Raw genomic sequence first — 144,179 nt, forward strand, 5'->3', positions numbered from 1 at the left:
TTTGGCCTTTTCAACTTTAATATTACGATAAGGTATCCTGAGACTGAAATCCATCAGAGGTGTCAATGCACCCTACAGGTTCAAAGAACCAAATAGGTTCTTTCCCCTAGGTTTGGCAGATATCGACAAATTCTGAGAATGAGTGTCTATTTCTAGCAGTTTCTTTCCGCCCCCGAGTTTATATTCTTTCTAAGTCAGACATCGTAAATAAGTCCCATCTCCAGGTCCAGTCCATTTCGCTAGTAGTGTTAGGAGTTAGCTGGATAGTTAGATAGTCAGGGCCGGGGTCGCCAACAAGAAAATATGGAGTTGGGACAGCTAAGACAAAACAGCCCTAACATCCTGTTTTCAGCTTAAACAGAACCACACTAACGCTCTGCTCTGCAGCCTTTGCAGAAATGACTTCTGCAAAACATCCTAAAATAAAACAATTAACCACAAAGCATTTTTTTTTTTACAGACTTTATTTATTTATTAGAGAGAGCGAGAGGGGAGGGGGAAAGAGAACATGTGCAGGGGGAGAAGGCAGATGGAGAAGCAGACTCCCCACTGAGCAGGGAGCCAGATGCAGGGCTCCATCCCAGGACCCTGAGATCATGACCTGAACCCTAAGATCATGACCCAAGCCAAAAGCACACACTTAACCAACTGAGCTACCCAGGCACCCCAACCACAAAGCATTTGTCCCTATCACAAGCAAGAGACAGTTAAGATGTCAGCCCCCAGAATGTCAGCCCCACGAGGACTATTAGGACATAAATATTAGCCTAATAGGTAGACAAATGCTTGATCAAAGCCCTGATTGGCACAACTCAGCACACCCTGATTGCTTAAGGTAGTTTCACAAAAGAGCTCATAAAAACTCCCAAACTTATAAACTCCAAGGGCAACCCTCTTGGGGTCACTCCTTCTTCAGGAGCTTTGTACTATCACTCAATAAGCTTTGCTTTACTGCCCACCACTCTTCATCTGGTCTACCTCTTCATTCTTCAAAAGAGTGTGACCAAGAACTGTGGGCACTGAAGGCAGAGCAGTCCTGCGGCAGTAGCAGGCTCCCACAGCACCACATTGAGAAAGTTTCTAAAGCCAGATACACACTTGGTGGGACTGAAAAGTGCCATGAGAAATGGGGATCGTCTTGGGTCCAAAGAGAGGGAAACAGCAATCCAGGCCTGCCATGTGCCATCTGTGTTCTTGATCTTTCCATTGAGACCAGTGTGTTTTTCACCTGCCATGAGGTACTTCTGAAGGGAAATGAATTGGGGGACCCTGTATTCTACCATCTTCTGCTAGGAAAATTTAGTCCATTATCAAAGTCAAAATGGATTTGAAGGTTATTCAACCAAAGCATTTGGCTACTTCCTGAGTCTTTGACAAGCAGCTCCAATTTGGGTAAAATCTATATAATGATCAAATAACCAGTAGTTGACTCATTTAAATAATTAATTTACTTAAAAAAAAAAAAACCTTGTTATTTTGGTTTGGCTAAAATGAACAAACAAACAAAAAACCCTGCTTTTTGATTATTTGGCTTTTAAGCTAGTCTCATTAGACACAGTCTAAAAGATAACAGAAATCATGACCTTCCTTCTCTCTCACCTCCTTAAACCCCGGGTGGCCGTAGTTTTCCATGTAAGCTGTGTGTCACTACAGCATGATCTGAACGGTAATTAACTACTTTAGAAGTTAATCCAGCATATACCTTGAAGGAGAAGCAATTCCATTCCTAATAGTTGCTTGGAAGATTGATTCTTACTTCTGGCTCTCGAAACTGTATGTAGTAATTGCCCCAGAATTTAAAAATCACCTGGGGAATTCCTTCTTCCACATCTAAGATACAAACAGCTAATGACTTTGACATTTCGTAGTGTGTGTGTGTGTGTGTGTGTGTGTGTGTGTGTGTGCGCACTTTGTGGAGGAAGGGGTTGTGCTGCTTTTGGAACAGTGTCTTAAAAATCACTGTATGGGGCGCCTGGGTGGCTCAGTGGGTTGAGCCGCTGCCTTCGGCTCAGGTCATGATCTCAGAGTCCTGGGATCGAGTCCCGCATCGGGCTCTCTGCTCAGCGGAGAGCCTGCTTCCCTCTCTCTCTCTCTCTGCCTGCCTCTCCATCTACTTGTGATTTCTCTCTGTCAAATAAATAAATAAAATCTTTAAAAAAAAAATCACTGTATGATAATAAAGTTGTTTCTTATGGAAAAAAAAAAAAAAGAAAAGAAAGTTTCCTCTTCTCCCTGTAAAGACCTGAACAACCCTATTTGATCAGACTGTGAAACTGAGTTTCAAAACTAGTAAATCGATCATGTATAGAGAGAAATCTTTACAAGATAGGTCTTCTCAGGGGCGCCTGGGTGGCTCAGTGGGTTAAGCCGCTGCCTTCGGCTCAGGTCATGATCTCAGGGTCCTGGGATCGAGTCCCGCATCGGGCTCTCTGCTCAGCAGGGAGCCTGCTTCCCTCTCTCTCTCTGCCTGCCTCTCCATCTACTTGTGATTTCTCTCTGTCAAATAAATAAAATCTTTCAAAAAAAAAAAAAAAAAAGATAGGTCTTCTCAGAGTAGTTGCTCTTGTACTTGGATCCTCTGGTTACAGAATTGCCTGCTTTCATGTTGGCTTTGTTGCTGTTACTGATTGTAAATCAGGGTTATGACAGCCTTCAGAGCAACAATTCAGTTTGTAAATTAACCACTCACTTTCTTGATTGAAAGATCTTACTCTAACACTGTTCTCGTATGCCTCTGTTGTATGCCTGTGTCGATCTGATCATTAGACTATGTTCTGTACGCTACCCTTCCTAAACTTGCTAAATTCCTTGTGACTGGGGGGAGTGGGCCAGATTCTCTTCCTATTTCCAGTTTCCAATTGCTTCAGTCTCCTCCAAATTTATAGTCTCATGTAGCACTTGACGTACAAGGAAGACCTCACTGTGAATGTCTATGAATTCATTGTCATGATGGTTGTGTTTAGCTTTTATTTGTCAGTTATATTCTATCCTGCTTCAGAAACTAGATGTGGGATAAAACTGGAGATGGTTCAGTTGGGGTTTTCAACTATTATTAGTTATTCGTCAATCAACGTAAATCCTTGAACTATCAAGTAGACTTCAATATCTTTTTTTTTTTTTTTAATTTATTAATTTGACAGAGAGAAATCACAAGTAGATGGAGAGGGCGCCTGGGTGGCTCAGTGGGTTAAGCCGCTGCCTTCGGCTCAGGTCATGATCTCAGAGTCCTGGGATCGAGTTCCGCATCGGGCTCTCTGCTGAGCAGAGAGCCTGCTTCCCTCTCTCTCTCTCTCTCTGGCTGCCTCTCCATCTACTTGTGATTTCTCTCTGTCAAATTAGACTTCAATATCTTAATGGTTTGAAATACTAAGAGAAATTGAACTAGTAAACCAGACATAAATCTCCAATTCAGGGGTAATTAAGGGAATTTGTAAAAAAAAAAAAAAAAAAATTACTTATGGTAAAAAGAAAACAGAAAACAGGCCTGGCTCTGAAGTTGGTTGCAACAAGACAACAAGTACAACATGAGGCATTTGATTACTGAGCCGTAACGGCACTAAGTTATGGCGGGCATGATCCCAGAGGACTGGTTAATGAATAAAGGCTTCAGAGACGAGGTGAATTGAGTCCAATATTAAAGGAGAACAAGGTTTGGAAAGGCAGAGGGAGAAGAGCAGGCATTCTGAGGCGCTGAGGAAGGCAAATGCATGGAGAGAAAAACCACTGGGGTCAGTGAGGTGGTCAGCCTCTCTCCAAGAGGGGTTTGGAATACTGGGGCAACCATGTAAATGTGATGGGTAGGGGTAGGGGTCCAAGTTCAGCGGGGCTTTAAAACTACACTGAGAGGCTTGTGGTTTGTGTAATAGAAAACCACGCACTGCGGAAGGATTTTGACCTAGGGAGCGACGTGATAAAATGGTGTTTTCAGATTCTATTTCTGGCAGTGAGACAGAGGATGAAGGAAGACTAGGAACAAGGCTGCTGAATCGGCTTAGCGGTAAGGAAAACAGGGCATTCTGACTATAGTGGAGACCATGGGAGCAGAGGCAAGAGATAATTCAAAAGAAATTCCAACCAGTCTCAGCGTCTGGCTAGATATGGGATAAAGATGGAGTCAGTCAAGGGTACATTTGAGGGTGGGTGAAGTCTGGGGTGGGGGTTTCAATGACAGAAGGAGGGAAGCCAGAGGAGGAAGTGTCTTCGAACGTGTGGAATTTGAAATGTCGAACGTGTGGAATTTGAAATGACCCTGTAGGAAGCTGATTTGAGAAAGTAATGAAACTTTGTCTCGAAACCGAGTCTAAGTCATTTAACAGCACTAACAAGGAAAGGAGTACCTGACTCTCACGGCTGCAGAACTGATTGACTGTGGTCAGAATGTGAAAGTGGTCTGTGACGTGCTATCCAAATGTGAGCCTTCAGCATTTTACTATGAGCGCATCTTCTCCCCAAGTGCACAGATGGTGCTGAAGAAGATGTAGAGCTTCTGCTCACAAACCTGAGTCTGGTATGTTTTGAGATCTATCACTTCTGGTGACAGGGAGACTGGGAGGGGGACAGGTAAGGGATGATGATGAGGGTCTGGCCTAGGGTAGTGACAGTGCAGGTAGAACTCAGTAGACTTACACCGCTTTTCAGGAAGAAGAATTGATTGGATGTGGGACATGAGTAAGAGGGAGAATCCTAGGATGACATCCAGGCTTCCGGTATGGTAACTGATGGACTGCGGTTTAAGTCACCAAGGAAGAAAAGATGGGAGGAAGAGCAGACTTGATCAGGGAGGAATACGATGAATTCAGTTGGTACACCGTGGTAGGCAGAGTCCTGCTCACACAGAGAAGTCTGCATCCTAATTCTCAGAACCTGTAAACATGTTTATGGAAAAGGGACTCTGCAGATGTGATTAAAGATTCTGAGATGAGATTATCACAGACTCTGGTTGGGCCCAGTGTCCTAAGTGAGAGAGAGAGACCAGGAGAGTGAGAGTCAGAGTGAAAGGATATGAGAAGGACATGCCATTGTTGGCTTTAAAGAAGGTGGAGGCTAGGGCCCCTGGATGGCTCAGTTGTTAAGCATCTGCGCTTGACTCAGGTCATGATCCCAGGATCCTGAGATCGAGTCCCACAGTGGGCGCCCTGCTCAGTGGGGAGCCTGCTTCTCCTTCTTCCTTTGCCTGCCACTCCCCCTACTTGTGCTTTCTCTCTTTCTGTGTCAAATAAAATCTTTTTTAAAAATCCAAAATAGATTTTTATGTAATTTCTACTTAATAACATTCTTGACATCTCCAAAGATCTCAAAAGATTTTCACATATATAAGCTTTTCTACCCTAACAATTGAGTAGTAATGATCAGTCCCATTTTCTGGTAAAAGAATTGGTAAAGACCTGTCCATGATATCCCACTGCCCAAATATTCAAGTGAAAAATACAGTTAGCCTTTTAGCTGCTTGAATGATAGCAACAACTGCCCAGCATTCTGTACTCATGGAGAATTGCTGAAAAGTAATTTTCTAGCTACATGAAACTCATGTCTTTAGATATCAAGGACCCCCACTCCTACATTGAGAATTATTCTCTTTATCAATGCATCAAAATTTTCTCTACCTTCTTAAATGTATATCAAACATAATTTAGCCTTTCAAAATGGAGGGTTCTAATTATTAAAATGAATTATCAACAATTATATACTAACTTCTTTGCAGTGCTGACTTCTTAGGTTATTTAAATTTATAATAATTTTTATGGGAAAATGGCCCCAGATATATTTTTACCTTTTGCATTCCCAAATAATTATTCCTGAATAAATCTATGTGTATACACACATAGACACATGCATAGGCACGCGTGAGTGTGCGCACGTACACACACACACACACACACACACACACACATTCCATTCTGGCAACCCTGCCTACTTTCCTACTGCCCCTTCTTTTTTTTTTTTTAAGGTTTTATTTATTTATGTATTTGAGAGATAGCAAGCGAGTGAGCAAGCAGGCGGAGGAGCAGAGGGAGAAGAGACAAGCACACTCTCCACTGAGCGCAGAGCCTGATGCCAGGGCCCAACACAGAGCCCATGAAGGGCGATCCCACAACCCTAAGATAATGACTGGAGCTGAAATCAAGAGACTGATGCCCAATCACTCAACAGACTGAGCCACCGAGGTACCCCTTTACTGCCTCTTCTTAATTTCTACTTCCAGTTTGCCTTGGACATAAAGACTAGTAAGCAAGTTTGTTAAAAATGTGTGTAGAACAAAAGTTTAAAAGTTTGATTTAGGTACTTTTATATATATAACATTATAAGCATTGATATGAAGTTATTTAGAGGCCCTTTTATGGAGAGATGAGATTGTTGGAAAAAGAAGTCCCAATTAAGGGAAGGTTGAGAAAGAGCCATGTGCCAGGGACCTTGTGTTTTATGCCTCACTCTTTGACTTCTAGAAAATTCTCCCCATTTTATCTGGAAGTAAGCCCCATCTAGGTGGTTATAATGGGAAAAGCCATGGTGGCCAATATTTTCCCCTCTCCCCATAGGGTCATAAATGTTTGGCACAGGAGTGAGCACATGATTGAAGACTGGCCATCCATTTTCTTCTCTGGATGTTTGAAATCAGAAGGAAAGGAGGGGAAAAGGGAGAAAGATCAGTCTCTAAGCAGACAGATGTATCAAATGAAAATTCTGAGAACTGGTACAGATCATAATATCCATCCCATGAACACAAAGGCAGAGAAGACGGGAGGAGAGGATGGAACAGATGCACAGAGAAAAGAACAGTAGGAGAGGCTGGACAGCTTCTAGGAGCCTGGTTTTAGTGCCTTCCTGAGGCCCAGTTAAATCTCTGTCCTTGAGCTCCATGTATCCTAGGCAGAGACTTTCAAAATACTTAACAGTGGCACAAGAAAAACAAAAACAAAAAACAAAAAAAACAGGTCAGGGTCAGATGGCTGCTACACGGTCCTGGAAGTCTGCTGCCCTTTTACACAACACCCCTTCTGTGATGGCACACAGAATCCCAAGAAATCCCCAGAAGATAGGTTGGGCTGACTGAGGATGAGGAGGCCTTTGTGGGTCTCAGAGCAACAGGAACAGAGCTTTTTTTTTTTTTTTTTTTTTTTTTTAAAGGAAGGAAGAACCTCCCCGTTTAAAAAAAAAATAGATTTTATTTATTTATTTGAGAGAGAGAGAGAGAGAGAGAACACACAAGCGGGGCATGGAGGGAGGAGGAGAGGTGCGGAGGGAGAGGGAGAAGTGGACTCCCCGCTGACCGGGAGACCTGACGCGGGGCTTGATCCCAGGACCTTAGGATCATGACCTGAACTGAAGGCAGAGGCTTAATCGACTGAGCTACCCAGGTATCCCATGAACAGAGCATCTTAAAATATAAATAACCAGCATCATCATATAAGTGCAACCATCTATCAGCCCTGTCTGTGTCCTTATAAAAAAAAAAAAAATGTTGCTTTTTTTTCACTTCAGTTAGTTTGAGTGGTTTCTGTTATTCACAGCTGGAAATCTACAAAATAATGATTTGTGCTGTGTCATGGCTTGCCATCTATTTTGCTAACTGAATTTGACGGTGACTTCATAAAGCCTTAAGGGCTGCAACAAACTTTGAAGTAATTTTGTCCAGCCTCCCACTCAGATTTCCTTGTATTCAAATAATTTATCACAAGGAAGGAAAAAAAAAAAAAGATCTGTGCCTTTTAATTTAATCAAAGTACAAGGAATAAATCCACTAATTAATTTTGTTCAAATTAGAATGTAATATATAGTCATTATAGAAAACTGTTTTAAGTCTAGATTTTAAAAAACTCTTCTCCAATCATTAATTTTTTAAAAAATCACTACTAACCCTTTCTTTTGTATGTATCCTTATTTTATGCATTTATAGACTTCCTAGTTTTTTCAAGAATAGTTTTACATGGCAACCGTCTCTTACTTAATATATTATGCTCTTTCTTTCCACAAAACCGAGATTTTAAAAATCTCTTGTCCCGTATTTCATTTCTTGGTGTTTAGGCACTGGGGGAAGGGAGGAGGACAGATCTTCCGAGTTCTTCGAGGTACAAGGTTTATGTAGCTCTTTGCTCCTTGCTCACAGTGCAGATCTCAGGAGAACAGGGTTGACCTTATTTCCAGGCAGAATTATTCATGTCACTACTTTTACTTTGGAAGCTGCTTAGCGAGTCATGTCTGACTGTATGAGCAGGGATGAATTTACACATTCGGCAGCAGGTGCACTGAAGTCAACGAAGTCCATTATTTAATCTCCAGTATTAGCTCCCGCATTGCAAAACGGGAGGAAGACAAATGAGTTATGAAACCTCATATATCACTTAGCTTCCCTACTTTTATCCATTGGGAAGTAAAGTCTTTTCAAGTAAGAAAAGCTGTTTGCATTTAATCACTTAGACTTAAATCTAGAGTATTTTTAAGGTGATGCAAATTGTTGGTGTTAAAGAAGATCCACCCAACCGAGTAAAGTGGCCAGCCACCGCATGGGGACACATGGCCCACATTGCAGCAGAAATGGAGAGACCTGAGAATTCACATGGCCACAGAGGAATAGCCCGAGATGCTGGAAATAAAGAGCAGCAGTTCAGCTGTGTGAGGCTGGGCAGATCTGTGCTCCAAGAAGCCCAATAAAAAGAAAGAAGAAAAACAGTTGCCATTTCAGTCTGCATGGATAATGGAGCAATGTTCAGAAACATGGTAGCAGTTCGCCCAAACTCTACATTCATTGTCCTCTGTCTGGATCAGGTGCTCAGTTCTGCAAACTACTTTGGAAGAGAGAGATTGGCAAATTAGAGCATGTCAAACGCTAAAACAAGCCAGAGGGGGAAAAGGGCATATAAGAAGGTTTTAAGGTAACAGGTACGGTTCTTTTGGCAAGAAGAAGACTGAAAGAGAGGACGTCACTCTCTTTATAAATTTGAAAGTACTTAAATGTGTGTCAAAAGGAAAATATTTAAATATGTTATGGCATGTCTGCATGATGGGACACTACACAGCCATTAAGGATCTCATGTTTAGAAGACAAAGGAAGTGACAAAGTGAAGAGTATAAAACAAGTTTGCTTAAAAATAAAATGTTTCTTCTTTGACGTTTACAAATTTTCTACAATAAAAATATCACATCTGTATTCATATGAAAACCAGTAAAAATATAGGCGAGAGAGAAAGAGGAAACAAAAATCGAGCATGGTGAGATGGAGGGGGAGTTGTGAGTGTGCGTGCGCACGTGTGTGTGTGTAGAGGAGAAAGATTAGTGGTTTTCTCTCTTCATTTTTATTTTTAATTTAAAAACAATACATGAACATTTACTGTAAAGAATTAGAGAATAATTTCAATCCGTCAACAAATGTTTATTGAACATCTATTAAGTACTTTTACTCTTCATGGTTCTAAAGGACAGAATGAGTAGCAGTGGGTAGAAGGGACTTGGGAACAGAAGGTGACTCAGTATAAGAAAAGTATCAGGGGCTGCCTGGGTGGCTCAGTGGGTTGAAGCCTCTGCCTTCGGCTCAGGTCATGATCTCAGCATCCTGGGATCAAGCCCCGCATCGGGCTCTCTGCTCAGCAGGGAGCCTGCTTCCTCCTCTCTCTCTGCCTGCCTCTCTGCCTACTTGTGATCTCTGTCTTTCAAATAAATAAATAAAATCTTTAAAAAAAAAAAAGAAAAAAGAAAAAGAAAGAAAGAAGTATCAGAACTGCCAACAGAATGGGCTGCTTCATATGGTGAAGAACTTCCATGCCCCTGGAAGTATTCAATCATGTACTTTACTATGGGAATTCTTATACTGAATGATAAGATATAGGACTCCCAAGATCTCTTCTCATTCTGGGGATATATTGCTTTCTATATTAACATTAAGGATTAGGAGATCCGTCCTCACCACTCATCCACCGTATAGTACTGGGCAACTCTATTCCCTTCTGATAGTCTTTTCAAAAATAGAAATAATACTGACTTAGACCACTGTAAACTTGATGGATAAGACTTAGAGAATGTTTCTGCACTACTCAGATCATGTTTAGTAGATAAATGAAGTCATTTGTTGTAAATGCCCTAATGCAATAGGGCCATAGCATCGTCTATAATATTAGAATCTTTAATGAATGTCTTAAACTCCAGCGAGGATTGCAAATACCTACTTTAAAAACCTCTGGTTCTACATCGGGTTCATTGTTCATCTATTATTTCCACACTTTTACAATACAATTATGTCATAGTGTGACGGCTCAGACCACAGTGATTCAGAAAACATCATTTTGGAGATTGGAGCATGTCTAAAAAGGAAAAGGAGAAAAGATAATTGTAAAAGCACATTAATACTACAATGAGCTACCGCTCTGTACCACTAGGATGACTGTAACCAAAAAGACACCATAAGAAATGTTGGTGGGGAGGGGCGCCTTGGTGCCTCAGTCATTAAGCACCTGCCTTTGGCCCAGGTCGTCATCCCAAGGTCCTGGGATCAAGCAGGGAAGCCTGCTTCTCCCTCTCCCACTCCCTCTGCTTGTGCTCCCTCTCTCGCTGTGTCTCTCTCTGTAATCAATAAATAAAATCTTTAAAAAAAATGTTGGTGAGGAGATGGGGAAATAGAAGTTTCATACAGCGCTGGAAGGAAAGCAAAATAGTGTGACCCCTCTGAAAAATAGTTTGACCGTTCCTCAAATGTTCAATGGGGAGTCATCACAAGACCAAACAATCCTCCTCCCAGGTGTTAATCCAAGAGAAATGAAAACTACATCCACGTAACAACTCCTATTCGAGCATCCATAGCTATATGACTCGTAAAGCTAAAAAGCAGAAATCATTTAAATACCCATCAACTGATAAATAAACAAAAATGTAGTAGTCATTGAAAGGAATATCATTCAGCAACAAAGAGGAATGCAGTATTGACGGGTACCATAATATTAGAGGAACCTTGGAGAGACGACACTAAGTGAAAGCAGCCAGTCCCAAAAGACCACACATTGCATGATTCCATTTATATGACATGTTCAGAATAGGCATAGAAATGGAAAGTAGAGTAATGGTTGCCTAGGACTGGGAGGCTGTGGGAGGGGACACAACAGTGAATGATAGGGGGCACAGGGTTTCTTTTTGGGGTTATGAAATTTTCTTAAATTAATTGTGCTAATGACAATGACTCTGAATATATTAAAACATTGCATCATACACCATAAATGGGTATGTATGTATATTTACATTTATATTTATATATTTTTTCCAAAACTTCCATAATGCCATTTTGGAAAATACATATATATTTTTTTTTTTCAAGTTCCTTTCAGCTTCCTAAATTTTTCTGGCTGATATGAGGCCTGCTGTAGTATTTCCTGGATATAGTTTCATAACTAAGACACTGCTATAGAAGTAGGGTATGTGGTCTTCCAATAAGATGTTCTGTGGAGAGTCAAGACTTTAAAACAAAGGCCAGGGGGTAAAACAAGCCAGGAAACCAAATTTGGACCTTGTGGAAAACACTGTAAATGTAAAATATTGTCTCTAGGACTTTGGGACCTAGCCGGACCCAGTTAAAACCACTGGAGCAAAGAGCTTCATCGCGCGGATCACAGTCTAATCCGATAACAAAGCAGATGTTCCAATGTTTCAAAGTGCACACGTGAGAAGCCAGTCCCTGATTTGAGTCAAAGCCTTCTAAAGATCAGAAAAGGATGCAAGAGTTATGTTTCAGTTGCCAAAAAGGAAAGAGGGAAAGAAATAAAACACCTCAAAAGAAGATATTCACCCAAGAATGGGGGATAGTAACTGAAATACATCTTTTCTTTTTTCTTCTTTTTTTCTTGCTTACCTCCTTTTGAGTCCCTCCATGGCACTGACACAGTGTCCTGCCACAAGGAATTACAGGGACCTAAGGCTGCACACACCCCGTCCAGCTCCTGCTCACCCTCACCGCACTTCCTTCCACACCAGGCTCCCCACAATCTGGTTCCTGCCATTCTCAAATCTCTGGCTCTCGCCCACCTTAGGCCTCTGACCATGCTGGTCCTCTGCCTGCAAGCTCTCCCATGTTCTTTCCATGGCTCCCTTTCTTATTCAAGTCTCTGCTCAAACGTTACCTCCTCAGAGAGGCCCTCCCTCGCGACCCCGTATAAAGCAAATCAGTTCCCACGAGAGTCAGTCATCGCATCCAATGTGTTTGCTTCATAGTATTTATCACAAAGCCTTTCACCAACATTCCACGAATATTCATTCAGTCCCTAGTTTTAGGTGCTGGGGATACAGCAGTGTACAAAACAAGGAGTAATTCAGTTTGTACTTGTTGTTTCTTAAATATTCTTTGTCTTCTCTATAGTAACCTATCCTATAAGCTTCTCTATCACATAATCTCTTTGTAAGCAGGGACTGGCTAAAGGGAGGCAGCATGATGAAGAGTTCAAGAGCAGTAGCTACAGAAGGAGGATTGAACCCTGGACCTACCACCTAACCAAGTCATTTATTTATTTACTTTTTTAATATTTTATTTATGTATTTGACAGACAGAGATTACAAGCAGGCAACAGAGGCAGTCAGGGGGAGAGGAGGAAGCAGGCTCCCTGCAGAGCAGAGAGCCCGATGTGGGGCTCAATCGCAGGACCCTGGGATCATGACCTGAGCTGAAAGCAGAGGCTTTAACCCACTGAGCCACCCAGGCACCCCTAACCAAATCATTTCTTCACTCTGACCCTGTTTCCCTACCGGGCATGATTAATACAAGGACTCACCAAATAGTATGGTGTAGTCACTTAGAAAAATACTTAACACATAGTAAACCCTATAAAAAATGTTTATTAGAGAAATGTTTTTTGACTATTGGGCCAACCCAGTACCTGACAAATAGCTAGTTTTAGCCAAATGGATTAATAATTGAGGTGCCTGTTGTTAAACATATTTTAACTGGGCCAAAACTTAAAGAGAACACAGATTAGCAAGACTAAGATGCTCTTCATCTCTGAGTTCCTTGTTGAAAAAAATTCTTTGGTCTTAGAGGTAGAATGTGACACCCTTGGTCAAGTCCAAGCCAGAGGCAGGATTCTCTTTGGAATCTGCTAGAAATATTGTGGCTGTTTCCTACCATAGGAGGTTCTGGGACTTTCCAACAAGGAAGGGCTGTCAGAATGCCACTGAGTCTGTAGTATGCCATCTGCTGCCACATGAAAGAGACAATCTGTCTCCTGGGGAGGTCTGGTGGGGGAATCATAAAGGTACCTCTGTACTTGTCATCTACTTCTCCTATCCTCTTCTCATTTTGCATACCCACAATTTCTAATCTGATATTTTTTTTACGCTGTAACACCAAAATAGATTTGTGAAGAGGCTAACTACTAACTATTCCTAATAATGCCTTCTGGTAAAAATTAGTCAACACATTGATAAAGGCATGCATCAGCACTTGAATATTCTGTACATACAAACTTCCAGGAAAGACAGAATCAAGTGGAGGAAGGATGACTATAGCCATCAAAGCCATTGGAGCTGCTGGTAAGTCTTTACTAAGATCCTCTCAAATTCTGGCATTTTTGAAAATGTTAATGGGGAAGACCAGAAATAGAGAAAATCAAAATATTTTGTCATAGATTTGCGTTCAAGAAGTTTGCAGTCTACTTAGATGAAAATCTCCATACATCAAAATGGGAAAAACTTTATAAAGGGGTACCAAGATATGGGAGGCAGAATAATGGGCAATGACCCCCAAAACATCCACATCCTATTTCCAGGAACTGTGACTATGTCAGGCTACATGGCAAAGGGGAATTAAAGTCACAAATGTAATTAAATTGCTAATCGGCCATCCTTGAAATAGGGAGATTATTCTTAAGGTGGGTTGGCTGTAAACACAAGCGTACTCAAAAGGGAAGAGGGAGGCAGAGAGTGTTGGAGAAAGAGCTGGGATGACAGAAGCAGGCTCACAAGAGATGTTATGTTGCCGTCTTTGAAATGAAGGAATGAAGCCATGAGCCAAAGAATACAGGCAGCCTCTAGAAGCTGGAAAAAGTAAAGAAACAGATTCTCCCCTAGAGCTTCCAGAAGGAACAAATTCCACAGACATCTTGATTTTAGCTCCAATGAGACCTCTGTTGGAGCTCTAGCCTACAGAACTGCAACATAATAAAAGTGTGTTGTTTTCAACCACTAAGTTTATGATAATTTGTTACAGCAGCTAGAAAACTAATACAATATATAATAAATAAATAAATACTCTAAGTATTATCAGAAAATAAATTAGGAAGAGGGGGAGACAACAACGCTCACTGAAGTTATCAGGAAGGGTGATTGTGAGTGTGTGGGATTTCAGATTGCTCTTTACATAGATTATAGGATGAACATAAAAACAAAAGCTGAGAATGGATATATGTTAAAACTACAAAATCATAAAGTGAGTGTGGATTTGTTTACTAAATCCCAATTTACAAGAACCTGGAAGGACCTTCCAGAAAACTGAAAAAAGTCGTGTTAGGATAGATGGAGGGATGGACAAACAGATGGACAGACAGATAGGATGGGATGATGGGCTGGCTGGGAGGACAGAGAGACAGAGAAAGAGAGAAAAGGAAACCACTGCTTTATGCAGAGTGAGACCCTTTTATTCTTAGAGGCTGAAAATATAAAAAGCTTTAAATTTACTGGATAAATTCAGGGATGCCAGATCCAAAATGAGGTCAGGGAAAACAAGATGTGTGGGGTGCAAGTTGAGATTCTGTTGTATAGAAAACTTGCTTTGCCCCAGCCTGGCTTACAAAATTCTCTCCAAGACAATCCCAGCTTCCAGGGACTTAGAACGGAGACAATATGGCAATTTCTGTTTCCGATCCCTGGTGCAGGGCTTCCTTGGAGAGTTAGGAAGCTGAATTACCTGTTCCTCCCTCTCCACACTATAATATGTATGTGTTTCAGCAAACAGGGGAGCGCCTGGGCGGCTCACATGGTTAAGTGTCTGCCTTTGGCTCAGGTCATAATCCAAGAGTCCTAGAGTCCAGAGCCCTGCCGCTGGGCTCCTTACTCAGTGGGCAGCCTGCTTCTCCCTCTCCCTCTGCTGCTCCCTGCTGCCTGTGTGCACTCTCTCTGTCAAATAAATAAATAAATAAAATCTTAAAAATAAAAATTAAAAAATAAATAAACACAGCAAGCTGGAAAGGTCCTTATGTGCTCTTTGAGGGAGGAAAGTGAAACCTGCCATCTTGAGCCTCTGAGAGCCTCTGTGCTCATTGGGCGTGGCGGCATCAGTCACACCACTGTTCTCTTGTCTCATAGATCCCTGAGTACTCCCCTCCCACAGGAATTCTCCTCCCCCTCTAAGCTCTATCTTCTGTTTCCTACTGGAGTGCCTTCTGCTGATGGTAGACCAGCCCCCCTCCACAGGGAGCTAATACGATGGCGGATGTAGGGACACTTCCACCAGGGTCAGCTTCCGCCAGGCCTTGCAGCTGCTTGTGTCCTCCAGACCAGAGGTCCCCATTTGCATGGATGGGGTGCATAGGATCAGTCTGAACCTGGTGCAGCCCGTGAGGCCTGACCCTGGGTCGCTGAGGGGAGGGCTCAAGGGAAGTGTCACTGCTACTGCAGTTAGGGGATGAGATGCAGAGCATCCCTCACTCTTTCCATGTCCTGGGTTGACATGGTGTGGCGGTAATCTGCTAAGAACCTGTGCATTCACTTGGGTCTTTAGACCGGTAAGATCTGGTAACTGGGCATGGTGGATACTTTCTGATCTGGACTCTGACAGACTCAAAAAAAAGAGAACTGAAGCTCCTAACCTCATCCGTTTGCTTTCCCGTGTAAATTGTCAGAGGGACTATGAAATCAGTTGTAACTCATTTCAAAGCCAGGCATGTAGCTGTCATGCTTCATTTTAGAGAGTGATGGACTTAGAAATGTTTTAGGTTCCTGGCAACTGTTCAAAAGCAGATAAGAAATATAACCAACATGCACGGGGGCTGAAGGAACACCATGTGACTACCACTTTCCTATCATAGAAGGCAGGTGGGCCTTTTTTCCCCTGCTTAAAAACATCACTGGCCACTTATAAGGTTGGGGAAGTGGAAGACCTCCCTGACCAACACTGCTAGCTGTTGCTCTTTCAGGAGATAGACCTTATCAGCCCCAAAGGAAAATCTTGGAGCCCATTCAGGAGGCATTTTAAATGGACTGTTTTACCAACTGAAGGCCAAAAGGGCCATAGAAAACAAATGACCAGAAAACGAATGTTCTGCTGTTGGAATTAAAAAGTTCCCTAGAAATTAACATCTCTGCCCTGTGGATCCCCTGATAGGGATTTCCAGTAATATTCAAAGAACTTCGCTCTTTCATCCCCACCACACCTCTTGTTCTTTTCAGTGTTTATTTCTATTATTATCCACCAATATATGAAGCAATTTTGTGCAGAAGGCCCTTCTTAAAGCTTGGCTCAGTTCTATTAACCTTTATGCCGTAATTTATAGTTAAGATCTAAATGGCACTGGTGCATGTAAATAGTGTCTGTGGGCTCTGCCATCCAGAGGAAAGCGCTGTGCTTAAGTGGCTCCAACACATTTGCTCAGAACATTATGAAAGGAACTGCTGAGATCTCTGTAGGAAATTATTTAGTGAAATTCTCCGGAAGAGGAACATTGCTTTGTAACAGACTTTTTTGTTGTGTTGAGTCTAGTAATTCTCAGAGAAGTGTGTGGTATCTGAGGCTCTTGTCTTTCTTTGACATCAATTTCTGACATGCTCACCTAAAAAGAAAAAATTTTTGAAGCCAAGAAATTTCAGGGACTTTCAAATTGCCTTGTGATTTGTCTTCAAGGATGAACGGGTTTGAGAAATTTCTCGTATCTCAGGAGGAAATGCAAAGAAAGTAATGACATCCTTTGGTCAGGTAGATACTATGGAACAAATGTCTTTCCTTTCACCTTCTCTTAGCCAAAAGCAGTCTATCTCTGACCCTTTGCTGAATCTGCCCACCCAGACTCAAAGGAGGCCCTACAGCATCCAAATGGCCCAGTCAATCCACTGTTCAAAGCTCTCCAGAAACTTGACTGGTTTCATATCTACCTCTACCCATCTATCCATCCAACCACTCATTAATATTCTACTGATCATCTGTATTTGTGAGGCCCTCTGAAAAATTCTGGAATAAAACTATGGGCACTATGAATATGGCTCTTTCTCTAATGGAGCTATAAGTCTTAGCTGGAAAAAGACACATTCAAAAGATAATTCCATAAATAATTATTTAATTGCAACTGGATAGGTGCTCTAGAAGAAAAGTATAGTCCAATGAGAGAATTTAACAGGGGTTTCGGCCTACTCTGGGCATGGAGCTGGGGGAAGCACAAAAAACAAAAAAATAAGAGCTTCTCTGAGGAAGTAACATTTGTGCTTTATTCTTGAAGGAAGAATGGGAATTCATTAGGCAAATAATGTGTGTGCAAAGGCAGGCTGGCAGGAGAACAGAAGGAGGGCAGGGAAGTGGGAGCTAGAGAATCAATCTAGGCAGCCACAGAAGCAAAGAGGAGGGCCTTGGTGTATGAAGGACCTGGGCACAGTGAGTGACAAGGGACAGCAGATCAATGTAGCTGGAGCGTGGCCAACAGGGGGCAGGGAGCAGAAGATCAGGCCAGATTTTATACCTGGAAGGGTTTAGGAAGAAGTAGTTGGGTCATCTTAGCTTGCTCCCAGAGCAGTCAAAATTCTGAACCTGTGACCTTCTTGGGGTTTTCAAGCTGGTTGTGCCCTGGAACTGTCAGACCTACATGGCCGAGGCCAAGCTCAATGACACAGGGCCCAAGCTACAAGCGATCAACAGTCAATCAAGACCATAAACCCCAAATGCAACGTGTGGACCTGGTCTGACTCTTATTTTGACTAAGTCAACTATAATTAAACACTTGAAGGACACTGAAGAAATATAATGTGGATTAAATATTAATTGATATAAAGAGATTACTGTTCATTTGTAAATATAAAAAAGGTGTTGTGTTTGAGAAAGAAACTGTTCTTATTTTCTCATAGTATTTAAGAGAGAAATGTCATATCTATGATAAAAATTAAATTCAGCCAAATTTTCAGGAGGTATATATATATAAACAAGCAACCTGCAAGACTCTTGTATCATCTCAGTGAGAGTACATTCCAGGATTAGAGAACAACAGGAGCAAAGATACAAAAAGTAAAGCATTAAGTGTGCTTCAGAAACAGCAAGTGATTCAATTCAGTTGGAATTACTGGGTCTGTTCAAAGGAATGCTGAGAAACAAAACCAGAAAAGAGAGCTGGCACCCATTACGAAGGGCCTTGAATGCCAGAAAAAAGAGTGATGGCACTCAAGAACCACTGAAAATGTGTGAGCAAGGGAGAAACATGAATGCAGGAAAAAGCGTAATTATGTCACCGTGCGTATGACAGAGGATCCTGGAGACTTATTATAATAAATAGATACCGTGTTCACTGCCAGTGTCAGACATTATGAGCAAAAGAGTCCCCGCCCACCTGGAGGCTACAGTCTAACGGAGGAATGAACTGTTAAACAACCACACAAGCAAAAGTTGTGAAGGAAAAGTACGGGGTGTTGGGAGAGCTCATGAGGAACCTAATGGAGATGAAGGGATTCAGAACTCTTACCTGAAGAGGTAACATGTGCTGGAATGTAAAGATGCCAGGAGTACGCCAAGCAGGGACCGGAAAGAAGAGCTGGCCAGGCAGAGGGGCAGGCCAAGCACGGGCTCTGTGGCAGGAGGGAAAATGGTCCTTGTAACCTTCGAAAAAGGCCAGTGGAGCATAACCGGAGGTGGGGGGATGTGGCTTGAGATAGGGGAGCATGAGGCAGGGTTAAGTCATCCACCATCCTGGTCACAGCTGATGGGGCCAGGAGCGAACACCTGACCAAAGGGCAGACTCCCTAAAGCTCTCCAGTCCCCTGTGAGGTGACCTGGAGTGACACCAGCTCCTGACTGCCGGAATCAATGAAAGCCTCTCTCTTGGGAAGTTTAAATATGGGAGAGAGGGAGAGAAAGAACCAGAAAGAGAAAAAAGTCAACCGACTGATAAATAGAATGCAGTCAAGTGGAGGCACAGGAACAGAGATGTGGACCCAGTAGCCCAGGTGAAGTATCTTGGCCTTTATCTTAAGAACAAATACTGGTGAGTAGTGATAAGAGCCTGACCTAGGACCATGGAAGTAGAAACAAAGAAGAGGGGGTCGTGGTTTGAAAAATAAAAATGTCTATGAATTCTTTGACTTTTCTCCCTTAATTTCCTCATGCTGTGTGTGGGCTGTACTTAAAAATTTGCTTCTAACAGATAGAATATTGCAAACCCGATGATGTATGATTTTCGAGATTGGGTTATAAAAAGGCTGCAGCTTCCATCTTGAGTCTTCCCTCCCTCATCCTTCTCCCTTTCTCATTCCCTCCTCTCTCTACATGTAAGGAGAAGCCAGCCATCTGTGGTAAGCAGAGCTATGGAGTGACCCACCTGGAAGGAGCTCAAGTCTCTGGCCAATAGCCAACAAGGACCAGAGACCTGCTAATAACACATGGACGATCTCTGAAGCAGATTCTCCAGCCCTCATCAAGCTTTGAGATGACTATAGCCCCAGCAAGAGCTTGCCTAAAACCTCATGAGACCAACTAAGCTAAGCCACTGTCAGATTCTTAACCCCAGGAACTGTGTGAACCAATAAATATGTCTTGTTTAAGCGGCTATACCTCAACCTGCTTTATGAAGCAGCATCAGATAATGAATATAGAGGGGACTGGATGACACTGGCATGACCCAGTAGAATTGCTAGGACTTTGCAATGATCACTGTTGGTCACAAGGAGAAAAAAAGGAAGTCAAAAGGATTCTGAACTTTGAGTTCAGTTCACTGTTCCTGTGTTAGAGAAGGGGAAAGAACATAGGAGGAAGAACTTTGGAGGAAAAGAGAATAATTTCCATTTGAACTCAGTGAAAATGAGATACTAGTGAGAGTTGCAGGTGCAAATGACCAAGAGATTTGGAAATCTGGGAAGGTAGTAAAGTGGTCAGGGGATAGAGGACAACCACGGCAGGGAGGGCATTTCCATGGAAGGCAAGGACACAAAAAGAGATGAAAGACAAACCATAAGGAACATATGTATTTATGAAACTGAAGGAGGAAAAGAAGTAATGCTCAGGAAAAAAGGGTGAAGAGCCCAAAGAGAGTCTTGATAAAGAAAAGATGTTCAATAGTGCCAAAATTTTAACAGGGGGTTCCTATCTCTGGAAAGCTCTACCTCACACTGCCATTCATACAGTGGATGATTTAGAAATCTCCTACTTGGTGTAAGCCCACACTGTCTACATGGATGAAATCAAATTTCAAAGTCTACAGCAGAGAAAACAAGACCTTGAATTGTGGTGACCCTAGAAAAGCATTTGCCACCATGTAAAGCTCTTCCCAGGCCATCTGTATGTCATCCTATAGTATCTCTCTCAAACTGCAAAGGAAGAAACATTTGTGATTCTCTCTAAACAACCTGCTCTTCTTACAAATGGGGATTTTTCAAGTTGCAAAATATGGAGACTACTCATTCACCTCAGGGTAAGAGTTCCCATTGTAGGGATACTTGGGAGGGCTGAGGAAACAAAGTGAGTGGTTTCCAGAGCTACATGGCAGGCCACATGAAGAACTAGAATGTTGTTGGGAATAAAACAAGTTTCTCCAGCATCCTGCCGCTCCAGAAGCATCTCCAGCATCCTATTCTTTTCTCTACAGGCTTGTTCTACTGATGGTTTTCTATATCTTCTTTCATCGCCTCCATTACTGAAGTCATCTCTTGCCTCATAGTTTTGGCTTACTGCCTTCTCTTTCCACATCCCTTGTTTTCGGCATTGGCACTGGACTACCTTGTTTGTAAATGAGTCTGATTTTCTCTCTTTCTGGATCTTTCTGCCTCAAATTCAGACATCCCTGTGATTGGTTCAGACAATAACAATCCAGGGCCACTCTTGGCTACCTCAAGGGGGCCTGGAGAGCCTAAAGCAGGCTATCCTTTCAGTCAGATGTTGACTCCTATTGCGGCCATGGTGGTGGAAGAGATGGCACTAAGTCTAGAGAATTCTATCTGGCCTCTTTTTTCCCAAAAGGAGGTGGTGAGCCTATGAATCTTAGTGATCTTTGAAGTACAAATCCCCCAGTGAATAAATGATAGAAATGATTCAGAGTTTCCTCTTCTAAGTATGGATTTATTCCAAATAGGCTTTTATCTTTAATTTTAGTTTAATTTAGCAGCAACTACCCATGGTACTAAACCTCAAAGTAGCACATGCTGGCTGCTTATAGATTAAAAACCCAAGGTAGACATAAAAATACAAGCAAGGAAGCCTCTGATAGACTGAAATTATTTCCAAGAACTCTACCTAACCTTAGCCAGTTAGTTCCTGCTTTTCAATCCTTTTTTTTTTTTTTTTTTCAAGAGAGAAAGTTTGTGCAAGTCCAGGGGTTGAGGAGGTGTGGACGGAAAGGGAGAAAGAGAACCTTAAGCAGTTGCATGCCCAGCAAGGAGCTGATGCAGGACTCAATCTCCCGACCCTGTGATAGGCATTTTCCTAACATGATAAATTTATAAAGACAGTTAATAGATAAATCCCACTTTCAAGAAGCTGATCTCTAAGGGAGGAGAGAGCAGCTGCATCTTCCTTCCCATCTCTTTTCAGTCTAGTTCAACCTTCTCTCCCCTTCTGAAAACATGTGTATTGAGAAAGAAGAGTTGGTACTCAGTTCTCCATGTGTATTTACTATACTTGACAAGAATTCATAGAAAATCTACCTGAGGTGCACCTGGCTGGCTCAGTCATTAAATGTCCAACTCTTGGTTTTGGCTCAAGTCATGATCTCAGGATCCAGGGTGCGAGCCCTACACTGGGCTCCACATCAGCAGGGCATCTGCTTGAGGATTATCTCTCTCAAATAAATAAACAAATCTTAAAAGAGAGAGAGAGAGAAGAAAATAAAGGAAAGGAAAGGAAAGGAAAGGAAAGGAAAGGGAAGGGAAGGGAAAGGAACTCTAACTGACTCTGGTTCTACCAACAGATTAAAAAGTAAATGCAGCTGGGGGCGCCTGGGTGGCTCAGTGTGTTAAGCCTCTACCTTCAGCCCAGGTCATGATCTCAAGGTCCTGGGATTGAGCCCCACATCTCTGCTTATCGGGGAGCCTGCTTCTGCCTGCCTCTCTGCCTACTTGTGCTGTCAAATAAATAAATAAACTCTTAAAAAGAAAAAAGTAAATATGGCGGGAAGAAAGGGGACTGGGGGGCAGTGTGTTTTTTAAATTTGTATGCCTTTATATTGTTTAAATTTTTACAAGCTTTTATTTAGAAATTACTTTTTATAATGAAAAGAAGTCAAATAAGTTGGTTTTTTTTTTTTTAAGTTTTTTGTCTATAAAGAAGGAAAAGAAATGAGAAGGGATGGGCAACTATGAACAAATGGAGTTGGTAAAAATTTCCATGACCCTACTGGCAAGATTATTTTGGTTTCATTAAAAAAAAAGCAACAACAACCAAAAAAAAGCCATCTCAAAGGAAGCATTGTGAAGAGAAGGAAGGACATACTATGCTGTGAGTGACTGAAAAAATTTCTTTTGTCCTTTAGATTTGCTTGATACACGTAGATTGCTTTCTTACCCTTGAAATTCACATGACCACATTCCTTCTGCACTACAGAAGAGCAACAGGCATGATCAAATAAGCAAGCATTAGATTTTAGAGGCAGGCAATGGAAAATCCGGTGGTAAGGGGCCAGCAGGGCATGGTTTCTTATATGTGTGTGCTTCCTGTAAAATGTGGAATGCGTACGTGTGAAATCACCAGTCACTACATTTGCAATAACTTAATAACATGACGGTTCCTCCACCCGTCCTCTTTCCCCACACGGAGTTCCAGTTTCACACGGGGCTACTTACAGTGAAGCTTTACAAAGAAAGAAGGAAGCACACCCACCCGTGAGGAGCGGTGTGTTTCAAACGCCCCATTCTGGACTTGATGAAAGTTTCTTTTATCACATTTATCAATAATACTACATAGTTCAGAGTGGATGGTCCAAATATTGTATTTAATTGTCTCCCCATGCCCTGGACCTTTCAAACTACGAATAATTATTTAAAAGGCTTTCCCTCACCAAGGCAGAGCTAACAGACAAAACAATCCTAGCCAGGGTCATCTTCTTTCTGCCACAAGACCGCACCTGTTCCCTCATCTGAACTAAAAGGGGAAGGAAAAAATGGGATATTAAAACACCCAGGTCCTTTTTTCTGATGCCAGGAAAGGGATGAGAGTTCCTGTTTCTTCACCGTTGTTCATGCTAAAGAGTCTCCAAGTACGTAACACTTAGGGGAGTTAGCTCCTAGCTCCATAAAAGCAAATAGCTCTGCCGGGGTGAGGCAGCAGCTGGCCAGTGGGGCCCAGTAATCCCCAGCAGCACACCAGGGGCTAAGAGAGGAGATGGCTGTGTTTGAGGAAACTGACAGAATCTAGAGAGAAACCAAAGCTCAATACCTTGTCTGTCACTCTTCTTAAAACTTAGGAAACAGCAAAAATAAGGCAAATTGCTGCTTGAGGAGTGACTAAGGAGAGAAAATGAAATTTGGGGCCTACTGCATTTTTCTTTCTTTCTTTTTTTTTTTTTTTTAAAGATTTTATTTACTTATTTGACACAGAGAGAGAGATCCTAAGTAGGCAGAGAGGCAGGCAGAGAGAAAGGGGGAAGCAGGCTCCCCGCTGAGCAGAGAGCCGATGCGGGGCTCGATCCCAGGACCCCGAGATCATGACCTGAGCCGAAGGCAGAGGCTTTAACCCACTGAGCCACCCAGGTGCCCTCTTACTGCATTTTTCTAAAGCAGCCCTTGAAACCCAAGCCAGGCTTGGTACCAAGGCAGATAGAGACGGATAGGTCTGTGGAAATGGCTAAATTTAGTAATAATTCAGAATAATGCCATATCCTGGAACAGATTCAAAGTGGTATTTTACATGACTATTCAATTAGCAGAACCAGCTAGCTGACCAAATGAAAGTGGTATCTGGCTCCCAAAGAGAAAGTAGACCATGAACATGTAAATATTTTAATTAAAGTAGAATATAGAACTCACTGAACTTCACATTGAACTTGGGACTATTATCCACTGCTTAAATCTTAGCTCTGACACTGTCAAAAATAAGCAGCGAGTAAGAATGCAATGTTTTGCTTTAAAAAAAAAATGCATTTTTGAAAAATCCAGAAGCTAAGATCATTAACAATGCTAAAGCAGTAAAAAAAAAGTCATGAATGCTCATTCTACCATTTGCAATTTTGGAAGAATGTTTTCCGTCTGTCCTTGAATCTTATGAGAGTATTTTGAAAAACATCAATCAAAGGTCTGCTTTGAATCTCCAGGTATGGAAACAGGGTATGATGGGAAAGCCAGATGGTCAAAGTATCAGCAGAGTTTTTGCATTTGTGATTAGTACAGAGAAGGAGGACTATGTTTGAAGTACCACAGATGGGAAATGCCAACTTCATCACTAAAAGTATTATCCTCACTTACCCCACAATCTGGAGACAAGCCATGCCCTTGCTCTGTTTAAAGATGGCAGTCCTTGGGGCACCTGAGTGGCTCAGTGGGTTAAAGCCTCTGCCTTCGGCTCAGGTCATGGTCCCAGGGTCCTGGGATCGAGCCCCACATCAGGCTCTCTGCTCAGGAGGGAACCTGCTTCCTCCTCTCTCTCTCTCCCTCTGCCTACCTGTGATCTCTATCTGTCAAACAAATAAATAAAAAAATCTTTAAAAAAAAAAAAAAAAAGATGGCAGTCCTTTTCCAGACAAGGGGCAACTTAACGGACCCATTTAATTACCCTCACACCACACCTCCTTGGTTAAGACGTAGTCAACACGATCTCCATTAGTTAATAAAAGGAGTTACAGCCAGTCATTAAAAAATAGCAATCTTCTTAGAGATTTAAATACTACATGTACATTTTATCATCCTGAAAGACAAACTGGAAAAGAAAATCTATAACTGAGTGATTGAGCAACACAAGTGCGCCAGCTAATACACACGTGCATCTGAGTGTGTGCACACCTGAGCACAGTTACATTTTTAAGTAGCAGGAAAAAAATCATCCTTTGAATGTTTAAGAGATCTCACTGGCTGCTCAACCACCTCCCCCAACCTCTTGTCTCAGGCAGGAAGAGGACTATTATTTCCTTTTGCCTAGAAGCAAAGGGGAGTGTTACCCAATGTCCTGTAGCCAATTAAAGAGAAGGAGGGGGAAAGAGAGAAAAAGAGACAGAGGGAGAGGGCAGCAAGGCAAGGGAAGGGACACGGAGGAAGGATGTGGTCTCATCCAACATCAACTTCTGTTTAAGTACCCAGCCCAGCAGACCATCCAGTCTTAGAAGTCCCTGTCATCTGCCTTGGAGTTCTGGCCTGTGTTTGTCCTGATTTAGATTACTGCTAAAATAGAGAAAACAACAACCCCACACATGAAGTCGGTGAAGCAGAAGAAAACATAAATTTTCCTTTAAAAATATTTGGAATTGGAAGTCTTTGGAAATGGATGATAAAAATACAAAATTGGCAAATGCTTAAAAGTATTTGTAATTTTCCCTTATTTAACTTCAGTAATTATTTATCTCAAAATGAAACCACAACTATTCGTAAAGATGATGTTTTCTGACTCTTGATTTGGGAGTTTCTGCCAGAAAGCAACTGAGGCATACACCAAGTTCACAAACCCATGCACACACCAGGTGAAAACAGTCAGGAGAAGACTTTGTGTCACCAATTTCAGCTGCTTTTCTTTCTAAGGAAAAATCCGCATCACTTTCATTTAAGAAGTTTGTTTGTTTGTTTGTTTGTTTTTAACTCAAATCAAAAGGATGACAAAGAATTAATAACCTTATTAGCTTTTAAAAACCTTAGAAATTGACAGAAAGATACACAGTGCCTAAGAAAAATGTTCAAAGGACATAAATACTTGTAAATGGCCGATAATATGTGAAAGGATGCTTCAGGACATTAAGAATCTAAGGAGTGGAAATTGCAAGCACGAGACACCATTTTTCACGTCAAATTGGAAAAATATTGAAAATAATATGGAGTGCTGGGGAATATATATAAAAATAAGTACAGTGATATACACTGCTAGTATAAATTGATTCAGCCTTTCTGAAGGAGTGCATGTGCGTGTGTGTTTTTTAAAACCTTAAAAGAATGAGCACTCTTTGATTTAGCAACTAGATATCTAGAAGTTCATCTCAGAAAGCATCATAGAGGTGCTTAAAATATAGCCATAAGGATACTCATTAGAGAGCTACACATATTGTCAAAAACTTGGAGACAGCCTAGATGTCCAACAACAGAGAATTGTTTAAATTCTTTATAAAACATTTATGTTACAGAACACTGTGCAGAAGCAGAAGAATATTTAATGTTCATAACACATTGTGAAAAAGATTTCAACATGACTTACTGCACTATTTCAGGTCAGTATTCACAGACCAAAACCAAGAGAAAATAATTCATGCTACCAGCAGTTCTCTCTGGGAACTGGGAATATTGGTGATTTTTATTTGATTCTCATTGTTTACCTATCTTCTTGATAATGTTGTTACTACATTTTTCTAAACAATGTCAAGATATAATTCACGTATCACACAATTATGTTATTACTCCTAAGAAAACGGCAATAAATAAGAAAAAGACAATACTTATTCTCAGTGATTGAGGCCATGCTTCAGGAGACAGACATTTCATTCATATTTGATCTCAATTATTCTAACATCGGGTTCATATCCAACATCTGTACAGCATTTTGCATTTTATGATGCACATTTACCTTTGCACAAGGGTCTTCTAGCCAGGTGGACCTTATCACAGACTAACAACTAATGACCTATACCTATCATAGCACAAGTAACTAAATCTTTTCAGGGGTCTTTGCTCCCTCTTAACAGAAATTACACTGTGAATAAGAGAGCAGAAAGAGCCTTATTCCTTTTTTTTTTTTTAAAGATAATTTATTTATTTGACAGAGAGAGAGAGCACAAACAGAGCAGCAGAGGGAGAGGGAGAAACAGGCTCCCTGCTTAAAAGAATGAGCACTCTTTGATTTAGCAACTAGATATCTAGAAGTTCCCTGCTTAGCAGGGAGCCTGACGCGGGGCTCAATCCCAGGACTCTTGGATCATGACTTGAACCCAAGACAGACACTTAACCCACGGATCCACCCAGGTGCCTGGAAAGAGCCTTATTCTAAAGACTTAGATATGTGTCATGTCCCCCTGACACACTGCGGGTCTTCACCAAATTCCTGGCATGACCCATACAAAAGAGAGAAAGAATAGGACATCTGTCTTTCTCCATTGTTGCTCTCAAGACATCAAGGATTAACACCCACACGGGAAGTGCAAAACCATGACCACCATGGACATATCTGAAAACATATCCTATAATGTTCATTTCATTTTTGTTATTAACACACAAAACTACCTTTTTAGATGTGAATAAAAGCTGCATCCAGAGACACCTCAAATGTTGGCCAGTGTCTCATTGAAAGCACCTTAGTGATGCTGGGCACCTTGAAAAGGTCAGTGTGGGTAGTCTGCACACTTGGGGTGTTGGGGGCCAAGTACTGTCTGCAGGGGGAGCACACTGATTGCTCTCAGAGGGTGGAAAGAGTCAAAGTGTGGAAAAACAAGGGTCAGTACAACGGTTCAATGAAAGTGAAATCACACTGACCCAGAAATGCAAATCAGTGTGCCTGAGCCCTCTATAGGACCTGTGGCACCTAAACACTCTCTTCTTGCGTCAGATGACCTCATGTCCTGAGACAGGCTCCAGCAATTTCAAGAAAAGAGGTGAAATGTGGAGGGAAGTGGCAGGCAGCCAAAGAATCTAGTTTTATTTGAGAAGCATCTCCAAAATTTATAGTGGACTTCTCATAGGGAGAGAAAAAAAAAAAGGCACTTTTGAAGTTTATTTCCCTTTCTTTACATTGCCTTTACTACCTTTACTATTCCAAATTCAAAACCCAAAATCAGAGGTGATTTTAAAACTGTATCTCAAGGAATCATAAAAGTAAGAGCACACACGCTTTGAGATTTATAATGCTTATCTGCATTTTGTCCTACAAAGTTGCAAAGTGGGCAGGAAGCTCCGGGCTGCTGAGAAAAAAAGCTTCCTGAAATATAAATTCCAGGTAAATAACGTCATGGTTCTCCTCACTAATGGAATTATGAGGGAGATAGGGAGGGAAGACAGAGGGAAGAAAAGAGGCAGGGGAAGAGAAGGGAAAGGATAAATTAGAGAAGAAATGGGTGCAGATTTTAAAGAAGAAGAGCAGACACCAAAATCAGAGAGTGTCTCCTGGGGGGCCGGGTGGGGGGGCAGGGGGCGGGGACACGGAACAAAGTAAGCCAAGGACAGACAGCAAAATGATTGCAAATGTGTATCTCGAGCCAAATGGCTCAGGCTTGAACGCAGGCTCCACACCTAATTTCTGGGTGACTGTAGGCAAGTTACTTAACCTCTTGAAAGGCTTGTGGAGAGAGATTAATTGCCAGAAACTACACAAAGTGCCTGGAGTGATGTTAGAGCAGGGTGGCGTTGAAGTACCACAAGTTATGGGGACATCCCTTCCCTGGCCCAGAGGGAGGCATGAGCCAGACTCCCCACATGTACCTTCCACTGTCTCCACACCTGTGGTCCTTTGATGAGAATGGCCATTTGGGGGCCTGGCCACACACCAAAGACATGGGGTGTTAATTTCTGAGTTCAGATCTGTTCTGCTACTTGGCAGCTGTTGTTTGTGTGCTAATTTATACAACGAATACTCCCCAATTATTCACTACCTTCAGGTTCTGGGCTAGGGTCTAATGAATGAAAACAGGCCTACCCTGTCCTCATGCAGCCTACAGGCTCACAAGAGAGTCAGAGAGTAATAAAAAAAATTAAGCAAGTATGAATAAATTTAAAACTATGAAAAAGGCACACACGCATAAAGTACATGGAAGTCCCTCGAGAAAGATGCTATGGAGCTGAGCTCTGTTAGCATAGTGGGCAACAGCCTAGACTCTAAAAGGGAAGGGAAGAGCCACGTAGGCTCAGGAAACAGCTGGAATAGTGGAAGCCCAGAAGATGAGAAGAGACTGGAGAGGTCATCTGAAGACAAACCAAGCAGGGCATGGTGGACCTGGTTAAGGACTTTGGTCTGTGCCCTAAGAGAAAAGAGGAAAATCAGCAGAGGATTTTTAATCAAGAAAATTATGTGGGCATACATGAGTTCTGAGAAGACCACTCAAGCTTTGGTGCGGGGGATAGATTTGAGGAGGGCAAGGAAGACGACCGAGGTGGATACTGAGCCATCCACGGAGGGCAGATGGTGGCTGGAGCCAGAATGGAAGCCGTGCAGGGTGTCTATGAGTGGGTGGATGTTAGTTACCTCAACAAGACTCAGAAGCTGGACAGACAGGGAAGGTTTCTCGCTGGAGGAAGTGGATGCGGAAGCTTTCATCCACTGGGACAGAGAGTCCTGGGAGAATGCCAAGGTTGGGGGAGGCTTGTCCCTGGGTTTAGTTTGAGGTACATTTTACTTATTTGACCTAGAGGAAGTCAATTGCTTGTGAGGATTAAATGAAATCATGTGCCTCTTGAATGCCTGACACAGAATAGACGCCCAGTAGCCGATAACTGTGTTACTGGGATTTTAGGCGAGAGATACAGAAGCAAGCTTGTCTTAGTCTTCCACAGACAGCAATATCCTTCACTTTCAGTCCAGATATCACCTTTTTTTTTTAAGATTTTATTTATTCATTTGACAGAGAGTGCGTATAAGCAGGGAGAGCAGAAGAAGGAGAAGCAGGCTCCCCACTGAGCAGGGAACCCAATGTGTGGCTCAAATCCAGGACCCTGGGATCATGACCTGAGCCAAAGGTAGATGCTTAATCAACTTAGCCACCCAGGTGCTCCCCGGTATCACCTTTCTTGAGTATCTAATCCACAAATGCAAGATCCTAAAGTAGAATGTCCCATTTGAGCACAAAGTAAATCAGGATTCTTGGATCACACTGGGGAGGAATTCACATTTCATTTATGAGGACATTCCTTGATCTGCCCTTTAAAAAAAAATTGCTATGAGAAGTCATGTTCTGAGAACTGCATATGTGATATTTTCTCTTTTTCACATCTTGCACAGGGAAACAACTTACATCTAATTGTCTAATTTATTATCTTTTAGGATAAACATATATTTAATAAATATTTCTTAAGTACCTCCTTTATGTAATGAACTATGGAATACAAAGACAAATAAGACACATTCCTTGTTCTTAATGAGTTTGTGGGCTGGTCAGAGTCACATATATGTATTAAAATACCATGAGGGTGTGTAGGATGACAAATCACGAGGAGCAAAACTCTCAGATGTGGAAATAGAAGATCCTAAGTTTCAAAAAGTGGAAAATACGTGCTGCTTTCAAATGCTAAGTCAACCCCATGGTTTGGGTGGTTAAGGGTCCTATTCAGATTTGGGGGTCTGGAAAACCACTGGGATGGACACCCTCTCAACCCAAAGAGAACAGAAGATGAAAATACTATCAGGTCTGGATATAATAAATGTCAAAAATAAGCAGTCAAAAATCATTATTAAATTGAATTTGGGGAAGGTGAAAAGGGAAGACCTGACATGCTAAGTCTTAAGAAAAAGAGTATTTGCTAAAGAAATTGTCTACTAACATCAAATTAGAGAACTATTCATACAGCCATAGAAGTGATGGGTATTATGTCACATGACTGACAGCCATGGATTTGACTCATAAAAGTTACTTGAAAAAAAATCCACAGAATTCTGCCCAGTACTAGGTCTGCTAACCACCTTCCCTTGTCAGCTAAGAAACAGCAAACTCAAGGAGCCAGCTTACCCCACACATTCTTGCGCTTTGTAAAATTTCTTCTGAAATTTAAATTAAAACCTGTTCTTCAGTAATGAGCTTTATTTTCAACCAAACAGCAATTTAAACATGCCATTTATTTTCTGTCTGCCACGAGATCAGGAAACTGGCATGATTGAACATAAAGCAAAGCTAATTCTAAGAATTTCCAAAACCGAAGACTAGAAGCTAGAATATTTTTACATCAGGGAAACTTGAGACTAAGTTCTATAGAGTCTACTTTCTAGGTGGTCTTGTCCTCTGATAACTGAAATGATTAAGACCTGAACATTCACTGAATTGCTTGAAATAAGAGTCTAGACTTTAGCTAATAGATTCTGTCAGTTAGTCTCCTGATTTAATCCAGAACAATACCTCCCCATCTAGCAGGCTGGTTGCCATGAAGCAGAAAAAAGTAATTCTATTAATGGAAAAATCCATGTTCAACACATTCTCTAAGACTAGACCCAAATGCCACCTCCATTACTGCCTCCCTGGTCATCACGCATGGCTCTTGTGGAGTCTTTGTCACACCAAATGGAAATTGTTTCCAGTGCTCATCTGCTTGTCTACACTGTGCTCTCCTCAAGGGCAAGGACCAGGGCATATGCATTTTTGTGACATAATACCTGACATGTAGCAGGCATTGCTGCACATGGACAAAAACACAGAAATGCAATCAGAGAGATAAGGGGGCCAGAGAAATAACAAAACTGCACACCTCCCACAGTCATACACAAGAGGAAAGGCAATGAAAGACATTGGAGGTATGGTATCATGTCAGGTAGGATGCTGAGGGAGCTGGATGTCAACCAAGGACCTGAGCAGGAGAGCCTATCCCTTCTCTTTTTTTTTTTTTTTAAAGATTTTATTTATTTATTTGACAGAGATCACAAGTAGGCAGAGAGGCAGGCGAGAGAGAGGAGGAAGCAGGCTCCCTGCTGAACAGTGAGCCTGATGTGGAGCTTGATCCCAGGACCCTGGGATCATGACCTGAGCCAAAGGCAGAGGCTTTAACCCGCTGAGCCACCCATGCATCCCCTATTCCTTCTCTTTAAAGGTGACTTTGCCCTTGGAATTTCTCCTTGGGCCTAGGCTCACTGGTCAAAGGAATGGAGCAACTCCAGAGGCTGAGTGTGTTGTCTGAGGCAAGTCCCAGGCTCCCACCTAAGTAATACACTTGTGGCTGGGGTTTGAAGTCCTTGCTGTTGCTTTTTGTTTGTTGAGTTTTAATGGAGAGTGGAGGGGAAGGGATCTTAAAGGCAAAGGTGCTTGGGAAATTAACATTTCGGGTTCTACATGCACCATGGGCTTGAGGAAGAAACTCAGCTGCACAACCCCTCAAGATACACCATGAATTTGTATCACCCTCATTATGTAAGCCTTCATCAAAGCAGGAAGGGGGGTTAAATTCCATAACCCAATAGGAGTTCAGATGAAAATTTTATAACTTTTAACTTTGATGCTTTCCAGAGGAAATTTTCTTCTTTGTTTTATACTCCTTGTAGGGGAGGGAGATTGTTTTTAAAAACATAATTTTTAAAGCCGTCTTTTAGATTAGATATTAAAAAATGCCAGAACTGTTATATAATGTTTTAATTTCTAGCTTTAGTCTTCATGTTAGTAAACTTAAAATTGTAATTCTATGAGCAGACACTCTTGAAGAACTTTTCTTCACTTATTAAATCAGGGATCACCAAATTTTCAAACTCAAAGGGACCTCCTCAGCTGACTGGTCTAATATCCCCACCTGGACTCTCTCCCTGCTGTGTAGAACTAGGAAGAGTCACATTGTCAAGAACAACCTTTGTACTGACATAAATCCAATAAACAGGATTTGATTACATGTTATTAAAAGGTAGTATTTCCCAAAACATATTTCATATAAAACTAGACTTTTGAGATAATATTTTAATAAGATTCTGTGGTCAAACAAGTTTTATAAGGACAATGCTCAAGAAAGCTCAAATAGTATGGATGTTAGGGAGGGTATGAGCTATGGTGCATGCCGTGAAGTATGTAAACCTGGCGATTCACAGACCTGTACCCCTGGGGCTAATAATACATTATATGTTTATTAAAAAATATAAAATATTATAAAATAATAAACAAACAAATTTTAAAAAAAGAAAGTTCAAATGGGATTTTGTTTGTTTGTTTCGATTTTAAATGATCAGACTCCTCAGAACATTTAAGACACCAATGAAAACATCAAGACTATCAAAGAAGGAGGTAAAAGATACAGTGTCCAGGACCCCAAAACTCTTCTCCCACACCAAGAAATAGCCATGGCTAGTGTTCAGTGGAACACAGCTCAGGAAAAGTGGCTATGAAGTTTTCAGCCACAGCGAACATCTATAATTTGTAGTAGATACTGGCTTTTAGTCACAGAGGTAGCATGTAAAGTTGGCCTTGAGCTTTCTAGTAGCGAATTCAAAAGGCATTAATCCTATGATCAATGATCACATAAAAAGTTCATGACGTTCATCAGATTAAAATAGTTGTCTCAGAAGTGCCGGCCATTCTCAATGCTTAGAACAAAAAGGTATGGCCACTCAAGTGTTTGTGTAAACAGGATCAGGATGACATCCTCAACTTCATCTCCTTTAAGACACAAAATGCCATTTTGTAGGCAATCCTATAGCAGCCTTTTTTGGAGACTAATGGTGTATTGCTGTGGTGTAGCTCAGTAGAAGCAGATTTACAAGGAATCATACCATGTTTCACATGTTCATAGTTCTTAATTGTCTAGCTCAACCCAAGACTCTAATCCCATTCTCCCATTAATCAGCTATGCCCGCTCTCCAAGGGTGAATCATTTGCCTACTCTGGACTTGAACTAGATGGTCCCTGAAGCCCAGCTTCAAAGTGCTAGAGGTCTACAGGATTTATTACTTTGTTTTTCAGAAAAACATCAAGATTTCAGTGTCCTTGAAAGTGTGACTCCATCCTTGCGGGTATCTATACCTTTAATCGCTTGCACTCATGGTGGATATGTTTAACACGTCATGAAAACCTCAAGCCATGGCCATGAGGTCAGAAATTTGGAAAAGCCAGAATAAAAAGGGGGAGACTAAGAACAGGAGTGGAAGAGTGTCAAGCATAATTTTAGCTACTTGAGCATTTAGCTTTAAATCAACCTTGGTTTCTTTAGGAGTACTTTGATAATGATGGTAATCTTAGTCATAATCCTCTGCTCTCAATGAGTCTATAGTTTTCATAGGTAGCAGCAGCAGCAGCAGCAAACACGTATTTGGTGCTTCCAACATACAAGACCCTAATGCAAGTATGAGACACAATTCCTCTTCGAATGCTCGCAATAACTCAAAGAGGTAGATGCCTTTCCTATCTAATTTCACAAATGAAGAAACTGTGATTCTGAGGGGTTGGATAACTCGCCTCAAGTCCTGTGAGTAAGGAACAGATCCAGAATTCAAGCGGGCTCTGGCTCTGAGGTCTAACCAACATACACGACTGCTTCTGGGCCCTTGAGGTCAGACACCACGGATCGTCGGAGAGGTGTCATCAATCTACCTACAGACCGGGTATCATATTAGAGTAACTTCCTCCCAAAATAAGACTTGGCTGGAAAGAAAAATATGGGGCTTTCTAAGAAAAGCAGCTCCATAAGAGCAGAGAATAATAAAGATTTTAATACTCTGTGATTATTACCCACCCAACAATGACCCAGAAAACAAGCCTCCAGTTTTCTTGGAAAACGGAAGGTGGTTTCCCCTGTGACGATATAGTCATGGAGTCCGCTGGTAAAACTTGAACGAAGAGACCACCCTAAAAGTCAACAGAGTTTCAGGGGGTGAGGAGGCAGACTCTCCTGGGGAACACAGGAGGCCCAGGTCCCACTCAGATGCGTGTCTTCTGCAAAGACCCTGAGACCCCAGGGCTATCTTCCTCCCACTTCACAGGAAATACAAGTCTTTGTTCCGATTGCTCTTCTTCCTCCCAGCCCTTCTCACTTCTCTTCCCAGCACACACTTGTCTGTTTGGAGATGCAGGAGAGGAATGTATCGGAAGTAGTCTAGCACCATTCTTTACATATAATCACATGTAATCAACATCTAGGAACCACGTCTCACACTTCTAATTACCTTCCTTCAGAGGATCTCAAAGCACTTTTCAGACAGTAATTAATCACCTCTTCTTAGGTATTTCCTCCTAAGACCTGAAAAGAGAAATACATCAATTATATGTCTTGTCGTCTAAACTACTACCAACATTTCTTTTGAAAACACACACCCACACACACCCACACACACACACACACACGCATACACGCAAGCATGTGCAGCGAAAGAGGAGGAGAGATGGGGAGAGAGATTTTTAAATGGTGACAAAGTGGTGGAATTCTTCATATCCTGTCCTGTGCTCACAGCAGGGGTGGGACCCATGTCATCTGTACACCATAAGTGTTGTAATGACGTAAAGTTTTCCTGTACATCATGAATGAAATTGAATCCATTTTCATCTGCGAAATTGCCTGCCTCCTTTTATTCATTCATCTTCTCTAAGCCACCCATACCCTGACTTAGCAAAACCACCCTCGCCTCGTCTCCTAGGCCATTGTTGTAGTCTTGAAGTGCAACCCTTCCTTCATAAAGAACTGTGTATTTCCAAACTGGGTGAAACAGTGCTTAAAAGTTGGCTACTTTCAAAATCAATGAAATTTACTTGGTCCTCAAGAGTAAACTGCCAACTCGTACTATCTTAAGGAATATGGACTATTAAGATGCTAAGTGGTTTTTGTTGTTGCTTTAATTTTTCCCTGGCTTTTACTAGGGTATTCTTTTTAAAAATTAATTTATATTTATTAACATATAAGGTATTATTTGTTTCAGTACTACAGGTCTGTGATTTATCAGTCTTGCACAATTCACAGCCCTCACCACAGCACAGTGTCCATCACCCAGCCACCCCAACCTTCCCACTCCCTCCACTCCAGCAACCCTCAGTTTGTTTCCTGAGATTAAGAATCTCTTATGGTTTGTCTCCCTCTCTGGTTTCATTTTTTCCCCTAAGAGTCTAAGTTTTAAGCTAGCTTTTAGTTAGCTCAGGCTGCCTCTTTGGTTTCTCTCCTGTCTGTCAAAATGAGACCTGGGAGAAAGCCAGAAACTTCTGATGTCTCAGTAGTCACTGTGGCTTCCTACTAGGAGCCCTGCCTCCACACTTGACATGGCCCCAAGTGGCTGGGCCTGGCCTCAGGGACAACGCCCGGCCATTTCCAACTGGTCCCTGAAAGGATTATATCAACAGTGACCAAAGGGGACAGCTTCGGGCTGAAGAAGTGTGGACACTGTGAACAGGAACTTCCAGCCCTTTCTGAGCACAAAGAGGCAGCGGTCTTTGCCTGCCAGTTTCAGAAAGAGCCTACCAGCCGGAAGTACACGGGCTGTTGTGTGGAGGTTTATCAGGCCTCTCTGGGCCCTGAAGATGGGCCTCTTCAGACAAACAAACATTTGGTTAGTGTGTGGGATAATCCAAATTATGATTAGAAACATATTACACAGCTCAAGACTTATGTTTGTCCAGGAACAAAACCACACACCCAAATCCCTCATCACTCTCCAGGAAGAGGCCTCTCTTCAGCTGGGATTGGGAACAACACCCTTTTCTTGAACTTTTCATCTTCTCACATATTTCTAGATCCCTGTGCTTCAACTTGAGGCACCAGCCTGGAAGCAGCATCCAGAGTGTTGAGCTTACTCCGTTTCCAAGGTGGCCGGCGTATGTGAGCAAAGCCTGGTCACCAGCAACAGGAGGATCCAGAAAGGTCGATTTCTAATGTTCTCATCATCAGGATTTGGAATAAAACATGAAATGAATTCGTCCTTGATACAGAATCAAAACTTTTTAAGAATATCTAATTTACCACCCTTAAAAGAAAGTTGGCCAGCAATGTTTACCCACTCCCTGCTATGAATCCCCCCATCTCTCTCTCTCTCTCTCTCTCTCTCTCTCTCTCTCTCTCTCTCACACACACACACACACACACACACATCTTGGCAGCAGCTGTAGCCAGACAGTATCTTCATCCTGGATGCCTTCTTGATTCCCAACACACAGCTGCTAAGTTGACCCTCACTCACCCTCTCCAGCTGTTGTTTGCAGAATTAGAAGTGGACAACTGAGGGAAAAGAGGTAAAGCTGTGCTAAGTGAAGGAGGGTAAGACTAATGTCCTCCTTTCTTGGAATCTCAAAGATCCAAGGGCTGTGTTGGAGGAATCAGGAGTAGCCAGCCAGGCACCAGAAAACATCCCTCCACCTCCCCTTGTCCATGCAACTGGAAACCCATGCCTTTCTTTAGGTGATTGAGGAAGTGAAACAATTTGCCATTCCAACTACTACCCCTGTGATGACAGCTCCCAAGTCTTCATCTTCAGCCTTGACTATATTCTTGAGCTCCAGATCTGAATACCAGTGTCATATCCAGGCACACATCCTGCCAGCCCCTCCAATTCAACATGATCTATTGTGAAGACCCCCATTCCCAACCTAGCAGATACCTCCTCCTCAGTTCCCATTCTCGGCGGCATCCTGCCTCATCCCTGACCCCAGTATGTATGGGCTTGAAACCTTGGACTTGAAACTTTCAAAGCCCTCTTCTTCTCTACTGCCACATCATTCTATCTCTCAGATCTGCCCTCTTATTTCCATTTTTGTGGAAACGATTCTCTCTCACCAAAATTAATGTATTACTCTGCCTTGGTTTTGTCCTTCAATTAGAGATTTTTTTCCCAAATAATTCAGACTTTGTCCTTTGCTTCTAAAACATCAGTGGCTCTCCTTGACCAAGGATGTTTCTGAACAAGCTCTTCAAGGACCACCATAGCTCACCCACCACGCCACCTTTTCCTTCTCATCTGTCCTTGGATCCCTCCCTGTCTTCCAGCCATTAAAAATTACCTGTCTCCCTGGAGCACGGCAAACACACCTGGCTGTTGCTCATGCTACTTCCTCAGAATGGAGTCTCCTTCACCTCTTTCTCAATGATTAACAGTGAGTCCTGAATCACATGTGGCCTCCTCACCCAGGAAACCTCTTTCTTCTTCATTCCCGTGATACTTTTTTTAGATTAGTTTACATTTCATATATACATCTGATACTGTAGCCGGTCTATTCCCCTCATTCTATGTATGAGAATACTGAGGCACAGTATCTGCATCTACTACTTAGTTGCTCTGGAAATCCTAGTGAATTAAAATCAAGTCCTAGGGGCGCCTGGATGGCTCAGTGTTTTTAAGCTTCTGCCTTCGGCTCAGGTCATGGTCTCAGGGTCCTGGGATCGAGCCCCACATCGGGCTCTCTGCTCAGCAAGTAGCCTGCTTCCCCCTCTCTCTCTGCCTGCCTCTCTGCCTACTTGTGACCTCTCTCTCTGTCAAATAAATAAATAAAATCTTAAAAAAAAAAAAAAGTCTGTCTGTCTGTCTGTCTGTCTCTCTCTCTCTCTCTCTCTCTCTCTGTGTCTCTAAAACAAATAAATAAAATCTTAAAAAGGGGTGCCTGGGTTGCTCAGTTGGTTAAGTGACTGCCTTTGTTTCAGGTCATGATCCTGGAGTCCCAGGATCGAGTCCCGCATCAGGCTCCCTACTCAGCAAGGAGTCTGCTTCTCCCTCTGACTCTCTCTCTCTCTCAAGTACATAAATAAAATCTTAAAAAAAAAAAAAAAAAAAAAAAAGAAGCAGAAGGGTGTTGGGGGTGGGGAAAGGCAAAGGCAGACCACCCCTTTACTTTGGCAGTGAGGGAAAGGGAGAAGGTCCACCCCACCCCACATATCCAGTTCCCGCAGGGATCAACAGCCTTTGCCTATGGAAAGAACCTGATTAAGCAATGTCCCAGTGACTGCACTGTAACCAAGAACAAACTGAACACTGCCTTGAGGTTAAGAATTAAGGAACCAACCCCCACAGTGAGCTCACTGGGCCAACCACACACCAAGGAGCCTTTTCCCAGAGACTTCCTTCAGTGTAGTAACTCGACACTAAATCTTTCCTTGGTTTTGATCACGTATTTAAACTGTGGTTCTTCTACTTAAAATATTCTTTTTTAAAAAAAAAGCCTCAGGGGACTGTTGATGAGAGTAATTACATCGAAAGCAGACATCTCAAGCCAAAAGTTTCTTCGAAAACTTAGAAAACTCTCAGCCCTGCTGAAGTGACTAAAAAAGCTGAAAAAGTGAGGCAATGAATCGTTATTATTTAAATTCATTCAAATCTTAGCTGTTGAACACCTACCCTATCTAGGAAGCCACTGCGTCTACCTGTCCCATGTCACACCAGGTAGATGGAGTTATCCTCATTTTAGATGCAAGAAAGCTGAGATTCAGAAGAATGCATGCGAGTTTACTGTCTCTTAACTAGCTTAAATATTTTTGAAGAAAGCCCATGTACAGCCAATCCTACTGTATCTTCCTCAGTGTCAAAGAATAGTGAGTGTCCAAAAAATACTTGCTAAGCCTCAGAATCAAGATCCCCCCAACCTTTTGTGGAAGCCATACCTTCGGTTATCTCTGTCCTCCCTATTAACTAGATGTCGTCCCCTCCTGCCTCTGAACTGCTACTTGGCCACCAGGAAAACAAGCCCCCCAGGCTTGCACCTCAGGGAGCAGGAAGCTACTTGAGCTATGCCCCCAGCTGCCTCTGAATGCCACGCCCTGCTGCCGGGTCACGCCTCCCATGGCACGCCCAGCCAATCAGGGAAGGGGGATGGGTTTCGGGGGGGGGGGGGGTGCTGCTGTTCCTGCGAGAGGGCACTCCTCTGCCTTTCAACTTTGGCTGGCCTCTGGGAACCTGCCCAGGCTGCACCCGAATGTAACTAATGGTCCTCCCCACCTTCCAGTCTTCCCTTCTTCACTCTAGGATCAGACTTGCATCATAGTTTGACGACCCTCCCGGCTTTCCACGCTCCCCCTCTTTTTTTTTTTATTTTTTCCCCTCGAATAAAATCCTGGCACGTTTAATCCTGCGTTGATGTCTAATTTTTGGAGGACTGGAGACGAACACGTTCCAGTTTTTGCTCTAATAAATTGTTTATAATCTTTGTTCCCTTCATAGTATTTAGTGAGCACCTATGGTGTGCTGGGAGTATGATGGTCAACAACAAAAATGTTATTAAAGCCCTTAAGGAGCTGGTGAATAAAGCAAATAATTACAAAAATTTACTGCTGAGGGAGCTACGATAAGATGTAACAGGGGGATCCCAACGTAATCTATAGGACTGTAAGAGACTCCCCTAAATAAGAGCGGTTTTTGACAAGACCTGAAGGATGAGGAGGAGTTAATTGGGCAAAAATGTGGAGTGGTTCAGGCTGATGGAACAGAAGGTGAGAAGGCTCTGAGGTGGTAGGAAGCTCAACAAACCAAAGGACACAAAGGCAGAGGATGCAAAGCAATGAGACTAAAGAGGAAGACAGGGCCCATCTTGAAAATTTAAGATTATTTACATTTCTAGAGTGTGGTTCTTTGAGGGCAAATACCCTGTAATAACCCCCTTTGCTAGGTCCAGTATATTGCCTGGCACAAAGTGAATGCTCATTAAATATTTGTTGAATCAAAGTAGTAGTAATCCATAAGGAAATAACTTAATTTTTCTGTTATTATCCCTAATATCAAAGATGTAGCAAATTAACCCAAAGTATCAACCAGGTAGAGGCTTCTGGGCCCCACTGGTTGATCAAACTAATGATAACAATGAGGATGATCACTCTCAGGCATTGATTTAATCCTTGGAGATGTATAAGCAGAGAGACACAATGGCAGTGGGCACTATGGTGGGTAAGAATGCCCTTTGGACCAGACTGCCTGGTTCAAATACTGGTGTTACCACCTCCTACCTGGGTGGCCTTGAGCAAGTTACCTAACAACACCATATCCCGGGGTCCTCATGTGTAAGGCAGAGCTGATCACACTCTCTCCGCTGGAGTGTTTGCAGGAAGACTGCAGGAAATCACTACGTAAAGCACCCTTAGCAAGCTGCCTGGGGCACAGCATGTGTTCAATAAATGGCACCAATTGTTAGTATTCAAACATGGTTCTCTCTGCCAAGATAAGAGAACATCAGCAGGGAGATTTCCCAAACCAGTGTGAATTGTCATAAACCATAAGTCATCGGAACTGCGTGGGATCACTTACGATGTAAGAGGTCAGCTCTGGGGACCAGCTGAATGGGTTGCAAAGCCTGGGGCTTGGCCAAAAGACCATGCCCAGACATGCAGTTCATACACTTGGATTCTGAAACCCGCACTAGTACTTAAAGAGAGACCTGCAGATCAGACCAGGCAGTGAACCACGCACATGTTGATATATGCAGTACCCTCCCTGGGCAGGCAGCAGCTGGATAAAGGACAAGCTGCTTCTAGGTTTTCTGTCCTGGAGGACAGAGGCTGTGCCTCTTGGCTTTATTTCCAAATAGCAAAATGAAGCACCATGAGCAGACCCAGCTCAGTTCCTGCCTTTTGGATTTGTTTTTCCATGTTGGACATTGCAGTTAGAGCCCAAGCTTAGAAGAAAATGCCTATGGAATTAAAAAGGATGAAAGGGGAAAAACACCTGGCTCCCTCCCCAGGAACTGTGCCCCAGCTGGCTCTGGCTGCCTTGGAATGGGGTAGGGTGGCTGGGATGTAATTGCCCAGGCACAGATACGAGGTATGTGGGCCTACGTGCCCTGCTGCACACACCACCCGGTCGGGAGGGACTCTGTTTAGTCAGTGTCCATCTGATAACAACCCAAACCCGTAAGATGCCAGCTGCCAGCCAAGCTGCACATGTCCACACAGTGGCACCCAGAGGTCCAGAAGGCAAAACAAAGGACCTATTATTGACTCAGTCCCATGTTAGCACGTCATCCTCACCAAAACAAGTCTTGGGCCAGCTTGGCAGAGAGGCAGTTTCCAGGAACTCCATAATCTAAAATAGAGATTGTCAAATTCTAATGGTCTCTCTGATGGCAATTTCAACGCCCACCACTGAACCTGAGTCATTGCATTAGGATTTGGCACGTGGGTTCCTATCTCCTAGTCTTTTCTCCCCTTCCCACTGTCACCAGGCCCTGTGAGTGTTGGCTCTCTTGGTGCCCTCTTCTTTAGGGCACAGTATCCCTCAAGGCCTGAAACCTTTCTTCTCCCCATTTCACTAGGACATAATATTAATTATGGCCAACCCATGTTTATTACTTACACTGACCACGTAGTGCTCTAAGTGTTTTATATACATCTCAATTCCTTTACTTATAGTGGCAACCTTATGAGATGTGCACAGTTATTTTCCCATTTAACAGATGGGTAAACTCAGGCACCAAGAGGTTAAATAATTTACCCAAACTCACGTAGCTCATCAAGTGGTAGAGCCAGGAAGCATTGCTGATACTTCGAATCCCGAGTCTGGGCTCTTCTCCATCATCTCTACTTCCTCTCTATGTATGATCAATTTCCTACTGATGGAAAAATTTTAAAGGCACTTTAAAGGCCCTTTTTTCAGGATGAACTGCACTCTAGGGTGAGCTAGGATTTTAGAACTTTCTATTTTGCGTATAGTAGAATGGGGAAATGTTTCTAAATTAGGAGAGGCTAGGAAGGAAGCTACTACTCAAGACCTTGATTAATATGAATCATAATATGAATATTGAGAACTCTGGTATTTTTAGCCAAGTGAGTACTTGGGCAAAGTGTCTCTCTTGGTATAAGCTCTGCCTTGGAGTTGCCAGCTTAAGAGAGACATACTTAGCCCAGTGAGGGACCCGGGTACATAGTGAGGAAAAGCTTCTGTTGACCCCTGCTTTGTTCATAGTATTGCCTCCCGACAAGGAGAAATCACAACCTTGCAAATCTAAGCTTTGCATCCAAATTGGTGAGCCATTCCCAGGAATTCATCCCAGAAGGAACGCCATGCAGCCACAAAAATGAAGGAAGGGAGGGAACATTAATAAGCATGTACTCAGCTAGGATTTAATGCCCACAGAAAGCGTAGGATGTAGTTGCTATCTTCCCCATAGTGTGGCCCAGAGAGCTTATATATTCATCCAACGTTAAGTCTAGAACTCACACTCCATTCCAAAGGAGGGAAGGACTCAGTGCCAGTCCAAGTCCCACTTTTCCGGGAGCCTTTCCTGTGTCCTCAGACCCATCCATCCCTCTTTCTTGAAACACTGTATTAGTTGTAATCTTTGCCATAGTCCAATGCTTACTAACATTGTTTCATACTGGAGAAGTCTTGCTAAATTTGGGGGGCCAGTGGCTGTGAGTTGACTTTTTTTCAGGTTGTCCCTGTTCAGGGCAGGAAACCAGGAGAGGTAAAGACCTAGGACCACAGGCTTCTTCTCCCTGACCAAGGGAGAGTGTCACTCCATCCCCAACAGGTGCCACCTTGGCTTTACGAGTTACTATTGCATTATCTGGTAAAAGCCTTCCTGTTATTCCTGTCCTCCTTTGTCATTCCCTTTAAAACTCCTTGCAGATGGCTCCAGACAATGCAAAATATCCCCAAAGAAAGTAATTACGACTGCATTGTCACTAACTTGGGTTTGGCACAAGAGGAAAGATCGCCAAGTTTCCAACCCTGCTTCTGCTTTCCAGTAGCCTCCTCCCAGTGTGGCGCCAACCAACAAGACACCCAAAGTCGACTCGCAGCTTTCCCTGCACCCTAACACTTGGGGCTAGAAAGAATGCATTGCCACACAGCAGGCACACTCAGACATGCCTGTGTCATCACCAAGTCAAAGCCAACATATATTTCAGGAGAATTTACAAGGCAGAAAGCACCCTCTAATTTAACAAAAAAGCAAGTGGACTGGGTGTTTCCTTTCTCCTCCAAAGCTAGGACAGAAGCTTTTCTCATATTAAAGAGCCAGAACCCACCCAACCTGATTGTCTCCTCTCAGCCAAGGAGTACATCATCGTCAGCATGAGGGTAGACTGAGTCCCAGAAGAGGCAACAAGAAGAAGCTGTTGTCTCTGCCCCCATCACCTCTCCAGGATATGGGAGCGTGAGGGCGTGGTCAGCTGACTGCTTCAAGAACAAGCAGGGCAGTGGTCTGTTCCACATCCCCTGGGAATCTGAATATCACCTCACACCATGATTTACTACAGAAACAGAGCTGGGACCAGCAGAGACAGACCTAAAATACAATGGAAAAGTCTTCAAGTACAGGTCTTAAATGTAGGAAATTCTCTTAAGTCAGACTCCCAATTTCAGCTCACTCCACACTAGTGAGGCTTGAGCTATGGTTCCGCTCAAATCCTTATTTCTCAGCTACTTCCTGCACCTGCCCCTAAGGTGCACTGTGAAGGATGATGACCTAAGGCAAGAGTTCCAGGTGATGACCACAGTTTTTCCTGCTCCTCCTCTGATGGCAGTCCCCTCAAATTTTGTCTCAAGTGGGCTTATGTTTGGTGCAGTGCTTCCCCAGGGACGCATGCACAGTGTGGTCAAGGAGAAGGAACTAGAGACAAAGGGTGACTCCTTGTCCTCTTCCTCCCTGGCACTGTCCACATCTCTCTATAGCTCATCTACCACGTCTTTAGAAGGCAGGTACCCAGAACTGTCCTTCAGAGGCCATGGAATTAGCACAGTCTGTCTCGAAAGATTGATAGTGAAGAGCAAGTTCATTTTTTTTTTTTTGGTAATTTCCAATCTATTATAAACTCCAACTTTTTAACATAAAAATAAATTACTTGAAAAGAGTCTGAAGTAAAAGACATGTGAAATAGAAGAACAATTTTTTTGTTCTTAGATCCAACAGTTATAAAATCAGGTTGGCATATTGCTATAAAGGTTTCTAAACACTTAGTCTCAACTTCTTACTCATTCCCAGACCAGCACAGGTGTGAGTAGCCCTGCTCTAATGGAAGGCCTTTCCTACTTACTTAACCACCTAAACCCTTGAACCTCTGTTTTATGCAAGATGGGAGAACAGGCAGCATTTCAGCAGGCCAACCATGCCTCCCCTCTGTATATTCCAGGGATTTATTCCCAATCCTTCCTTAGGTTCCAGCACTACCTCTACCATTTGAATAGTGCTGACTTCCTCAGGAGGGGCTCTGTCTGCACTTCTCACTACAATCTGGAGGTACCTAACCCCAAAGCACCTTGGAGAGCAATGAGGAAACCATATGAGAAGGAACGGGCAAATGGGCAGGTCACTGTCTCAGGCCATCCTGTGTAGAACCGATGGGAATTTTGAAAAGCACCCCCAGAACATGTGAAAGGTCTGAGAATTGTTATCATTGGGGCTGGTAAGTCATGGCCCACCAAGGCTCACAGTCATGCAAGTGCCAGCCACATGAGAGCAGCTGCTGATTATTCAAAAACCTGTTGCTGGAGCCAGGCAGGGAGCAGTCCCTAACTGACTACAGATAGAAGAGGACAAGCTTCCCTGTAGCATTCAGGAGGGCCTGGGAATTAAGTGGGAGGAAATGGTGACCCAGTTTAAATACTTTCTTTACTTCCAGAAGAAGCAAAGAACTCTCAGTGCCTACCATAAATAAGGACTGATTGCACATTAGGAACAAAATTGGGTGTGATCACCTTTTAGCAGAAGGAAGCTGGAGAGTGAGGTAGGAAATACAGGGTGGGGAATAGGACTCCATTTCCTTGCAAAAATTTTAAAAACAGCTTTATTGGTGTGTAACTGACACCCAATATAATTTGCATATTTACAATGCATAACTCAACCAGCTTTGACATACATACACACTTAGGAAACCATTGCCACAATCATAATAATAATGAGCATACCCATCACAACCCAAAGTTTTCTGGTACCCTTTTCTAACCCCTGCCTCCTACTTCTTCCCTTCCCACCTACGAGGCAACCACTTTCTGTCACTATAGTTTGCATTTTCTAGAATTTTGTGTAAGTGGAATCACAGGGTATATACTGTTTGCTCTGATTTCTTTCAGCAAAATTATTTTGAGATTTATTCAGGTGGTTGTATCTATCACATTGTTCATTCTTTCTTACTGCTGAGTAATCTTCCACTGAGAAGCAATTTTACATCAAAAACTAGGTTAGCCCATGACTAAGATTTTGAGGTGTTAAGGGAAATTTATGAAGATGTGGGGTTTCCCCTAGAGTTGAGTTTGTTGCACCTATCTTGGGAAATAAACCTTTTTTGCTTCAAAATTAAGGAGGACAACAAAGAAAAATTAGGCATTTGTGATTCTTAAATGATAAAAAGGATTTTGTAATACCCAAGGTCTATGGGCTGTGAGGAGTTAGGAAGAAAGAACCGGAGAAACCAGGAATCATCACTGCTACCCAAGATACTTCTCAGCCTTCCTGATTTTCAATTCCTGATTCAGTTTATTTCTTCCCTTGTGGTAGGGAATAGTTTGGCAAGGATGTTCCCCTTAGTTGTGGTTTTGCTTTTGGAGTCACCAAAAAGGAAGACTATTCTACGGTCACAATTAACATTAGCCATTCATTTACTCGCTGAACATTTCTTAGGTGTCTTCTTCTGCTAGACATCAGACTGGGGATAGAGAAATAGGCCAAAGACTTATAAGAAGACTTGGTTTCTGCTTTCACAGAGTTGTAGGGTGTGCAGGCTTCACAGCTGGTTATTTTATGACAAATTCCTTCACAGTAAACAAGGGATCAGAGATGACAAATAGGTCAACATGGTGATTGGGGCCGAGCTGCTGCCACCATGGAGACATGACTGAATGTGGACATGGCAGCAAAGGAAGAGTTCTGATTCATAGATTATCAGCACAGCGTCCCATTGACAGTGACAGAGAATGCAACTCCTGCTGCCTCATACGGGGTAGTGAAGAAGATGGAAAGATATAGTGGGAATATGGAACATGTCTCCTGGCCCCACCCCCAAATGTGTCTTAGACAAGCACATTATCATTTGTCCTACCAAAACACAGAGAACCTATTTTTCTAAATAGGTGACAGTGTTCTAACAGAAGCTTTCATAAAAAAGCAGACCGGGTATTTGCTCCCAATCCTTCTGTCATAGAGTTATCCTAAAAGAACACAAATGGAATACAGCAGGATACAAAGCTGAATGAGTAAGGTGATGATTACAGTTAAACAACCAACCTATTCCTTGGAAGGGAGGAGTGTAGTGGGGAAATGTCCAAGGAAAACATCCAAAAAGTTGAAAAACCACTTGTTTGTGTCTTCTTGAAATTTTCTTTGGTGAGTATTCTGCTATTACATTTTTGAAGAACTACTTTGAAACATACTCTTCATGGAAAGTCATGGGTTCTCAGCCAAAGGAAACCAAAGTCAACATTCTGAATCTGCCCATAGTCTGAGAGAAGCCTGGCCATGGCGGGACTCCAGGGAAAGCAGTGACAGAGGAGGGGTAAGACCTTGTGGGAGGATTTTTGCCAGCCTGACTCTTCACCCTCGTCACCCTCAGATGCAGAGAGCCAAGAAGGGGTGCAGCCGAAGTGGGACTGCAGTGCATCTGGAGAGCAGTGCAGAGGGGGGCATTAGCATGCAGACAGCCTCAGAAGGGCCAGGACCAACAAGGCCAGGACCTGACTGGTGACCATGAGAAAGTAACTTGATGGGCCTTCAAGATCCTTGCTTATAAAAGGAAAAAGCAAGTCTGGATAACCTCTAAGCTCCTTTTAAACTCTAAATGTAGGAATCCAAGTTGTATGGTTCACTTCAACATTTATCCATGGTAGCCCTTGGCTGTACCTGAAGAAGCCCTGTGGGTCAACCACCACCAACGTCCTCTTTCATTTAGCACACATCAATGAAAAACCATTGAACACCTGTTACTAAATGTATAGTGACATGTATTTTCCAGAAAAAGAGTTCTACAAAAGCAGTCCCTGATTAGAGCAAGGGCTAAGAGAGCAAATCCACTTCTTTGATAATGTGACAATCCATGTGGTTAGGAACACAGGAAAAGGGATTTCCCAGGAGTCATGGAATGGAAATTGACCCATAGCTCAATGGGGAGAGGCCAAGGCACTAAGAACATGCCTGCTGCCTTCATGGGCACTGCTGTTGGAAGAGGTGGCCCCAACTTACTCCCAGAACTATCTCCACTTACCACTCTTGACTCAAGTGAGAGGTAAGTTGTTGTCTGTTGGTGAGGAATGTGACAACTCACGCACAGATGGGTGGAGCAGGAAGCCAAGGGAAGGTCAGAGAGAAAACAAAGGGGTTTCCTGTGATGAGTCACTGCCCTCTGGAAAACAATTTCAGAAGTCATTACATCCCCAGCACCTGTCCAAGGCTTGTATTTTGTACTGAAAAAAAAAATGTGGCAAACGAAGCATCGAACCACATCTGAGAGCCCACAGGCCACGTACATGGCTAAAATCTGGGAGAAAGCCAGGCCAGGTCAGGCACATGTGACAATTTGCACATCACCCACCAGTCTCTCCAAGCAGAGACATTGTGGGTGGGCTGAAGATGTTCAATTCAAATCACCTTTTTCTTTAAATGGAGCAAACATTATACTGTTCTTTCCTCTGATAATCACAGATTGGATTTTCAGATAAAGGGTTTTCTTCCTTTTTTTTCCTATTGCCTTGTGACTAAAGGCAATGAAAGAGTAGTGGGCGTGGTACATAAACAATGAATCTTGGAACACTGAAAAAATAAAATTAAATTTTAAAAAATCAAAGGGGACACCTGGGTGGCACAGTTGGTTAAGCCAATGCCTTCGGCTCAGTGGCAGTGTCCTGTGGCTTGAGTCCCACATGACCTTGCTCAGTGGGGAGCATGCTTCTCTCTCTGCCTCTGCCTGCCACTCTGCCTGTTTGTGCATGTGTACGTGCTCGCTCTCTCTCTCCCTGACAAATAAATAAATAAATAAAATCCTTAACAAAATAGAAACTTAAAAAATCAAAGTTTCTAATTGTAACAAGCTTGCTGAATCTAGAAAAAAAACAAATTTGACTAATTCTGGAATGGAAATTGTTGGACTCCACATGGGATAAATTCCTTTCCTTGGTTTATGCTGAACTGAAAACAAAAACCAACATTTATTTCCTCACGCATTAAAAGGATGAGGTTTATATGTAGCAGGGTAAAAAAGACATAGGTCTCAGGTCGCTCCTGGATAGCATATATAATAAAACTAAGAGAGTAAACTAAGACACAAGAAGACATAGAAGCCAGAATTCGAGGATCCAACTTGGGAGAGAGGTGGAGGAAAGTTCCAGGGTGATGGTGAGAAGAACACGTAGCAGTCCTGGAGAGCTACCTGTCCTGATAGGGGATGGGAGACAGGAGCCTCTTAAGAGGGCTCTATCAGGGAATAAATAAATAAATAATGTTTGCACATAGATTGAGATGTGATTAGCAGTTATGTGAAAGAGCTCGGTATAGAAAACCAAGCAACTAAGCAAATTAAAGCAAAAATAAGTTAAGTATTAACTCCAGGCACGAAGAATTTGATAAAACAGAAAGCACACTCCTAGTACCCTATATGGCTCAGCCTTAGTGATAGTTACATACCTGTAGAAATGTGATTACTGAATATTCATTTAATCCACATTACCAAACATATTTGGAGAAAGGGAGGAAGGGAAGAGTGAGGAACATGGGGGACACAATGTAAGAAACCAAACCATCATCTCATACAGAGGAAATCAATGCATAATATCTAAACCTGAAGCCTAAAAAATAGCATTATAAGCTTGCTATTTAGAAAGCTCTAAGATTTAGAAGTACTCACCTCTGGAGTGGAATCAAATGTGGGGTAGGAGGAACATGGTAAATATTTCTCAACATTAGAGTCGTAGTACTAGCTTAACTTTTTCAATCATGTACATATATTACTTTGGTTAAAAAAGTTTTTTTTTTCAGATTTTATTTTTTATTTGAAAAAGAGAGAGTGCATGAGGGAGAGGGAGAAGCAGACTCCCCGCTGAACACAGAACCCAACATGGGACTCCAGGATCATGACCTGAGCCAAAGGCAGACACTTAACTAACTGAGCCACCCAGGTGTCCCCCACCCCCTGCAAAAAAAAATAAAAATAAAAATTTAGTCTAGGGGTGCCACCTAGGTGGCTCAGTCAGTTAAGTATCAAATCTTGATTTCAGCTCAGGTCATGATCTCAGGTTCCTGGGACGGAGCCCCAGTAGGACTTAATTTAAAATCACAAAACTAAATCAATTTCTTGTGCTCAGTGCAGGGACAGCTTGCCCTTCTCCCTCTCCCCCTCTATCTAGCTCTAAAATAATTTTTTTTAAAAAAAGAGTTTAGTCTAAAGGCTCTTTTATTCCCCCTCTTTGGGTCAAGGCAAAAAAAGGGAAGAAAAAGGAAAAAAGCATGTTATAGAAAAGACAAGTAGTATGAAGCCATATTGATAATAACATCTATTGTATGCACAGAAAAGAATGCAAGATGACATACATCAAGGTGTTCACAGTGATCATCTCTAAGTGGTAGAATTATAATTTTTTATTCTTTCTACTCTTACCTATATTTTATTCTATCTTAATATATTTAATAACATTTAGCAAGGATCATATATTGCCTCCATAAGGAAGAAAAACGAATAAAACCATTAAAACTAAAAAGAGAAGGAAAAGAGGAAGAATGGAAGAAGTGGGTAGGGTCACTAGATTCGAGTTGAGAAATCAGGCCCTACCTCTTCCTAGGTTTTTCCTCTATTTGGCATGTTTTTATCCTTTTGGGTCTTAAAGATTTCCCAGTTTTAAAACAAGGATATTTGTACCTGCTCTGTCTCCCTAGAGAGGTTATTGCAAAAAGTATCCAAATCAGCCCAGTTGTAAAGCGTGTTATTAAATGTGGTAGATATGGTAAGAGCCATGGGAAGAACATGCAAAATGAGGGGCTCCTTGTACTTCACACAGTCCTCAGTGGTGCCACTGCCCCTCCTCCCTTAGAGATGTTCACTCAGAGCTTCCTCAGCCCACCTCAGGGACATCCCTCAGAAGCTCGGAAGCTCCTTCCTGGGAGAGCTGGCTGGAGGATGAAATTCAAGGACACCTCCTTTGGGCTTCTCCTCCTTTCTTTACCTTCAGGGGCAGCCTTGCAAAATCACATCCTCTATCCCTGCCCTTTTCAGAAACCTTCCATTTTCCAGGATACACGGATTGGTCCTCATTCCTCACCAGGCCCATTCCCCCCAAACATTCCCATTCCTCCTCCCACCAGGACCTATCCCAGCTGGACGCTGCCACACTGGTGTTTTGCACAGGGCCTAAGAGAGGGCCTCAAAGGGGGGCTCCTCCTAAGACCTCTACCCAAATAAGGACATCTTAGTCCTGAGGACTTTCCTCTCAGAACTAGGTTGCTTTGAAAGGTCCAGGATTCAGGCCCAGGATCCAGAAGAGACTTAAAAGTCTACAGGAAGGAGGTGAGTGTATTTAACGATTTCTATCTAAAGCCTTGGAAGACAGGCAGTAGTCCTTCAGACAAACTGTTAAATCTGTACCATCAACCTGTGCTCTGACTTGATGTTGACCATCAAAACCACCTACCCTGCACTGATACACTTCTTGGTATCAGTGAATCCTGAATTAGGAGTTGTTAGAGGATCCATTGTCCAGTTTCATCTCTACATCTGACTAGCCAGCCACGAGATCTTGACGAATCATTAACCTCTCCCAGGCTCGGTTTCCTTACCTATAAAATGATTTGGTTCCTTTATTGCTTCTAGAGTTGCCTCTTACTCTGTCATCTACTCTCGCATTTTGCTTTCCCTGTTGTCTTTGTAGCTCTCAGCCCTATTGCCCAGTCTCCTATAGAGGCAAAATCAACATGCCCCTGAGGAAAAAGGGAGTTGAGCTGCCTCTACCTCCTGGACTCCCAGACACCAAGGCTCTCCCCTTCCCCCACAGGGTCCTGCCTTAGCCTGCCATCCTCCAAGGGCGAGCTAGCTGGAAATATGAGTCATTAACACATGGAGGACCAGGCATCCAGCTGCCATCAGGCCCCTGACAGAAAAATGAGATTTTTTTTTTTTTTTGTAATATCAAGGACCTTCTCTTTACATAGAAATGATTACAGAGAGCTACTTCGATTTTTAAAATTTAATCCTCAAACTGTTGAGGTTACAAACTTGAAAAATTTAGGTCTCCCTTAAACTTTTAAGTTCAATTTGGAGGTATTATTGGTCTTCATAAATACAGCAAGTGTTAATCACATTTAAGAGGTTTTTAATTAATGCTTGATTCCATTTACAAATTCAGTTTACAAAACTAACTCAAACATTTTAAGTCACATTTATATTTTAAAATTTAATATATAAGTGATATATATTTAATATTTAAATTATATTATAAATACATTTGCTGCAGTTATATAATAATACTATAAATATATTCAATATTAATATGTAACATGACATACTTAATCTTTTATAAGGACATCAAACGTCTAAAAATCTCTTAGAGCTCTAATAAAATAAACTTTAAAGCATGACAAATTTTCCAGTCTCTCAAATATTCCAATACTGATGGTAATTTTAGAATGTCTTTTAATTTAAAATCACAAAATTAAATCAATTTCTTAATCCCATTATTTAAAATAGTCAAAAAAATGACCATTACTTTCTTGGGCCAATTTCCTGTAAATATTGCAAATACTTCAAATACCAAAGGTACACAAATTAATAGAACTATTCTGAGTTTGATGGTTCTCTTAAACATTTCTACATTTACTTACATATCTTTGCAAGAGGAAAACTGCTAAGCCAAGGTCCAGTATTTATTTACATTAGGGTAGTACAGTCTGTGGGTTAGCACAAATGTGTGACGACACTGTACCATAAAATGATGGACTTGGCGGCAATATGGCGGGTCAGTGTGGGTTCATCAGTTATAACAAACATACCACTCTGGTGGGGGAGGTTGATGATGATGGAGGCTATTTATGCGTGTGGACAGGGCAGCTGTGAGCCATCTCCGTACCTACCCCTCAATTTTGCTGCTCTAAAACTGAACACAAAACTACTCTAACAAATTAAGTCTTCATTTAAAAAAACAAAACACAAAAAAACAACAAAAACAAAAAAAAATGCTTACCCTCTAAGAAACAATGTAGAATTAAATAGTCTGAGCCCCCTTGCAGCTGGAATAGGTTTGCGAACAACCAGAGGCTACTGGGGGTGACCCCACAGATCGTGGCTCTGTGTCGAAGCCTGTTTCTGAGTTGCCTCGTCTCACATCCCACCTCCCCCAAATTCAGGTAACTCCTCACCCGAGTCTCTTCTCTCCATGTGTTTAGCTTCAACCAGACTATTTGCTGGCCCATTCTATCCTGAACTTTTTTTCTTACTCATTTTTTTAGCCTTTACAGACTTTTTACCTTTAGAGATATTTCAATGTCCTCCTGCCCACCCCCCACTCCATAGAATTCCTTACAGTTTTGTCCAACTCCATTTTCCCAGTTTCAAGATCATGTCACTGACGCCTGGAAGAAGGTGGGTAGGTAGAGCGTATTGAAATTTCTGGATGGCTTTCACCTTCCTCTCTATACTGATGGAAACAAACAGAGAATGTATCACTGTCCCTGACCTCTCTTTCCATAGTGGGGCCACCTCTGTCACTTCTCATCCGCCTGATCTCAGGCTTCTTCTGGTAGAGCCCTGCAGGCCCATTGGGTCTAGGCACCCCAGGGTCAGTTCAACAAACAGGCTGATGAGGTTGGCAAGGTATTTTGCTTTTTAAATTTTTTTTTACTCCCTCTCTCTCTCTCATATGCACATGCATCCACACACCCTAGGTGCGAGTGTGAGTGCACACACAGCTCTGTACAACTGACCCTCTGTGGCCCAGAGCACAGGCTCTGTGATCATGCCCATCAACTCCCACCAGGCTGGGGAATTCCAACTTGAAATCCCTAAGCAGGCTAATTCTATCATATTCTTCAGCTGTTGACAATGCAGCTGCCTAACCTATTTCCTTTTCAGTCTTCTTTTGTTGTAGGCGCTCTTACTTGAATACCAAATAGGTTTCTCCACCAGGGCACACAAGTGGAATGACTAGTTTAGAACAGACCATTTCCAAGGTAAGGGGAATAACTCAATAAAATTGATGGGACAAGTCTCCCTCTTCTGACCAAGAGGGGTCCATGGTGCAGAAATGTAGTACAAGAAAAAGACGCTGGACATAAAGTCGGACAAATCATTCTCTAATCCAATTTCTGCTACAAACTGTGCGTCTTGGACCCAAACTGTGTGAGCCCTGGTTCCTCCACTTGTGACATCACCTACATGGCTACAGGGGCAACTGACAAGGATGTTTCCAAGATTACATTTTAAAACATGTAAAACATTTGAATCTCTTCTTTGGGTGGTTAGCAGGATTCTATCATGCTCCTGGTTTTCTACCCACCTCACTGAGGTCCCCCTCAGTCTTTGCTAGTTCCTCCTCATGCCCCAGCTTCTGAAGATTGGGTTCAAGCCTTAGACTTCTGCTTTCCATATCTATTTACTGCTTCGGTGATTTTAACCAGTCACATGGTTTTTTTACACTGTCTGTAGGCCAATGAGTTGTACATCCTATCTCTATCCCAGAACTCCTCCCTAAACTCCAGACTCATATGTCCCCCCGCCTACTTATCATCTCAGCTTAGGTGACACATAGGCATCTCCAACTACACATTCCAACCCCATTCTCCTACAGCCTTTCCTTATTCAGTAAATGGCAATTCTATCCTTCCAGTTGATTGGCTCCAAAATTGTGTATTCATCCATGACTCATCTTTTTCATACCTCCTATCCATTCCATCAGCAACTCCTGGAATGGAGCTGTATCTTCAAAACATATCCTGAAACACACTGTTTTTCACCACCTCAGCTGCTGCCATCCTGACACAAGCCAACAACGTATCTTACCTTGACTCTTGCTATAGTTTCCTAAGTAGTCTCCTTGGTTCTGGCCTTGCCCCTTCCAGCCTCCCCAGTCTGTTTTTCACACAGCAGATACAGTGATCCTGTTAAAATACAAATTAGATCATGTTATTCCTCTTCATAATACTGCCCAACTTCTACTCATCACATTCAGAGAATCACACTTACTAAAATACGGCGATCTGGGTTGCTTGGGTGGCTCAGTCAATTAAGCATCTGACTCTTGGTTTCTGCTCAGGTGGTTATCTCAGGGTCACGGGACAGAGCCCTGTCTAGGGCTCCACATTCATCGGGGAGTCTGCTTGGGATTCTCTCTCCCTCTCGCTCTGTTCCTCCCCACCAACCCCAGTGCATATGCTCTCTCTAATAAATAAATAAATCTTTAAATAAAATAAAATAATTTTTTAATTTGCAAATCAGTGTCTGCTTCATAGGGTTGTTATGAAGATTGGGAATCACTATATGCGAAGCATTTAGAACTGATATTCACTGAGTGTTTACTGCATAGCAAGCCCTGCCCTACATACTTTATATATAAACTCATTATATATCAGCTCATTAATCCTCATAAGAATTCTGGGGTATGTACTCTTATTATACCCATTGTACAGCTGAGGAAGTCCTATTATAGAGAGGTTAAAACCTCTCCCAAGGTCACACAGCTAGTGAGTGGCAGAACTAGGTTTCCACTCCAGACAGTGGGCCACCAAGGCCTGTGTTTTCACCAACCTGCCTAGTCAGGAAGCCTTCTTCTTCCTTGACATATTCTTTATTTTATTTTATTTTATTTTATTTTTAAGATTTTACTTTAAGGACTATCTGTAACCAACATGGGACTTGAACTCACAACCTCGTCACATGCTCCAACTCTACCGACTGAGCCAGCCAGGAGTCCCAGTGACATACTCTTTAGATGTTGAATAGTATCCCATCATATAGAGGGACCATTAATTGACTTAAGCAATTCCTCATTAAGTCATCTGATATGATCATTCTTAAGCTTCTCACTTAAGGTAGGAAATTCATGTATTCAACAAATATTATTGAATGACAAAATACTAGGCACCGGGGACACAGCAGTGAACAACCAAAAAAATGGATGTAAAACTTGTCACGCAGATTACATTATTTAGAAGTACTTTTTACAATGGAAGTATCACCAGAGGCCTGATTTGCTTATTGTCTAATTGTTCTTCTCTACTGAGGCGACCAGACTTAGCTTCATTCCTTTAACATATCTCTTGGGCAAGGTAGTCAGCTAACTTCTATGGGAAGAATGAAAATGATTCAGACATGGACCTTGCTCTCAGGAGGTTGTATATTAACATGTGCCTGAGTATCTCTAGGAAGCAGTTCTTGTACAACTTGTTTCTGGGTCTATCCTATACCTTTTCTCATTTGCATACCTGTCATTAAATATCTAAGCTCCCCAAGGTGGAAGAACATTCATGTGGTTTCTTTTTTCTCTTCCCACAGAGCCTAGGAGAGTGCTTTGAAAACAATGGCTTCACAGATCTATGGAGTCCCAAGTTCTAGAAAGAGTCCTCAAAAAACTACTTGGCCACAAATTTGATTCCCCCATTGTTCTGCCTTTATTTAGGCCACATCAACAGAGAGAAGAAGAAAAGAATTAAGATATTGAGCCACCTTTAATGATGATATTTTAATTATTCTCTGACTTTTAACCTTTTAACCATTTAGCCACTGGGATGGAGGAATCCTGACAATCAACTAGAAGTTCACTTCAAAATACAAAAGATTAATCATCACACACACACACACACACACACACAATGCATGCACACATGCACACACACCCTGCTTAAAAACCTTCAATGATTTCCCATCATTCTTGAAGAAAAAATAGGCAAATCCTCAGCAAGGCCTCCAATGGACAAGGCCGTAAGTGGCCTGGCTGTGCCTGCCTCTCCAGCCTGGCCTCACAGGGCGCCATAAGCGCTCTTGCTTTCTGTATATTAGCCACAGGGCCTGGCTGTGGTTTTTGAAACAAGCCTGTACCATTCTGCCCCAGGGCTTTTGCACATGCAGTTTCCTCTTCCAAAGAAAGCATTTTTTTCTCCAACCTTCAGATTCAACACAATCATTACTTCCTTAGGCAAGCTTTCACTAGCTCAGGGCCCCAGACTCCACCTGGCATCATAACTTTCTCAAAGCATCCATACCCTTCCTTTAGGCTTAGGCATCTGTTCATTCAACCCAGTTGTAATTTTACTTGTGTATGTGAAAATATGTCATTGATGTCTCTCGCTCCTCCACTAAATTCAATGCTTCATGAGCTCAAGAAGCATTTCTGGTTTTGCTCATCATTATACATCCAAAGCTGAGCACAGCCCTGGAAACCTTTACAGTGATCATTCATTCAACAGATATATAATGAGCACATTCTATGTACACAGTCTTGTTCTATGTGCTGGGAATACAACAGTGAACAAGCCCAAATCCCTGTCTTTCTGGAACTTATATTCTGGTTTTGGAGAAGAGAAAATAAGCAAATAAACAAGATGTTTTCACGGGCATAAGCATTATCAAGATAGGGGGTAGGATGTGACCACTGGGGATGGGGTGGGATACTATGTCAGACAATGATCAGGGAAGGCCTCTATTGAGAGGTAACATATGAGCAGAGTCTTGAGTATTTTGAAGGCGGGGCTGGAGTTTCTGTGCAAAATTGGAATAGTCCCAGGCCAACGAGAACAATCAACTAATCACCCTAGCACAGAATGCTGCTGAGAGCCTGACCGCCTGCCTTTGGCCTCTTACCCGAGAATATGTCTCTCTCATACCTCCTAAGGGTCTTTTCCAGAAATATTCACTTTTTGAGAAACTATTAGAGCTTAAGACTTAATAAATACTTTGTAATGATGAGAAGTCTTCCCAGGAATACACCCCCATTCAGCTAAGAATGATCTTGGCTTTAAGATTCCCAGATACACCAGGCCCCCTCCTGTCATCCACCAACTCTTGGAGGCCCATATTTGGACTTCCATTTGGGTGAAATCCACCCACCAGGAAAAGCTCATTTCCTCCCTCCCTCTGGCTCACACTTACAGCTGGAACCTTCCCCTATAATATCCCTTGGCAGACTCCTTCTCTCCCTCCTGGCTGGCTGTGCTTCCAGAGAGTTCCACCCAATAGTAAATTATCTGTCATAAACTACAGAGTTTATGACACCCCAGGGGTGTTCCCACTCCTCTGGGCCCCAACAATTTGTGGCTGCCCCCTTGGAACAGGTGCTAATTCGTCCCCCATTCTAATTGCTCTAAACTACCTCTTTAATGGATTCCAAAAACAATTCACTGGCTAACCTTATTTTTTGTTTCATGTCCAGTCAAATTCCCAAGCCACTGTTAAGAGCTTCTCTTTTTCTGTTACCCCCTTTCCCACTTTCCCTCACCCTGGTCTTCTCCCCTTGCCTCCCCACTGCCTCCAACTGAGCTGAGTGTCCTAGTGCTCCAGAGCCAAACCCACAGGGCTCTGATCCCAACTCTCCTCCCACCAACTGTATGGGCAACGTTATTACCTACCTCACTGGGATGCAAAGAGGGTAAGAGAGTTAATTCACATTAAGCACCTAAAACAGTAGTACACAGTAGGCCTTCACGTGAATGTATTGCACAAATGAAATGTTGGCTCTTATTATTATCCTAGAGAACTAAGGGCCCTTTCTGCTGTGCTGGAGAGTAAGTGGCTGCAGTCTCTGGTTTTATTTGAAGAGACAAAATACCCTTCTGCCCAAATGCCTCCCTCTCAACTTTAGAACCCCTACCACTAGCATCTGCATTTTAAATAACACATGGGGAGGAGAGGAAACATTGAAACAATTATTCTATTATTTTTCTAGAAGAGTATATCAGATTAAATGGAAGAAGGATAGGCCTATAGCTGGATGGGAAGGAGGGAGTATGTGGCTTGTGTGGAGAGAGGGTCTGGGGTGGGGGCAGTGGGGAGGGCACTCTAAGGAGGGGGCACCATGAGGGCCCTGGGTCTTGAGAGGGTGAGAAAAGCTGAAGCAGAGGGCATGCAGAAATGTAAAGGGTGGAGAGAGAGAGATACAGAGACAAAATTCGTCTAGGTTGTTGGAACCAACTGCTTTTCTAAACCAACACACCTTTCTTCCCCAGCTCTGCCCCCAGTCGAGACTGAGCTGTTTACTGCAGGCATCCTGGTCACGACAAAAGAACCTGTATTTCCAAGCCAGTCTAAGCTTGAAGAAAAATGCTAATTCTACCATTTAGAGACTGACAAAAGTTAACTGAACCTTTCTAAACCTTCTCTGTAAAAACAACACAAACTGTCCCCCCCCCCCAAAAAAAACCTCTTAAAGTTGTGAGGATTAAATAAGGGAAAGCCTGTGAGATGCCAGGGTTGGGCTAGTTCCTGGGAAGCACTCGAATCATTCAGCTTCCTCTATTCCCCAGCTCCGGCCCTGGGCACACTCAGTTAGCTTTCTCAGCACATCTGTACAATCCTCTTGTACAGTTTCATGCCTGGTCTTTGCATGTGATTTATTCCATTTAATTCAATTCAACAAAAACCTTGTAGAATGCCAAGCACTACACTGAGTGCTAGGGATACAAAAGGATCAAGTCCCACTTGATCCCTCCCCACCAAAAACATGTAGGCTAGAGGGGAGACAGGTGAGTACATAGTTCGCACAGTAATGAGCGCACCAGTAAGAGAAACACAAGGGCTGTCGGAACATAGACAGCTCTCATATTGTGTAATAAATGCATACATAAAATCCATGGCATTTATGTTGTTTCAAGACTCCCCTATCATGGACATCTGCAATAGAAATCTGCATAGACATCACAGTGGAGCTAACTTTTACACTGGAAGTAGTTCCAAAGTTGGCACTAACTGAAAACCTCATAAGCAATCACCTTAAAAAAAAAATCCATATTATTAATAAAATGCAGTAGACATGGTTTTTACATACAACCATGCATAGTTATATACATGTAAATCTGTAAAAATCTACAATAATAAACATTATTTAATAAGGAATACATATGTAAAATACGTTCATAGAATTTTATTACATAGAAGAAACCAAAAATTGAATTAGATTGCAAAATCAATGTTCATGTAAAAGCTTTTGGGAAAAATACATTTTTTTTAAAATATTTTTATTTTTGGGGGTGCCTGGGTGACTCAGTTAGTTAAGCGTCTTCCTTTGGCTCCGGTCATGATCCCAGGGTCCTGGGATAGAGCTCTGAGTCAAGCTCCCTGCTCTGTAGAGAGTCTGCTTCTCTCTCCCCCTGGTCTTGCGCGCTCGTTCACTCTCTCTCTCTCCCCCACCCTCCCTCTCAAATAAATAAATAAAATCTTAAAAAAGGGGTGTTGTTTTTTTTTTTAATAAAGTTTTGGGTTGGTTTTTTTTTTTTTTTGTAGATTTTATTTATTTATTTGACAGACAGAGATCACAAGTAGTCAGAGAGGCAGGCAGAGAGAGAAGAAGGGAAGCAGGCTCCACGCTGAGCAGAGAGCCCGATGTGGGGCTTGATCGCAGGACCCTGGGATCATGACCTGAGCCGAAGGCAAAGGCTTTAACCTACTGAGCCACTCAGGTGCCCCAAAAGGGGGGGTATTTTTAAGTAATCTCTACACCCAACATGGGTCTTGAACTTATAACCCCAAGGTCAATAGTCATATGCTCTACCAATTGAGTCAGCCATGCACCCCAAAAATGCATGTTTATTTCTGGTAAATAAAGTCCTAAAGGGCCAGGATACAGCTGAACACAAAGCACATTCACACTCTTCAACTGGGCTTTTCTGAAAAAATGTACATAGAGGAAACAGACTCAGAAAATCATCCTTTAATTCTAATAGGATCTGGTTGATTTCACAGAGTATAAAAAGAAAACTAGCTTCCAAAACTTATTAGTCTTATATCCTTGGACAAATGATAAGATCACAAAATCTCTAAGTTTTAAGAGAACTTAAAGATCACTAGTCCAACCTCTCATTCAGATGTTTCAGTTCCTCCCTAAGGGATCCAACAGCCTCTACTTAGATCATTCCAGTGGCTAGAAACTACCCATTCCTAAGAACACCTCCAGCAATAAGTAATGTAACCATATAATTACTTCAAAAATTTAATACGTCAAAATAATGTGTTGCATCAGGATCTTCCTGGTGTTGCTTCACTTTGAAAATATTATGATTACTCTGTAATATCCTTAGTATATTAAAGGGTCATACAAACTGATAAATCACTAAGATCATAATAAATAAAAATATAAATAGAGAATCACAGCACTTGTATTAAAAGGTTCAGTCTAGGGGCTCCTGGGTGGCTCAGCTGGTTAAGCATGTAACTCTTGGTTTCAGCTCAGGTCATGATCTCAGGTCCTGGAATCAAGACCCATGCTGGGCTCTATGCCCAGTGAGGAGTCTGCTTGAGACTTTCTCTCCCTCTCCTTCTGCCCTCCCTCCACCCCAGCCCATCCCCACCTCTCTCTCTAAATTAAGTAAATAAACCTTTTTAAAAAATAAAAAATAAAAGGTTCAGTCTAGCTCATTTGACAGGCAAAAAAAATTTTCACTAACAGAGGTTCTGAAAATTGTAATACTCAATATTAGCAAAGGAACAATGAAACACACTTAGAAACTGATTTTTTAAAAATGTAGATTGCTATGTATTTCATGACTTACAATTTGACAATTCTCATTTGTCAAAGAATAAAGACCAAGAGCACCTGAGGTGTTTTTTTCTTTTTCTAAATCACACCTGAGTCTACTAATTTACCAGCCAAGGGAGCACATACCACTGGAGACATTCGCAGAACAGTACCCTAAAGGGGGAAAGGTCCAGATTTGGTTTGGTTTGGTCTGAAGTGCTAGGAAGGAGGAGTGCCTGATGGTTATTCTAATCAAGCACTGAAAACGAGCCCTCTGGGTGGGTAGTAAATTTAAACTAGTCCCGTTACTGATTGAACAGAAAAGTCTTCAGTCAGTTCCTGAGGTGGGGGGTGTGGAGGGGTGTGGGGGGTGTGGGGGGGTTGTCCCTTAAGGTTCAAAGTTCTTTATTAGTTTCACATGGTTAGAACCAGTTGGGATGAAACATAATTTTTGGTTCTTATATCTTCCAGGCAAATTTTGTTGTAAATGAAAATTTGTCCTTGTAGCCATTCCTTCAACGCTGCACAGTAACCAACTCCACTGCACAGTAACCAACTCCACGCTGGGCACTGGCAATACTGTAGTCAAGAAGGCAGTTAGTCTCTGCACACATGGGAATGGCCAATAGGCAATGTGATCTCATTATGAAAATATTTATATTATTTGACCTAAAAATTCCACTTCAGGAAACCCATGCTAAAGAGATAATAAATAAAATGGTCAAATAATTATATACAAAGATATTCACTGGAGTATTGCTTAGTCAAAAAATGGAAACAACCTAAACTTCCAACAATGTTGAAAAAATATAATATATTCATGACAGTGACTATAAAGGTTTAATGACATGGGAGAATGTGTATGCTAAAACATTACACAAGGTAAATAAAGTAACATAGACTGTGGCCTCAGTTATATTAAAAAGAATTTTTAAAGTCACTAGGAAGAAATATACCTGAAAGGCTAACATTATTGAGATAGATATATATATATCTATCTCAATAATATATATATATATATATATATATATATATATGGGACTATAAAGGGTTTTGTGTCTTTATATCTTAGTTTATTTGTTTTTACAAAATCATATATTAATGTTAAAATCTGGAGTTTGGCAAACCCTCTACGCCCTCCAAAAAAAAAATTTTTTTTTTAAACAAAAACAAAGTAGGCAACTGAAGAGTGCTCTCCAAGTGGCTTAGCTCTGGTGTTTGCAGTCAAGATCCCATAACCTTGGGCTGTGTCTAAAGGTAGAATTTCCATGAGAATTAACTCATCTTTGTTCCTACTGACTCTATAGAAACTGTGTTCTCCGTGGTTTACCCGAGATGAACAAACAAAAGTGACACAGATTTTTCTGAAGTGGACAATGTCTCCCCCTTCCCACCCCTGATTTTGTAGGATCAAGGAAAAGAACCCCCCACCCCACCCCCCGCCTCTCCTTTCTACGGGTCACGGTAGAGAAGGAAACTCCAAACACATTCTCATCTTGAACCTCATGGCAACCCGAAGTGGGAAGAAGCTGAGTGATGTCAGTCACACTGCCCAGGGTCACTGGCAATGACAAAAAGCCTCAGGATTCAGACGCAGGCCTCGCGTTCCAGGTGCGGTCCTCCCCCCATCCCCACGCCGCAGCAGCACGACCCTCATCTATGGCAGGCATCCTAGGACCCCCTTGGTGTATTTGAGGAGGACTGGCCAGTTATTCAGTGAACACTGGTCTTACTGTAAGCTCAGCTGTGTCCCTTTAAAGCCTACCAAAAGGTAACAGCTGTGTAGACAGTGGGCCGATTTCACACTTATTAATATAAACTCCCCCTCCCCCAGCCCCCCGCGCCCCCCTACACACACCCCCGGACTCTTTTTTTCCTCTTTAACTTGTCTTTCCAGTGAATACAGGAGAATGGAAGATGTTGGTAAAACAGGCTCTGCCGGCACTCAAATGTATTTATTAAAGAGCTAAGTATCTCTCTATATAAGTTACAGCAAACTGTTTTCTTGCCAACGCATAAAATACCTAAAACATAAGCTCTGACTTCCTCGGCTGTCCCGAGGATCGAACAGCGCCTGTCCTTCCTATCCTGCTCGCGTCACAGGGTCGTTTAGGGATCGACCGAAACAAAGAGGGTGCGAGACTACAGATGGCTCTTCACTGAGGTAAGGGGCTGCGAAGTGCAAACCCAGACACCGGGCCTCGGGTCTCAGTGGACCACCCGCATCCCCCAGCCCAGAAGTGGGGAGAGGTGAAGCCCGGTGCCCACGCGGACCCGACGTGATCGTGGCCGCCCCTGCCTGGCAGAAATCCCCGGGTGCCGCCGCTGAGGATCAAAGATCACAGCCCCTCAGTAGCCATAAAGCCGTAAAGAAGATCAAAATCGGTCCCAGCGGCCAGCCGAGGGTGAAGTCCTCGGCGGGCGCGCGGCGCGGGCGCGCGCGGCTGTGCGCGAACCACCCAACCAGCGCGCGGGCGGCGGCGGCGCGGGCTTGGCCCCCACGCCCGGCCCGGCCCCGCTCGCCGCGCACGTAGCGAGAGCGTGAGTCAGCGCGCTCGGCCGCGCCCCTGGGCCCAGGCGGGGTTCCCTGGGACGGGGCCGGCAGCCAGCACGTCCCGCCGCTCCGCTCTGCAGGCGGATCTGCAGAGCTGCTGGCCGCGTGGGCGGCAGAGGCGGCGCGAAGGGCCGGGCGGTGGCAGCCTCGAAAGCCACGCGGTTGTGGGGCTCGCCTTCCCTCCGCCGAGCTTCCCTCCCCCACCCCCACCCCACATCTCCCCCGGCCCGGAAGGAGGGGCGGCAGGGGGGAAGGGTAGGACGGAGCCTTGGACCGCGGTTCTGCGCCAGCGGGAATTCGACCTTCGTGTCCCTGTGTGCTTTCCTTTGAGCCGCAGGCTCGTTGCTCACGTTGGGCGCGACTCGACAGTTCCCCCGCCAGGGCTGTGGGGCCCAGCTGCGAGGGGTCGAGCCCGGGGCAGACAGGGGGTGGGGGGTGGGGTGAATAAATTAAGGGGGGGGAAGTCCCTTATCAACCTAATCTCACAGGCGGCAGGGCTTAGTGGAGGCGGCCTGCATTTCCTCAAATCTGCACCTGTTTAGTTACAACCACCAACTTCATAAGAGGAAATTGCCTACGTGCCTGACGGCTGAAGGACAGAATTAGAAGTACTCTTGACTAAACGTGTGAACACAGCAGTGCCTCCCGTTCAGCCCTAGACCTACAGGGTTGCAAGACGGGGCCTCCTGAGGGCAGAAAAAAAATACAAGTCCTCCTTTGCTCTTTGGTAAAATATTCTTTTCCAAATTAGGGCACGTTATAAAGCTTTCCTTCTTATGGATCTGTGATGTGCCTTTGTCACTCTGAAAGCCCGAGACGGGTCGCCATGTTATGGGGAGGGGGCTGGAGAAGAATGCTTACGAAGGGAAAGAGACAGATGGGGAAGGGGAAATGTGAATTAGGAAAAGAGCACTGTTTGAACAAGGAGTAAAGTGATTCACGGAATATTAGTGAGCCCCTTATAGAGGTGAGGCATGCCTGGGCACCGGAATGCAAAATCAGTGGCTCCCCAGGGTCCCTACTCCTAAAGGTTTACAATTGAGAGGGGACATCAACCACGTGAAGTGAAACACAAGGGAGAATTAGTGCAATGGTTCAACACCGGGGCCCAGAAGCCAGGCTGTCCAAGTTCCCATGCCTGCTCTCCAGCATGCGGAGCCAACTGATTGCCCTCAACCCCCTTCATTTTCCTTGTTTGAAAAATGAGAATGAAAACAATAAATTTTAGGACTTTACAAAGAACTAAATACATTAATACAAGCAAAGCACTTGAACAATGCCCTGTGTTCCCGAGGCATTCAATAAATATTGTTAGAAAAATTAATGAAGGAGACGCAGGCAGGGCCCAGTACAGCAAGGCAGACTTTGTACTGCTTAACTCCAGAAGGCATATACACACAGATGTGAATGGAACTTTCCAGAGCTGGACTATGGGGTAATCCTGAACATATCTATTTTAATATTGTTCATAATAGCAAAAAATGGAAAATTGAAATCATTTATTTGTAAATAAAATGTACATTCATAAAATTGAGTGATATTAGAGCCATTAAAAGGAATAAATTACATCTATGTATAAATCTCAAAAAGATATTGACTGAAAAACAGTTAAGTTGCAAACAGCATGATGCCGTTTATAGAAAGAATGCACACCCAAAAATCCATATATTTTATATGTCTATTTTTTAACGCCAGAAGAACACACGCCAAACTTGAAGGTCTCTCTGGAGGAGGAATTAGGATTTGACATGGGGGTCATTAGGGATTTAGCTTATTCTATTATTATACTAATGTTTCAAAGATGGATGTACATATATATTATAAAGTTTTGTGGGTTTCTTTTAAGGTGGAGATATACAAAATAAGATGAGAAGCAAACGTATCAACACTGGCTAATTCTGGGTTCCAAGAATATGAGTGATGATTCCTTTTTCATTTGTACTTTTCTGTATATTCAAATTAAAAATAATTACAACCTTGCAGTACAAGTGCTATCGGTTATGAAAGTGGTGGGCCTGGAGAGCCTGTCTTGGGTGAAGATAGGCTTGCATGCCCAGAACTTCTGGTCACAAAAGAGGAAAGAGCTGGCTTTCCAAGACCCCTCTGTTCTGAGTGCACCCCAGAGCAGAAGTGGGTGCCTCTGGCACGCCGGGGCTGGCTGGTAGACTGAGCCGGGGCTTCCCTGAGCATGGTGTTGTGGGTGCCTACCCTTTGTAGGTTCCTCCTTCAGTCCTTAGGCTCCCTAAAATATCGCATTCTAGTGCCTGCAGGGGAGACAGCTTGTGACAGTAGAATCCCTGAGATAGGGCGCCATGCCACCCACAATACTGAAAATGTAGGGAGCTACTGAATGTCACACAAGAGATAAATAATAAAGGTGGAAATGGAAAGCTTATCCAACTCCCAGCTGTGAATGCCTGCTCATCTTCTCAGCCTCTGCTGAGGACACTTTTTTAAAAAATTTAACTTTCTTTCAGTGTTCCAAAATTCATTGTTTATGCACCACACCCAGTACTTCATGCAATACGTGCCCTCCTCAATACCCATCACTGGGCTCACCCATCCCCCCGCAGCACCCCTCCCCCCACCCAAAACCCTGTTTGTTTCTCAGAGTCCACAGTCTTTCATGGTTTATCTCCCCCAGCTCGGTGTAGCAGTCAAGGTTTCAGGCTTTGCAGACACTCAGATCTAGACTATGATTTGGGACAAGTTACTCAACTTCTCTGAGCCTCTTTTGTGAAATGGGGATAACGCCAGTGCTGCGGGGGACCCCCTCAGTCCGCTGTGGCTAGCTGTGGATCAGGAAGAGAAGTCTTTTGATAACAGACAGTTTTAAAGAGATTATTTCTTATCCTATCTGTCCTTTACCCTAGTAAAGGGTTAAATGGCTGTAGAAAAAGGATGAAAGCCTTTTGCCTCAGTCACGTGGGACTGAACTTGATATTGACATTCTAAGAGAGTTTTAGGCCTAGGAACAGTTGTTTGAGAAGAAAGCCGATTACCCCCCCTTAAAGAACCCTTTGTTTTTGTTTCTTAATAGATAGAATTATCCACTCAAAGCCGCCATCTCCAAACAGGATGCTCTCACATTTAAAAAATCACTTGGACACCAGTGCCTTCTGAAGGAAGCAGACGGAACTTGTGATGACACGAAACACACGAAGAATTCCTTCTTCCTCCCTTACTTGCTTTCTCTCCCTGGCACCCATAAACAAAAGCGTCTAAGGGATTTTTAATTCTGTCATACTGAAACTCCATGATTTAAACCGTTTTCCCAGCTGCTTCTTTAGAACGGGTTGCACAAAATGTTGTTCAGTCCAACCAGCCCTGGGGAAGGGTAAACACGTACCATGGGATGGTGGGACGTGCAGAACGTCAGGGGAGCAGAACCCAGCAGAGTTAAGCATGTGCTGTGACTAATAAAAGAGACCCGGGGTGTGGCTGTCATGAGAGAAGTCACCTCCCCACAGGGCCCCAGTACCTAAGAAAGTTGGGGAAAACAACCATCGATTCCCAGGCAGTATTTACCCAGCCAGGGTGAATGTGGCTTAAGTTATCACATTCATGCTTTTCCGAGCTGCTCTCCTGTGTTTGTTCAGGAAGGGGGTGCTGCCACAGGAAATCTAAATGATCTCTTTTGGGTAAGCCCTGTATCTAGGAAGCCAGAAGCCCGGCCCACAGCAAGACAGAAAAGCCTCCGCCCTCGGCCCTGGCCTGAGCCAAGATGCCCAGGCATTTCCCCAGGCATCCCAGCCCAACACCCCTCCCTGTCTTGTTACCAGGGTTGGGCTGGGTACGTAGGAAGCCTCCCGGCACAGGGCATCATCACTGGCATGAGTAACCTTTCCCCTACGTTTCAGGACAGCCCTGGCCCCTTCACCAAAAGCAGGTTGTGTTATTTCTCAATGTACTGGTGGTGGGCATAGCATTTTTTGTTTGTTTGTTTGTTTGCTTGTTTTTTGGTTTTGGGATTTTATTGCTGCTACAGAAGTAACATGCGTCGGTTGCAGAAAGAAACCTAAACGAAATAAGGGAATATCAATCACCCCTATACTTGGTAGAAGAGTGTTCCCCTATTCAAATTCATGCTTCTCTAGAACCAGTGAAAGTGACCTGTGAATGGAAATAGGGTCATTGCCTATGTAATTAAGAAGCCATACTAGGGGCACCTGAGTGGCTCAGTCAGTTAAACAACAGACTCTTGGTTTCGGCTCAGTTCATGATGTCAGGGTCATGAGATGGAGCCCTGGGTCGGGCTCCATGCTCAGCGTGAGGTCTGTTTGGGATTCAGTCTCTTCCTCTCCCAGTGTCCCTCCACGTCACCCCCCTCAAAATATAAATAAGTAAATCTTTAAAAAAAAAGAAGTCAAACTGGCCTATGGTCCCAAGATGACTAGGACCATATGACTGGTACCAGTACGACTGGTGTTCTTGTAAGAATAGGGGATTTGGACACAACATGCAGGGAGAAGGTCATATGATTACAGATAGAGACTGAAGGGCTATGTGCAAACCAAGGAACACCAAGGATGGTTGGCCACCAGCAGAAGCTATGAAGAGACAAGGAAAGACCAAGAGCCGTTAAAGAGAACACAGTTCTGCCAACCTCCCCCCCAAACTCACTCTCGCTAAAATAAATAAACAAATCTAAAAAAAAAAAAAAAAAGCCACCCATCAAGGTCATCAAAAACAAGGAAAGCTTGTTAAACCATAATAGCCAAAAGGATTCTAAGTAGTCATAATGATTAAATATAACAGGATATCCTGAATAGATCCTGGAACAGACAAAAATGGGCATTATATAGATACTAAATCTGGATCAAATATGGTCTTTAGTTAATAATAATGGATCAGTATTGGCTTGTTAATCATAATAAATGTGCCACATGAATGAATATAAGATGTTAACGATGGGGGAAACCAGGTGTGGCAGTATATGGGAATTCTCTGTATTATCTTTGTAATTTTTCTGTAAGCCTAAAACCATGCCAAAATATTAAGTTTATTAAAAAAAGAAAAAAGAAAAGGAAATTGTGTGCATAGGGCAAGGAGCTGGTTGTGGATGAGGATGAGGGTCAGAAGATTCATCGGAAGTATTACATTCCCTCCTGGCCTGAAAAAATCAAAACACCATTAACTCAACCTATTCCTTCCTCCCAAACACCAGCAGAGGTGTCTGGAATTCAAACTATTCATGACTCTTCCAACAAAAGATTATATTTCAGTAAAGTAAAAACAAACAACACACAGGGTACTCGCTACATCAAAATTCACAATAATACAGTCCTCAATTTTTCTTACCACTTTATTTACCACAACCTATCCTGCATACATGCCATGTTTTAGTCAGACTGTTCTAGAATGGTAGTTCCCAAACTTTGTTGTGCATCAAAGTCACCTGGCAGACTTATTAAAAACAAATTTCTGAGTTCCAGCCCTAGAGTTTTTTGTACATTAGGTCTGGAGTCAGGCCCGAGAACTTTTCTTTCTTTTTTTTTTTTTTTTAAGATTTTATTTATTTATTTGATAGAGAGAGATCACAAGTAAGCAGAAAGGCAGGCAGAGAGGGAGAGAAGAGGAAACAGGCTCGCTGCTGAGCAAAGAGCCCAATGCGGGGCTTGATCCCAGGACCCTGAGATCATGACCTGAGCCGAAGGCAGAGGCTTTAACCCACTGAGCCACCCCGGTGCCCGAGAATTTTTATTTCTAACTAGTTTCTGGGTGATGTTGATGCTGCGAGTCTGGGGACTAATAGTTGGAGAACGACTGGTCTAGAACTACCCTCCTTATCTACAGACTTTTTTTCCTCCTTACCTCTGTGCCTTTGTACATTTAGAGTCCTATCTGGAAGTCAAGCAACATATTTAGTCCCAGGCATGCCAATAGAGTCTTAGGCTATAACAGTGGTTCCTAGCCTCATGAGACTTACATTCTAGGAGTCAGACAGGCAAACAATCAATCAATCAATCAATAAGAGAATTATAGTCTAAGGGAAGTGCTCTGAAGGAAATAAACAGGGTTCTGTGACAACTAATTAAGAGTAGGAGGTATATGAACATTCCTTGGGTACCTGATCACCATCCATTCTCCCCAATTCCCAGGCTTACACTATCATGAGTTCTTCAGCAATGCTGGGTGGGTGGGATGGACCCCAGCCATAGGTCCAAAAGTGAACCCTACCTGGCTTAAACCAATTAGCACGGGCAATCTTCCTGATCCCAGTGTTGTGATAGATGTTATGGTGCCCAGTTCAGATGTTCTTTTCCCAGGCAGCACACACGTCCCCCAGATGCTGTGCGTATTGACTGCTAAGGCACACAGCTGCCCTCTTCTCCAGAGACTGTCCTGGCTGATAGGTGCTGCCCACTCTGGGGGCAGCACTCAGCCAACAGATGACTACTCTATAGGCACAAAAGCTACTTTGCCCCTGTGTTGTGGGTTTATGCTCCCTCTGTGCATCAGGCCAAGACTAGAATTGACCTGATGTTTCTTAATTCTTCAGTATGTTTGCCTTCCTTATCCTGTTCTACTCTCTCCCTCACAAATGTGTCTTCCTTCCTTCTTTCTTTTCTTTTCCTTTGTTCTTCCTTCCTTCTTCCTTCCCTGCTTCCTTTCTTCAGTACTTTCTTTTCCTTTTATAGTCATCATGTTGCACATTAGGTTTCCAGAACTTACTCACCTTACAAGTAAAAGTTTGTATACTCTGACCAACGTCTCCCCACGTCTCCCACCCCACAACCCCAGATAATCATTAGTCTTCCTGTTTCTCTGAGTTTGACTTACTTGGATTCCACATGTTAGTGAGATCATGCAGTATTTGTTTTCCTCCATCTGGTTTACTTCATTTAGTATAATTTCTTCCACAATCATCTGTGTTTTCACAAATGTCCTTTTTAAAAAAATTTTAATGTAATTTTTACACACTTTATTTTAAGTAATCTCTACACTCAACATGGAGCTCAAACCCAGAACCCCAAGATCAAGGGTTGCACGTTCCACCAACTGAGCCAGCCAGGTGCCCCTGCATGTCCTTCCTTTTTAAGACTGAATACTCCATGTCTTCTTTATCTATTCATCCATTGACAGATATGTAGATTGTCTCCATATATTTACTTGAATAATGCTACAATGAACATGGAAGTGCAAATATATTTTCAAGATGGTGATTTCATTCCCTCTGTATATATACCCAGAAGTAAGATTGCTGGACCATACATGGTAGTTCTATTTTTAATTTTTTGAGGAGTCTCCATACAGTGTTCCATAATGGCTGTACATATTTGCATTCCCACCAACAACGTATGGAGCATGTTCCTTTTTCTCCACCTGCTCACCAACACTTGTTATCTTTGACTCTTTTATAGCAGGCATCATAATAGGTGCAATTTCTCTTATTGTGGTTTTGACTGGCATTTCCATGATAATTAGTGATGTTGAGGATCTTTTCATGTACCTGTTGACCATTTGTATGACTTTTGGAAAATATCCATTCAGGTCCTTTGACCATTTTTGAAATCAGATTATTTGGTTTTTTGCTGCTGAGCTGTTTGAATTCCTTACATATTTTGGATATTAACCCTTTATGAGATATATGATTTGCAAATATTTTCTTCCATTCTGTAAAGTTGCCTTTTCGTTGATTGTTCCCTTGGCTGTGCACAAAATTTTCAGTTTGATGTAGTCCCATTGTTTATTCTTGCTTTTGCTTCCTGTGCTTCTGGTGTCCAAAAAAAAAAAAAAAAGATCATTGCCAAGATCAATGCCACAGAGTTTTCCCCCACATTTTCTTCTAGGAGTTTTATACTTTCAGGTCTCACATTGAAGTTTTTAATCCATTCTGAGTTAATTGTTCTGATGGTGGAGGGTCCAATTTCACTCTTTTGCAGGTATGTATTCCGTTTTCCTAACACAATTAATTGAAGAGACTATCCTATTCCCATTGTATATTCTTCACACCTTTCCTGAAGATTATTTGTATATGAATGGGTTTATTTCTGGGGCCTTGATCCTGTTCTATTAATCTATGTGTCTGTTTTTACGCCAGTACCATGCTGTTTTGACTAGTGTAACTTTTTTTTTTTTTTTAAAGATTTTATTTCTTCATTTGACAAAGAGAGAGATGACAAGAGCAGGAACACGAGCAGGGGTAGTGGGAGAGGGAGAAGCAAGTCTCCCGCCAAGCAGGGAGCCTGATGCGGGGCTCGACCCCAGGACCCTGGGATCATGACCTGAGCCAAAGGCAGATGCTTAACAACTGAGCCACGGCGCTCCGACTAGTGTTAACTTCTAATATAATTTGAAAGCAGGAAGTGTGAGGTCTCCAGCTTTGTTTTCCTCGCCCAAGATTACTTTAGCTATTTGGATTTCTCTGAGGTTTCATATATATTTTATGATTGTTTTTCCTATTTCTGTGAAAAATGCCATTAGAATTTTAATAGGAACTACACTGAATCTGTAGACCATTTTGGGTAGTATGGACATTTTAACAATATTGATACTTCCAAACCATGAAAATGGGATAACTTCCCATTGCTTGTGTCTTTTTTTATTTCTTTCATCAATGTTTTATAGTTTTCAGTGTACAGATCTTTTACCTTCTTGGTTAAATTTATTTCTAAGTATGTTATTCCTTTCGATGCTATTATAAACAGGATTGTCTTATCTCTTTCAGATAGCTCATTGTTGCTGTATAGAAATGCAACTGATTTTTGTATGTTTTTATATCCTGCAACTTTACTGAATTTATTTATTAGTGTTAAGAGTTTTTGATGGAGTCTTTAGGGTTTTCTATATATAAGGTCATGTCATCTGCAGTGATGATTTTATTTCCTCCTTTCTGACTGGGTGCTTTTTATTTTCCTTTTTTTCCCCCTTACCAGCTCTGACTAGGACTTTCAGCACTATTTTTAAATAGGAGTGGCAAAAGTGGGCATCATCATGGCAAGAGGAAAAGCTTCAGCTTTTGACTGTTGAATATAATGGTAGCTGTGGCTTGTCATATATGGCCTTTATTATGTGTAGGTAAATTACTTTATACCTAATTTGTAAGTTTTTATCATGAGAGGATGTTGAATTTTGTCAAATGCTTTTCCTCCATCTATTAAGATGATCATATGATTTTTATCCTTCTTTATGTTAATAGCACATTTACTCATTGCATACATTGAACAAACCTTGAATCCCAGAGATAATTCCTACTTTATATTATGGTGTGTGATCTTTTTAATGTGTTATTGATTTGGTTTCCTAGTATTCTGATGAGGATTTTTATATCTATCCTCATCAGGGATATTGGCCTGTAGTTTTTTTATAGTGTCCTTATTTGTCTTTAGTATCAGAATAAGGCTGACCTTGTGAAATGTTTAGAAATATTCCCTTCTCTCCAACTTTTTGGAAGTGTTTGAAAAAGACTGGTATTAATTTTTTTTTTTAGTGTTTGGTAGAATTCAAAAATAAAGCTGTGGGGCACCTGGGTGGCTCAGTGGGTTAAAGCCTCTGCCTTCGGCTCAGGTCATGATCCCATGGTCCTGGGATTGAGCCCCGCATCGGGCTCTCTGCTCAGTGGGAGCCTGCTTCCCCCTCTCTCTCTGCCTACCTCTCTGCCTACTTGTGATCTCTGCCTGTCAAATAAATAAATAAAATCTTTAAAAATAAATAAATTAATAAAGCCGTGTGGTCTTGAGTTTTTCTTTGTTGGGAGGTTTTGTATGACTGATTCAATTTCCTTATTCATTATTTGTCTGTTCAGATTTTCTGTTTCTTCATGATTCAGTCTTGGTAAATTGTATACTTCTAGGAGGATAGCCATTGCCTCTACTTTATCTTCTGGGTTTGTTGGTGTATAATGCTTGCAGTAATCTCTAAAAATTCTTTGCATTTCTGGGCAAAAGTTGTAATATCTCCTCTTTCTTTTCTGATCTATTTATTTGAGTCTTCTCTCTTCTTGGTTAGTCTAGCTAAAGATTTGTCAACTTTGTTTCTCTTTTCTAGAAAAACCATTCTTAGTTTTGTTCTTTTCTATTATTTTTCTTTTTATTGTTTTTTCAGTCTCTATTTCATTTTGTTTCTACTTTAATCTTTGTTATTTCTGCGGCTAACTTTAGGCTTAGTTTGTTCTTTTTTTTCCCCTAATTCCCTGAGGTTATTTAAGGTCTTCATTTTTTTTCTTAATTTGATGTTTATCCTATAAACTTAACTCTTAAACTGCTTTTTCTGCATCTTTCAAGTTTTGGTATGTTGTGTTTCCATTTTCCTTTGTTTCAAGGTATTTTTAATTTCTCTTTTTGATTGTTTCTTTGATCCACTGGCTGTTCAGGAGTGCGCTCTTTAATGTCCATGAATCTGTAAATTTTCTGAGTTTTCTCTTGTTACTGATTTCCAGTTTCTTATGTGGTCAGAAAAGATAAACTTAACACTTTTTAGGTATTTCTTGAAGAACACTTACACATGCATCTGAATACCTACCTCAGACTCTGCTTTTGAAAAAAATGGCCTAAGACAAATGAGCACAAGACCTGCATCAGGACTATCAGAGCCAATGTATATTCATCTCACTACCCAGATGTCAGGTGAGTTGTTGGCAGCCATTGGAAAGAAGAGAAGAATCAAGTCAACACTAAGGAAGTAGGGTGGAAAAAAAAGGTCTTGGTCATTTAGTTTAAACCATGGCTAGGACGTATTCTTAGGCCAGATCTATGACTGGTTATTTAGTTATGTGAGACAATAAATTCCTTTTTATAATATAAGCCAATTAAGCTGGACTTTTTTTACTTGCAAGAAAAATTATCCTGACTGATATACTGGGGTTATCAAAGAAGGCGACCCTGAAATGACAACTAGACTGAGATTTAAAGCATGAGAAAGAGCCAACCATGCAAAGAGGCAGGAAAAGGAAAGGAGAAAATAACCAATGCAAAGGCCGCTGAGTGGGAATTTAACTAGAGCAACACAGAGGCCAATGTGAGCAAGGTGGGAAGAGGTAGGGCACAAGATTGGGAAAAAGAGCAGAGACATTATACATGTGGCTTATGCAGGAAAGGTGAGTAGAATTCTAGTCGGCAAACCCATAAAAGATCCTGTCTTAACATCAAAAGATTAATGAACTCTACATTTACAGAGTTTAGGTGAAAATTTTATAATTAAAATACATGTGTATAATTTTTTATGATTCCCCATTTTAAAATTTTCAATTAAGCACCTACCCATTGCAGATCTCATCAGATTGGAGCATTGTTACCCTATCCTCTCATATGAACTATAATCTATTAGCCTTATTGATCATTGCCAGTGTTGCACTTAATAGTTCTGAAGTGAATGACCTTGTATGTATACCTTTGTACAGTCATTGGAGTAAACCTGTGATTTTATAAATAAAATTTCTCAATCACAGAAAGGTCACATTCCCTTTTTAAATAAATGTTGCCAAGTTTTTCCTAAAAGTACCAATTTATACTCCATTTACAGCAAAACTTACTGGACATTTTATCAATTAAAAAATGTATTTTCCAGGGCACCTCGGTGGCTCAGTCGGTTAAGCATCTACCTTTGGCTCAGGTCATGACCCTGGAGTCCTGGGACCCAGTGGCAGCATTGGGCTCTCTGCTCAATGGGGCGTCTGCTTCTTCCCTGCCTCTCCCCCTGCTCCTGCTCTCTCCTTCTAAGTAAATAGATAAAATCTGAAAAATAAATAAATAAATATTTTCCAACCAAATAGGCCAAAAAAAAAAAAGTCTTTTATTTACATTTCTTTCTTTTTTTTTTTTTTTTAAGATTTATTTATTTGACAGAAAGAGACACAGCGAGAGAGGGAACATAAGCAAGGGGAGTGGGAGAGGGAGAAGCAGGCTTCCCACTGAGCAGGGAGCTGGATATGATGCAGGGCTCGATCCCAGGACCCTGGGATCATGACCTGAGTCAAAGGCAGATGCTTAACAACTGACTCACCCAGGCACCCCTACATTTCTTTAATTATTGAAGTGTATTTTTGTACACTGTTGCCATTGTCATACATTATACAATGTCTGTTGGCCATTTGTAGTTCTATTATAAATGCCCAATTCATGTCTCTTTAAATTTCTGAAGAGTTCTTTATCTTTCTGTAGACTTACAGAAGTTCTTTGGATATTATGAATATCAGTCCTTTATTTGTCATATGTGATTTAAATATTTTTCCCATTGTCATTGTTTGACTTCAGTCAAACTTCAGTGTTTGACTTCATTTATGGTGTGTTTTAGATTTTTATGTAGTGAAAATCACTCTCTTAAAAATGCCACTAGGTTATTTTTTCATGCTTGGAAAAGACTATATGCAGGCATGCCTCAGAGATAATGCAGGTTCAGTTCCAGACCAGTGCAACAGAGCAAATATCACAATAAAGTGAGACAAAAGAATTTTTTGGCTTTCCAGCAAAAGTTATGCTTACACTATTCTGTAGTTTTTTAAGTGTGCGTGAACATTATGTATTTTTTAAAAAGTTCATACCTTAATTTAAAGCTAAGTTCTTCTAAAAATACATAAATACATAAATAAAAAACACTTTCTTGCTAAAAAAAATGCTAAGCATCATTCTGAGCTTTCAGTGAGTTGTAATCTTTTTGCTGCTGGAAGGTCTTGCCTCGATGTTGATGGTTGCTGACTGGTCAGTAGTGGTTGCTGAGGAATGGGGTGGCTGTGACAATTTCTTAAAATAACACATCAAGGAAACTTGCCACATTAATTGAATCTTCCTTTCACCACGGATTTCTCTATAACATGCGATGTTATATGCTTGCATTTTACTCACAGTAGAACTTCTTCCAAAATTAGAGTCCTCTCAAACCCTGACACTGTTTTATCAACTAAATTTACAGAATATTCTAAATCCTTTGCTGTCGTTTCCATAGTCTTCACAGCATCTTCACCCAGAGTAGATTCCACCTCACAAAACTACTTTCTTTGCTCAGCCATAAGAAACAACTCCTCATTTGTTAAAGTACCGCAAGATTACAGCAATTCATCACATCTTCAGCCTTCACTCCTCATTCTAGTCCTCTTGCTATTTCCACCACATCTGCAGTTACTTCCTCCATTCAAGTCTTAAACCCTTCCAAGTTATCTACAAGGGTTAGAATCAACTCTTCCAAATTCCTGTGAATGTTGCTATTTTGACCTTTTCCCCGGAATCACAAATGGCATCTAGAATGGTAAATCCCTTCCAGAAGGTTTTCAATTTACTTTGCCCAGATCCTTAAGATGATTCACTATCTATGGCAGCTGTAGCCTAATGAAATGTATTTCTTAAATAAAAAGACTTGAAAATCCAAATGATTGCTTGATCCACAGGCTGCATAATGGATTTGGTGTTAGCGGGCACAAAAACAACATTAATCTCATTGTGCATCTCCAACAAAGCTCTTGGGTGACCAAGTGCCTTGTCAAGGAGCATCCTTTTTTCTAGCAGTACGTCTCAACAGTAGGCTTAAAATATTCAATAAACCATATTGTAAACAGATGTACCATCAACCAGGCTTTATTGTTATTTATGTGCATGGGCAAACTGGACTTAACATAATTCTTAAACATCCTAGGACTTTCAGAATGGTAAATGAGCACTGGCTTCAATTTAAGGTCACCAACTGCATCAGCCTATACTAAGAGTCAACCTGTCCTTTAAAACTTTAGATCCAGCCTTTGACTTCTCCTCTTTAGCTATGAAAGTCCTAGATGGCATCTTCTTCCAGCAAAAGGTTCTTTCATCTACACTGAAAATCTGTTTAGTGTAGCCACCTTTGTGAATCAGCTACATCTTCTGGATAACTTGCTGCTTTACTTTAAACTTTCATGTCATTGACATGGCTTCTTTTCTTAAACCTCACACACCAACCTCTGCTAGCTTCCATTTTTTTTCTTTTACAGTGTATTCACCTCTCTCAGCTTCCACAGGTTGAAAATTTGGCTTAAGGTAATGTGACTGGTTTAGTCTTCCACGCAGAACACTTCAACTTTCTATAAATCGGCGATAAGATGTTTTGTTTTCTTATCATTCATGTATTCCCTACCACAGCATTTTAAATTTCCTTTAGGAATTTTCCTTTGTCTTCACGACTTGGCTAACTGGCACAAGAGACCTAGCTTTCAACCCACGTTGGCTTTTAACACGCCTTTCTCACCAAGCTTAGTCATTTCTAGCTCTCAATTTAAAGTGAGACACATCTGACTCTCTCTCTCACTGAAACGCTTAGAGGCCATTGTAGGGTTATTAATTGGCCTAATTTCAATATCATTGTGTCTCAGGGAATGGGGAGGCCTGAGGAGAGGAAGAGAGATGAGGGAATGGTTGGTTGGTGGAGCAGTCAGAACACACTCATGTTTATCAGTTAAGTTTGCCATCACACATGGTGTGATCCATGGCAATCTGAAACAATTACAATAGTAACATCAAAGAAACTGATCACAGATTACTATCACAAATTTAATAATAATGAAAAAGTTAAAATACTATAAGGAAAACCAAAATTGACACAGAGCTCTGAAGTGAGCAAATGCTGTTGGAAAAATGATGCTGGTACAGTTGCTCAAAGCAGGGTTGCCACAAAACTTCAACTTAAAAAAAAAAAACCCATAGTATTTATAAAACACAATACAGCAAAGTACAATAAAACAAGGTTGCCTGTAATTAAAATTAGAAAGCCTCTTACCTGTGTTTTCTCAAATATATTTATGGTTTAATTCTTTATTTAAATCCATTTATATTTAAATCCAGTATATTTAAATCCATTTGGAATTAATTTCATGTGAGGAGTGAGGTAAGGATGCAGTTTAATTTATTTTCCAGAAGACTTGCCAATTGTCTCCTATAATTTATTGAGTAATCTGTATTTTCCCTACCAATTTGAAAAGAGGTTATTATCAAATATTATTTTTATGTTCAGGTATATTTTTATGTTCAGGTATATTTCAATTTCATCAATGTATCTATTCCTACATCAGTACTAACCTGTTTTCATTACTGCAACAAAAATGCTTGCCTTATACCTGCCTTTCCTCGGGTATTCTCTTTGCCAAGTTTTAATAGTTATTTATTTGCTTTACTCCCCCTAGTGAAGGTAAGTTCCTTTAGAGCAGGAACTGTTGCTTAAGATATTTATAGCCTTGACAACTTGACTATTTAGTTTTCTTAGTAGTTTTCCATCTTGCCCCCCAACCCCACAGTGCCTTGCACGAAGTAATCACTCAGTAAACACTTACTAAATTTTAACTGGTAAGGGGCACCTGGGTGGTTCAGTCGGTTAAGCTTTGCCTTCAGCTCAGGTCATGACCCCAGGGTCCCGGGATGGAGTCCTACATGGGGCTCCCTGCTCAGCAGGGAGTCTGCTCCTCCCCCTCCCTTTCCCTCCATCCCTCCCCCCATTCATTTTAGGCACGTATATGCACATGCCCTCTCTCTCAAATAAATAAATCAACTCTTTTAAAAAATAATATAAAATAAAATGAATTTTAAATGTTAAAGTAGGAAGAGCAAGATGTCCCAAGCTGAGAGACAGAAATCAAAAGCGCGAATTCGTGAGAGCGCAAGCAGACAACCCCAATAGTGGTGATGTAAGATAAGGGGGATGACAAGCAGCACCAACCAGGGTGTCCGTCTGCTCACAAAAGCACCAGTATTGCTGGTGTCAGTGAACCTGATCTGGTGCTTGATCAAGAGCTATGATCAACAGATCTTGATGACTGAGGGAATGACTGTCTTTGTCATCCAAGTCTGTAATGGATGAAGAACCGACTACCCGTTGCCTCCTGCGTTTGCTGAAGAATGGCTGTCCCTGTAAAGCACTGAAATTTGGCATATGTGTACCTCATCATCCTGAGGAGCTCTCTCCCTCTCAAAGTAGCCCCCTGCGTGTTGATGAATTGCCTGTGTTAGGAAGCTGTATATTTATTCCAATGATTCTGCCATAGCCCACAAAGTTTTATTGGCATTGCCCTCAGAGCCTAGGGATAATCCAAATGTAAGAGGATTTGGGGTAAAGCTGCCAGCTGAGAGTTAAACGCCCAAAACTAACACAGAACCATCATTTTCCAAAATTTGCATCTTTCTTAAATGGTAAAAATTTTGGATTTCCAGTCACGTGGAAAGTCTGGTTCGGGAGGTCGTGGTGGGTTTGAATATGTATGCCTAAAAGGCGCCCTTAGTGATTATCAGTTTGGGAACCACTAACATAATGGATTAGATTAATCTAGATAGAAATGGGTTGTATAAGAGACTGAAGAAACACGGGAGTCCAATTAAGTTAATTAGGGTGTAGCCTTAAAACAAGAATGTAACTAAAGAAAACCAACCTCATTATTTACACTGAGATCTATTTAAAAAAACAAAAACAAAAACAAAACAAAGGACCGGTGCTGAGAGAAGACTGTGTCAGACTCAAGCCTAAAAGAGAAATCAGAAAAATGTGTCAGTACTTTGAAAATGAAAGAATGAATGAACACACAGACCAGCCAAAGCAAATTTTCAGCTCTCCTTCGATAACAAAATCAGAAAAGTTCTGGCCATGGCAGTTGCTAGAATGAAGTATGCAACCGACCTTTAAAATATGAAAATCCTCTGAATGCAGATGTTTCAACATGGATTACCTTTGAAAAGGCCCATTAGTTTGAAGTCACAGTAGGTAACCCTGACGATAGCTAAGTGCATAATTTTGGGCAAGCTGCTTACCTCTGGGGGCCTGTTTCCTACCTCTGAACTAGTGTTAGATTGTTTCTGAGTCCAGATAATCTGTAAATTCTCCTATAGGCCTCAAATTCTTTGGTTCTAGGACATAACCATCTCTTAACGGATGCACACACAAGGATCCCTGCTATTGACATGGGCCCAAAATCTTGCTGCCTCACTTCTTCTAGTCCTTCCCTAAGACAAGACCTGTGACAACTGGGGAGTCAGACAAAGAGAAAGACTGCTGCTGAGCACTCAGGCTCCTCTACAGATCATTGTCTGGTCTCTGAAGGGGTTTCTGGTCTGTGTTCCAGGACTCAGCCTTGGTCTCACATCATTCCTTCCTTTCTAATAGGCATTGTCCCTTAACCGCTGGTTGAAAGTGAAGGTGATTTCCCATGATCTTTCCAGGGCCTCTGCTCTTGGAGAGTTATCTAAGCAAAGACATTTGTTTGTCATTAAGAGTCTCTAAAACAATGTTACTAAACAAATATGTCACAAAGGTATGAAAGAGAGAGAATTCTATCTTTATGTTGTAAGGATTTTATGCTTAAGTAATCCCTATACCCAACATGGGACTCGAACCTACAACCCCAAGATCAAGAGTCACCGACTCTTCAAACTGAGCCAGCCAAGTGCCTCAAGAACTATACCCATTAAAAAAGTAGATAGAAATTGGGACACCTGAGTGGCTCAGTCAGTCAAGTGCCCAACTCTTGATCTCAGCTGGGGTCTTGATCTCTGGGTTGTGTGTTCAAGTCCTACATCGGGCTCCATGCTGGGCATGGAGCCTACTTAAATAAACAAATAGGGAAATAAATAAGTAGATAGAAATAAGGATAGAGATAGGAACTGTGGTAGAGATGGAGAGATCTTTCCATTAGGGGTATCAACCTAATATCCCAATATACACAGAACTCTGAGAAACTGAAGAATAAATAACTAAAAATCACATAGCTGAAGATATCAACCCCTGACCCAAAAAGACATAAAAACAAGCCATAAACATTTAGAAATTGTTCACCTTCCAAATAATAAGAGAAATACAAACTAAAGCAATGCTGAAATAGCTTTGTTCTTACCAGGTAGTCAAAATTTAAAAGCCTTGACAAAATATTCTGCTGGCAAGACATTGGAGAAATAGTTGCTCTCATAGATTACTAGTGAAAATGCAAAATGGCACACACTTATAGAAGGGAATTGGGCAATAGCTAACTAAACTACGTGTATGTTTACCTTTTGGCCCAGCAATCCCCCATTTATGACTTTACCCTGAAACTATACTTCTACCATAATGAACAGACATAACAGCAAAAAATAAGCAGTTGAATAAGGTATAACACATCCATTCAATGGAGTACCGTATAGCTATAAAAAAGAATAAGGAAGATCTCTATGAAATTATATGGAGTGATTTACAGAATATAGATTTAGGTTTAAAAAAAACTGAAGTGCAAGGAGTATAGATGGTATGCTCCCTTTCGTGTAAGAAAATAAAGGTGAAATAAGAATATGTATATTCGCTACGTATTTTTGCAAAAAGAAACACAGCAAAAATAAATGAGAAATTAATGAGTCTGGTTTTCCACAGGGTAAAAACAGGGTATAAAGGGATAAAGGAACACTACACATTTTGGAATATCCTTTTTAGGTATCATTTTGGCTTCTGGAAGTTTATTACTGCTCTCTTTACTCAAAAACATAAAATTAAAGCAACAAGAATGGAGGTGGATGAAAAATCTAAAATGGGATACAAACAGAAACAAAAGTCTTACTGTATTTCAAATAAATAACCTAAGCACACTAAAGAAAAATAAATCAAGCCAAATAACTTTTGAACACAATGCCCTGCTTATAGAACCTTGATCTAAAGACTAAAAGAGCTACAAACACTGAACTCCACTTTAATATATACATTTTTCTCATTGGTTTGGGTGCATAATTTTGAAATTATTTTCAGTGTGTCATAGGATGGAGTAAATGAATAAATATTTTGAGAATGCAGGGAACCAGTTTTCTTGCTTTTGGAGAAGACATACAAATATGGAGAGGGCATGCTTTAAGGAATCCTGTGTTGTTGGATTGAAATTGGATACAATATGAATTTATAGTTTTTAGTGCATATATAAGTATAGAAATAGATATGCTTGTTTGTGTATATATGAATGTTTAGATACAGTATGAATTTATAGTTTTTTAATATATATGTATGGACATAGAAATAGATGTGTATATCTGTTTCCTAGGTTTGTCTGCTGAAAAACTTGGACACTCCATTAGCATTCAAATCTGAGTTTCTAGATACCATTCCCCACTAAAAGGAACCAGGAATCCCTAGAGAAACAAGTGATTCCAGGGCTCATGTGGAAAAAGTACAAAATGAGAGTTTCCATTATCTTGTGTCAAAAAGTAAATAAGTGCTCAAAAAAATGATGAGACATTTCAAAGGAACACAAGAACCAGCTTAAAAAGTGCATCCATTGGTCAAATCTGAGACAGTTTGAGCATAAAAATTAATAATTATAGTAATAAACAATAACCCATTGAACAAAAATAAGAATCTGTTAGTCCCTACTTAATAATTGGCACCAGAAATTGCTCCCTCCCCATAGCATGCCAACTCATAAATGTAGAAAAAATGACGGAGTTAGAAAATCAACATTTTGCAGCTATATAGTAATAATTGATTCAGATAGATCACCATTAATGAATGATAAAACTAGTAGATAAAAGTTTGATGAGAAACAGTTTATTTACAAAGTCTCAAAACATCTCACTACCAGTTATTAATTACAAAGGGGAAAGTAGTAAATTTGCAGGAGAGAAATCTGGCAGATACCACCTTAACCAAGTGATCAAAATTAGCACCATCAATAATGAGTCAAACTGACAGAGAATGTCTCTTCATAGAACACACTGAGAAGGACACAGTAGCACTTAGGTAGGATCCCTGCCAAAATGGCATAACCTAAGTCTCATCATGAAGCAACATTAGACAAACCCATATTGAGAACTATTTTGGAAAATATATGACCTGTACTCTCAAAAAAAAAAAAAAAAGTCAATGACATGAAAGGCAGAGAAAGCCAAGGAATCCAGACTATGCACACTAAATTCCAGACTATGTAAACTAAAAAGCCATATAAGTAAATGTAATACTTAATCCCATATTGGATTGTGGGCCAGAAAAGCAAAATTGCTAAAAGCGACACAATTGGTAAAATCTGAATAAGATCTGTAGGTTAAACAACAGCATTATATCACTTCAAAATTTCCTGATCTAATATTTGAACTGTGGCTGTGTAAACGAATATCCTTATTCTTAGGGACTATACACTGTAGTACTCAGCAATCTTTTTTTTTTTTAAGATTTTATTTGACAGACAGAGATCACAAGTAGGCAGAGAGGCAGGCAGAGAGGGGGGAGGGGAAGCAGGTTCCCCGCAGAGCAGAGAGCCTGATACAGGGCTCAGATCCCAGGACCCTGGGATCATGACCTGAGCCGAAGGCAGAGGCTTAACCCACTGAGCCACCCAGGCACCCCTGTAGTACTCAGGAGTAAAGGAGTATGATGTATGCAACCCACTCTTCAATAGTTCATTATCTATGATATAGATAAAATGCTAACAACTAGTGGATCTGGGTGAAGGAATAAGGAGGATTTTGTGGGGTTTTTTAATCTATTCTTATAACTATTCTCTAAGCTTGAAATAATTTCCAAATGGAAAGAAGGAAGGGAAAGGAAGGGAATAGCTGGGGGGTGGGGGAGAAAAGAGGAGGGAAGGGAAGTGGGGGAAAGAGAAGCAAGCAAGCAAGCTTCAGCTGAACTTCAATTTAAAAAGAACTTTAGTCTCCTATCTCAAAGCCTCTGCCAGTGAGGTCACCTGTTGGCCCACTAATGTGTGATCCCTCCCAGAATCGAATAGCAAGTGTCAAATGTTTACTCATAGCCATGACCCCAAACTATTCATGACTGTTCTGTTATAAAAAAAGATAGCAGGAAAAATAATTTTTAAGAAACACAACCAACCCCAAGAACCTTCTACATGTGTGGCCAAACTTGTTTTCTAGCTAGAAATCTCAGAAAGCTTACAAGAAGTTCCCCACAGAGCACACACTTCAGGTTACAGAATCAGAACTAGGCTCATATCACTGCTTTGCAACTTAATAGGTACTTATTTTTCTGAGCCTCAGTTTCCCCTTCTGTCAAATGAACATAACTATGCCTGCCTACATCACACAACTGCAAAAAAGATTAAATAAAATAATAAATACAGATATAATAACGTGTATAGCACCTAGGTTATGCTAAATTATGTTCCATGTATCTTTTTTTCCCTTTTCCTTTCCCACAAATGACAAGAGTGTACCTGATAGTATAAACATCTTTAGGATTATGACCAATATTCAAACATGAAAGGTAAATATTTTTTTAATTTTCAAGTTAATCAGCAGTAAACAGATTAATTAATATCTATCAACAGAGCTGCAGGCTCAAATCAGAAGAAAGAACCGGATAATGATCTAACTGGAAGCCAGAAGGTCAGCTGTGAAAACAGTCCTATGTGTAGGACACAGACAAGGAGTCCCTTGTTATCACTTGGCTATTAAAAAGTACTCAGCATCTCCTTTGGTGCCCAGACAGACATTCAGACCTTATAATCGTATCCCAGCCAAAACTCTTGGCCAAAAGCAACACCAGCTTGCTTGAGACGGTAAAAGCTATCGGTCTACTCTGGAATGTTTAGAATCAAATATAGAGATGATGAAATAAGCCAAATTATGCTACTAATAGTTTCTTCATGCATTTAGGAATGATCTGGGTACATTTTATATTTGAAGTATTTGAAGTGTTTAAGAGATTTTAGGGAATTTGATAGATTTCGCTTCTGATTCTAATTGAATCAGTATAACTCAGTAATTTATTTTAGACTCAGATTTTCAGTTGAAAGATAAAGAGAATTATGCGAAGTTTGTAAGCAAAACTGGAATGTATATGAGTAGCATGAGATGGACCACATTCATTAACTTAATTAGCTTTTTTAGAGCTGGGAAGCCTTTGGTGGGCAGGTTGGGCAGTAGAAGTATTTTAAATAATCAGATACACTCAATTTATAAATGCAGTTTAAAATGTTCTAGGGAATTATAAAAATTGAGATGTTAATAGCACAGATGGTTTTAGGGAATTTGGTCTGTTCAGCTACTCAATCAAATTATAATCAAATACTGCCCTGGATTAATTATATTTATTTTTAAAATAAGAATTATAATTTGAACTTGAAGGCTTAAGGAAAACTAGTTTTAATTTTACTTTTTAACTTTTCTAAGTTGAATATTAATTCTAGAATTTTGAGGTTTAAATTGTATTTTATAACCACAAAAACAAATTGCACAGAAACTAAATAACTCACATGGACAGTGCCAGTTTTAGGTTGATGACCACTTAGATCTCTACTGTATTTTGTTTCCTAGGCAAGCTACATATAGAAAATGTAATTGACTCAATTTTGAATTAAATATTTTTAAACAATTTTAACCTTCAGGAAGGAAGGAAGGAAATAGGAAAAAAAATCCATAATAGGATGATAATGCTAATAACTAAAACTTATTTTGTCCCTAATATGAACCCAGCACAGCTTGAGCACTCTACATCTACCACTATTCACTTAACCTAAAACCCCAAGAACTCTTAGAAGGAGAACAGAAGTGCCCAGGTGGCTCAGTGGGTTAAGCATCTACCTTCAGCTCAGGTCATGATCCCAGGGTCCTGGGATCAAGCTCTGTATCAGGCTACCTGCTCAGCAGAGGTAGAGAGCAGAGAGCCTGCTTCTCTCTCTTCCTCTGCTGCTCCCCCTGCTTCTGTGCTCACTATCTCTGTCAAGTAAAAAAATAATATGTAAAAAAAAAAAAAAAGTAGAAGAACGGCAAAGAATTAAAGTGTTGTGTGGGTTACCCCAATCTAAGAAAGAAAACAAACAAACAAACAAAAAAATTAAGGAAGGGAGGGAGGAAGGAAGAAAGGAAGAAGGAGAGAGGGAGGGAAGGAGGGAGGAAACTTCAACTAAAACTCGATTTTTAAAAAATTCTAGTTTCCTGTCTCGAAGCCCTTAGGCCTCTGTGAGGTTACCAGATGGCCCACTAATGTGTGAGTTCTCCCAGTGGGAAAGCTCGAGTGTCAGATGTTAAAAAAAATTCTAGGAAAGGGGTGTCTGGGTGGCTTAGTCGGTTAAGCATCCCTCTCTTAATTTCTGCCCAGGTCATGATCTCAAAGTTGTGGAATCCAGCCCCACATCCGGCTCCATGCTGGGCACAGACCCTGCTTTAAGAGCCTCTTTCTCCCTTTCCCTCAGCCCTTCCCCACCCCAACTCGCACACGCTCTTAAAAATTCTAGGAAAAATTCTTATGTCAGCATTCTAAAGTAGCTCAGTTCCAATACACAGTGCCCTGTGATACACCTGTTCGTGTGTTCATTCGCTCTCGCAACTAAATGTTAAGTTCTTAGCGTGTGTAGGGCTAGAGAGCGGGGAAGAGCTTGAAGGGAGGCAGGCCTGGAGACCAGTTAGGAGGCGGAGGGGACGATCTGGGAGGAACTGACCGATCTGGGAGGAACTGACCGTGCTTCCTAAGGCAGGTTGGTGGCCTTGGAGACGCTGATGAACAAAAAGACTTAAGAGTTCTTTAGAAGCTGGAATCGGTGTGACTTACTGGAAAGCGGGACGTTGGGGGGAAAAGGAAAATCTCTCCTCAGGTCCTCAAAAAGCAAAGCCTGAGACCAGAGTGAAGGTCATAACAATGTATTTGGTGGACGCAAGCCCAAGAAAGTGAGAATGAAGACAAGCGAAGCGAGCAAGGACAGCTGCGCCAGACGCACTGAGCTGCGCCGCCGCCCCAGCTCCTGGTTGGCAACCAGAGGCGAAAAGAGACCGCAGCTCGCTTAGTGCGCATGCACAGTCAGCACACAGGCCTCCTCAGAAGGGCGGCCAAGAACAGAGCCTGAAGTGATCCACAAAGGAGAGAAAGGAAGTGATCCACAAAGGAGAGAAAGGATAACTCTCACAGGTGATCTTCTACCTTCCGTCTACCAAGACAACGAATCCTAAGGAGGGAGTAAGCCGAGTGATAGAAAGTGAGGAGTTAACTTTGAATAGGTTTCACTGGCTTTGGGGAGATGTCTGGATTGAAATGTCCGACAGGCAGGTGAATGTAGATGGAGTCGAGAGCTCAAGAGAAAGCCAGGTTATAGAAGGCTGGGTACGCGGTGCACTAGGCTGTGCCCCCCCAGAAGCCCCGTCTAGGAATGAAGCACTCATTTCCCTAGCTGCCAGCACTGTTGCCTGCTGGTGGCCCATGGACAGATCCTTCTCCAAAAATTACCCTTTATCAAAGGAAGCAGCCTAGCCCAAGGGTATACGCCAACCATGTGCATCCCAAGGACTCGTTGATGCGGGGTTACAAAAGTCTGTCCCCTTTGCCTCAATTCAGGTCATCTCTGAAAGGTCACACCACCTCTAGAATTCCCTGGAGTCAGATGGTGCCCCGCTGTATCTACATTGCCAATACCACTTCCCTCATCCCATTCCCAAGGTGGTTCCTAGGACACATGTTTCCATATACCACCTGCATGCAAATCTCTGGGTCAGAGTCTCCCAGACAACCTGACCCAAGATAAAGTGGAACCTGAGGAAGTGAGAGTTCTAGGTGGACAATTCTTTCAAGAAGCTTATATGACAAAGAAGAAAAATTCCTGCAAAGAGGTACTTGCAAAGAAGGATTTTTTTTAAATTGGGACACACTAAGCATTTTTATCTGCTGATGGCAAAAAGCCAACTGAGAGGGAAGAAGGGAAGATTCTGAATAGAAAAAGGACCCTGAGAAGAGAGAGGATCCAAACAACAGGTAGAAGGATTGCCTCGTAGAAGGAGAAAGAAGTTCCCTATAAGGAGAATGAGGGAAAAGGAGAGGATGGGTGTGGATGTAGGTGAATTCATTTTCACTGTAGGGAAGGTTAGATCATCTGCTGAGAGGAAGACGAACTCAGGGAAATTCAGAAGCTTGAAGAGGGTGGAGAACATCAGAAATAGGCACTGAGGCAGTGGCAGGGAGAGTCGTGGGGCGGGAATACTGCATAATGGCTGAGCAGCGATGAGGGCTGCTTGAGAGTGAGGTCACCAGGAATTTATAGTGGCAATCATCACAGCACTCAACATGGTATGTTATAATTATTCACAGGCCTCTCTCCTCACATATGCCTGACAGGCTGGAGCGCCCACTAAACGATGAAGGAATGAATGGACCCAGTTTAAATGAGCTCTCCAGTCAAAGGGCCTCATCTCCTCCACCAACACAGTATCATCAACTAAAACCATACGACAGCTATCTTGGGTCTCTCACTCTCTGATATCTTAAGTCTCAAGAAATGTTGAGATGGAAAATACACCTTTGTACAAGTTTATCACATGTTCTCTGTGTGTGCTCGGTAAAGCATGTAGGTATTAAACAGTTTCCAAAGATCACTGGGTAGGACAGAGCAGCCTTCAGGCGAACTCAGGTCACCTGACTCTCTTTCCATATACTGTGCTATGAGATACGTGGTGTGAAACTGCCAGTGAGTTCCAGATGATTCAGTAGGTCTTCAATATTTCTTTCCTTTCTTCCTCCTTTCCTTTCTACCGCCCTCCTTCCTGCCCCCCCCCCCACCTCCATCTTTCCTTCCTGAGCATGGTAGACCTCTTGGACTCTCTTCTGACCTCCCTACTAAGCTGTCCCCCAGCTTCATTATGCTCAGCCCTCATTTGCACATGCTCTTGACACCTGGTGTTTGGTGGCAGAAATGGCTGATAAAATTCCACACTGATTAATTTCATGTTTAATCTAACTGATACTTCTGTAGCCTTTGCAAATAACCTTTTTGAACAAAAACTGCAACGGCTCATTCCAAACCCGATCAAAGAGGTATGCATGACTCACAGCCACTAAATAAACATTGATGCCTGATGGCAGTAATATGGCTATTTATATTCAGAGCCTGATTTAACCAGTGGCATTCCTGTAATAAGATAATAAGCATGAGCTGTTTACTAGAAAAAAAAGGAGAGTCTGTGGTGCTGGTGTTCAATAAAATCTCTTAACAGGCAAATGAGTCTCTGAAATTGGTTGGCAAATACATCCAGAATGAGATGTGCTAATTAGTTGCTGTTACTGATTTTCTAAAATAAAGAGTTTAAACTTAAATTAGCCCTGAAATTTAGTACAATAAAAAATGCTGGATGTATGCTATCACGTTGAAAATCTTATAGATTATGCCTAATATATGTCCAGCAATACAATTAAGAAAAAAAGAACTCTGCACCTAAATCATTAGAATTTAAACAGAGACTAAGAAGAGGTTTTATAGAGAGAGAATTAGAAGCACAGATATTTGAATCTCAGGTTCGAGGTTTTTTCTATTCGGAGAGCATTTGTAGGTGATCCTCTTGGCTATACTGGTAGAGATATCTATTACTATAAGCACTTTAATTTTTAAATAGAAAGAGCAAAGGAATGCAAGAATTATCCTAATAGCATTTGGATACCCTTTAAAAATAGATTAACCTATTCAGAACCAAGATCACAGAGATTCTCGGTAAGCTCAGAGGAGACAATTGTCTGGATTCAGAAATAAACGATGAAAGCTTCAAGCTTTGAAGCCTCCCCCAACACCTTCCAGCACTGTTTTTCCTCCACTGAAGGAAGAGCAGCAGGCACCTCATGCGTGCTTCCTTTCTCCTCCTGCCACCACTCCATGTGGCCCCTTCCAGCTGCTAAGGATGCATCTTCAAACCTCTGTTTGCCAAGTTGGAGGGGACTGGCTTCTGTCTGGACTCACAGCTTCAAATAGTGAGACAATCTCAGGATGCAGCCAAATATTTTTTTTTAATCAAATATTGCATCTAAAAAGATATGGCTAAGTAACAAGAGCCTTCAGATGGTGTCTCTACCATTTTTTTTCTTTTTCCAAAAACCAAATATGAATTCAAGAAACTGTTGTTGGCATTTAGCTGGTGGAGAGATAATGGTGGTTTTCCCCGAGCACACGGTCATTCTTTGAAAGCCAGCCAGATGAGCAGATGTAAGTGCTCTAGCCCAGAGTAGTCATGTTCCTAAAGTCAGCAATGAGTCCATTCATTCATTTGGGTCCTATTTGTCTACAGTTGAACAGACAAAGGTTGATTATTTGTTTGCTTTAATTAAGATGTTTAGTCTTTATCAGAGTTACTTTAGTCACAGGGGTAATTGATTACGTACATATTTGTTTCCATTTTATAACGAGGCCCCTAGCTCAGGTAGCAACATTTCCAGCCATTCCTGAGACCTAGGATTATGGAGAACAGTGTCATACAGGTTAACTAATAATTGAAATCATAAATAGAATTCTGAGTCATGAACAGGTGGTCTTCCCTATATTTTTCAATAGTATTAAAGTTCTCTTAAAACCAACTCTGGCCAGCTTAAGACAAAAGGGAATTTACTCAAAAAGATATCTATAACCTTACAAGATGTGAGATTGAACAGCCACTTCTCAGAAGTCAAGAATCCCACCAGCTCCAGAGACATGAAGACAAGAGCTTCTGGGCTCATTCTTCTATTTTTGGAGCTAGATGGAGCTAACATCTCCTGGTTCCTTTGTTTCTTTTTTTTAAGATTCCATATTCTTAGACAAGAAAATCTGGTTGGTCCAGCTTGATTCCAACAAATGACCTGAACAAATCAGTTATGACTGAAAGAAGAGGGGGACAAGGTTCCATGGTACAGACATAGCTTCCATGGAAGTCTCCAGAGACAGAAAGATAGTGGTCAGCTGGACAGGACACCCAACAGCCCTCTACCAGTGCTCCTCCAAGTCCTGGTTCACAGTTCGATGCCAACCCAAGAGGGGATAAAGAGCATGCATCAGAATCTAAATCAATATGCTGCTTACTTTATCAGGAAAGTCTTTGTACTATAAAAAAAAAAAAAAGTCAGTGGAACTTAAAAAGTGTGCTCAGAGATACAGTTTGTTTGTGTTCTGGTTCATTACTGCTTACATCCTCTTGAACCAGTAGCAAAGAGTTTGCTGGGTGGCAACTGCCTGTGGACCACTCCTTGAGTAGAAGTCTCTTCGCTTCAGTCGTTATCTGACTTTATGGGATGGTTCTAGAGCAATCCAGAACATAGGTTTTGAAGTTGCTTGGGCTTTAGTTCTTGCTATGCCTAATAGCCAAATGACCTGGGGGAAATAAATACTCCTAGCCTCATTTTCCTAATCCACATCAGAGATAATAGTACTACCATATTTGTTAGGACCCCTTCAATTGCAGGCAGCAGAAATTCAAATCATTAGGTTCAACCAGATGAAATTAATGATATCCAATCTGGAAAAAAAATGGCAGTTTTATATGGTTCAAACCAATGGTTTAAACAAAAAGAGATTTTATTGGTTTATGAAACTGGACAGCATAATGGTGGAGTAGGTACCATATACACCTGAATCTAGAGCTCAAATGGATAAAGAGAAACTTTGTCTTTTCCAGCAACCAGAATCAGATCATATGCATAAAGAAACTCTAACTGTTCCTACTGAGGTCATTCTCCCAACCCTCAGCCCAATCAGTACCAAACAAGACACAAAGTTTCATGATGGGCCAAAGTTGGGTCATATACTTGGGAATAGTCAGAGTGCTATGATTAACAGATTGGCAGGCCTGTCAGCTAAAGTCTTTCTGCCCTATTTGGTCATAAACCTAATGCCTAGCACCTAATAGGTGCCCCCCCAAATTAGGTAAATAAATAATTAGGGAATTGGTATTATGTAGCCCCTCTAATCTAAAGAGGGGGCAGAAAGAGCAGCAAAATTCCATAATAAATGCCTACATCATATGGCTGTTGTAAATATCAACTAAGAATGTGACACACATGGGACAGGGCCTAACATGTAATGGCACTTTTATCTACAGTAGAGACCAGATCAGGGTAGAAGCCCACATTTTCCGTGTGTGATCTACACGTAAGCACCCAGGTTTCTCAGTTGACTGAATGAGCTAATAAGTAAACTCATGAATAGACAATGAGAAATCTGGATCCTATATCTTCCTGTGGAAAATGCTCTCCACCCTATCACAATTTTGATTTTGTCTGAAGATTTCCTCTAAATAACAAGACAAGAATCACACACACAACAGGGCAAAAGCAAACAGGCTTTGAATTACAAATGGAGGCATTTTAGTTGAACACCTACGTTAAGAAAACCTCCTAGAGTCTGGAAAACAAATCATCTTCAGTGGAATGTCAAGAAAACAGGCTGGTTTTCATCACAGTTCTTTCTCGTGGCCAGAAAGGGGCAGGTGACTTTGGAGAGCCCTTGCCCAGCAACTGGTGGCATTTGTAGGTTACATTCCAATCCAAAGGAAGCCAAGGGAAGGGGGATGGGTGCGGGAGATACAGTCAGAATGTCTGACTTGGCAGGTGTCCACAGAGCTCATCTAGTCTAACCCCAGATTTTACTGAAGAAGGAACTGAGGCCTGGAAGAAAAAAGGGGCTTGCCTGAGGGACACAGGGAGGTCCCTGGGAAGGGGCAGAACTGACTCCAAATTAAGTGCACGTCCAGTATTCGTCCTCCACACCACACCACAGGCAGTGATGGCTCAGCGTGCCCCAACAGTCCCCCCTCTACCATGGCTGGGTGGACAGGAAAGCAGGTAGATAATGGTAATACTTCAGTGAGAAATCAGTAAGACCTTCATGTGGTAAAGGGTCAAAAGATGGGAATTAGTGTACCTGAAGAATAATCTGGCTCCCACTTTCAGTCACCAATCCCCCATGAATTACTAACCTATACCTTTCCACCTGCCACATGAAAAGAATCCAAAACATGAAAAAATTTTTTAAAAAAATAACATGTCTAGCAATTTGAGAAAATAACAAATTCAGTTATTTTATGAACAGTTCATTTTCTAAAATAAAATTCAAGAAAAATGAACCAGACAAAAGGTATTTGAGCCTTTTCTGAATAGGAAAAACATACATTTAGGTGCCAAAATACTGACCTTGTGGATTTAGGAGGAAAACAGGCAGGTTATTTGTAATTGGAACTAATCCAAAATCTAAGACATGTACTCACTTAGAGGGTAAGGGTGGACCATTAGTCACCCACCCCACCCCACCCCACCAAGAGCTATTCTGTCCTTCTTCACTGACAGAACTCCCATTTTGCTAGGACTGATAGAATGCCCAGTTTCAGTTTATGTCTTCTGTGAGATATAAGTAAAGGACATCGAGGCTTTCTAGAAAGCCCCCTTTAAAGGGAAGGACTCAGAAGGCAGTTCCCTTCTGTTCCTCTTTCTGTGTCTTTCAGATGCTAGGATCAAGTGACTGGAGTTCTAGAAATCATATTATAAACATGGGATGAAGATTCATCCTAGGGATTGTGGAATGGCAAGCTGCAAAGACCTTGGATCTCCAAAAAGCTCATGGCCCCGCCACATCAGCCCTACACTGCCCACTTCTGGACATCCTACTAGATGAGAGGAAAAGAAAGTTCTGTGCTGCTTAAATCCATTTTCAGATCAGCCATTTCCTGACTAATACACACAGCGTGCCCTTGTCAAAGTAAGTTCTTTGGCTCCTCATGCCTCAGTTTCTTCTGCTTTGAAGTTGAGTCAGAGTACTAGCCAGCTTTAAAGAACATGTATATAATACAGTGATTTTAATATTCTGTTTACTAAAGCCCTAGCAAATTTTTGGAGGTAGTCCAAAGGACAAAGGGGGTAAATACATGGGCATCCAAATGCCCAATATTCAGTCAGAACACTTCCTCTTCTATTTGATTTTTATATTGAGTTTCCAAGTAAGACTTCATGGGGGGGGGGGGGCAGTGGAGAATTTAAAGTCCAAAAGAATTTGAAAATCACTAGCATGGAAAAATGTTTGTCCTTTGTATGTGAGAAGGACACTTGGGGCACACCACTAATTCTGAGACTATACTTTTCTAACGCCGCCAATGGATCTGATGATGCCAGTTCAGTTCTTCTGGAGACCAATGTCTCCCGCTTGCAGACCAGCGTAAGGGAGCAGTCTGAAGCCATGGAGCAGTGCAAAATGCCCTGACCTGAGCAGGAATAAAATCAGTCACACCCCGCCCCCGATACCTTCGAGCTGTGCTGTAACCTTCTGAAGAATAACTAACAAGCCAGAGAGCCATGCACAGCTGTGCTCCAGGGTGTTACACAGAGAACTAGAGGAATCTAGGGAGCTGTGTCCAGAAGGAAGGCATTTTGTCACTCACTGGCTCTTGTTACCTCGCATAGCCCTGACCTCTCTAACCCATCAGACTTAGTGTCCTTCTTTATTCAAGGGTTCAGTAGTCTTCCATATGGGAAAAAGTTCCCAACTGAGATTTTGGGAAGGGGAAAGGGGAACGGGAATGGGAACAGGACCGGGAAGGGGAAGGACAAGGTAGGGTAGTAGGAAATGGAATGGAGGCAGTCCTGGGATTTTCACAAAACTTTGACTTCTAATCATGCTATCTCTTAGCAGAACATCTCACCTGGGCCCTGGGGAAAGACCTAAACGACAAAAATCTTGGGCTCTTGGAAATCAGCCTCTGTCTGCCTGAACCTCTCACCCATCCACAGAGATCGCTTCAAATCCCTGAAAGTGATACACACAAAGCTCATTGCTTACAGAAGGCCCCTCTCCACACTAGGTCACCTCAAATCATAAGGAGCAGCAGAGGGCTGAGGTCCGATACCTATTCCACCAGAGTCCCTGACTCCAAATTCTGCGTCCCAACAGACTTTATTTCAACCTTGACTTATCAATCAAGCCACAGCTTGTTCTACTCAAGCCCTTGGCCCTGCTTCTCTGAACATGATCATTGTCCATCAGCTTCTCTCACTTTGTTGGGGTCATGTCCCACTGCTGAGCCCTCAGCCTCATGAGCGCTATCCTTCATCAACTCTTGCTCACTCTGCACACTATCTCCAGGATATATATGTGCCCATTCAGACCGCTTCCAGCTGCCAAAATCTAGACTCTTCTGGAAATAGTTAAGCTCTGCCTGCTTTCTTTCTTTCTCACCTTCTCAAACATCTCTACACAAGCACACCTCATTCAAATAGGTCATTAAAATAGCAGATCTCCTATTGCATTGTGTCTTGCCTCTTTCTTTTCCACCCAAACTCCACCTTTGCAAATACATCCTTCTGGGTAGGTTTTTGAATGACAATGAGGGAAATTAAAGAGGAAAGATGACATTAAAAATTAAGAGAAAGAATTTGCAGGGTAAGAAGAGTAGATGGAAAGTCCGTTTCCTGTCATATACCGTGAGGCAGATGGGAGTGCTAAATTTTGTCTCTTGGTCCTCTCCATCTATTTCTGCCTCTTTTCTATACTCTTCTCTGGATCACAGGGGTTGGAAGACTTAAAACCATATCTTCCTGACTCCTTTTCTCCTAGGGTTTTAGATATGAATTATCTTCTGCCATTAAAATGTATTGATGTGCTATCTGGCATACAGAAGGAAAACAGAGATCATTCTTTCTGGGACAGTAGTGGCTGATAAGCATGCTCCCACAAACACAGCTTTCACAGACTCTGTGTTACGCTCTCTAATGACCAGCCACAAGGGTAATGAGCAGGTGTCATACTGGCAGCCATTTCCCAACCTCTGGGTAATAGTAGAGAGTAGACAGAAGAGAGAAAGAAGTCTTTTTTTTTTTTTTAAGTTTTATTTATTTATTTATTTGACGCAGAGAAAGAGAGAGAGATCACAAGTAGGCAGAGAAGCAGGCAGAGAGAGAGGGGGAAGCAGGCTCCCTGCTGAGCAGAGAGCCTGATGCAGGGTTCGATCCCAGGACCCTGAGATCATGGCCTGGGCCAAAGGCAGAGGCTTAACCGTCTGAGCCACCCAGGTACCCTGAGAGAAAGAAGTCACTGGATTCAGTAAAGTGGATCAAGCCACATGCCCTTCGTGGGAAAACCTCCAGCTCCTTAACCTCTCTTCACTCCTCATCCCCATTACAGGGTTAAATAACTGAGACAGACACTATTCTTTATAAATGAACTTTAAAATAGGTAGTATTGGAATGACTGCTAGTCCAGGATTCAAGTCTAGTTCAATGTTCAAAAATCAATCCATAAAGTCACCCACATTAATAAAGAGGAAAAATCCCTTGTGACCGTATCAATCGACGCAGAATAAACATTTGATAAAAACTCAATGCCTATTCATGATTTTAAAAACTCTCAGGAAACTAGGAATAGCAGGAAACATCCTCAATTTGATAAATAACAACAAAAAGACCTATATAGCTAACACACTGTAAAAGACTGAATATTTTTCCCCTAAGATCATACACAAGGTGGGGCGCCTGGGTGGCTCAGTCTGTTAAGCTTCTGCCTTCGGCTTGGGTCATGACCCCAGGACCTCAGAATCAAGCGCCACCTTCTGCCAGTCCCCCTCTTGTGTCTCTGACTCTCTCTCTCTGTCAAAGAAATCCATAAAATCTTAGAAAAAAAAAATCAGGTACATGGTAAAAAGGTCTGCAAAGTTGTCTGCTTTCACCACAGCTATTCCTGTGACTTAGCCAGCTCAATAAGGCAAGAAAAGAAAATAGAGGCATACAGATAAGAAAGAAAGAACTAAAAATGCCTCTATTTGCAGATGTCATCACGGTCTACATAGAAATCCCAAGGAATCTGAAAAAAAAATTCCTCAAACCTGTAAGTTCAGCTAGATCACAGATACAAGATCAACATAAAAAAATCAATTGTAACAATAGAAAAATTAATTGCATTTCTATATTCTTACAGTGAATATGTGGACACAAGTTAAAAATACAATACCATTTATAACCACTCAAAAAAATACAGCAGTGGAGTGACTGTGTTCACAGGTCTCTTGGCTACTAGAGAGTCCCATTCTGAGATAAGACACCTCTCCACCCTGACTCTGGTAAAGAGGTCAGGAAACCTTGAGTAAGAGTGGAGGTACTAATTTCGGGCAGTTAATTACATTCTTTCAGCATCCATCTCCCTGAAGTTTTCACTGGGCAAATCCTTCAGGAGGACATCCCCATTAGCTATTCATTTTTCTTTCGCACTGACTGGAGAATGAAGTGACTGTTGGCTGTGTCACACAACTCGTTGAAATTCACCCCTGGGTGAAGTGATCCTCAAATAATTACCAAATGTAGTTCAGGTAACTGAATTAGTGAATTACATTGGCTCCTTTGAGATGAAAGACTCTTTAGGAATGTGAAATACTTTGGTTCTTTGTTATTAATAACCTGAACAATGAAAGAACCCAAAGTAGTTTTCAATATGCTCCAGGAATGGGATCACTAAAATTAAAGAATGCAATTGATTTTCATTTTCCATACTTTTCATTTTCTATCCTTTTCATTTCAATAGTCAGGACTGAATATGACAAGTCATCAAATCCCCTCTGATGTTAATAAGGCACCAACTATAGAACTCTGGGAAGAGAAAAATTCAGCCACACTGTGGCAAGTAGGTGGGTCCCCTTTCTATGGCTTATTATCATTTCCTCTCACCCACCTTATTACCGTACCGTATGGGTGAAATCCTCCTACCTTGACTTGCTTTCATAGTCTTCTGCCTTAGTCTAATTTTCCAAAATTAAAGTGTCTCAACTACTCGCCCACCCTTCAGACAGACAACTGTACCCATCACTTGTACCCAGCAGGGGAAGTTGGATGCCCTCAGCTTAGTGCTCTGCCCTGGATACAAAGAAGACAGAAGCATAGAGGTGAATCCCCAGCAGAGACCTTGCCCTTGGGGCAGAAAGAATGGGAAGTAGTAGGGAGGGGGCTTAGGGCTGGCAAATCAAATGCCAGCCTATCTGAGGTTGGTAGAGAGTTGAAGAAGGCGGAGATGGATATGACTGTCCTGCATTTATTAAATTAGAATTACAGTTCCTTGTTTCCAGTTTTCATTTTGAAAGCATTGAGGGTTTTTCTATTTCTCCTCCTTGCTTTTCAAATACCTTTTTAAGTAATTCATTTGTTTTGGAATTGGGCTAGGTAATTCATTCACATAGCTCATAAGTTGAAGGCATACAATTTTATGCAGTAAAGTCTCCCTCCCCACACATATGCTCCAGCCCTCCAGTTCCCCCTAGAGGCATCCGTGTCTCTGATTTTCTACATTTCCTTGCAGAAATATACAAGTAAATTTGTGCACAGCATCTCTTACCATCTATTTTTTTTTTTTGAAGATTGATTAATTGATTGATTGGGGGGAGGGGGAAGGAGAGAGCAAGAATCTCAAGCAGACTCCATGCTGAGCATGGAGCTCAACACGGGACTCAACACGGGGCTCAATACATGATTCTGAGATCAAAACGCCATGGACCCATCAGGACCCCAGTGGAAATCAAGTCTCTACCAACTGACTGTGCCACCCAGACACCCCACCTCTCACCAGCTTTTATTTAGACAAATGGCAACCCAATATTTTGTTCCATTCCTTTTTTTACTTTATACCAGAGGTCACTCCACACCAGTACACAAAGAGCTCCTCAATCTTTCTCATGATGAGTAGTAATCCATTATATTAACATAGTATCATTTGTCTAACCACTCTCCCACTAGTGATCTCTTCCATTATTTCCAATTTTTTGATACTTCAAACAATGCTGTAATGAATAACCTTGTTCAACAGTGATTTCCACATCTAGGAGTATGTTGTAATTTAACAGAATTGCTACTAATAGAATTATAAATAATTCCTACAAGTAAAATCGCTGAATCAAAGATTATGTATATTTTTAATTTTGATAGATACTGCCAAATTTCCAATCCATGTCAAATAATCCAATATCCTTTACCCACTTTTATATTGCATTGTTGGTCTTTTTCTTATGGATTATGTAGCAATGAATTGCAAATATGTTTTCCAATATGTTCAATGACTTTTGATCCCCCCTTAAGGTTATTTTGTATGCACATTATTAAAAACATTGAATTTTTCAATCTTTTATTTTACAACTGCTATAATTTGTGTCATATTTTAAAAGGTTTTCTTTGGTCATAAATTACAACAAGAAAAGAGTCCTTATCTCTTCATATTTTTATGGTTTCAAATTTTTATGTTCAAAATCTTTGACCCATTTGGAATTTTCTTTGATAAAGTGTGAGGTATGGCTCCAATTTTTTTTTTATGTATTCATTGCAATAGCTGGCTACCATATTGTCTAAACACCATTGATAAAACATCTAGTTTTCCCCACTGGTTTGTAATGAGACCTTTACTATATGCTAAATCCCTGTATGTGTTTGGGGTCTACTTGACATTGATTCAGTTTCATTTCTCTATTCATGAACCAGTGGTACCCTATTTCAATGTTTTAGAACTTAACTAAAATTAATTGTACTACAATTTTTAAAGCTTTACTTCTCTATCTCCCCAAAGCAATGACATTTCTTCTCTATGTCTTCTAACTTTGTTTACTTTCCCTCAGATAGCTCATGACCATTTTTTTTCTTAATCTTCCAGAGAAAGAAATTTTGCTTCTACCAGCTGCATGGCATAGGCAAATAAATGAAATAACCTTGGGCCAGTAAGGAGAAGACCAAGGGAATATCATCTTTTACTTTTCCAAATCCTAGTGCATGACAGGGTCTCAGGGAACATGCTCTTTTGTTTCTACAGCCATCACTTGAAAATCAAGTTCTATTTAATGAATATTTATTATATGGCAAGTTGTTTCAGTTAGGATGCTTTTGGCTTTGAGTCATAAAAACAGATTCAAGCATCTTTAAACAATAAGGAAATGCACTCATTGTGATAACTGTACTTCTTAAGGGACAAAGGGTTCGGTAGGCAGTTTCAGTGGCCCAACCATGTGATTACAGACCCAGGGCCTTACCATCTTTCAGCTCTGCCATCCTCCAGCATCTGTTCCCTCTCAGGCTGACGGCAAGATGGCTTTAGTAATTCCAGGTCTCCCCTCCAGACATGACAACACCCTGAGAAAGAAGAGATGACATCTCTTTTGTTCTCTTAGGAGCAAGAAAACATTTCTCAGAAGTCTCCTGTGTCTCGTTGGTCAGAATTGGGTGTAATGCCCATTCCTGAATCAAAATCTGGCAACAAGAATGTGATTGCCTGCAGTCCAGTCAGACCCACCCAATGAGGCTGGGGACGGGTGAGTTTCCCCTAAGGCCCATGGCTGCTTAGAAGACTGCACAGACCTGCACAAAACCTGGATTCACGTAGTAATGTAAGTAGGCAATGGCTGCAGTTAACAAGTGCACCATTTCCCTCTCTTTCTCTCTCCTGGCTGGATTCCTTTGCCAGATATTCAAGAGTGCTCTCCCTCACACACTCTTACTGTTTGAATGGTAGTATTAACGGCAAACTCATTTATTCAATAAACATTTATTGAACTCGTACTAAACACCCAATACTGTGTGAGAAGCTGAGGACTAGGAAAAGGAAAGGTAAGGATCCTGATCTCCATGATGTCATGGAAGAGGCAGAAAATTTAGTAATTCCACAGTACCATGATAAATGCTATGTCTAAAATTTAAGGGTGCTCTGGGGGTTCTAAAGACTGAATGACCTCATGGGGGGGAAGGGTAAAACAAACAGGGACTATTCCAGCTGAGCTTTAAAAGATGAGCAGTTGTGTGCGTGGGAGGTTCAGTTGGTTAAGCGACTGCCTTCAGCTCAGGTCATGATCCTGGAGTCCTGGGATCGAGTCCTGCATCAGGCTCCCAGCTCCATGGGGAGTCTGCTTCTCCCTCTGACCTCCCCTCTAATGCTCTCTCACTCTGTCTCTCTCTCTCTCTCTCAAATAAATAAATAAAACTTTAAAAACATAAAAAAATAAAAGATGAGCAGTTGATGGAGGAAAAAGAACATGCAGGTAGGGGAAATAGCCGTACAAAGGACCGAGAGGACACTGGCGTGGGGCTGAAGTTTTGTCAAGCTATTGAATTTGGGGCTGACGTACTGCTCTACCCAGGGCACAAAGTCATCTGGGGGGAAGGTTTGGGCCTGGCTAGCAACATCCATTTGCATGTTTTAGAGACATCACCAGTGGATACCATCCCTAAGAAGTTCCAGCAGCAATTCAAGCTAATTACAGCAAGCACAAAGAGCAGATTATTAATTAACCTTCTAAGGTCTAAGACCGCGTCTCAGAGACCACTAAATCTTTTCTCTCTCTTCACAATCAAGCTCCTGGCAAAAAAATATCCACACTAACAGTCTCCTCACCGCCATTCAAGCCTCAACCCCAGCTCACTGATGGTAACAATATGGTGGTTGTTCCTGCTAAGGTCACCAATGACTTCAGTAACTGCAAAACACCTAAGAGAATAAAACCAACAACAACACTCTTTCACATTCTACCTTCTTACCATACTGACCTATGGATAATTCACTAATTACCTCGATTAACACCTTTAGAGACCCCAGCCAGAGAAAATAGGATTTCTTTCTCCCATTTCAGTATGAAATTTGAATTTATTTGTTTTTTTTAATAAAGATTTTTATTTATTTATTTGACAGAGATCGATCACAAGTAGGCAGAGAGGCAGGCAGTGAGAGAGAGGAAAGGAAGCAGGCTCCCTGCTGAGCAGAGAGCTTGATGCGGGACTCGATCCCAGGACCCTGAGATCATGACCTGAGCCGAAGGCAGAGGCTTAAGCCACTGAGCCACCCAGGTGCCCCTGCAATTAGAATTTAAAACAATCCTCAATCATATTTTTTCCAATAGGACTTCATTTCTTTTTTTTTTTTTTTAATATCAAGTTCTTTCATAAACAAAATCGATCTCTCTGGTCCTCAGTACCCCTGTTTGTTTAAGCACACGGGTGGTCCGCCAGAGGAGTAATCCAGCAATAAACACATTTCTATCTTGTTTGTACTGGGCTAAACAGTGTTCCCCCAAAAGATATATCCATCCAGAACCTCAGAATGTGAACTTATTTGGCCTTGGCAGATGTTATTAAGGTAAAGGTCTTTAGAGGAGATCATCCTGGATTAGGGTGAGCCCTAAACCCCATGACAGTATTCTTATAGGAGACAGAAACAGAATTGTAGAGACCATGGAATACCACATGAAGACAAAGGCAGAGATCGAAGCAACTTATCTACAAGCGAAAGAATGCCAAGAATTGTTGACAGCCCCCAGAAGGTAGGAGAGAAACATGGAACAGATTCTCCCCAGACCCTCCAGTGCAAACCGTCATTGCTGACACCTTGATTTCAGAAGTCTGGCCTCTAGAACTGTGAAAGAGTACATTTCTGTTCTTTCAAGCCACATGGTTTGTGGTGTTTTGTTGTACGAAGGGCAAGGCATTATTGCAACCATTCTCATGCTTGCAATCTCTCTCTCTCTCTCTCACACACACACACACATACCCACACACACATATGTGTGTATACACATATTGCCCGCACTTGTCCAGAGGGATCCATGGCTTCATTACCCAGCTGCCAGTGCCTAAGCCCATTTCCACAATAGCTGGGTTTCCAGAGAGCCAAAGCCTTCCTTGCCCAGTATTGGTAATATGCTCACTTTTTCCAAAATTTACATGCCCATTTCACCAAGGAATGGCTAAAGGAGACGAGGGTCCCCTGAGTGGGGACACAGGGTAACTGCCTGGGTTCCCACCACTGCTCCATCACGGCCAGTGAGTGGACCTTAGGAAGGAATGGGGCCACTGGGTAGTTTGACCAGCAATGGGACAAAGTCAAAACATTCTGTTCTGGAGTCTTGGACGTCCGCAGCAAAGGCCTGAGGTAGAGGCAAACCAGAAGACGGGACCTCTCCACCCTGGAAAGTTACCCTTCCTCACATCCCTCCAACCCACATGGCTTTCCCAATTCTCCCTTCACCCCGGTGGAAGCTCCGAGCCAGCCCAGGCCTGGGACCACCCACTCCAGCTTACTCCGCATTCATTCGCTCGCTCATTCAACAGACACCCACAGGCACCTACTGTGTGTCAGTCATCGTGCAAGGCCCTGGAGATCCAGGGATGCCAGACCCAGGCTGCTGGCCAGGCCTCTCTGCGGAGAGCGGAGGAGCTGTCCCTCTGCTCCTCTCATTCCAGGCACGCTCCACACGAGGCCCTCTCTTCAGAGAACCAAGGCTTCTCAGAGGCCTCACCCTGGTGCAGGAGCAGTGGCTCAGAAAATCTGTCCTTTCACTTGCATTATAGGATTTTTTTTTTTTTTTTTTAAAGCAGCAGCAGCAGCAGCAGAAGCAGCGGGGGCAGCAGCCTTACCTTCCAAAGAAGACTGTGGCTTAGGCTAATATTTACATGTATTTGCATTTCCTTTGTACACAAGGCTGGGGAAAGGGTGGGGAAGGGAGTTTTGCCAAGGAATGAAAATGTGCCCTGAGCGGATCCTCAAAGTGCAATGGCAGTTGTCAATTGAAAAATCAAGAAGCGACTTGTTTAGCTACGATTCAGGTGATTTCTATCGCTCCCACCCTCGCTCTCCTTCGCCGGCAAACTCCTGTCTCCTTCGCTGGCCTGTGCGTCTGGTGGCGTCAGCTGTGGGTGAGATGTATTTTGTCTCAGTCTCACAGGCACTGGAAATCGGCTTTCTCCTCTCATTCCTCAGGTTTGGGTCATTTTCAGAGAGCTCTGTGGGCACCCTCTGGTGGCTGACTGACTGAAAACGTGACCTGCAGAAATTGCAGTTGAACAGGATGGCTTTAGTTTACAGCCACGCTCTTCTGGTGGGTTCGGAAATTGCCAGCGTACCTGCTATACTTTGTACCGCCTCTTTCATCCCACGATACGGGAGATGGAGACTGGAACGGTGGCTCTATCCTCTCAGGAGGCAAGGAAAGGGCTGAGCCAAGAAACACGGCGTGACTTGTGGGTTGCGGTTTTCCCAGGTCAGCCTGGGTGAGGGGGATAAGGGCAGCCGATCACTGGGCTCTCAGAGGACTCATCTCTCTGGAGCTCAGGGGCAGGCCAGGCTCCTGGAATGACTTTCCTCCCAGAATTCCTGTCCCTCTGCCAGCCCAGGGGGCAACCATTCCTGAGAATCTTCTGATCTTCCGGGATGGACTGGAGTGGGAGGGAGGAAGGGAGGGAGGAGTCATGGCGGGGGCGGGGTGGGGGGGCAGTGCGGGAGAACCATCCACCTGAGGATGATGGCCCCCAGGCCTTAAAATCAGAGGATCTAATGCGCATTACTGTTCTGTCAACACAAAAAATACCAACACCTGATATTCCTTAGCTCTTTCTCCAGGGATTTCATTAGCCTCGGGATACTTCGTAAAGTCAGTTAATGTTACCTTCATTTTGCAAAAGAGGCCCCAAGAGGTTCACTACTAACGTGACTTCCCCCCAGCCTGCCAGTGTGGGTCGTGACCGAGTTTTCTCTCCTGCCTCCTGGCGCTCTGGAATATTTACCAGTAGCTGCTGTGAGTCTCAGCCACATCCCTGTGTCTGTCTGTCAAAGCAAGCCACATGGGAACAGATGAATAGTGATAAGGCCTTTAAAAGGCAGGGTCTTAAGGAAGGCTGTACCTGAGGCACAGGAGGGTAGCAATATCACAAGTGGGTTCCAGAAGCTTGCTCCTATCCCACATGCCTTGGTCAGAGGCCTAAGCCATATCATTTACCCAGAAACAAAGAAGCATTGTCTACCAGGAGCAGTCTTCTTTATTGCAACCATTTTTCATTGGCTTTTTTTCCACAAGCAGGCCCCAGGGCAGAAGGGAAGCCCAGCTCCCCTGGAGCCATCAGTCACCCCACAATGGCTGTGGCAGCCCTGTCCAGCCCAGCCGAGTCTCAGAACGCCACTGGGGGCAGCTGTAGGGGGAGAATGTCTTTGGTGGATGGCCTAAAAGCTAAGACTGGAACAGAGCCGAGATGCCAGTGTGACCACAACCAGAGGGAACAGACAGCTCGACTACCCACGGAGACACCCAACCAGATGTAGGGCTGTAAGTTCTGATAATTCTGAACTGAGCTCATGGGTTTCTCCCTCTAGCTTGTGCTCCCAGCAGGACACAAATACGTGGGCTGGCTTATCATCAAACCCAAGCATATAGTCACGTGGAGACAGAGTGGCCATCATGGTCCCCACAGCTAAGGGACCACTGGCTAAGTGCAGCCACCACTCACCCCCAACCCTTCACCTAGATTAACTCATTAGTCTTCATGACAGCTGAATGAAGGGGGTGCTGTTATTATCCCCATAAAACAGGACACCACAACAGAGAAATACAATAACTGGACCCACCTCACGCATATTGTCAGTGGTAGAGTCAGGAGTCACAATTGAGCGTCTCCAGGGCCTGTTCTCTTAAACCACCTCATCCTACCATTGCCCTGAGTGTGGGGCCCGAGTTCACTTATCCTTCACAGAAGCAGCTGCTCCTCACACGCACTAGCATCTCCATTGTCCTGACACAAAAACTGAATCACAAAGGAGTTAAACCAGGTTCTACAGCTAGCAAGAGGCAGAGTCAGAATTTGAATCGAGGTGGCTAGACTCCTGAGCCCCAACTCTAATCGTCACGTTCTACCACCTGCCTTTCAGCCAGAGCAATTCTCCAGAGCTTCCACTCACTTGGTTTTGCAAATTTCCTCCTAGATATTGGCTAGCGCCATGCTGGTTTGCGAACTGGTCCTAAAGCCCAGAGAGTAGCCGTCCTCCCTCCTAAAGGCACATCGGAGAAGGCCCCTCCCTGTCTGCACACTGCTCCGGAAATGGGTTCATGGCCACCTCCCTCTGCCAGGTCAGAGCAGTCTTGATTATGCCCAGGTCACCCCTGCCTATCTGTGGCTTCCAAGTCTAGGAAGGTAGCTCTTTCTTCATTCCTCTTTCTTCCTTCCTTTCTTCCTTAGCCTCCTTCTTCCAGATAATCCCAATTTCTCTGGAATTTTATGGGACATAGAGGCAAATCCTGTTCCTCCACTGTCACCCCGGGACTCCCTCAGGTGGCCATTTAGGAAATTAGGGAATGAGTTGCTCAGCCCCAGCCTTGATCCCAAAGGGCCAACATTCATAGAGCATTGCCTAAAGTCTTAGGCAAATTTTTCTCCTTCTGGTTTATTGATCATATACCTGGCTGCCTTCCAAAATTGACACTGGCCTTTGTCTTTCAAGGTTTGCATCGTGCTATGTTGGGCAGTGAGTTTTATCAAATGGGATCAACACCATGCCTGGTGACAGTGCTGGATGGCTTCCATTTGTCCCTACCTCCATTCATACTTCTCCCAGGGTACTGACCTAGAAGGACAATATCAACAAATTCCTTGTCCTCTAGCTTTCACTGGGTTTGTCCAATGGCAGTCACTGGCAATAAATAAGTAGGCAGCAGGAGAAAGAGGCCAGGTTGTCTTTCCAGGTTTCCTTGAGTTACCTGAATCTCTCTACTGAGGCCGTAACATATATATTCCTGTATCCATTGGTAGGTAACAACCTATCTCAAACACTGAGCAACCTAAAATAATTAACAATCAGTTATTTTATTGATGAACCTACAATATGGACAGGGCTCTGAGACATGAATCAACTCTGTTCCATGTGGCATAAGCTGGGGCAGCTTGACTGGGGCTAGAGAATCCACTTCCAAGATGGCTGACAAGTTGGTACTGGTCATCAGCACCAAGTTGGGTGAGCCTAGTCAGGGCTGCTAACAGAGATGACCTTCAGCTCTCCAGGTAGGTCTCTCTTTGGGGCTGCTAAACTTCCTCCCAGCAAAGTGAGTGTCTAAGAGCACAGAAATGGAAGCTGCCAATCTGTTAAGGCCTGGACCTAGAAGCTGGCACAACATTGCTTCTGCCATGTTCTTGGTCAAAGCGGTCACAGAGGCCCCTCTGATACAAGGAGAGAGAATACAGACCCCACTCCTGATGAAAGGAGTATCAAAGTATTTTCTACTTTAATTCCATTTCATCCACTACAGTTTACAAATGGTTTCTCCTACAGCTGCCTTTCCAGGGTCCCATAACTGCTCTCTCCCCTTGCTCCATCAGCCCAAGAGTGGAGCAGCTGGCTCCTTATTAGTGCTTATCCCAAGGTACTGTACTGTCCCTGGTTAGATTTACCTAGACCCTGATCACACATTGTAATAACCTCTTTATTAAACTCCCTCTTGAAATATCCAGCTTGGGTGTACACAGGTATTTGCCTGGACCCTGAAAATATTTCTCTGCCAAGTGCCTACTTGACCCCACGGGAATGTTCCATGAGACCATCCTCCTCAAAACTTCTCCTCCCATCTCCCACCAGCCCCCAGACTCCCCACACTTCAATCTCCTTTCAGCTTTGCCTATCACTTTCCTTCTGGCCCTTGGGAGACCTCAGCTCAGTCACTAAGAGCTAGCTAACTTATCAAAATAACTCATGCTTCCGTGTTTCAAGGATGTTCATACTTCGTGTCCACCATACCCAGGAAAATGTTTATACTATTATACTTCCTCAAGAGTCAGATCTTGGGGCGGGGGGTGGGAGGTTGGGATACCAAGTGGTGGGTATTATAGAGGGCACGGATTGCATGGAGCACTGGGTGTGGTGCAAAAATAATGAATACTGTTATGCTGAAAATAAATTTTTTTTTAAAAAAGAGTCAGATCTTAACCTAAGTTCTTAAATTCTATGTTCATTAACACAGAAACTTGTGAACCTCCAATTAGGCTAATAAAAAGGGGTATTATGGTCAAGCTAACCTTTCAGATCCCCTCAAACCACATAGGCAACCTCCAAACCTTCCCACTTTCAATCTCTTAAAGTTTGCCTTGATCTTGAATCCCCATGCAGACCCTGAGATCTACTTTACTTCTTTTGGTTCTCCCTGATAACTCTCCTTACCTCTAATGGGGGACCTATAACTAGTAAGTCCAGGACCAGGGCAAAAGGGCATATTGACTGCCCCTGTGCCTCATTTCATTCAAAGACATGTGTATCACCAACTAGTGAAGAGGAACAAAGGTTGTCTTCCTAGGACACTGTAAAAAAAATAGCATTTTCTGGATCCTTATCTGGAATTCCAATAATTATGGTATCTGCCATGTATTTAATCAGCAGAACTGAAAAATGCAGTGCTAAACTCTTTCTGAAGCATTTTCTTACTTTCTAGTGATTCTAAAACTTCTTTAATTCATTAATTCATTCACTGAAGAAATATTTATCTGAACCCTTGCTGTATGTGGCTGGCAACGTCCCAAGCTTTGGGAATCAGTGATGAGCAGGAACACACTGACTGGAACATCTATCACTCAAAGAATCACACAAATATATGTGAAATAACAATTTGTGATACCATTTTCCTTGTATTATGAGTACATGTAATAGGGAGACTGTCATCATCAGGAAGGTCAGGGATAAACATATCACCCTTAAGTCCCATTGATGTTCTTACCACCTACCAAGCTCATCTCCTCCCTAGGATGACCATGGAACAGCTAAAATACAAATGTTAGTCCATGTTGCTTAGAGCTCCCAGCTGCTAAGGGCTAGGGACTTCCTCCTACAACAACCCAGTCAGTTGCCCATCCAGCCTTCCCACCCTGAGAGGTATCAGGAGCCAGGGGATGCCACTCCCATTAGTGGAGGGGTCTGGAGTGGGTCTTCATAGGATCCTTCTTCTGAAGCAGAGCGAACCTTGTTCCATGGTGGCATGGCCAGGTCTTCTATGACGCCTATCTGCTGCCATGCCAAGCTGCCCAAGGCATCTCTACCAACAATCCCAGACCCATTCATAAGAATGCCTCAAAGGCAATGTTACCAGAGACGTCAATGGGGTATCTGGCTCAGCACCTCTGTCCACATTTTGAGAGAACTGGTTTTTATAACCTCCCTCAGTCCACGTGCAACAGGGTTCTATGGACCTCTTTCTACCACTTATAAACTGTGGTGTATTGTCCTGATATTTACCTGTGGTTGCTTCTCTTCTTATAGCCAATCATGGCAGAAACTATAATCTAGGCAGTACCCAAGGTTCTCTGGGCCCCATGTTCACTCTGTCTTCTAATGAGAGCCAACTGCCAGCAGACAGTCCTCTGGGGACTTCTGTGCCCTCCTGACATCACCCATGTCGCTAGAGCAGACACCCCACCAAGCTGTGCCCTTCCCGGCTCCTCCCTGCGTGAAAGGAGGAAGACACATGGCGGCCGCGTGCCCACACATGCGGGATGAGTGTTCCTATTGAGGATGCCAGTCTGTGGAGGCAACAAACTGTAGCTGAGAGAAACCTCAGTCAGAACTGGAAAAGCTACTTCAAAGCTACTTCTACCTCTTACCAGCTATGTGTGTTTAGGTACCATCCTGAAACAGCCTCAGTTCCTCCACTGACAGAAAATTGAGATAATACTTTCCACCTTCTAAGACGAAATAATAGCAACTCTAGTCCAGTGCCAGGAACCCAGAAAGTGCTCGATCAATGCTAGTTTCCTCTCTGTTCTGAAAAAGCCTTACGGACCAAGGACCCTGAAACTTAGTCTATACTCAGCCCATATGCTCCAAAAGATTCAAACAAAGAGGCAAATACTTTAAAACCACACTCTGGTTCCCAAAATAAAGCACCATTCCATTGAGAAGAATGGCATCCTGAAGTCTTTGGAGGCAGAGAAGTCAGATACTACCAAGCAGCCTCAGGGTAGGGGACTTATGAGGGCTGGGGGAGAGGAGGTGTGTGGGTTCTAGAAGATTCTCTCAGTCCTGAGGGAGCAAGTGAGAACATCAGAAAGTTTTCAAATGAGTCAGCGCACTTCTCTAAAATGCCACATTGACCCCACTCAGGCCAGTGACTCCCTGCCCACCCCCATTCTCTGAAGCAAGAGAAAGAATGACTACACAGACTCCATCCTCCCTCAGAGCACCAGCAAGTGCCCCAGCTGCTCCAATCAGAAGAGGATCTGTGAGAAAGGGTCTGATGTCATCAATGAAACCAAGCGTTGAGTGGATCTGGACAACCCCTCCAGGATGAATCAGGGCTTTAAGAGACAACCCCCCCCCCGCCCCCGCCCCCGAGCCTGGCTTGGAAAAAGGTCGGAGGAGGGGGTCTCCACTGGGGCTCAGCTCAGCCAGCAAGCCTGTAGAGAATCAGAATAAATGCATGTGCTTCTGCATGCCCAGAGGACCAGACTGCCTCTCCTTGGGTGACCTTACTGGCAGCGGTGGCTTTGTTAGAGTGAGGACTTTCATCATATTCAAAAGATTCTACATTTAAAAAGAGTAAAGCTGGAGGAAGCTGGGGAAAAAAGAGTCAGATAAGGCCTACTGGAAGAGCACAAGCCTTCAACAGAGTTGTTACCCCGGGGTCTGAGTGAGTAGTACACAAAGAGGGTTTTCTCTCCTACAGACACTTTTCCAAAAGCAAGGGGTTGTTGTAATAATAGTGATAATAACCCCATTTATTGAGAATTGACCGTGTGCCCGGAACTCTACTGAGTGCCACTTTACATCTGGTGTTTAAGCCTCACGACGCCCCATGAGGTGTTCTCTCCATTTCACAAACAAGGAAACTGAGTCTCAGAGATGATCCATCACCAGCCCCACGTCAGAAGTGTTATTAAGTAGTAAAGCCACGATTCTCAGAAGAAAAGTGTGGCATCTGAGAATTAGAGTCTCTTCCGGATAAGGGCTTCCAAGTTTATACATGTAGAGGATGAGAAGGATCTTGAAGGTGTCCCTGTCATTCACTCGGGCTTCTGCCTCCTTTCCATCAAGGGCAGGAAGAGTGGATCCCTGGACCCTCAATGGACCATCACCTCTTCCCTGCGAGCATTTGGCACATGCTGTCAACTGTGTCAGAGAGGACAACAGTCCTTCCCTTCTTATCCCATCTGCTTATTTAGGAATCTTGGAGCCAGGGCCAGCTTGACGGGTCTGTGACCTGAGTCATGCAGAACCCCTTGCTTCAAAGGTCCCATGTTTGATTTACTGCTTTGTTGTTATTACTTTAAAATTCTTAACAAATTCTCAACAAGGGACCTGCCTTTTCATTTTGCAATGAGCCCCACAAATTACATAGCTGGTCCTGGAAGAGCTTTAGGCATCAGGCAGGGAGAAGCAGCCCATCAAACCACAGTTCGTGTCTTTTGCCTTATAGTCTCCTCTCATGAGCAGTGGGCTCTCTGGTGAGAACACCACACATAACAGAGCCCAAAGAACATGGAAAAGCTCCCCTTGCAACAAATGCAGATGAAAGAGTTCCTTGAAATTCGGCAGTGTGGAAGGAGTTCATTGGTAAATGTGTTTTTTCAAAAACTGAACATCACGGTACCTGGTACCAACGGTTAAAACTGGCCACCATCAAGCCCAAGTTTTACCAGACTTGCTGAAAACCACAAACAGCTTGCTAGTCTTTCCTCATCCTTGCTTAAGCTCGGAATGCTAAGTGCACAATCATAGCAATTATCACAATTTTGCTCAGATTTCCGCAGCAATACAGGATCAGGAGAAAGAAAAGGAGCATTGTCTGTTGTCCAATTATGTGGAACATGTAGGAACAGGATTGTCTGTCCTGATGTCAAAAATCCTTGAGTTTATCATAACCTGTGCTTCAAGGCATGCTTTAATTTATGGTGTTAAAGAGCCAGATCCTTCAACAAAGACACGGCAGGCCTTAATCATTTTCCTAGGACTGTGATCACCTGAAGTAGCATTTGCCTTCACCTACAGACACAAGTGACAGTTCTGGTAAAGAATCTGTGTTTGTGAAGAATTAGGTTCCTCCAAATGTTGATTTCATGGCACTTAAAAGTAGGTAGGGGGGTAACTGGGTGGCTTAGCTGGCGGGGCATCTAACTCTTGGTTTCAGCTCAGGTCATGATCTCATGGGTTATGGGGTCAAGCCCCGCATGGGTTGGGGGGGGGTCCATGCTCAGCAGGAAGCTCTGCTTGAAGATTCTTTCCATCTGCCCCTCCCCCATTCACTCTCCTGCCCAGTCTCTCTCTCTAAAATGAAAGAAAGGAAGAAAGGAAGGGAGAAAAAAAAGTAGGTAGGTAATATGAGCCCAGGTAGATGTAAAGGACCAAATTAAATGAAAAGCAAGCAGAGTTTCCAAGTTTTGTTTTTTTTTTTTAAAGAGAGGAGAAACTATTTTGACATAGACATCTATTTCCCCCCTCCCTCCACACACTCATATACAATTTTACCACCTTGATTCAAAGGCTAAAGATTTTTTTCCCCTTCTAGTTTTGGTGCTAGAATAGCTGACAACAGTGATGTTTAGTCCAGGTCATCATTCATTCATGCATTCATTCACAAGCGCAGGTCAAAACATGCAGGTACCCTGAACAGGCTAATCGTTTAGCCTCCCTTCCTTCAGTATTCTTTAAAGTTGGTTCAGTGTCTATTTAGTGTCAGTGGGCAAAGATAATTCCATATTAATTAAAAAATGGAAACGTTTCTGTTTAGAAGCTCATGTCAACTCTCCTATTGTCTTCTTCTCGGAGTATTTTCAAAGCAAAACACAGCCTTGCAGAGGAGCCCTGGAGAGCACCGTCTTTTACCAACATGTCTGAAACGGTGGGGTGGAACACCTTTTACACTGCTCAGAAGACAATATTTGCTTCAAAACTCCAAATACCTTATGTATGGGACACCAATATATGTTCGGGAAAGACAAAAAGGCTCCTCTAGGGAGAGAAAAGAAAGCTGCTCCTTCATCTTCACCTTTTCATCATCCCTATTCCCAACCACGCCCCCAGCATCTTGCTGTCTTCAGGGTCTTCCACATAGTAATAGTAGAATCAGTGGCGCTTTGGTGAACCCAGCCAGTATGACCCACAATCTCTTCCAGTGCCTTTGTGACAGAGACTGGCAGCCCACCGATCGTCTCTGGCACATCTCCCACATGCCCATCCCCACCTACACAGACACACACACACCAGATCAAGACGACTCATCTTCTCAAAGAAAACCGAACCCACATTTGCCAGAAGAGCCAGACGCTGACACAGCATCTTGTTGTAAGTCGAAGGGAATGGCGCCCACCAGTAGTTGCCTGAACCTCCACCACTGGGGGTTCAAGTCCCTGGAGCCACCTTGAAGTTACCTCTGTGAACCAACTGGGGGATCCTTTTTGACAGGTGACCTTTATCTGGGATCCCTTCAGGAGAAGGGCCTTCCACCCATACAAAATCATGGATGCTGAAAACAGAAGACAGAGAGTTAGAGTCCAGCTGGGACTCTTTGGACAGGGGAGATGAGCCCCCCAGATGCCTGTCAAAGTGAGAATGGAGAGGAGAGTGATGTAAGAGAAAGCTAAGGGAAAGCCTCCTGTGAACAGACCCATGGCAGGTAAAAAGCAGAAGTTGTTAGAGTTCACTATTATTCCCTCCTCCCTTCCATTCCAGAACTCTCCTGAAGGATCTCCTGGGATGTGAGGAGCAAGTGAGGAGTGATAGCTTCTTGCCCACATTTACTCCTTGCATAATTTCCTCTTCTAGCCAGAGAGAAGGATGCTTCCTGAACAGTTCTGACTGGGAACCAACAGTGATAATTTAAAGAAAACCACTAAGCAAGACTCATAATGAAGGCACATTATGAGAACATTTGAATATCTTCAGAATGAGACCCATAGAGTCTTCTCCCTTGTGTCATTTATATTGAATGAGTATTACTCTGGGACTTTAAATTATCTTAATATGACTTCCAAGTCACTTTCCTCTCTGTGAAAGCCCCTTGTTGAACCACCCCTGTCTATCATTGCTACTGTCACTGCTGATGTTCCTAAACAATACCCACTCTCTACACTCTCACATTTGAGTTGGAGGTACAGGAAATAAAATAAAACAGCAACAACAACAAATACAAGCAAGGTAAGGAGTACAACTGTCCAGAGTGTTGCAGATGGAAAGTGCTGGAAAAATCAGGGGCGAGAGAGCTTTAAGCAGAGGCAACCAGGCCAGGAGTGCCACTAGAGTAGAGGAGAATGGCAAGGATTATGAGGCAAAGGGCAGATCTGCTCAAGAGAGAAAGAATTTTTCAGTCCAAACTAGACCATTCATTCAAAATGGAAGAGCTCAAGACAATGGTATACAGAGAAAACTTGGATTTGTAGATTTTGACAGCTTTTATGGTGTAAATACTCCCTTCATGGCCCATTTCCAACTACCAACATGATATCACTGAACACACAGTTGGAAAGATATGTACCAAATTGGCTCTCCCCAGGTAAGTGCAAGTTGGCTCAAGAACACCACTAGGGCAAGACCTTGGAGGCCTATTACTTAAGTTTAGCCCAGTTTCATTAGCCCCCAGACAAAACTGTTCAAGACTGAGATAGGCTGACACAGAGAATGACTCGGCTACATCAATACATTATATGCTGCCGCCTCCATAGATACACTATGGGGAACTTGGCCTGTTTTCAGCGTTGTAATTCCCTGAATGCTATTTGCAACTCTCTGGCCCACCTCTAGTCTTAATATTCCTTTTATAAAGGAAAGGGAGTCTTACCAGGCTCTGTTCAGCCTTTTGTGCTAAGAGAATGTACACTAGCCCAAACTACATGGTTACCACCATTGCTGATCCCCCTGACAGCACCTCCCCAAATTATCTTTGGATCTACCCGGAAGCACAGGGGGTTATTTACTGTGTCCATTCATTGTGCTAAAATGGTGATCTTGAGCTCTGGCCTGGAAACTGTGCCGCTAGAACTTCTAGAGTTAAACATACATCAAGACTCTCTGAACTCAAGGCTTCTTTTGTGCTTCACAGAGCAACTGGAAGCATTTAAAAAAAAAAGAAAGAAAGAAAGAAAAAAAGAAAAGAAAAAAAAAAAAGGACTACCAGGCAGAGCTTGGACAGGAAGCTGGACTCCATGGGGCCCTTCCAATATTACCCTAATTCTTCTTTAATAGCACTCTAGGAAAAGGATGTGACTCCATGGGTCGGGTTATAGCAACACTTCAGGACCAACATCAACTACCAAGGCAAGTAGGGTAAAGGGAAGTGGTTGAATGGGGGTAAAAGAGAGCCTCTGGGGAAGAGAGAGATCAGTGTCTAGTCTATGAGTCCTGTATAAAGGATTTTTCTTCCATCCCATAAGTGTCTCAAAGGCAGAGAAGATTCAAATGCAAAGGAATGAAAACAAACATCTTCCAAGCTATCCTTCACCTTTTTTCCAGTTAGAGATATATGCAGGTTTTCTCAGAAAACAAGACAAGCCAGAAAAAGAAATAAAGAACCAAAATATATCCTGAATATTAATAGAAATATATATGTGGGCTTTTTAAAAATTTGTCATCCAAATCCTGCTCCCAATTATTATTTAAGACCCTGGTTATGGTACAGTTAGAAGGAAACATTCTAGATAGCTGTTGTGAGACACAGTCAATAAGCCCATTTATTATAATATCTTGGAAAAATCTGAACTCTACAACCATTCTCTCTCGGCCTCTATCCTTTGCTTTCCAAGTGAATTGAGCTAAATTCATTAGAAGAGATTTTATTGTATCATACTCCCCCTTGCTAAATACCTGACTGATTTCATTGTTTTCTCAGGCCGTGAACCTAAAACCTAATTGACAGAGGGATGTGTCTTCTCTTCAAGGTGCACATCCATCCCGCCAGAGGAATTGCTGCGTGTCTGTTACTGCTCCAAAGTTCCCAGTTATTGATCCTGATATTGCACAATTTTCCAATAAATCTTAATCACACCGACACAAATTAGCAGAAGTACTGAGAGTCTTCCTGAATATTCACAGGGTGAGAGATGCAGGTGGCATCTTTGACTAGAAACGCCTGCAGGCAATTGCATACGGCGTGGGGAAGGGAAAGAGATTTCCACGGGGAGAGCTTATCATTCCTTAAATATTTATGTTTGTTTTCTCGGTTATAAAATTACCACATCCCTCTCAAGAATTCCACCAAATATGTCTATTGTCTAAGGGGATTGTTTTGTTTTGTTTTGTTTTGTTCATTTACTACAGCTTTCAAGATAGTATATACATGACTTTCAAAAACTCACTTTGAAAATTGAGGGGATTCTCTTTTGTCTCAGGAGAGATGGTTCAGGCTCACTGATTTCCGTAACATTTCTCTTTTTCATAACTGCACAGAGACATCACTCTGCACACTATCAACACTCTTTTGGGAAGCAGAGCTTATGACAATAGAGAACTTGATATTGAACAAACCTTGCAATTGTTGCTTATAAACCTTTTCCTTGTGTTACCTGCAGCAAAATCTTGGGATTTCTGAGTCAGAAAAATTTATCTGAAGAGACCTCTACAATTTACTTAGCTTTACCTTTGCTATAAGCAAAATGGGGAGAAACATCTACTCCTACCCCACAATGAAAGAAAAATGGATAGCTGGGCTCCCCTGGCGGGGAAGCAGTATTCTATGGAGCACAGGATAAATGCTGGTAGAGATGAAAGTAAAAGTCCTCCTTCCCAATAACTTACAATCTGGGAGCCCAGGGTGGGCCAAAGTCTTTAACAAAAGCCCAGAGACAACTCTCTTTACTTACACTCGAGGATAAAACCGCCATTTTCCTTTCCTAATTTCCCAAGGTACTTATTAGGACATTTCTATGATCAGTAGATGTGGTTGCTAACTAAATGAAAGATGACAGTCAGCTTGATTAGCATTTTCTCTCTGGCTGACATATGTACAATGCTTAGTCCATCAAAAACTGAAAAGATTGATAACTCTTGCTCTGAATTTTAAAATATCCAAAAATCCAAATGAAAAGCATTTTACTCATTTTGTTATCACATCTCAATTTCATACCATTTTCAGGAACTTTCTAGGATACAGAGTATAATGATAGAGATTTGTGGACATCCCCTGAAGCCCAGGAGATTATTGTACTTTTTGGAGTTCCTTTGCAAGCTTCTGTTTGACACACATCAACACATCATTTACACGTTTTAATGTGATTTGTCAATTTGAAGAGAGGAGGGTATGAGTTCTAGGCTGACTTCTACAGTCAGAGAATGTCTTTGATGAATAAAAACCAATTGGAAATACTTTCAGTGTATGCTATAGAACATCTCTACTTGAGTTCTTCAAAATGTTACCTGGATAGTTAACTGGCTTCGAGTGAACTAGTATAAATTACATCAACCTTCCTGTTTAAAAAAAAATTCACCAACTCAATGGATAGCTAGATTTCGAGGAAAGAGGTAAGAGGTGATTCAAGTCTTCTGCAAGTGAATCTCTAATAAGTGTCTCTCAGTGATAACCAAGACAGTGGTGACAATGATAAGATTTCAGTGGGAGCTGAAAACCTTGAACATCATGGTGTCAGCTTTCCTATACTGCTACTTTCAGGCTGCAAAGTCACTACTTGATCACCTTAATTATGCTTAAAATATTAAAATGTCACAGATTCTTTACAAAATATGAGTCTTATTCTCTTAAACAGCTATATCATTAATTCTGAGTCTTTTCAATATCCAGAAGATGCATACCCCCTAGAGAAGCCATTGGTCATCCAAGACTGTTTTGGGGTCTCTTCCCTAACAATTTTGAGGATACCTCCTTAGCAGGGTAAGATTTCTTAAAGAGTAGAGAGCAACCTGGCCAAGACACCAACTGGATTCTTGTCCCTAACCCTCAGGGGACACCCTGAACGCTGTTAAGATTTCCAATATCACTGTCCTCAAAAAGGAGAGTTCCCACCCTTTTGAGAGCTTGAGACTAAAGTAACCCATTGCCCAGTGTTCAGGAAGTCTGCAAGTACTATTCTGGTATTACCGCCTTATGCTCCTCTCTGTCTTAAGATTTTAAGTCTTGGCTATTTGTACAGACATTTGAACTGGATGGAATCTTGCCCTCTTTGAATATCTTTGACCGGTAGGGCCATCAACCTCACAGGTATTAAATGAATATCTGATTAAATCTCTCAAGGCTTTGTCCAAATGTCGTCATAGTTTTGGAGTCTATGTCCAAGACAAATCTCAGGCTTGCTCAAGTCCTCTTGATGGAATGGCCTGGGCCAGCAGTACAATGACTAGGCATGCGATTATAATAATGGTAAACGTAGCAGTAGCAATACTAGTCATAATGTTATTACTTAATACACAGAGGAATCAGGGCAGAAGATGGCTAGGGCACAGGTAGCCATAATTCCCAACCCCCACACAAGAATGTGGCCAATGCTGATATTTCTATTCTAACCAGCCAGAGTTCCTGTCAGGGAATGTATCTTTTGTGAAGTGTGTATGTTTAAACACTGACATGCCCACAAACCTATCATACCCTGGCCTTTGGACTTTCAGCAGACCGCAAACATTTCAAGCTATTGCATGGCCCGCCAATGTTTGACTTTCAGCACCATTGCTTTCTTGGTCTACAAAATGATAATTTGAATAATTTATTACACTATAGGCTTCTCGTGTGTTTGGGTTTTTTTTTTTTTTTAAGAAGAAAAAGAATGAAAAATAAAGTGCAGGTGCCAGTGATACAAAGCACAGATTTCTTAAACTTATTTGAATTGAGTTCAAACTAGAAATCATTAGTGGTACCCAAAAACTCAAATAACATTCACCTACCAGAGACTCTTGAGAACTTGAGAAACAAACTGTTCCTCATCCCCAACATTCTAGATAGAGTGCCAGACTTGCCCAAGGCTGCTGGCTTGAGGCTTGTAGACCAGTTAGTTAAGCCCAGGCCAATCAGATTCTCCATCTCACCCATCTGCAGGTTTTCTGAATCCTGAGACCACCTCTGGAAGGAACTCAACCCCAGAAATTAAAAATTAGAAAAAAGGCAAAGGGCCCCTGGGAAGCACAGACTATGTAAACAGCCAAACAAGCTCTAAGATTTTCCTGGAGCCAAAATTTCTAGATTGTTCCCTCTTCAAGATCCAAACTAAGTGGGGGACTTGCCGTGGCTTCTCTCTGTAGACACAGGTTTTTTTGAACTTTTTGGAAGCACAGCACCTGATAAATAAACCATAACACGATAAATTAAATTTGTATCACTGCATCTATCTCCCGATATGAAAGAAGCTTCTGGTCTTATTCTTTCAAGGTTTATATTTCAAGGCAAAATTTCAGCATAATTTAGAAAGTTTCCTTTTCTGTTGAGTCAATTTGCTCTTTTTGAAATATTGTACAAATAACTCACATGCACCATGTTGAGTGGGTGAATAATCTATCTTTTGATGAAAAGCATAAGTTCTTTTTAGAAGGAATCATTTATTTCTTAACATCCCCAAGGCAAAAACCTCCCAAGATAAAGCTAGGACTCTTCCCCTCTCTGGCTTGTTTGACACCATATTTATAAAATAAATTCTCTGAGTCAAATGATCTTGAACATGTGGTGTTGGCAGTCTGTGCTGTTCAACTCCTAAAGAAGAGAGCTATTGGGGAATGTTCATTCATTCATTCAATCATTCATTCACTAGACACTCACTGAGTGCATAGGACCTGCAGGACACTGTGCTGGGTGGTAGTACTAAAGAATGGGAACATACAAAGAGATAAGTAAGAAAGGATCCCTCCACACTGTGAGCTCAGAAATTTATAATACATAAACCAAGCACTAAGTACAAAGACCAAATAGGAGACAGTATGGTTCCTATATCTGATTGCACACCAAGATCACTTGAGAAACCAACTAAAAATAGAGCCTTAAAATTATAGAACACTGACAGCAATTTCTCTGACATCAGCCATAGAAATATTTTTCAAGATGGGTCTCCTAAGGCAAGGGAAACAACAGCAAAAATAAACTATTAGAACCATATCAAAATAAAAATCTCTTGTACAGCAAAGAAAACCATCAATAAAATGAAAAGGCAACATACTGAATGGCAGAAGATATTGGTGATATTGGTGAGTGATATATTTGATAAGGAGTTAATATCCAAAATATAAAAAGAACCTATACCTCTCAACACCAAAACCTCCTAAATAATCCTATTGAAATGAATAGAGAAGACATATAGATGGCAACAGACACATGGAAAGAGGCCCAACATCACTAATCACCACAGAAGTGAAAATAAAAACCAAAATGAGGCATCATCTTATACCTGTTAGAATGGCTAGAATCAAAAAGACAATAAACAAACGTTGGCCACAATGTGGAGAAAAAGGAACTCTCGGTCACTATTGGTAGGAATGTAGTTTGGGGCCGTCACAGTGGAAAATAGCACGGAGATTCCTCAGAAAGTTAAAAATAGAAACACCACATGATTCAGTAATTCTACTACTGGATATTTACCCAAAGAAAAAGAAAACACTAATTTGAAAAGATAGATGCACCCCTAAGTTTCTTATAGCATTATTTCCAATAGTAAAGATATGGAAGCGACTAAAGTGTCTGTCAATAGACAAGTGGATACAAAAATGTAGTATGGAAATCAAGTAGGAAATGGGAATATAGTATGGGAACACAGTGGAATGCTAGGCAGCCATAAAAAAGGTGGGATCTTGCCATTTCCAACAGCATGGAAGGACCTAGAAAGTATTACACTAAGTGAAATAAGTCAGACTGAGAAACAAACACCATACGATTTCATTTATATGGGAAATTTCAAAAACAAAATGGTTGAATAGACAAATGAAAGCGAAATCAGAATCTACAAATACAGAAAACAAACTGACAGTTGTCAGAGGGAAGGGTGGTTGGGGGTGAGCAAAATGAGGGAAGGAGAGTAGGAGATATAGGCTTCCAGTTATAGAAGGACTAAGTCACAGGAGTAGAAGTCTCGATGTAGGGAATATAGTCAATGACATTGTAATAACATTGTACGGGGAGAGATGGGGGCTACACACCATAGTACAACATAGAGAGCTGCTATGCAACAAGTCCAGTTGCTATGTTGTACACCTAAAACCAATGTAACATTGTGTGTCAACTATACTCAAACTTAAGTTTTTTTTAAAGATTTTATTTATTTATTTATTTATTTATTTATTTATTTATTTGACAGACAGAGATCACAAGTAGGCAGAGACGCAGGCAGAGAGACCAGGGCGGGGGGGAGGGGGAAGCAGGCTCCCTCCTGAGCAAAGAGCCCAACATGGAGCTCCATCCCAGGACCTTGAGATCATGACCTGAGCTGAAGGCAGAGGCTTTAACTCACTGAGCCATCCTGGTGCCCCACAAATTTAAACTTTTTAAATTTAAAAATGAAAAAAAAAAATGATTCTTGGACCCCACCCCACCTACTAGGCTGAGATGTACTGAATCAGAAGGGCCAAGAAGAAACTGAGTATTTCTATTTTTATAAAGAGTCCAAGTAATTCTGAGATTTAAGCAGGAATGGGAATTCCTAAGGCTTAAATAATATTCTAATGGCTAGAAAATCTCACATAGCCCCTACCACAACCACCAAAAGCATTTCACTTTTAGCTCATAGTCAAAATCAGGGTCACTGACATCCTCATCTGCAAAGCCAAAAAGCTAGCTTAGAAAGAAGTGGTCTGACTTGCCCAAAGAGAATAGCCAGGAGGATATGCAACTTCAACCAGGAACCCAAAGGTTTCTAGTTGTCATTGTTATTAGGAAGTCAAATATGGGAGTCCCTGGGTGGCTCAGTCAGTTAAGTGCCTGCCTTGAGCTCGGATCATGGTCCTGGAGCCCTAGGATTGAGCCCCACATCAGGCTCCCTGCTCAGTGGGGAGACTGCTTCGCCTTCCTCTGCCTGCTGCTCCCCTTGCTTGTGCTCTCTCCCTCTCTATCAAATAAATAAAATCTTTTTTTTTAAGATTTTATTTATTTATTTGATTTATTTGACAGACAGAGATCACAAGTAGGCAGAGAGGCAGGCAGAGGGGGGGGGGCAGTAGGCTCCCCGCTGAGCAGAAAGCCCGATGCGGGGCTCAATCCTGGGACCCTGAGATCATGACCCAAGCCGAAGGCCGAGGCTTTAACCCACTGAGCCACCCAGGTGCCCCATAAATAAAATCTTTTTAAAAAGGGAAGTCAAATATGTTTTTCAGCAGTATGCAGGACTATTCACACAGACTCACAGCTCAACAGATCTAGGTGGAAGCTTACAGATGATTAGAGGGCTCAGGCAGTACCAAGAATGAGTGACGCAGGCTGGAGAGGACAGGGGTTAAAGGGTGCCCCTGCTACTCTGGCTCGCTGGTTCTTGCCACCAAACAATATGGGCCCAATGTGCCAGTTCTTCCAAATTTTCAAGCAAAGCCAGAAATCTGGATTTGAAAAACTCTTCATGCAAATAAAACAGACTTTGCTGACAGATTTGACCCATGAGCCACCAGTTTGTAATTCCTGATGTAGTCCAAAGTCTCTGCTTGACATATGAGAAAACAACCTCATCCTATCCCTCATATATCTTCAGTTTGGCCTGCCCCAGTAAGGAGACAGAATTGTTGAATTACATTCTGCTTTTTCTCCCTGGGTTTGATTTTTTGTTAATTTTATTGATTGGTCCCAATGTTCAAAGGCAAGTTTGCTAAAAGCCACATGCAGTAGGCATTACGCTGGGCTGCCTAGATTCTCACTAGCTGGTAGGCCTCGGCTCAAAGCCCTCCCCTGGAATCAGGCATCCAATGACTGGCACGTATCGAAATGCAGCACTCTCACCTGGACTCAGGACAACCCTGCAGAGCCACCCCAGGTTCAAAGCTCCCCAGGGGACAAGATAATGCCTTCTTGTGGCCACATCACATCTAGGCCTCCCCCTAGACTCAGTCCTGCTTCCCCTACAGGTGTGGATCCCAGAGTACACGGCTTCCCAGGAATCTGCCCAGCAACGCCAAGCACATCAGGATCTCCCTAAAAATAACCTCATCTAGGGTGGTCTGGATTTGCAAAGTCAAACCAGAGAACCATTCTTGGCTTTGTGAAAATTGCTTCTGTTGTCTGTTCCTAAAATTGTTTTATTGGTGTTTGAAAAATCTTATTACGGTAGATGCCTCCCATTTCCTGCCCCCAGCTTTGAGATCAGCCACAGCTATGGCAGACTGTTCCAGAAGTTCAGATGCACCTGCTGTTGACAGGATCTTCCTCTTTGTGCCAATAGACTTGGGGATTTTCTGATGGACACTCCGAGGTCAAGCCTGCAAAAGTGGGACGCTTGTGCCAATAAGGACTGGGAGTTGATAGATTACTGCTGCATCTAGTCTCTGCCTTTTGGGCAAGCTCCATGGCAAGGAGCACCCCTTCCCTACCCCGCAGCCTGCATACACCCTCACATGGGCTTCTCCTACCCTATTTCCTCTCTCCTTCACTCCTCTTCCTGGGATCATGTCCCAAGTCAACTACACCAAGTCCTTCTCCATGAGGTTCTACCTTAAGTGGCACCCAGATCAAGAGAGAAGCATCCTTGATTTTTAAATACTCAATAAAACACGGAAGTATAAAAAGAAAGTAAAAGTCCATTTTTTGAGACATCCTTCCAATTATATTTCTATGTATTAATAAGTAACTATTTACTTTTTTATTTTTTTTAATATTTTATTTATTTGCCTGACAGACAGAGATCACAGGTAGGCAGAGAGGCAGTCAGAGAGAGAGAGCGGGAAGCAGGCTCCCCGCTGAGCAGAGAGCCTGATGCGGGGCTCGATCCCAGGACCCTGAGATCATGACCTGACCTGAAGGCAGAGGCTTTAACCCACTGAGCCACCCAGGCGCCCCTATAAGTAACTTTTTTTTAAAAATTTATTTATATAAGAAAGAGAGAGAGCCCACCTGTGTGCAAGCAGGGAGAGGGGGCAGAGGGAGACAATCTCCAGCAAACTCCCCATTGAGTACAGAGCCCTACAGGGCTCCATCCCCATTGAGTGCAGAGCCCTACAGGGCTCCATCCCAGGACCCTGAGATCATTACCAAAATCAAGAGTCCGATGTTTAACTGACTGAGCCACCTAGCAACCCTTTTTATAAGTAACTTTAAATAAACTCGATCAAACTAGATACTCTGTTTGGGAACCCTGCAGGCCCCTTCAAACACTTGTCTCAGTACATTTAAAATTCAAATCACCTTCTGCAATTGTTTCATTCATTCATCCATTCATTTGACAAATGTTTGTTTCAGGTCTTCCATGTGCAAGGCACATACTAAGTACTGTAGATGTTACAAAGACGTGTCCTGTGCCCTTGGGATGTTTTTATTCGTTTTTCTCTTTAATTTTTCAGGAGCATATTGAGTGAACAAATTAAAGGTGCATGTTTTCAAAAGCCACACTAGGGGTCCTTGAAATCTCAGGTCATAGAGTTAAATTAGTTTTTACCCAAATGGTAGATAGAAGATGAATGGACTCCTGGGTTCAAATTTTGGCTCTGTCACTGAACAGAAGTGTGACCTTGACCCTCATTTTGCTTGTTCGTAAAACAGGGGAATTATAATAACTATTGTCAGTAGTTGTGAGGATAAAATGAGATAATCCATATAAAGAACTTGGCATAGTGACAAGGTGCACAAGGTGATTTTGCCACAGCTGGAGAATGTTCTGGGTCCCCAGAGTCCTGCATGCAGTGTTTACCAGTCCTTCATGGAAAACACAAACCAGAGAATGCGGAAGGGATGTAAATACCAGATTTGCTCAAATTGCTGCGTAAATCTCTTACTGGCATGGAGATTCATGTTGCGTCTCAGCTCCTCAAGAAGTACCGGGTCAGGCAACCACTCCCTAACACGCACCACCCTGTCACTCCAAGCAGCTTGTTCACCAGGAGCCTCTCTATCTTCTGTCTTTTGTAGTCCTCTCAGCATCCAGCAGAGTCTTAGTCCTCCTAGACGCTCGATAAATATTTGTCTACTGATTGATTGCTTATAGATCTGAAATATCACTCTGGCAGAGAAAGAATGTATTAGAAGTGTGGAGAATGATTTAGGCAGGGCTTCTCTTTTGAAAACCTGACTTTTCAAAGGCTTCCTGCCTAAGCTTTGTAAAGTACTTTAAAAAGACAGAGAGAGCAGATAAATTCAAATGATCGTCACGATGCAGTCGTGTGTAGCTAGGTGGGAATAGAGCAAGAGCCGAACAGCTGCCACTCTATGCACAAAAGATTGCAAAACCAAAGAGGGAAAAAAGAAAAAAGAAGAAGAAAAAAAAACAAAAAAAAAACACCCACCTGGAAACTAGAAAATGTAGGGAAGGTGATGACAAGAACAGGTGAGAAATGAGATTGTTCTACAGCAGAGGGTGTCTGAAGATGTATTTTGTTTCAATTGTTCATTTGTAAGACAACAACAAAAAACCTATTAGAAGTAAATGAGAAACACTGGAAGCATCAGATCCAAATTCTACGAGGTAACAATTGGCTCCAGCTTATCCATATTCATCAGGTCAGTCTCTTTCCCATTCACCCTGGGTCTTACCACACTAGACTCTCTCCCAGCCATAAAGTTGCATGTAAGTTGCCATCTATCACCTTGCTTCTACTATTGTTTTTCTTCCAGATAAAATGAGGAGGAAAACTGGGGCAGCTGGCTGGCTCAGCTGGTAAAGCACATGACTCTGGATCCCCAGGTCATGAGTTTGAGCCCCACACTGGGCGTAACGATGACTTTTTAAGAAAATTGGGAGGAAAAGTAAATGTTTTAGCATTCATGTCTCTATCAAAACTGGGAAAACAAAAGATAGACTGAAAGGGCCTCATGTTCATTAAATAATTTACCTGCAGCCACTTTACTCATTTGTCATACATTTGGACCTCGCAGGCATTTTAATTTGTACCTTATATTCGTTTTGTATCGTTACCAGAGCCAATTACTACAACTTAGTGGCTTAAGAATAACACAAATACACTCTTAATCATTGTGAAGGTCAGAGGTCCAAATGGGTTTCACTGGGCAGAAAGCAAGGGTTCTGCAGGGTCTGCAATCCTTCTGAAGCCTCTAGAGGAGAATTAGGTTCCTGGCCTTTTCCAGCTTTGGGCAGCCTTGCTGCCCACGTCCCTTGGCTCCTGGCCCCTAGCCAGCAATCCTTTCTGCTTTTACTTCAACCTCTGCTTTTAGTCATCACATCTCTTTCTCACAGCCCTGCTTCCCTGTTGTCCCTGTATGGACGTTTGTGATTACACTGGGCCTACCTCGCTAATGCAGGACACTCTCCCTCTCCAAGATATTTACAAGATATTTATTGTAATCACATCTAAAATTTCCTTTGGCCATATAATATAACACAGTCCCAGGTTCTAGGGGGATAAAAAGGTGGACATCTTTGGGGAGCCCATTATTCTGCCTATCAGATACCTGTTAGAGATGCCAGGAAGTATTATGCCACTGCTTTCTACAGAATTTGTAAAGAGATAAGAAAGGGCCAAAGGGAAAACCAAACATTTCAAAACTTTTTTTAAAATAACCCAGTTAAAATTCAACTTGCTCAGGGCACCTGGGTGGCTCAGTGGGTTTAAAGCCTCTGCCTTCGGCTCAGGTCATGATCTCAGGGTCCTGGGATCGAGCCCCGCATCCAGCTCTCTACTCGGCTCTCTCTCTGCCTACCTCTCTGCCTACTTGTGATCTCCGTCTGTCAAATAAATAAAAATCTTTAAAAAAAAATTCAACTTGCTCAAACTTTTGAATTAAGCAGGGAAATAAGGAATTAGCGTGGCAAAGTGGTATTATGTCAACATTTAAAGCCCTTTCCAAGTCTGGAGAATTCCCACCTTGGCAGTTTTGGGGGGAATCAGGACAGCTCCCATCACAGAGTTATGGATCTGTTAGATACTGCCTTTCCCATCATCCCTTGCAGCTGGAACAAAGGCATGGCATCTGGCTGCTCCAATCAGAATGCACCCCATGGGCTGGGAACTGAGAACTGCTCACACCAGAAGCAAGGGACAGGCAATCTTCTCTCTTTAAGGACCAGGACAAAGGTACCCACATTTTTGTCATCAAAACCACTAGATCTAAGAGAACAAGGGCATTTTTCCTGCTGCTTTGCATTGAGCTTGGTGTCCCATGCTCGCCATCATCCTGCAAACTACCCGGCATTTTTATAAACTCCTTTCCTGCTTACCTCCATCGCAGCCAGCTTCTATTGCTTGCAGTGAAGACCAATGCAGACACTGTGTGGCTGCAAACAGAGTATATAGCTTAAGAGCTCTGGAGTCAATCAGAGCTGGGTGTAAATCCTAGATCTGCCACTTTCTAGCAGAGTAACCATGGCCAGGTGCTAACCTTCTTAAGTTTTCATGTAATTGCAATAGCACTGACCCTACCACATAGTCATATGGGCACTGAGCAGGACAACACAAATGAAGGATTTAATCTAGTGCTTAGTTCATGGCGGTAGCTCAGTTAATAGCAGCTATTATTAATTTTAAAATCTTTCAGTTAAAAATGTCAGCAGAGAGTGGGGCGCCTGGGTGGCTCAGTCAGTTAAGCGTCTCCCTTTGACTCAGGTCATGATCCCAGGATCCTGGGTTCGAGTCCTGTCTTGGGTTCCCTACTCAGTGGGGAACCTGCTTCTCCCTGTCCCTCTGCCTCTGCCACTCCACCCCTTCATATTCTCTCTTGCTCGGTCTCTCTCAAATAAACAAATAAACTTAAAATGTCAGCAGAGAATACCAACAATCCCCCAGTATTCACTCTCCTCTTTTCCTTTGGTAATTCAAGTCCCAGTTTTACATGGCCACATGGAGTAAGGCCTATCCCAGACTCCCCTGACGCCCAGAGTTCCTGTGTGATTTGATTCTGGCCCATAGAGTATAAGCCGAAACAATCAACTTCCAGGAAGTGTCCTTAAAGACAGTCTTCTGCATGCTCTAATTTGTTTCTTCCTGTTAACTGGAATGCAAATACGATGGCTGGCATTTGAACAGCTTTATTAGATCATGAGGTGGAAGCTAAGTGCTGAGTAGGGTGTAGTGACAAAATAAAGAAATCTCTGAGAATCATGGAATGTTTTGACGACCCCTGTACTGATTACCTGATTATCTCCTTTACTACAGAGAGGAAATGAACTTCCAGTTGCTTAAGCCTGTGGTATTTTGGGTTGCCATCACTCAGAGCTCAATCTGTGTTCTTATCCAGGAGTCCTTCCCACAACATCCCTAATGCTAAGTCACCCAACGTTTGTTCAAACACTTGGAGTTATGAAAGCTTCACTACCTTACAAAGAGCCTATTTCTATTTCGAAAAGTTGTTTTTGTACTATACAGCTCATACATGAATCCACTGTGATAGAAAACATGTAAAAAATAAAGAAAATAAAACATTTTAGAGTATGAAAGCCCCCATCATTCCCACCCACTTCCAAGGAGTTCCTTCCTCAGAAGTAACCATAGTCAACAGTCCAGTTGTGTCTTTCTAGTCCTATCTCAAGGCAATTACACTCTTACCAGTAGTGTCATAGTCGTGAGAATGCAGAGGAGGGACCAAGTGAAAGGGAACCCAGGGCAGCAATAACTGATACGATAAGGGAACGGTGGCGTTGCCAAGGGAGATGAGTCAGATTGGGAACCCAGGGGTCAGGCCTGGGCGGAAGGAGGGCGCACAGCAGGATGAAGCAGAGAAAGGATAAAAACAAGTTTAGTTCTGGGCAGTTTCATGTCTGGGAGTTGGCTGAAGCCCCAGGCAGAGGTCTGAGAGGTTTGGAGTTGAGGGTGAGGAATGCAGTCTCCTGCAAACAGGGAGAGAGGAGAATGGGGCGATGTGGGGGGCAGAGTGCGGAGGGGAGGAGAGAAGGACCAGAGGCTGATCTGCGGGAGGAACAGCTGCCTTTAGAACCATTAAAAGAAAAGGCAACCAGAGCAGAAAGCAAATAGGTAATAGGAAGAGAAAAGCAGATTTCCTTAAAATACAAATGTATTACCTTTTTTTAAGCTTAAAATAATGAAGTGAAAACAGGTGGGAAAGAACATGAGACAACTCAGCAACACGTAAGTGTCTTAAGGATGAAGTCACTGGGAAATGCTGAGATCGGCCATTTCCCTGAGCAGGGAGAGGGGACAGGGATGACAGAATGCAGGAGCCAGGTGTGTGGGGATGGAGTGAAACAGTGAGTAGATCCACCATTAATCAGGGCAGGCTAAGCTGCCTTGTTCCCAGAATAAACCACCTTTCTCAGCGTCGCACTGGTCTGACATAATAAAGGTTTAGTTCTTACTCACATGAAGACTGATGCAGGTCAAACCCCTGTCTTAGAGCTGAGCCTTCCTGGACACAAGACAGAGAACATCAACAGCAAAGGAAACGAGACACTGGCTTTTTTTCCCATCCAGTTTTATTGAGGTGTAATTGACAAATAAAATTGTATATATTTAAAACGTAAAATGTGATGATTTGATATACATATATTTTGTGACATAATTACCATAATCAGGTTAATTAACACATCAATCACCTCACCTAGTTACCTTTTTTGTGGTGTGGAGAGAATGCTTAAGATCTACTCTTTCAGCAACTTTCAAGTATATGGTACAGATTAACCACAGTCTCCTTGATGTACCCCGGATCCCTGGAACTTACTCGTCTTATAACCAAAACCTTATGCCCTTAGACCAACATCTCCCCATCTCCCCCAGCCCCCAACCCTTGGTAACCCCCATTCTACGCTCTATGACTTTGAATTAAAAAAAATAATAATCCCACATATGGGGAGACCATTATAGTCTTTGTGTTTCTCTGTCTGGCTTATTTCATTTAGCATCATGTCTTCTAGTTACACCCACTCTGTTGCAAATGGCAGGATTTCTTTCTTTCTCCTGACTGAATAACATTCCTGTGGTGTGTGTGTGTGTGTGTGTGTGTGTACCACATCTTCTTAATTCATTTTTTTGTTGATGGACACTTAAATTCTTTCCATACCTTGACTATTGTGAATAAGGCTACAATGAACACAGAAGTGCATTTTTGGGTCCTTCAGATATGTCTCCAGAAGGGAGAAGCTAGAACTATCTTGTGGTAGTTCTAGCTTAAATTTTTTGAAGCACCTCTATACTGTTTCCCATTATAGCTGCACCAACTCACATTCCAACAACAGACACTGGCCCTATTTTTACCTCAGTGCGGAAGCCACACGTGTCACTTCTCACGGTGTGTTGACCTCAACCTAAGGTCGGACAATGAGTGAGCACTGACTGACTGCACAGCACCTCATTCAGGAAGTCAGGAAGGGAAGTAGAGTGGGAAACAAAGGGACAAAGAAAGCAAATGACTTGCCCAAGGTCATCTGCTAAGGCTTAAATTTGGGTCTCCAGGCCTGTCAGGCTCCAACGCCAATGCCACAAGATGGCATCTGCTTCTTTCTATACCTTTAATGGAAGATTTAAAATGGCTGATACTCCCTACAGACAGAGTAGGCAATGAGCTAGCCATGTCCTTTGAAGAGCGTGTTAAATTCCTTTTATTTCTAATGCTTTGTATAAACATTAAAGAAGTTCTTTCAGCAACTTCCACTCTAACTTTGGATGCTAACAAAGTTTGTACTTTCAGTCCCGATGCTGTCTGGGAGCAGAGTTAAACTGGCATAAGAAATGAATGGCACCTCAGTCCAGCTCCCTCCCACATGCATCCTGCTATAGGGACATTTTTTTTTTAATCATTTTATTTTATTTTATTTTTTATTTCTTTTCAGCATAACAGTATTCATTGTTTTTGCACCACACCCAGTGCTCCATGCAATCCATGCCCTTTCTAATACCCACCACCTGGTTCCCCCAACCTCCTACCCCCCCGCCCCTTCAAGACCCTCAGGTTGTTTTTCAGAGTCCATAGTCTCTCATGGTTCACCTCCCCTTCCAATTTCCCTCAACTCCTTTCTCCTTTCCATCTCTATAGGGATATTTTTGCTAGTGACCCAAGGTCAAAGTGGCTGAGCTTGATGAGAGGATGGTATGTGCTAGGCCTGGGTCAGTCCTTTCTCTGTATCTCCATGGAGTTTGCTTTTCATTAGGAGTCTCAAAAAAAATGTTATGTGACCCCGGAGTGAATACAATCACCATTTGCTGGATGCTGCTACGTTCCTGGAGCCCCATGTGCACCAGCCCCACTGAAACTTCACAGAAGCTTGGCAAAGCAGGTATTATTCTTAGCATATAGAAGGCCTGAGAATTTCAGCAAATTATAAAGATTCTATAGCTGCAAGAAACAGGTCTGAGCTTCAAAACTAAGCCCATTTCTCTCCAAGGCCTGAGCACTCTCTATGGGTCCACCAAGTCACCTGGCTAAAGAACAGAATAAGAAAAATGAAAATAGATGCACAATAATCCTCTTAGAGCATGATGCAATGACTTTTCCAATAGAGTCTATTTTCCCAAGGAAAGAGAACAGGAAGGGACGGAAGAACAGAGACAGACAGACACTGTAGATATTGTTTGGAACACCTCTATGCATGGTTTAAGTATCAGAAACTGCACTGTCCTGTTTTCAGAGCTCCTGGTCAGTGCCTAGGCTGAGCGTGGGACAGGGCCCTGGGGAACCGCAGCTGAGAAGCAGAAGGAAAATGGGAAGAAAAGTAGCACAAATCCCATGGGCACAGAGAAGAGCGTGTGCTCTCTATGCTGACATCACTGGGCTATCTTACAGGGGGCCTCCCAGCCTTTAAATGTGAAAAGATTTAAGCACTTCAAAGATGAGCATTTGGAGGTAAAAGGACAATTCTAGAGGTTTGGGGGCTTTTTTAAAAAAAATCTTTTTAAAGATTTTATTTATTTGTTTGACAACGAAAAAGAGAGAGAGAACACACAAGCAGGGGTGAGGGGCAGGCAGAGGAAGAGGGAGAAGCAGGCTCCCCACCGAGCAGGGAGCCTAGGGACGAAGGGCTGGATCCCAGGACCCTGAGACCATTACCTGAGGCACCACCTAGGCACACCCCACTAGAGGTTTTGCTTAAAACAGAAACAATAAATTTGCTTTTTCTTCTTCCTGCTAAAGCTTGGCCCGGGCTGTGAGTGCAAAGACCACTTAGGCACGGAAGCTTAGGTGGCTCCTTTCACCTGCTGTTTGCAGGAAGGAAGTGACAGCCCCACATAATGGAAACCTTCAGGTCATCTGTCTTCCCGGCAATCAGAGTTCATTTCCAGCTTCACCTCACAGCCGCTTGTGAACCCAGCCCTGACGCCCAGAACAGCCTCTGAGCTCACATTTGTAGGTCACTGTGTGTGTACGTGAGTCCTTTCCCGTGCTGTGATTAAAACTAATGCAACTACTATTTTCAGCCTAAGCAGCTGCCAGGTCTTCCCCGCCAGGTGGGTGGAGGCGGCTCTCCATGCCCAAGGGGACTGGTGAAACATGAGGAATGCATCTGAGGTCAGTCCCTCAAGCTTTCAGGAAACATGAGTTTCAGACACTCCACTTCAGTGACATCACCGCAAAAGTAGCCACTTTTCCCTATTGTCAAAGCACATTGGAAGGAACCATCATGGTGGGTTGCGCCTTGCCCGGGCTTCCTGAGGTACGAACATGATAGAGGGGCAGGGATTAGCGGGTCCCCATACCAGGCTCCCAAAGCACGTCCAGGATGCTAAGGAGAGAGATTAATATGCAGCGTTCGGTAGGCACTAGCTCAGGGTCCCAGCCTCACCGACACCTGTGACTCCCAGAGTAGGACTCATGAGAAGAAACAGCTCTCATTTTAAGATACACCTCAAGTCACTGCAGGTCCTTAGGTTCCCTTTGTCCTAAAATCATAACAGAAGTCATCCAGTTCGAAGGGACTCCTTAGAAACATGTAGGGATTCAACCATAAGGCACAGACCAACGGGGTCCCCCAGCAGACCCTATGAATAGGGTCAACTGCCTCAAATGTTTTGCTTGGGCCATGTTGACCCAGTCCACAACTGGGATGGAATGGAAGGTTGATGTTTCCCAGAAAAGGGTGTGGCGTACAGCACTTCCGGGAGGGAATGGTCTAAGCCAAGCCATGACGTACCTGGAGAAGCAACTCAAGTTCCACCCCAAAACCAAAGATAAGTTCATGCTGCTCGCCATGGTGTCTCCTCCCAGCAGAAACTGGGAAATGGTTTGAGAAAACCAGCCCGGTCTGGGCCAGGGCCACCCTGCCTTTAGAAGAGAAGAGAAGCAGTGGATGTGGACAGAAGGCAGGAGAGGGGAAGGATGGTTAATCTGGGGCTCCCATGAAGGAGAAAGCTGGCCTTTTTGTGCCATGGCCACACCCTCCATTCTGTCCCCCTCCCCACCTTCTGTTACCAGAGCTGAGCCCCTGCCTTTCCAGTTCTGGGCTGTGAGGCGTGGTCTTGCTCAACTGAGGGAAGCTCAACTGAGGTTCAGGAACTCACACAAAGCGACCTGACAGGGCAGCAGGGGGCGTGGCCCCCCCATGACTCCTAGCCCAGGGGTCCTTCCCATCCATGGCTCATGGATGACTCACCCTGTCTCTTCAGTCACTAAGACAACACTGACAAAACGCTCCCTGGGGGACCTCTGCAGTTGTAATCAAAGACTACAATCCTTTACCCTGTGTCCTTGGACTTGGAACTTGTTAACTCAAAAGGACAGCCGCTGGACTCCTCTCCCCCTTACGGGTGAAATACACAGCAAAGAGCACCTCCCCACTTGGCAGAAAAGGCTGAAGAGAAGGCTGCAGGAACTGGACCAAAGGTCACATGGGCAGTTGGTGCTGGAGCTGAAAGGGGACGAGTGGGCACCAGCCAGGTCACAGCAAGTCTCAGCTCTGACCGCAGCGCTCTGCACATGGCAGCCCTGCACCCATGCGTGCCCCGTCACCCCTGCCACCAAGCGTGCAACTGTGTCCCCACTGCATAAAAATCTACTCTCCGGACCCTACCAGGGAACTAGCCAGCTAAGCATTAAGTAGACTGTGAGGGTGGGAGCCAGACTTTCTATCTTCTCACCTCAGGTAACATGATGCAAACTCCGAGTTTTAACTGCCTCCCCCATCCCACCCCAAGATGTTCCCAGGGCAGAGAAATTTCAGGGCAGGTAGGGGACAGGAGGGCTCAGCCACGGAATCTCCTGGGTGGCTCGACACTGCCTCCCCTAGAGCAGGAACAGATGCCAGACACTCGTGGCTCACAGCTGCTCCCAGGGGGGGACTCCGTCTCCAGGCCCAGATCACCTCCAGCCAGTTCTGACCAGCCGCGAACTCCTTTGTGCCCAAGGGTGGCAGGTCACCGGAGAGAAATCTGCTGCCTGACACGTTCGTTCGGCTGGCTGGCTGCTTTGCATGCCTATGGGGCAAGCAGGTTATTTTTGAGCAGATTTCATAACCCCCCGTTATAGCCACTGCGGCTGCTGATTGCACACATGTTCCCAGCTCGGTTCCTGTGGTGAGAATGTTTACGGAGATGTGCATTGTCAGAGAATGTAAAGAAAGCAAGACTGAGAGATTAGGAGCACAATTTCCATGTCTAGACACAGCTCACCCAGCCGAAATCTGCTCCAGGGTCCCCAGGATTCAGCGACTTGGGCCGAGCCTTCTCTGAACCATTCGTCCCACCCTGAGACTCCATCCCAGTCTCTGAGGTGGGTGGCTGGAGGTGAGGAGAGCACCGGGTCATCCTTCCTGAGAGCAGATTCAGTGTGGATTTCTGAGTGTTGAGGGAGGCAAACACTCCAAGTGTCAGGAAAATCCGTGAATGTCTTAAATCTCCAGCCCAGTTCCGACCGCAGGGACGAGCGGCCTCTCCCTGTCTCTACCGGGGGGTCGTCCACACGTGGGCTGTTTGTTTACCTGCCCCAGTCTGCTTTCTTCTCCTTTGCTTACCTCCTGTCAGCCCGGTGACAAGCAAGCTCACCTATTTTGTTTTTAATTTATGCCTTTGCTCCTCTTTTCTGGCTTCACCCACTGTGCTCAGGCTCTGTGAGAAAGCACTTTCTCTGTTACGTTCAGCTTTCACTTTCCGGCCCCACCATGTGTGAGCGACCGGCTCCATCGATCCTTCTTTTGAACCTTTGATTCCATTTGCTACATGCCCCTCTCGCCCTGTTCTTCTCTCTTGGCTCCTGTCATGTCCTGTGCCGTGATGGCCCATCATAAGCTACCCCGGGGCAGGACCCCTTACCTTTATTACCACCCTCAAGGTGTTCTGGAATGACATTTTCAAGAAAAATAGCACCAGCCCACAGCTGAGATGCCATGGCAGGCGGTAGACGAATGCTCTATGTGGTTTTTGTGTTTTGTTTTGTGTTTTGTGGGTTTTTTTTTTCCACTTAATCCTCACAACAGTTTTCTGAGGAGGAGATTGCTGTCATTTCCCCAAGTTTACACATAAGGAAACTGAAGCTTTGAGAGGTAAAGTTATTTGCCCAAGAACACACAGACCACTAGTGGTGGAAAACAGGCTTCAAAGGTTGAGCTGTTGAACTCTGGAGTCTGATTGCCTATCGGTTCTCGACAGAGTTTAGGGATGAACAAAAAAATATTCAAGATCCCCAGCTTTCTGGTCATTTTGCTTCTCACATTTGCTTCCCCCTGCCCCCGACTTTCAAGGAAAGTAGGACACTGAAGAGAGTTCTACATCTAAACCCAGAAATCAACCCCCTTTTCTCCCAACAGCTGCTGGGGACATGAGGTGCCCTTCCTTACACAGCATGGCAGAGCGAGGACTGAGCCTTCACAGACTCACTCACCAACTCACCGTGAGGCCTTAGGACTGGCTGGCATCACTACCCTCTTCATGATCCCCAGCAGGACACACTACCAAGGCAGCCAGGCTCCTTGTTCAGTAGAGAACACGCAACACCAGCCACAGGGATAAATTGAGGCAAGACCATGATATCTCCAGAAAAATAAGAGAGGCCAAGAAAACCACCAAAGACAGAAACAAATAAGGTCCTGACAGTCAGTGCTCCTCCCATTTACAAAATAATGAGCCAATTTTCTGCCATACTGACTGCAGAAATCTAAATTTCTCTGAAACTCTTCCATACATCTGACTTCCATGAACTAAAGGAACCAAAAGAGAGCAACTTGTTGTGGTCTAACTAAGAGGAGAAACGAGAGCTTAAATCCTAATCTTAACCCATACTCCTCTCCTCCAGTCCATAGTCTTGGGACCTGCTACCAAGATGACAGTTTTCATGCTTTGACAGAGGAAGATTACCCCAGTCCTTCTTTGGTGGTCACCGTGGGGGTTAAGGGTATGAAGTGCTCAGGGACAACCACTGCCCTTATCCTTCTGTGTGCCCGCCCAACCCCAAGCTGTAGCCTATATGTGAAATGTGCCTGCTGACCATGCCTCCTCCTTGTTGCCTGGTTCAATTCTATCTAAGAGCATCCTTAGCTCCTCCCAGGGGCTCCTGCCAGTGTTGGTCACTTCAGGGACAGAGAGCTAAGACACTGGAAAGGGCTCTCAAGATGAAGAGATCAGGCTCACAGTATCTCTCCCCTCCTGTTTAAAGAGAATCTTGAATTCCTACAGCTTTTCCCACCCTCCCTCTTCTTAAAGAGGAAGAATTCTTCCTAGAAAAGAGGGAAAGTGGTCCACAAAATAAGAGGAAGGGGGTAGGGGGGTAGGGGGAGCAGGGAGAAGAAAAGAGAAGGGAAGGGAGGAGAGGAGAGGAGGCTGTGGGTTTGGTGTGTGAGATGTTCCAGAGCAGCTTCCAAAAGCTTAAAAGGAGACAGGCAGTTCTGTCCATGTGGTTTATGAATTGGATCCTGTTTAGTATTTTTAGAGAGACTCTGGTAAATGATGATTCTTTTTTTTTTTAAGGGGGGGGAGGGGAAGAGGGAGAGGGAGAGAGAGAATCCCAAGTAGGCTCCACACTCAGCACAGAGCCCGACCCTGAGGTCATGACCTGAGCTGAAATCAAAAGTCAGATGCATAACTGACTGAGCCGCCCAGGCACCCCACTAATGATTCTTAAAAAAAAAAAAAAAAGAAAGAAAAGAAAAAAAATTAGTACCTATCTGCAAAACTGTGTTGCTTTAGATGTGGTTTCCTGCAAAAACTAAGTGATATGCCTCTGCTCTCAAAAATTATAAAAGGAAGCATTTCGAACTATCTGACATCTTTCATATATAAATAACAGATAATAATCTGTTATAAATAATAATGAAATAAATAATCAAATAAAAGACTATAATCAGTTCAAAGTCATGTGCTCAGGGTTGCTCGCTCCATTCTTTGACTCCTGGCTTCTTCCCTTTCCTCCTCCTGATATGGACTAAAAGTGGAGGAGAATGGGGCTCCTTAAGGGGAGGGAAGATTTATGGTCCACAGTGGTGAGCCCAAAACAGGTGTATAACAAATGGCTATTGAACTGAATTAAGAATTCAAGTGCCAAAAAAATTCAAGTCACGAGAAGATGTTCACAAAATTATGTCATATAATAAAAGGACATCAAACTGTATCATCTAACTTGAATTTCTAAAAAAAAAAAAAAAAACAAAAGATTTATATATTCATACACACATATATAAAAAATGAAATAACCAAATTGTATGGAGTTGAGTAGTTTTGTTTTATGGGGGATTTTTGTTATTATTTTGTTTTTTGGTCTATATATTATCCAAATTCTCTATTATAAGATGTAGTTTACCCCCAAAAGAACACTCTTTAATTTTTTAATTTTTTTCCTTTTAGGAGACATATCTAAAAAATGTCTCTACACAAGCAGAGAGAGTCAATTATACAGTTTCACTTAATTGTAGAGCCTAAGGAATAATACCGAGGACATTGGTAGAAGGAGAGGAGAAAGGAGTTGGGGGAAATCGGAGGGGGAGACAAACCATGAGAGACTGTGGGCTCTGAGAAACAAACTGAGGGTTTTGGAGAGAAGGGGGGCGAAGGGGTGGGTGAGCCTGGTGGTGGGTATGGTGCATAAACAATGAATCTTGGAACACTGAAAAGATAAAATTAAATAAAATAAAAAATTTTTAAAAATGTCCCTACAGCCAACATCAAAGATATTACTGCCTTTGTTTTCTTCTAGGAATTTTATGGTTTCAGACACATTTTAATTCTTTGGAGGAAAATTCTCTTTTTCCTCAAAGATTATTTATTTTGAGAGCGAGAGAAGGAGCACAAGTCGGGGGAGGGGCAGAGGGAAAGAATGTCAAGCTGAACCCCCCTGAGCCGGTAACCTAATGCTGGGCCGAATCTCATGACCCTGAGGTCATGACCTGAGCCAAAATCAAGAGTCAGCGCTTAACTGACTGAGCCACCTAGCTGCCCTTGAAGAAAACACTTTAAACAAATTTATTTTTGGGGCGCCTGGATGGCTCAGTGAGTTAAGCCTCTGCCTTTTGCTCAGGTCATGATCTCAGGGTCCTGGGATCAAGCCCTGCATCAGGCTCTCTGCTCAGTGGGGAGTTTGCTTCCCCCTCTCTCTCTGCCTGCCTCTCTGCCTACTTGTGATTTCTCTGTCAAATAAATAAATAAAATCTTTAAAAAACATTATTTTTAACGCAGGGTTCAAACTCACAAGCCTGAGATCAAGAGTCACATATTCTACCAACTGAGCAGGCCAAGCACCCCAGAATAAAATGCTTTTTTAAAAGACGAGAATGTTAAGGTCTGTTGCATTCAGATGATAGGATAGGTCTTTTCAGGAGTGGTTAATAGTCTAAACATAGACCTGAGAGTCTGAAAAGATCTCAGGCTGGAAAAAAATTGAAGAAACCATCCTTCATGTTCACTGTAGCCACCTTCCTAGTGATGGTAGAACATTCTGTGCTGGTGGGTAAGTTGGTTTACAAGAGAGGATGGAAGTACTCTTCCTTCAGAAAGGAGAACAGGTTGATGGTTAATCACACAGAAATACAAACCTCCCAAAACCTGAAGAAATATTCCTCTTCAAAACAACTATAGCACTGGGCACCTGGGTGGCTCGGTTGGTTGGGCAACTGCCTTTGGCTCAGGTCACGGTCCCGGAGTCCCGGGATCGAGTTCCGCATCAGGCTCCCAGCTTCATGGGGAGTCTGCTTCTCCCTCTGACCTTCTCGCCTCTCATGCTCTCTCTCACTGTCTCTCTCTCAAATAAATAAATAAAATCTTTAGGGGAAAAAAAAAGAATTAAAAAAAAAAAAACAACTATAGCATTAAGTTTCTTTCTTGACATTAATGTTTCCACTTGGCGTTGCCACTTGGCATCAACTCATGGAAAGACAGGAGGACTGAAAGTGACATCAAAAGATATAAATTCAGGACCTGGCTGTACTACTTACTAGTTCAGGGACATTGAGCAACTCATAAGTCCTTTTCAAATCTCACTTTACTTTACAGTGTTCTTCAAAGAACATTGTACAATATGAATAATAAAAGGGAAAATAAGGAAAAAATTGGAACCAAGAAAAGGCAAGTAGAACACAAAGCTCCTTTTAAGAACTGATAGTGCTTCTTTTTTAGAACATCAATTTAATTCTGTATCCTGCAATCCATTTTTGTTGCTATCCAGCCTCCAACCAACCTTTCTATTAGCCCACTGCTCTTCCCTTTGGAGACTGTGCCATTAATCCTAAGAGTGGCTATCCCTCCCACTATGGTCATTAAAGGGACTAGCTTCCCAAACTGAAGCCTGCCTGGCCAATCAGAAGTTTCTCTCAGGACTTGAATCTTTCTTTTTTTAAATCATATTCTTTTTTTTTATTAACATATAATGTATTATTAGCCCTAGGGGTACAGGTCTGTGAATCGCCAGGTTTACAAACTTCACAGCACTTACCATAGCACATACCCTCCCCAATGTCCACAATCCAACACCCTCTCCCTACCCCCTCTCCCTGGCAATCCTCAGTTTGTTTTGTGAGATTAAGAGTCTCTTATGATTTGTCAGGACTTGAATCTTAAGTGAGTGACCCAATATCATAGACACAGTTGGACATCTTACTCACCTTGGTCCAACAGCATGAGACCCAGTTTCTGTGGCCTCACTTCCCAGAGTGTCTTTCGTATTTTCCAAACTTGGTCTCTGAACATTCCATCTATTTGGGGAACTCCCCTCTGATTGTGTGACATTCCTAAAGTGACAAGTAAAGTGAAGTCTGAAAAGGATAAATGACTTGTCCAATGCCCCTGAGCACGTCAGTGATGTAGCAGGGTCCTGAATATATATCTTTTGATTTAAATATCCTTTCAACAAATTCCCCTTTTCTGCCTCAGACAGCTAGAATTGATTACTATGATTTGCAACCTAGAACCCCAGCTTGTTCACAGGGTAGAAATAGAAACATGATAAGTTACAAAATTCTCACATCAAAAAAGAGGATATAGACCATTTTCTCACAAGACACAAGGTTTTCCTGGTACTAAATTCAAAAAGCAATTTCTCAAGGGGGGACTCATATGGGAGATGGCCAGCAGTAACATAATAGATTATGTACCTATGATGACCAGACGCTTTTTGAGAGCCAAGCACTTGGTGTTTTATATCTTGTTTACCTACAGCACCTTGTTCGTAATGACACCCAGGATATTTCTGCTGAATAAAAAAATAAATGAATGATGTAACTTTTTAGAAACTTTTCTCAGCTGGCATTCTCAATTGGTCTTTTATCACCTTTGTCTAGGAGATACACAAAGCTTTCATAAAAACACCAAACAGCCTTTTCTTCCTTGATCCCCACATGTGCCTACCAGCATTAGCATTCCCTGCATGATCACCCACATGGTGGGCACTTCCCTTGTCTCCCAATTCTTCATTATTCCTCTTCTGTCCCTTCCATTCACCTCGTCCAAAGCCAAATGTGGAAGCCAACCTGAGATGGAGGCCATGGAGCTCAACTCTGATGACTAGACAGACAGCACCTTAGAGGTATGGGACAAGACAAGCCAATGGGCGGGGATGCCTTGGGTGGCTCAGTCAGTTGCGTGACTCTTGATTTCATCTCAGGTCATGAGCTCAGGGTCCTGAGATTGAGCCCCGCATCAGGCATGGAGCCTGCTTGAGATTCTATCTCTTCCACTCCCCCTGTCCATCCCTACCCCTGGCACACATTTGCTTCCTTTCTCTCTCTGAAAAGAAGAAGAAGAAGAAGAAAAGAAGGAAGGGAAGGGGGAAGGGAGAAGGGAAGGAAAGGACAGGGGGAGGAGGGGGAGAAAGAAAAAGAAGAGCCAATGGGCAGGAGTAGGCAAAGCAGGCCTGTTGCCTCAAACCAGGAACCCTTTCTCTACATCTCTGGCTGGTTTGATAATGAGATGGAACATGACTTTAAATGCCCCCAGATAACTTCATGGCATTAAAATAAGTAGCCAAATCTAAGGTACTGAAGACCATGAAGTATTACTCATGGGGCAGTGTGAGCCCCATCTACAAGACACTGGGCCAGGCTGTCATCCTCCTAAGATCTTGCCTTTTATCCAACGTGATTATTTATGGAAGTTTTCTCCTTCTCTACTGAGTCATGTTGAGAATAAAATACTCATTTTCTTTTCTTTTTTTTTTTTTTTTAAAGATTTTATTTATTTATTTGACAGAGAGAAACCACAAGTAGACGGAGAGGCAGGCAGAGAGAGAGAGAAGAAAGCAGACTCCCTGCTGAGCAGAGAGCCTGATGCGGGACTTGATCCCAGGACCCTGAGATCATGACCTGAGCCGAAGGCAGCGGCTTAACCCACTGAGCCACCCAGGCGCCCCATCATTTTCTTAAACTGTACAGACTGTGCATCTTAAAAACTGAACCAATAATCCAGTAATATTTTCCAGAAGAGTATTTTTTCTCAGGATTGCTAGGCAGTGACCATGAACTGGTATCTTCTATCACCTTAGATCAATCATTGCCTGGACTCCTGGCAGACATTAGATTCCTGTTTTAAGTTGTATTTTCTCAGATACCAGGAAACTCCAGAGGATAGAAACAGCACCCCAGAAGTAAAATGTCTTGCACCCTCCTGCACTGTTTCCTAGGCAAGCTATGTGCAATTAGAGAGGATAACTTGCTCAAATATAAGGAACATGGTGTCCTAACAGGACTGTGACCTGCCCCACCACAGCCCTGTTTTGCATTGAGAAATGCAAAGAAGCAACTCCTCCTTGTGCCTGAAGCCAGTCCCCATAATACAGTCAAATTGTTTCTATCACACCTGATGCAAGGCATCCAGTCACAGAGTAGTTAGAGAAGCAATAGAAGGAATTCAGCTTGGTAGGATCCACATTTCACCATCTCCTTAATATCAAGTAATGTAAAAATATGTTCCAACAGCATCAGGATAGCAGAATATTGCAGAAGGTCTGAATTAAAGCCCATTAGCTCATTAGCATTCTCATGGATGGCTGGGCAAGTTCCTTCCCCCTTCCCATCCATTCTCATGGATGGCTGGGCAAGTTCCTTCCCCCTTCCCATGGCAAGAGATTCACTGCCATTGCTTGAGTCTTGCTCAACAAGTCAAGGTAGTTCTCTTTAGAGAAGTTACTGCAAATAGGGAAGTGGCAAACCAGAGGTAAGGCCACCAGTGGCTTTCACTGGAGCCTTGAGGACTTACTCCTATGCTTTTCCTATGAAGCACTTATTTAAACTGAAATTTACATGTTCAGCTTCAGTCCAAGAACTGCCTGAGCCCAGACTGTTTTAAGCATGTAATAATGAAAACTGGAACTACTTTTTTTCCAGTATCTCTCAATTTCCCAGGAAGGAAGAAAATATACTCTTGCTTGGTGGCCAGAGGATGCAAATTTACCTACTCGGCCCCCAAAGCTATTACTTTCACATATTTCCAGGCATCCAACACTCTCAGTAATAGTTTTCAGAAAGCAAAGCTTTAAACAAGTAGGGAGATAAAGAACTTGCCTGCATGCATGGCAATTTTATAAATGTTGACGTAGGTTAGCTCTCAGGTGCCTGGGAAGATGGGTAAACGTGGGCCAATGCTCAACAATCATGTAGCTGTGGTTTTTCTGTTCAAGCCAGAAGATGACAGATGTCCCCAGGCAGTGTTTACGTGGTCGCTCCAATTTCTTCTCACAAAGGAATCACATTGAAATGGCAAAATGGCATTTTAAGTGCATTGTTTGACAGGGCTGGGGGAGATGGAGTGGGAGCGGAAAGTGGGAAGGAAGAAGGAACAGAATTACACATCTGAACACCAAGTCAGGAAGCACTGTCATCCCAGCCACTTTACTGCTTGCCCAAACACGTCACCATAATAACCACTCAGGGAGCCAGAACAAAAGACAAGCCAAAAAGTGGTGTCCAGAGAGAATCTTGACCTGAAATAGTTCACATGAGAATCTACTTCTTTAAGAGCTTCCTCAGGCTACTGCCATCTTCAAAGGACATCAGCATTATTGTCACAATTCTAAAATCAATCCACAACAGGCACTTGAAGCTCTCCTGGGGATGAGAAGGGTGTGATTTGCTTGTCCTTTCCTATTGACCACGTTTTCATTTTCTAAAACACTCTCCTACCTTGAAGGTGGATGGCACAAAGTGGCCCAGTTACAATTCTTTTTTTTTTGGAGCGCCTCTCTGATAGAGAAGTAGTCATAACGTCCTGCTCAAAGGGCAAAATGGGGAAGTGTGGCTGGGATGGCCAACAGGACTATGGCCTAGAAGTTGTGGGGCAGGAAGGGTACAGCCTCTTTCTCAATACCTCTTTTCTGCCCCCAACTCTGTGTCCACGAGATCCACAAAGCTCCATGGAAGTCACTGCAGCTCTTCCCCAAAACTGACACTGAATACCAAGATTCCCAAATCATACTAAGGAATATGCTATGGAACCACTGTTCTGTATCTTTGCATCTTGGATTGTGTATTTCCCAAAATAAGCATTTATTTATTTATTTATTTTTAAGATTTTATTTATTTATTTGATAGAGATGACAAGTAGGCAGAGAG

At 42.6% G+C, this 144,179-nt stretch overlaps 3 long non-coding RNA genes across 4 annotated transcripts; 2 read left to right on the forward strand and 1 right to left on the reverse strand.

The window, feature by feature from the left end:
- Positions 1–22,419: 22,419 nt before the first annotated feature.
- Positions 22,420–37,024, forward strand: LOC116591253. The gene is made up of 4 exons (XR_004285909.1): positions 22,420–22,576; positions 26,394–26,477; positions 27,492–27,580; positions 36,579–37,024. It is a non-coding gene; the product is annotated as an uncharacterized LOC116591253 (long non-coding RNA).
- On the reverse strand, positions 35,027–100,621 carry LOC116591255. The gene is made up of 3 exons (XR_004285912.1): positions 100,532–100,621; positions 54,721–54,818; positions 35,027–35,100 (listed from the first exon to the last, which is right to left on the reverse strand). It is a non-coding gene; the product is annotated as an uncharacterized LOC116591255 (long non-coding RNA).
- On the forward strand, positions 90,244–105,564 carry LOC116591254. Of its 2 annotated transcripts, XR_004285911.1 has the most exons (4): positions 90,244–90,732; positions 93,995–94,248; positions 100,670–100,810; positions 105,341–105,564. It is a non-coding gene; the product is annotated as an uncharacterized LOC116591254 (long non-coding RNA). The 2 variants fall into 2 exon arrangements; XR_004285910.1 differs by lacking the exon at positions 105,341–105,564 and having other exon boundaries at positions 100,670–100,922.
- Positions 105,565–144,179: the final 38,615 nt, after the last annotated feature.

The sequence above is a fragment of the Mustela erminea genome, chromosome 5, assembly GCF_009829155.1.
Source record: "Mustela erminea isolate mMusErm1 chromosome 5, mMusErm1.Pri, whole genome shotgun sequence".
Classification (NCBI taxonomy): Eukaryota; Metazoa; Chordata; class Mammalia; order Carnivora; family Mustelidae; genus Mustela; species Mustela erminea.